Source organism: Camelus ferus, chromosome 3, assembly GCF_009834535.1.
Source record: "Camelus ferus isolate YT-003-E chromosome 3, BCGSAC_Cfer_1.0, whole genome shotgun sequence".
Taxonomy (NCBI): Eukaryota; Metazoa; Chordata; class Mammalia; order Artiodactyla; family Camelidae; genus Camelus; species Camelus ferus.
This window is the reverse complement of record NC_045698.1, coordinates 103453502-103568879: the sequence shown is the minus strand read 5'-3', so window position 1 is coordinate 103568879 and position 115378 is coordinate 103453502. Positions and strand designations below refer to the sequence as shown.

Here is a 115378-nt window from a genome sequence, read left to right as displayed (position 1 = left end):
AGCATGTCAGTTTCCGTGGTATAAATACTTCCGCCGTCACCAATTTCAGCCTCCCCACTTCATATCCCTGTGCAGGGAACTGGAACAGATGTGCATGGCCGGCTCTTTATGAGCTGATACAAGCTGCTGTGGTGTCCTGACCCCAGCACACGACTGGAAGGTCCTCAAAAATCTGTGTCACTGCTAATCTCGTCCTACTCATTTCTCCTTGAATGGATTCCTTACTCCTGTTCAGTTGGGTTTGGGGATTCTGATCTCTGTGAAGTTTTCTAGCTCTGAAGAGCCTTGCCCCATCACCCACCTCTGTCCATTTGTCACAGTGTAATTCAAAGGAGTGGAAAAATAAATCTACATCCAAATCTTCCTTTCAAAATAAAAACAAAGGCTGTTTAGAAGAACAGGATGATGGGAGTAGAAGTCAGAGTCGAGCTCTAGTTTTAACCTCTCATGTCAGAGGAATAAACTGAAGCAGAGAAAGCAGTTCAGTGACTTGCTCAAGGTCACACAGTGGAGACACGAGTTCCCAGGAGCCCAGGGACTCGTCACTGTATCCCGCTGCCCCCTTCCAAAGGTATTCATTCAGTGTCTCAGGTGTGTGAGGTGTGGAGAGGTGAGAATTACTGTCAGCTCCTCCTGACGTGGAAATCAGAAGCTCCTGGCCCAAGGTGCCAGGAAATGTCCCAAGAAGAAGATGTTGACTTCACAGGTGGTTATTCCAGCCATCCTCTTCCTGGGGGTCTTTGGTTTGTTCCAAGGCTACATTTGCTTGTCTTTTATTAAAATCCCTTTTTACTCTTAAAAGGAAAAAAAAAAATAAGGTGGGTTTATTCACTGAAGTAAAAAAGATACAAGCTTTTGAAATGACAGCATTAAGCCCAGCAATTTATAAAGAGGCATGAGCCAGGGTAACCTTAAAAAACACTGATTTTAAATATTTGTAATTCCCCATTCTTCTGCCCTTCCCATCAACAGAAACCTGAAGCCAAGCTATTTTATCTGTTACAATTTTTGAAATCTCTTACAAGAAAAGGTTTCTGAATTTTCCAGATTTTCTGCATCATTTTTGTGATGAGAAAGAATAAAAAATACATTAAAGCTTTGCAAGTAAAATCTGGCTGAAACACTCCATCATCGGCTGAGCAGCTCTTCTTCTGTGAGTCACTTACTTTTCTCTGTTGAAAATGATGAACTCCTTCTGGACAGATTCGAGGTGCTTTTGAAGAGCGCACGTCTTCCAGGTGAACATTGGAAAGAAGGAAAGAGGTATAGCTAGCAGACCATAAAGACCGCCAAACAGCCAATCACCTATTGAATGTCTGTTAACTGAGTGGCCCAACCGATGAAGACCAATGTATCTTGTGCGTGGATGGTATCTGAAAGTTTACTGCAGGAGGGAGACCCCAACCAGATTAACAGAGGGGCAAATAACAGGAAAGAAACCGAGGAGAAGATATGTCAGCTCTCTGCTCCCCACAGTGAGGCAGCAAGGAAGACCAGGGTCAGGGCTTCTCAACTTAATGTCTTTTAGCTGTTGAGCCCGAGAAGAAACCACAGCTTCAAGGCAGGTGGGGACCAGGGTTTACGGAGTTGGCCACCTACTTGCTTCTCATCTCCAGGCCCTCATGTGAAAGGTTTGGGCGTTCTGAAACCAAGTCCCCTAAAACCGAGTTCCCCTGCCAAATGTATGGTTAACCTCTCTATCCAAACTTTAGTCCCTTTTCTTGTCCTGCCCCTGTTCCCCTCAGGATTGAGGGTATCAAAGAGAAAGAGGGACTGAATCTGAGCAGGACCCTGTGGGGCTTTCCCAGGTCCAAAAGTCCCTCTGTCCCCAGTTTCTTGTTTGTAGGAAAAAAAAAAAAAAAAAAAAAAAGGCTTTAGTCTCCTAGGCCTTCCTCAAATTCCAAAGGGCAGGCTTAAGCTGTTAACAGTTAGGGTGACAGAGTCACAGGACTCCTAGGTCCTTCTGCAAGGATACAGATAACAACCTGATGCATACCTTTGAGTTGTTCTGCAGAAACTAAGACACCCCCCCCCCACACCAGTGGAGGATGGTGACTGCGTGCTGACCACAAGCACTAGACCCCAGACTGGTTGGAACCAGAAAGTTGAGATCCCTGAAACATCACTCTGTTATCTCACCACCAACCAATGAGAAGGAAGTCCAGGAGCTGATCATGTGTCCTATGACCCTCTCCCCTTACCCTGTCTTCAACCATTCAACTCTTGCCTGAATGCCATCAGGGAGCTTGGGTCTTTTGAGTACAAGTGGCCCGTTCTCCTTGCTTGGCCCGTGTATTAAACTTTCTCTGCTCCCAACTCTGATGCTTAGGTTGGTTTGGCTTCACTCTGCATCCAGCACACAAACTTGGGTTCAACAACAACAACAAACTTGGATTTAATGAATATCCTACAAATGTGTCTTCACACTGAATTCTGCTGGAACGTTCCCCTCAACAGCTGCACTGGGGTCGATTAACTACACTTCAGTTGCAGAGAGCAGCCTTCTTCATTGGTGACTTTCTCATTGATTTGCAAAGCATTAGCTTTGACACTTCGCTGCCTGGCTGTCAATATCTTTTGATGACTTTTCTGTCATAATGAGAAAGTTTAACCTCAAAGAAAAAGGATGACAATCATCAGGCCCAGGACAATGTCAGCCCAGACCAAGTGTTTGAAAAGTCCACAACAGAATACTCCCAAATTACTTCTGATGAATGCCACTCTTCTCTAGGGGGGGAAAATCATTCATTCATTTGGGTTTTAAATCCAGGAATTTGAAAATCCTAAGTCCTCAAGTACTGGAGAGTTTTTTTTCTTTTCCTGAACAAACATTTAAGGGACAGGAGAATAAACTAAAAAAAAAGAGAAGGAATTTCAGAGAAGAGGGGAGGGGAGCAAAACAAAAGAAGGAAGATTCTACACCTCACTCTTACCCCCAGCTGGGGTACTCGGAACCCTGAGCGTTTCCAGGATTAGCCACGGGGACACGAAGCTACAGGGTAGACACGATCTGATAGAGCTTCTTGGAGCAGCAACTTTACACCAAGATTTTAGAAAAAAATATTATTTTCTTCTTTTGTTTCTATTTTTTTTTGTATTTAGAAAAAAATGTTTAACATTAAAATATTGCACAAAAAGAAAATATACAATTTTTAACATACTTATATAATATTTTGTGTTTATATATTTTATATACCTGTGTTTATGTACACATTATATATGTATTTCTATACATTTTAGAAATACATAAAATATGTATATAATATAAACATATATAAGTATATACATATATAAACATAAAATGTTATATAAACTATAACATGAAAAATATTTAAAATATTAACATTTAAAATATTTTAACATTAAAAATCACGATGATAGTCAAATAAAATGCAGATGCCCACATGTGTTTTTCCTGTGTCACAGAACTCTGTTTTATTTAAACAAAGACGTGAAAGGCACACTCAGAGACGAGGCTGTGACACGGAACTGCAGACCCCACGAGCCCCGCCCCGGGCCCCGAAGGGCTCACAGGCAACACGTTCTGTTTCCTCTCCTTTGGGTGGAAAAGTGTAAGAAGCCCAGCTCCACGGACTAGTCAACAGGAGTGGCCAGAAACAGGGTGTGAGGGCAGGAGTGAGAGCAAACAGGATGGGGGAACTAGTGGTTCTTCTGTGACTAAGAAGGGAAGTGTTGGTTAAAAATCTTAGAATGTGTGTTTCAGGGATGAGAGAGAAAACAGTGATCAGACTGGTATCAGTGGAGATGGCTTCAGAAATGTCTGACGGGTTGAGAGCAGGGGGAGATCTCGGGAGGCAGAAACAGAGGACTTAGAGCATTTGCTCCTACAGCAGGCAGACTGGGTGGTGTGCCAGTCTTTTTGGTTCTTTAAAGGGGTTGACAAGCCGAGAGGGATTAAAGTGGAGAATATTCTGGAAGCAAAAAAACAACAGAGACATCTACGGTGAGCATGAACAAAAGCCACAGAGAAGAATGAAGTTAGAGGTCAGGGCGGAGGTGGAAACGTTAGCTATCTTGATTGTGGTGGTGGCTCCGTGGGTGTGTACCTCTATCAAAATGCATCCCGTTGCACATCTGAAATACGTGTAGTTTGCCGTACAGAAATCATGCCATTAAAGAAAAGGAGGAAGTAGAGTGGAAAAGTAAAACATAAAGCAGCTAAGTTTTGGCAGACACGTTACATGTTCTAATTGACTCAGATCAGTCTATGAAGTAGGTACTAATACTAACTCCGTTTTATAACTGAGGAAACCGAGACACAGGGGAAAGGAGAACCTTAGCTTTTACTCAATTTAATCACATGCTGGATTCTACAGCTTTGGGTGGTAACCTGAGTGGCACACCTGAAGAATGCTTAAAAATCCTGCTGCCCAGGCCACACCCCCAGACTCAAATGAATGAATAAACATGATAATAATATAATCACTTGCTAAGACTGACCCTCACATTTTAAAATCCTTGAGTAGAGAGAAAGTGCTGTTTTGAGATTCACCATCTTTCTGATGCTTCTTTGGGGGAAGACTAACTCTTTGTTTTGAAGCAAAATCTTTTATTTTTAAACTGAGGCTCTAAGATTAGGAGAAATTGGAGTAAAATGGTGGCATAGGCAGCTCTGGGCTCCCACCCCTCAACTGAAACAGACAAATTCAAGCAGAAACTGTCACAGCCAACATCGTCAGAACTCTGGAAAGCAATCAAAGGTTTATAGCAACCAAACAAACACTGAATCAAGAAAGAAACAACTTAAAAATGGTTATGCATATTTTACCATGATAAAAAAAGTTACAAACAAGATGAAACAAGCAAAAAGATTAAGAGGATGTAAACTCTGATTAAGTATGTAAAGACCTCTATGTCATGGGCAGAGCTGCTGCTTGGTGAGTGATTCTGAAGTTGATATGAGACCTGGGAGGAAGAGGAAACTGCTTTTTTTCTTTTGCTTAGTATTAGAAAATTCTGGGGGTTCTGTACTGTGGGTCAGTGGCTCATGGCCTTTTCCAGCAGGGGAGGGAGTTTGCCCCAAAACCGGGTGGCTGGATGCAGGTTGGAACTAGGACGGTGGAGGACCAAAGGGAGATGTCCCATGGGTGGAACTTGATTTTGTAATTCTAAGATCAGCAATGACCAGTTGACCAGTCGACACTGTTTAGTTTTAAACTTTTCTTCTTTTAATGAATTGATCAAAGACTTGTTGAGCCTCTACTGTATTAGAGGCACTCTTGGGGTACCATGAAGGCAATGTGGGTAAGACGGACCTGGTCCTCATCCACAAGAAGCGTTCACTTCAGTGGGCCAGAAAAAGAAACATAAACAAACATATAAATAAAACATTTATAAACCGTGTTAATGTTGCAAAGGAATAAAAAATAAGGGCTGAGAAGGAGAAAGATGGTGAGGGGACCTCATCTTCGCTACGGTGGCATTTAAGGAAGGGAGGAAACCCCTAACTGAAAATCCAAGAGGAGAACCTTTCAGGAAAAGAGTAGAACAAGTGCCCTGAAGAAGGACAAGACTTGCAGTGCTTGAGGGTCGGACACCTGCAGGGCCAGTGTGGCTGGAGAGATCTGAGTGAGTCAAGAATGGTCGAGTACAAGGATGGTGCCGGGAGAGGCAGACAGACCACGCGGAACACGGTAGGCATGGCAAAAAGTTACAAATTGCTCTCATCTCTAACACTTCAGAAAACTTACAATACAGACAGTGTCTGTCTCTACATGTGGGGGCCTGTTAGTAGAGGAGTGAGGACAGGCAAGCTCTCCGGAGGCGTGGGCCTGGAGAAGCCAGCTGGTTATGGTATGAAGAACAGATCATTAGCAGGAAGAGGGTTGAAGTAAAAAACAACAGGCAAGAGGGGTTTGTGGCGCAGCTAAGCATTCCTCGGAGGGCCCTAGGAAACACTTATGGGTGGGAATCTGTCAAGAGGCCAGTTCTGTGGACAAGCAGGATGTGGACGTTGGTTACTTGACCATTAAAGGGCACAGTGGCCCCTGAGGACTAGAGAAACTGGGGACAGTGAAGATTCACATTTGTTTGCACAGCTATTTTCATCACAAGAGTATGCGTTCTTCCAGAACAGAGATGTCACTGAATGCAGGAATTACATCGCACCTTTATCTATTTTCAGCGTTGAGCACACAATGCGGCAGATAACAGGGATTCAATAAAAGTAGCCTAAATAAATGTATGGAGGGAGGGAGGGATAGATGATCGTTCGCTGAGTGGGTACGGAGGTGGGTGGATGACAATGTGGATTAATGGATGACCGTTAGCAGCCAAGTGGATATTTATTCCTTCACCATCATTATAATACATAGAACCACATGTATAAAATCCTGCTGAGTCCCTGCGAGTTACTATACTAAAATCTGAGATCTTTAACTGATAGAGAATAATATCACCAGTTACAAAATTAATTTGAATCAGCCTGAGATCCAGCAGTAGTGCTCAACCACGTTGAGAATTCCGTATTTTGGTGAATATATAGCACAAGATTTTGCTTCTGGCAAAGACCAGACACTCCCTCTAGGGCTGGCTGCTCCCGGTGACTCCTTGATGGGCGGGGGCCTAAAACAGCCCTGCCTGTACTCTGGGACCCGCCCACTGCCCGCCCTTCTAGGGGTGGTCACCTGGCCCAGGCTTGGCCAATTAGAATCTCTCCTAGGAGACGGCAAATTTTAAAGGAGAGGACAACAAGTGAATCAAGTTAATGGCAGAGATCTGGGGGGGAAGGTTCAGGCTTGCAATATTGCTGGAGGCCCACAGAGCTGCCCTTTCAGAAGCGGGGGTGTCCAACCCCTCCTCAGATTCCCAAAGCAGCAAAATCAAGGTGCTGGGATGACCTCCCACCAGAAGCTCCCCCAATGAAATGCAGCGGCCATGAAGAGCCCCAGGACCCTGAGTCCGAGAGGTCTGCTTACCTGGGAGGAGTCACATTTCCGCATCTCCTTCTCCTTCTTGGCCAGGCGCTTCTTCTTCTTGTGCAGAGGCTTGGACTCCAAAATCATTTCTTCGAGTTCAAAGGTGGGGTCGCAGTTCAGCCTGCCTTTCTGCAAGGAAGACAGGTTGGCTCGCTCTTTAGATTCCTGCATCTTTCTAAAAATAAAGCTCGACCGAGTATGGAGACTAACCCTGAGTCCTGCGGGGGCAGTCCAAGAATAACAAGCTGGGATTCCCACTCGAAGTTTTTGATAATTTACTGCCAGCATTGTTTTTCATGTTCTTTGATTTTGTAATCTGTTTATTTTTCTGAACTCTCAAGAAGCCCTTCGTGAGTTAGAAAGAAGATCAAGTTATAATTACTTTTCTAAAGTTTGAACTTTGGGGCCATGTTTCTCCAAGTGGCTTCAACGGTGGATCAGAATCTCCCGAGTTGTTTGCTCAAATTCCCAGTTCCCCAACCAGACCTCCAGAATCAGTGCTTCCGAACACCAGGGCCAGGAGACTGCATGTTTAATAAGCTCCCCAGATAATTCAGATTCACAAGTCAGTCAGAATCACACGGAAAAGGTCTCTCGAGGCCGTACTGATGGATGGCTCATGGCAGAGTGGCCAGGTGAGACCCCCCCCCGCTGTGCCACATGCTCACCCCTAATTCCTCCCCGCTGCTTTCTCTCCACCTGTCACAGCATCTCCCTCTGCTCTTGGCACGTGAAGGATCACACCCACAGCAGACTCCTGGCTTGGGCTTAAGAACAGAAAACTGAATTGTCTAAGAGCTCATCATTCTGCCAGTCTTCCTACAACGGAACGCGTGGAATCAGGCTGTAGGGAGAGAGGAGCTAGAGGTCTCACTTGGCCCGTTGGAGGGAACTTCTGGATCTGGTTTTACCAGTGGGCTGCGGGAAGCCACAAATGTTTCTTGGCCAAGTACCTCCAGTGGGAATTACTTCCCTTTGGCTATTAGTCATAGTGAATATAGTTCCTGGCATAGACCTACCAGAGGTAGAGGGGTGAATGGTAGAAATAAATACCTCACCCCAATCCCAACAGCTTCCAGTCCTTGGATACTCCCAGAACTCCACGGATACCAATTTCTACATCTTGGGAATCAGAGAAAACTTTTTTTCTGTAATTAGCAGATTTCTGGAAATGACTATTTGTAGAATTAGGGCTTCTGTCCAGTGAAAGTAAGCCGCAAAAGGTCTAAGGAGCCAGCACTCCCGACACAGCCCTGCACTAGCGTCCCAGCTCGGCCGCTTGATAGCTGGGTGACGTTTGGTGGCCAGTTTGCCCTGTGTGTGCCTCAGTTTTCTCACCTGTAAAATGGGAATCTGGGCTGTCTTACAACACCTGCGTCCTTATCTAACGAGACCACGTGTATATCTGCACACAGAGTAATATGAGTTGGATGCGAGCTACTATGGATTTGTTAGGGTTGACTTACGTTAGGAGTAAATCCTGGAATGAGCCTCTTCTGCAAAACTGCGTCCCACTTCACATCACTCATGTACGGGAAATTCTGAATGTCAGACAAGTGAGAAAACCGTTGGTCTGGATTCAGTTCCAGAAGCTGCCGATGGAATACCAACAAGGTCATGAGGAAGGTCAAAAGTTAGAGGACAAAAAAATCTTAGACTCCCTACACATATTTTCAAGTGTAGGATTGGAGGATATAAGGCAGCATTCTCCTTCCCCAGCTGCATAAACAAGTTACACAGATGACAAATGGTCAGAATGAACCGTAAGTTGGGTTTTGCAACGTGGCGAGTGAAAACAGCTTGTTCTACTGAGTCAAACCTGCCTTTGTTTCCTGATTCCTCTACTTACTAATGATGGGCAGGTCTGTTCTCTATTTCATAAGGCTTGGCTAGGATTAAATGAGGCCATGTCCATAAAGTGATGAAGAGGTCTGTTGTTATTAGGTGGAAAATGTGCATTGGTTTTTACAAATGAAATTCATTTCACACTAAAAATTGTAGCTGTTTTTACAGCTAATCAAAATATACTGGGGTTGACACAGATAAGATGTAACTAAGGTTATTGCTCTAGTTCTGGGTTTTAGGAACTAGGATTAGATTTTTTTTTCTCCCTTAACCACCCCAGAGCCAAGACCAATAGAATATATCACTCAAATGGGAAATACTAGTTCCACTTGAGAATGGGCTTGGGGGTGACAACTGTGGGTCATCAGGGTATATACTCTTGGGGGAAGAGGGCTGTGTTGAAACTAAGGAAAATTTGCTTATGGAAAATGACCCCCTATTCTTTAGCCTTGATATCACCAACAGCAATACCTCTATTCCAAAACAGGACACTTGACCCACAGACAAGGGACACAGGCTTTGAATCCTTAGCCCCCAAAGTGTTTTTCTTTGACTGACAACAACCTGTGCAGATTTTCTCTCTTCAGAAAAAAGCCACGCCCATCCTCTTGGGCTCCTTATTCTTTCTTTCACATAATCATTCAATACACATGACTGAGCTCTTGCTACCATTGTCCTTAATCATTCTGTTGAACCTTGAAAATTTGATGGAAACGCTGGACCTCGTTAATTCAAATATCAAATGCTACCACCTGTCAGGCTCTGGGCTGGATGCTGAGGATACCTTGGTGAACAAGTCAGACGTGGGCCCTCCCCTGCGCAGCTTAGAGAACAACGGTCATTAGCCCAAGAAGCACACATGTGCAATACAGAAGTTCAAACTGAAAAATACGATGAAGATTGCGCTACATGGGCTAACGAGAGAGGGAGGCTCTCCGGGGATGTGATATTTGAGCTGAGATCTAAAACTGTGTTTCTCAAACTATGCAGAAGGGCTAGGTATTTCTCTTTGTTTGTTTTGATTTCCAACCCACTGAAAATAATACATGGTCTTACTGTGCATAGCTAGTCTGGAACTCCACACTGTGTGCAACTTGTTTTTGGGGTTTGACATCAACCTATATAGGCTTGTACACTGTTCAAGGAGACGTGCTTTGAGGTCTCAGCAGCATCAAATTCTACAGAAGTTTTCTGTGCTTCTCTCAATTCCTCTTCTGGCCATGGAGCTCTGGGAAGTAGTTTGTGGACCTGACCAGTCAGTAAATCACACTGAATAGTACTGATCTAAGGGAGGGAGTTGGAAGAGCTGGAAGAGCTGGGGAATGGGAGCACTGTTTGAGGCAGAGAGACTAGCATGTGCAAAGGCCCTGTGGTGAGAGACTGATGAATGAAGTTGGGGTTGGGGAGGGGAAAGAGAAGAGGAAAGATAGGGCAAAACAGTTTATTTATAGTCAAAGGGGGGACAAAAGTCCAAAATAAGACTTGACAGGTAGTTAGAACTTTTATACTATATAAATTATTTTGATCTGTATTCTAAGAACAACACAAAGACAATGAACTTTGCTTTGAACAGATCCCTGTGTTTATGGAGTGTGTAAAAGTGTGCAGGGGCAAACCAGTTATAAGGCAAGACTTGAATGCAGGAGGACTGGGACAGTAGCAGTGGAGGTGGAGAGAAGTGACAATGTCAAAAGATATTTAAAAGGTCAGCTATGAACGTGGTGGTGAGGAATGGTTTCTGGCTCTGGCTCGTGTAAGTGAGTGGATGGAAAGGTCAGTCACCGAAAGAGGGAACAGTGGAGAAAGTCCAGGAAATACAGACAGTTCAAGAACTCCATTTTGGGCAAGTGGAGTTTGAGATGTCTTTGGGACTTACAGGAGGACACGGGCCTTGCCTTAATGAAGTCATGCGTTTGAAAGCTGTTAGCGGCACAGCCCACTCTGGACACGTATATTATCATGACGGCTTCCAATATTGCACCTTAACTTCTAACCTCAAACCAGAGCACACGTGTCTGTATTTTAATCACTTCCTTTTGTCCTGCAATCTTCCTTCTTACCTTTTTAAGAAGTGACACCATTTCCTGTGACCAGGCAGAAGGGTAAGTCACAAGAGCCGTCTCAAACAGGTGTGCAATTTCCTTGCTGGAAGTGCTGGAGCGAATATGATACGGTCTCTTAAGGGGGAAAAGAAGTGAAACGAAATAGGAGGCTTCATTTTCATAGGGGAAAAGAAAAAAATTGTGCTTTGCAAATGTTTCCAAGCTGGTTTTCAACCAGTAAAATCTCAATGTCATTTTCATTTTTTTCTCAAAGAACAATTCAATTTATTTAAACAAAAACAGTTCAACCATTCATACCACCTCCCATCCCACCCCTCACCCCGTTTCTGGCAACCACCAATCTGTTCTCAGTATCTATGCGCTTGTATTGATGGATTGTCAATATTTTCAAATTCCTTTCAGTTGATTGTGGTGTTTGTGTTGCCATATGCAAATGCAGTCCACTGTTTCCAGACTTCCTACTTTATAAATAGGGTACCAGAGATCTATAGTTTCTTGTGAAATCTCAGAATTTTAAAAGTTGGTAATTCCTCTGTGTCAAAGGAAGCATTCCTATGGGCTAAATCCACCCTGAGATGCCAATTTGGAACTGTTTTGTAGGGTAGCTTATATAAGTATTCACATAAAATATTGGACTAATGCTCAGTAAATGGAAGTTTTTAAAAATGTTATTTAAGTGTTGTTTATAAAGAGATCCAGAGTTTTACCATATACACTTTTTTTTTACCAAGTTCGGGATTGAAGGGTACCCAGAAAACTTCAAACCTAATCCATAAATTCCCAGTTCTATGGAGTAGGGTGGAGACTTTTATGATGAGGCAAAAGTATTTTTATTTCTGAAAGAACCAGGTTCTTCTTTTAATTTTGGAGAAAAGAAAGCAAAAACAAACAACTGGTGGCTTTGTTATAGTTTTCACAGACATCCACTAGAGGGCAGCCTTTACCTGTGTTAATTTCTGTTTTTCTAAGTACTCGCGTTGGAATTGTCTCTCTGTATGTGAACTGTGAACTACTTAATGCCACAGATTATTCCATACATGCCTGCGGGACCTAGCACCTAGTAAGCTCTCATTACGTGTTTGTTGAATGAAAAAAATTTTAATATTAGATTAACCAACAATAAGACAGTTAACATGGATATGAGCATTTATCAAGAGCCTGGATCTTTCAAGATACTTAATAAATGATTGTGGACCAATGAACTAAATTGGAAGAAATGGAGGAGTTACATTTTTTCCCTTGTTGTAGATCAGTATTAAAAGGTGATATAATGTAATTAAGTGTTTGAGCTCTGGAGGCAAAAGACTTTTGAGTGCTAACCTGGGCCACTCCATTTGGTTTTTTGTTTGTTATCATTTTCTTTTCTTTTTTCATTGAAATATAGTCAGTTTACAATGTTGTGTCAGTTTCTGATGTACAGCATAATGTTTCAGTCATACATATATGTACATATATTATTTTTCTTTATAAGTTACTAACAAGATATTGAATATAGTTCCCTGTGCTATACAGTAGAAACTTGGTGTTTATCTAATTTATATATAGTGGTTAGTATCTGAAAATCTTGAACTCCCAATTTATCTCTTCCCACTCCCTTTCCCCCAGGTAACCATAAGTTTGCTATGTCTGTGGGTCTGTTTCTGTTTTGTAGATGAGTTCATTAGTGTCTTCACTTTTTAGATTCCACATATGAGTGATATCATATGATGTTTTTCTTTCTGGTATTTCTTCACTTAGAATGCTGGATCACTCAGTTTGAGTTTCAGTTCCTCCATCTGTAAGATGAAGCTACTTCATCTGTAAAAATAAACTGCCTTAGGAGATTGTTGGGAAAATTAAATGACACATACATGTACAGTTCTCAGTAGAGTGGCTAATATACTGGAGAGATTTTTATCATTATTGACAGAAGGGTAAAAATGATGGTGGATATAAATGTAAATAGCGAACAGCAAGATGAGTCATGAGTCAGGCTGATGTGAAGGAAGGCTTAACTCTGCACATAGTATGGCAGCAGCAGCTGCTCAGGGAACCAGGAAGTGCGAGAGGCTGACTCCCGAAAAGGAGACTGGCCAAATTTCATTATTTTATGCAAGGTCTAAAATCACTCACCATATATTTACTTCCTTCAAGACCGAACGAAGGACCATAGTTAATTCATTTGTCTCAGTAACGATACAGGAGAAGTAACCCTCGTAACTCAGCGTCCTAGGTGCACTGTCAGCATCCGCAGTGTTACTGACTGTTAGCTGGCTGAAGGGCGCCGTGGGTCACCATGTGTGGTTCACTGCGTGTTTACCATTAAGAGCTTGGGCCGGTTTGGCACACTCAAGCTTCTGAGGTTACAGGTGAGGGCACACATTTTTTTTTCTTTTTTTCAAATTTACTTCTTTAATTCCCTGATGTTTCTAAACCTGCCTCTGAGACATCTAAAAACGCAAAATGCTTCGATAAACCACTAAATGAACTAATGAATGCCACAAGCAAATGGCTTCAGCATGTTGTGTTTTTTTTTTCATTTACTTTAGAAGGCCATATGACTGAATTTAATATACATTTTAAATGCTCATCATCTGTCAACTTGCCTTTGTCCTGTGCAATAACTTATTTTTCTAGTTCTAAAATTTAAAATCTATGTTAAGTCATCCACAACCACCACTGTATATTTGTTCATTTACTGAATATTTATGGAATGCCTGCGACGGTCCAGTACCTCTGCTTGGCATTGAGGATGCAATGAAGACAAGAGAGATGGGGCTTCTACACTGGTAGCACCTATAGTTCACTCAGTGAGACCGTGAATAGTTACAGAGACTGGACATGGACACACGGACACAAACACGCATGGAATACATGCTATAAAGAAAAACCATAGTGTGCAATGACAGGATATATCAAATAATTCTAGGGCAGTGTATACATGAAGAATGAGAATATAAAGAATAAACAAGGTGGAAAAAGTAAAATGTTAGCCAGGACAAAGTGAGGTGTTGTGGTAACAGCCTTATTTCAGGGGTACAGAAGCAAAAGAGTTGCACCTAAAGGTGTACAATTAGTGCAAAACAACATGTACCTATCAGAAGCTAATATGGATAATACAGAACTAGAGACGATGTGGACCTTGCCTTTACAGTGGCGATGAGTGCTGGGACAAGAGGGATGACAGCAGTGTCAGGGCTAAGGGACCCATTCATCAAGACCACAGCCAAGCTCAGAGACCACAGGGATGTTCCAGGCACATTTCCCTTGAAAGCATGTATTTTTCTGTAAATTAACAATTTGTAAATTTGGAGGCAATTACTGTTTAGCACCCTTCTTCTGTAGTTTAGTTGTGTTGATGGTTGTAACTAAATACCTGCATTTCATTTCTTCTGATTGGCTATATTTTGAAACATAATTATGTGCAGCCTCGCTGGTGAGTCGTTGCTGGAATGTGTCAGAATTGATTTGCAGTGACTTGCTCCTCCATACTTTCAACCTGCATCTGTTAGGTACCCATTTAAAGTTAAATACTGTGGCTGATACTCAACTGTATAAAACACTTGCTTCACCTTTAATAAATGCACAGTCTAGTAATACAAAGGAGAGAAAAACTTAAAAATTGATATACCTGGAAGAATTTACAAGGGTAATAAATTTGCGAAATGGATTTAATCCTAAAAAATAAAATAGATTTAGGTATTCGATGTAGAAAGTTCTACATTTTATCTTAAGTGAAAAAAAAATCACAACAGAAAGGTAGAGCACACGTCTATTTTTTTCTGAAACAACAACAATAATACTATATATGTGCGTGTATGTGAAAATAGATTATTCTCATAAAACAGAAAAGGTTCAGAAGTGAATACAGCAAGCTGTTCATTCTGGAATGATGAGACTGGAAGATCAAAGGAGGGTTTAATTTCTTTTTTTTTTTTAAACACAGGTTTGTTTGTTTTTATTTGCAGGGGGAGGTAACTAGGTCTACTTATTAATCATTTTTTTTTTAATGGAGGTACTGGGGATTGAACCCAGGACCTCACACATGCTAAGCATGCACTCTACCACTTGAACTATATCCTCCCCTGGGGTTTAATTTCTTAATTGAAAATTTTCTTTGCTTTAGAGGATATGGTTGATGTTGACCTTCATTTCCATGCTTTTCTATATTTCCCAATAATGTTAAATAAGGAAAGGTCTTAAGAGAGTGAAAGTACATAAATATTTGGAAGGGATACAGGTCACTTTAGCAAGAGAGAGCAGAGAAAGTCTCTTTAGAGAAGGTGCTGTGTTGTCCAGAGCCATAAAGAACAGGGAGGGTTTGAGTCTGAGAAAGGCCCTTCCTGCAAAAGAAACTTGGGGGCATCTAAAAGTCTGTTTCTTCCTTAGAAATGATCAGTATCCATTAGACAGAAGGCTTCTGCAAAGCTCTACAATTAAGACACATCCTTAACTTTATTCAAACTCAATGGAGCAATTTCCAAACTTATTCAAAGAATGATTTAAAAAAAATAAAAGACCAGGGTTTATCTGGAAATATCTTTATGGGCAGAGGAATAAGAGGAGAGAAGCCCCTTGGGATGCCTTGAGAGAGAAGCAAGTGCAGAGAGGCTGAAATGAGCTTGTCAGGAGTCAAGGTCATTCAGACTGAAGCAAAATCTGAAAAGTGAACCCGGTTCTAAAAGTCAAAGAACGCCAAGCTAAGGTATCTGAGGAGTGTGTGTGAGAATATGTGAGGCACTGGGGAGCAAAGCATTTTTTAAACATGAAAAGTTAGATCTGTGGTCTACAAAAAAGAATGTGCCCTTCCATGTTCACTGCAGCACTATTTACAGAAACTAAGACACAGAAACGACCTAAATGTCCATCAACAGATGACTGGGTAAAGAAGACACACATATATACATACATACTTATATAGTACATGCTTACATATTATATATGACATGTACATTTATGCATAATATTATATGGATATATTGTAAGTGAATAATGGAATATTATATATAACATGTAACATATAATTTATATGAACAATAGAATATTATTCAGCCATAAAAGGAAATCCTGCCATTTGCAACAAGATGAAGGACCCTGAGGCCAATATGTGAAGTGAAATAAGTCAGACAGAGAAGACGAATACTGCATGGTATCACTTCTATATGGAACCTTAAAAAAAGTCAAACTCAAAGAAGCAGAGAATAGAAAAGTGGTTGCCGGGGGTTGGAGGTGGGGGAAATGCAAAGAGGTTGGTAACAGGGCACGAACTTTCAGGTCTGAGATGAAGAAGGTCTGAGAATCTAAGTAGAACATAGTCATGGTAGTTGATAATGCTGAATTGATGAATGCATGTATAAGTTCAGCAACCTAAGAGTAACTTTTCTTTACCTTTCCTAAGCAAAAGAAGAAAAGAAAAATGAATCTGACAAAGTTAACACATTGTCAGTTACATCAAATCCCAGGGAACCACCATGAGGTCCAATAATATGGGAGGGAGAAAAAAAAAATCTTTTCCTTCCAAAATTCTTCCCCCAAATTTCTTCTTCTTTCCTTCCAAAATTCTTAGTTTAAGAAGTGTTTCTTTTAAAAGGAAACTACTCTTATTTGCCGCTGAACCCAGAACCCAAGAGCCAAATGAAAGACAGGAATCCAACAAGACAGGGCATGAATTGTGTTGTGTTAATAATTCACACTCACCTTGGGGAAGTGTGTCCGAGGTAGAGTCCTGTACTGTGACTGCAAAATGATTTTCTTTAAACAAACAAATATATTTATACAGGATATGGGGGAGTGAGGTGTATCGATTTCCCCTCTCTGGGAGTTAATAATATCCCTATTGTTCATTTAATTTTATCTGCATAGTTTAATATCAACTCACATGTTTGGTCCCACATGTAGGAGAGTGAATTCATATGTGCAGAAATCCCAAAGGTGGTTACTAGCATCACTGGGCATTGTTGTTTTCCCCTCGCAAACTACTTGATTTTTAGCCAAAAAAAAAAAAAAAAAAAAAAAAAAAAATCAATTCTTTCATTCTAAAAATGGAACTTGCAGGAAAAGTAACCAAAGAGAAGTGTAACTACCGTACCCGGCCTCTGAGCAGCTCGTACGCCGTCACTCCCAGTGACCACCAGTCAACAGCAAAGGAATAGCCCGCTTCTCTGCTGGAGCTGAACATCTCAGGTGCTGAAAAACACCGAAAGGTTAGGTCACTTTTACTCCCGGAGACATTAACAAATCTATCTTCCCAACATGTTCCTCCAAAGGCGAACTACCCAGGTAAAGGGTATAAACACTTTCATGAGTGTTTGTCATCCATTGCTAGATTGCTCACTGCAGTCCCAAATTCCTCAGTTTTTTAATCTCTCTCATTCATCGACCAGCACACAGGCGCAGGCAGGCGCAGGCCTTCGTGGGCAAATTCTTCTCTTACTCAGACCATGCCCCTGTTAAAAAGCTGGATCCCATCAGGCCTCAAAGGGGTGGCTGACACTGAAAGCAAGAAAGCTGAGAAGAGTTATTGGTTGTCTTGATTGGGAAGGGTTGTGGTAAGGATATTAAGTTGTGTTACTGCTGCGAACAGTGTGCAGAATTTGTCTCAAACTACACGGCACTGGCTTTCCAACTCAGAGTCATCAGTAAGAAGTGAGGGCAGCATTTGCAGCCTGCAAGGAGGGGTGCGGGAGGGGAGCGGAGGAGCGGGAGCTCCCACAGGGAGAAGGTGTCACATGAGCAGTGGCGCTTGTACACCTTGTACCCTAGTCTTTGAACTGACTCGATGAACGAACAATACTGAATCAATTAATCAAGCACTGGTTGCAAACCTTAGCTCTGACACCAGGCTGTCTGGGTTTGAAACCTGCCTTCACCACTTATTGTGACCTTAAATAAGTCAGTGGGCTGAGCTGGAGAATCTCCATCAGCAAAATCAGAATAAGAAGAAAGTGATCTTTACCGAGGTGAGAAATTCAATGAGAAAACGCATGCCAACGTCTCAACACGCTGCCTGGCCCCCAGAAAGAACTCAAAAAATGAGGCATTCTTCTAGAAAGGCGAACATCCTTAATAATGAGAATTTGACCTAGCCAAAAGCTGCACACTTGACCCAAGACCCTGACAGTAAGGTGCTGGTTCTGGACAAAGGAAATTGGTGTGTTGTGGCACCTGTCTACAGGTTTGCCCTGCCCAGAGCGCTCAATTTCTAAGCAAAATCCTGTGGGCAACTTCCAATTAGAGAGGTAGAATGTTGACATCCCAATGCCTAGGACTGACCCTGGCTGTCAAAGCCCGCTGTAGCAGAACTGAGTAGGCTTCGTTCCCTGGTGAATTCACCTTTCATGCATCACTGCACTCTTCCTGCAAGTCACAGCTCCCCATGCAATTTGGGAGGTTACGGCCCTGACCCCATGGTACGCCCACAGGCTGGACGGAGTGGACTCTACTTCTGCTTTCCCTTATCAGGATCTCACAGTAAGTCATCTTACATCGTCTCCCCAGGGGACAGATGACAGATAGCTCAGAGAAGCTGCAGAGAACTTTGAGAGATAAATAGACACAGTGCTAAAAGGATACCTAACAGAATCAACATTACCCTATAAAAGCTGTGTATTCTCGTCTTGGACCATCCTTGGAGTTTATATGAGTATAATCCTCTTCTACTTACTCTGTATTCCAGCATGAAGATGCTTGAATATGTATTCATTCACTCAACAAATATTCATGGTGTGTGAGGCACATTTTTGAAGAACATTAAGAAAAAAATATGGTGGCAACATACAAAAGCGTAACAGATGGGCAATTCTTTGAGCTCCCAAAGAACAGAAAAGCCAGAGCAGGGGGATGCTGAGGGCTTCCATCAACCCTGCAGGAGGACCCTTTGCTCCTGAGATGGTACAAATAGAAGTGGAGAGGGTCTGAGTTGCCTTCAAAAAAACCATTGAGTATTTTGTTTGGTTTTGAAAGCATTTCTATACCTACATTCAGAAAAGTAAATAAAACATAAAAGAAGAATTTCGCAAGCAGTTATAAGCAATTGGCCACGTAACCTTACATAGGTCACGACATAGAATCTTGACCCCACCAGTGAGTGACCTGTCCTACTGACAACCACAGAAGTAATCACTACCCTGAATTTATGTTAGTAATTTTCTCCTTGCCTTTCTACATAGATTTACTATCTATGTATACATTTCTAAGCAATACTTTAGTTTTGCCTGTTTTAGTAACTAGGTTACATATATATTATGTATGTATGTGTATATAACATCTATGTATGTCTGTATATATAACAGATGTGTAGGTAACATATATGTACATGTATTTATGTATATAACATGGGCGTGTGTGTGTGAAATCTCACTCCTTGTTTTCTTTAGTGTCTTGCTTTTCTTGCTCAGCATCATGTGTATAAAATTTATCCAATTCACTGTACATAGTTGGTTCACATTCAAAGTTACAGGAATACACTGTAATTTACCTACTTTCCCTATTGTTAATAGCCACTTAGGTTATTTTCAGTTTGGAGAATTTTGAACCACGCTCTCATGAACATTTCTGCACATGTAAGACCTCTCTAGCCCACACCTCTGTAGGGTACATTTCTGGGAGGGGGAACACAGGGGATGGGCTGTGCATGTCCATACATACTAGATAATGCCCAGTGATTTACTGAGGTGGTTGTACCAATTAACACTGTGACCAGCAATGCGTGGGATTTGGCTTTGCTCCACCTCCTTATCCCTACTTGGCATTAACCAACCTTTTGACTTGCTAGTCTAGTGACATAATGATCTCTTGTGTTTAAATTAGCATTCTCCTGATTGCTGATAAGCTTGCCCACATTTTAATATGTTTCTTAGCTATTTAGATTTCCAACATTTGGTTTTCAGATTTTAAAACAACTGGACGGTAGATTCTGGTCAGGACATAAAAAAAAAAAGGGTCCAAAAACTAATAGAGAAATGTAATACAATGGAAATAATTCCTGGAATTTGCAAAAGTGATTCTAAATTTCATCCATAAAAATGTGTGAATGAGAAAGGATTTCTTCAAAAGTATTAAAGGACTTGCATTCCATGCTTTAAACTATTACAAAGCTATAATAAATTAAGATTGGAAAGCCACATAATATAGATACTAGTTCATAAAAATTCTTGGTTTATGAAGAACATATTTCAAATCAGCATGTAAAGGACCTTATTTGACACATGGTTGCAAAATAATTGTTTGATACTGTAACAAAAATGAAATCAGATCCTTACCACATATCTTCAGTCAAGATAATATTAATAGTTGGATCAAGAAAAATTAAACTGTAACAATAATAAGAATATAGGTCACATATCTAAAATCTGGAGGTAAGAAGGTCTTGCTAAGAGTAGCATTAAAGATAGAAACTGTAAAGTAAAAAGGCTAATGGTTTGATGTTAGGAACATAGTTCTTCATGTCAAAAATGCCAAAAAAGAACAACATCAACTGAAAAGTAGGAAATCATATTTGCACAACATATATGCTACATTAGAATTTAATATCCTTTATATCTAAGGGTCAAGAATTATTTATGTAATCAATAAGAAACAGGAAAAATGTATGAAGACCCCAATAGAAAAATGGGGAAAGAACAGGAACAGGCAATTTACAAAAGAACTGAAAAAAAGCAATTTCATGTCATAATGAGGTACCATCTTCACTTGTCTTTTTGGGAAGATTAAGATATTGACAGTGCAGCCCTGGTGAGAATGCAAGGAAGTGGACATCCTCAGACACTTCCAGACCAAATGAGTAGAAATCCTTGCAAACTTTCAGGAGGGAAATGCATCAATGTATACATTCCCTTTGACCACTGAGGATTTATCACAGGAAACAAGTTGCAGTGCACATTTCTGCTAACAGGATTTTTTATTCCAAATTTATATTTCAAAGTAAGAAGCAACCTGACATTCAACAATCAAGAATTGGTTCAATAGATTTTGATGCAGCCCTCTAACTTGGGAGCATGTGATCATTCAAAATGATAGTTAAATATGTGGGCCTGGAAAAATAAGTAGTGTCCATTGTCAAGACCCAGGCTCTGGTGTCAGAGACAAGCGGTTTGGGTTCTGGCTAAGACACGCTAATTGACAGGAGGCAGAGAGGCAGTACAGCAGAGTGATGAGAATTAGACTCTGACGTGCCTCGCAGAACGGCCTTTAGCTTAAACGATGTAACACGTGCACTCAGAGCAGTGCTTGGCCCACAGGAAGAGCTCAGTGAATGTTGCCATTATGCGCCGAGCCATCGTCATCACCCTCACCATCAATGTTCCAGACTTGAGACGTTTTACATTTGGATTTAACTTTGTGCTCTACCAGTCGCTTGCTGTGTGATTGTGACCGTGTCACTTTCCCTGTAGGCCTGCTTGTTTTTTAATCTATGAATAATAGAATAATAGTAAAACCTATTTCATAGGGTTGCTCTGAGAATTTATTGAATTTATTAAATTTATTAAAAACTTAGCAAAGTGCTTGGGACAGCAGATGCTTACTATATGATGCCTATTATTATTTTTATTTTTGGCTTTTTTGGGGGGGGTAATTAGGCTTATTTATTTATTTAATGGAGACACTGGGGATTAAACCCAGGACCTCGTGCATGCTAAGCACACACTCTACCACTGAGCTATCCCCTCCCCCCAATGCCTATTCTTATTATTGTTATTACATTATAAAGTGAACATTTAGGTTGCCAAAATATAGTACAGGTGGGAGGCAGGGTATAGCTCAAGTGGTAGAGCGCGTGCTTAGCATGCATGAGGTCCTGGGTTCAATCCCCAGTACCTCCTCTAAGAATAAATAAATAAATAAACCTAATTACCTCCCCCCAAACAACAACAACAACAACAAAATCCAGTATAATCTGACTTTTAAAAAACTTAAATGTGTTTTTGTGTGTATAGAATAAAGCTCTTCCAGGAAACCATAAATATCTACAAGTAGAGAGATGACTTTCTCCCTCACTTAGTGAGCATTTTACACATTTGTCCTAGTATATGTATTTGTTAGGTTTGGTTTCTAATTTGGAGAAGAATGTTTTCATTGGTTATGCTCTGAGCAATGTGGATGATATTCAGACAGACCAGGGGTAGGGAGAAGGAAGGACTGGAGTGTTTGGAAAGAGCATGGAGGTAGAAGATTATGAATTAAAAAAAGCAAAACTTCCTTGTTGGGTGGCAGGTGCTTAAGAGCTGGTGGACAGTTCATCTTCTGGCCAGGGCCTAGGGACTGCAGCATAAAGTGCTCAGCATCTTACATTAGAAGATGTTGATGTTCCTGTGATCTTCGTTCCATACTTCATCCTAGTTTTCTTTCTTTTTAGAATCTCTATTCCTTTCTGGTTAATTGCTAATTATATTCTACGGGAACACGATAAAATGGGTGCTGGGAATGTCTGTTAGATTTTACCAAGTTATTGGGTCCATAATCTTTAAGAAGAGAAAGCAGACTTTCCATCCATGATCTCTCTTAGAGAGCCTCCCATCCAAAAATCAAAGGCAAGGACAACTTCTGGATAAAGAGATAAGTGTTGACACTCAGCTATATGTTTGTTTAATTAAAGAAGAAACATTTCTAATAGCTTGGCCTGCCTACATTAGCTTACAACCATTTAAGAACCACAAATAATTTTTTTTTTTTAAATCTCTCTCTCTCTGTCAGGGAGTTCTAAAGTCAGAAAGAGCTTGCTTTTTTTTTTTTTAATTTAAGTTTTTTAATAGAGGTACTAGGGATTGAACCCAGGACCTCTCATGCTCTACCACTAAGCTATACCCCCCCTCACCACCCAGAAAGAGCTTGCTTTAAATCTAGGCTTTTTCCATTATTAGCCATGTAATCTTGGGCAAATTGCTTAGCTTCTTATTTCCTCGTTCTAAAATGGTGATAATTATAGTGTGCCTCGCAGGCTTATTGAGAAAAAATAAATGAGTGAATGAAAATAAAACACTTAACATGTTGTCTGGTCCCTAGAAGGCTTTCAATAAATATTAGTCATTGTTAATTATAAGGGTGAAGGTGGAGAGGTGCAGGGAACCTTGACTGGATTCCAATTTCCCAGCTCTATGTTGTGAAAAGGCTGGAAATGACAATTTTGAGGAGAATTAAATTATACAGATATTGTATTTAAAATCACTGGGGAGAGAAAAGAAAGATGGTCTTCCTTTACTCCTCTCACCATGGAAACCAGGCCTAGAAAGCCCAGATGCACATTTTCTGATTTGGCTCCAAGAAAATAGCCCTTAATGTGGAGACCCAGGAAACCTGGGGAATCAACTCATCAGACCAGCAGGCTCAGAGATTCCTTTTTATCAGCTGAGCACCGTGGGTTTTAGGCAGAAAAATGGGCTGAATTATATGTGCCCATTATTTCTGAAGTAAAAAAAGAGACTTTTCCCTCCCACTGATAATTGGAAGCCAGGACATTTGCAGTTGTTCAAATACCATATAAAATAAGGCTCATAAGAAAGAAATCTTCTCTGGGGAAGTGAGGTGGCCCGGCATGGTGGGGTTCTCTTTTCCTTTCTCTCTTTAGTTCCATGAGGAAGAGAGCCACATATTAAAAGGAAGCGGCATTGCTCTTATCCTTAACTTCAAGTTCAAATACTTTGGCTGCAAATGGCACGCCATAGCTAGCAATTTGTTCCACCCCAGAGTTAATTCCACCAGTTTAACCAGCAACATCTCCTGCTTTAAAGCATCTCAACTAATTAGGGTAAGAAGCCTGAACAGTTTTGACTTTTCTGTCATCCGCTAACAACTATGCAGTGTTAAGCTGCCCGTTTTTGATGGGTACGGACAGGGGTCCTTTAATAATAACTCATTCTGTTGCCTAATACAGTTGAATCCCTTTTGCTTATTAAAACATTTACATATTTTAAAATTCAGCCCTGTGAATATTAAAATGAGTCTCATATCTGAGTCAAAACTTACCCACCCCGCCAGGCTGGATTCAGCCACCTTGGTGTCGGGATGGACAGCTGAAGTGGCTCTCACACCTCCTCCTCCATCTCGGGGAGAGCACTGTTTGATTTAGATTGTGGAAGGGGAATAGCAGAGGCAGAGGGATCCTAACACAGGTAACTTGCTTGGTCCCCGGGATGATCTCTCTCTAGTGGCTTCTGATAGCTCAAAGTTCATGGTCTGTGGACGAGGCTCTCACCCCTGCCTGCATATGTATAGAGCTTTCAAACCACCCTATGTTCGGGTGTCACCTCCAGAGAGTCTGATACAGCTGGATTCTCTTGGAACTGGTGGTGTCGCCATTAAGTCACGCTGACGGGAGCCTCCCTCCCTCCCTTCCAGGCAGCACACCCCGAGGCAGTGGAGGGCCCGCTATGAAGCTGGACCACACCCTCTGGCTAATCCGCCTCCCTCCAGCTCCCCCACACTCTCACGCACTGCTGCAGATCTCTGCCCGCTACTGCCATGGTCCCCAGCAAGACCTGACTCCGAACTACCAACCCACTGTGGCCAACTCCGGCTCTGTGAGCCCAGGGAGCAGTCAGCAAGCCAAGTGACGAAAGAATGGAACCCCAGGTGCCTCTCCTCACAGCCACGCCCAGACTCGACAGAGAATTCTCTTGAGCTCTGACTTACCTGCCTTAGGAACAGCCGCGGGGGGGTGGGGGGGGAGGTACCCGGTGCCCCCAAAGGGCAAGGCTTCTCCCTTTATATCCCTGGGGTGGATGGGAGGTAGGGCTAGTTCTGCTACAATGATGTCTACTCAGAGTTGGCCGCCTTCAACAACAGAACTTAGGATTTGTATTACTTTGTGACTGTTAACACAATTAATTGTGAGACCTACTTGAGAATTTGGGCACCTAATGCTACCTTTCAGTCACCCTTTGGATAAGTTTCAAATCTTCAAGCAAAGTCCAGGTCCTCTTCTTTAAAAAGGAGAATTCATAGGATTGTTGTGATAAATCTAAAACCAACATTGTAACTGGAAGGCACTTTGCGAACTTTATATAGCCCTGTGCATATTATGCAGTATTATGTAAATCACGGTTATGATAATACTAATGTCACTTATTACCATCTTACTTATTGCTGCATCCTCTCTGTTTGATTCCGTTTTGTTAAACTCGTTTTATTTAGAAAGTCAGCTCCTTAGGCTGGAGCCCCAGTCTGTTTTGCTCCCTGTAAGATCACCAGCACCTGAAACAGTGCTGAGCACACAGAAGCAAGCAGTAGGTATTTACTGAATTAATTACTAATATTCTTCATCAGGAAGGAGGGAGTCTTCCTGATGAGTCCTAAATAACTCATAGAATAGTGTTTTCACATGTAACCCAGGGCCCTCCCGAGTCAAGATCAGATTGGGTGCTTGGCTAAAAGGCGATTCCCGAGGCTCACGTGAGACCTGGGAAACCAGAAGCTGTGCAGGTAAAGTCAGAGAGGGCCTTATTTCTAGCAGCAGGTCCCTGCAGATGACCGGACCCGTTATCACAGTGTCCACAGCAATGAAAAGCAAACCCCTGCGCTCGGTCACGACGGCGGCTCGGGGTGGGGGCTGGGGGGTGGGGGGGTGGGGGCTGGGGGGAGGGGCGCCTACCCATGTACGGCTTGGTGCCGGCCACGGCGGTGATGCGCACGTCCGCGGGCAGCGTGGTGGCGACGTTGAAGTCCGTGACGTGCGCGTGCCCTGCGAGAGAGGAGGGCCACAGAGAAGTCAAGCCCCGCCCAGCCACGCCGCGCGCCGCGCGCCTCACCCCTCACCCCAAGCTTCTGGAAGCTTCGTCCGTCAGTTCTTGTGCGCCCCCGGCAACCGGGCACACGGAGTTGAAATCAATTATTCTATCCTCGAATAGTCTTAAACCAGCAACCCTCCAGCGGCCAGAACCTGACAGGAAAAGGTTAGTGTCTGGTTGTAAATTTGTAGTTAAGCCTCAGAAAGTTTTAACCTCGGTGGTGAAGAGCTTACGCTCTGGTAAATTCTACGTGGGCAATCTTTGTCTGTCGGCAGCATTTTAAGTTGCTGCAGCCTAGAGCTAGCCGAAGTGCCAACTTTCCAGGCACTTCTGACGGGATCCTTTTTCTTTTTTAAAGAGACAGACATTGTTAATACAAAGCGGACCCGAATGCGGATACGTATATTTATTTCTTTGCCAAGAAAGAGTTCTTTTCTCTCCTTGTTTTTCCTAAATATCATTAGTAGTTTTTTTTTTTTTTTTTTTTTTTTTGGTCTGAGAGTTCAGGTTGTCCCCCAGTGATGCCCAACAAAATAACGCATCAAGGGAAAGCAGAGGGGGCGGGGGCAGGGGGAAGTCAAGTTTTATTTTTAAAGAGGCTGTATAAATAAAGAGCCCTAGACTGGGAGCGAGGACACCTGGGTCGTGCCCGGAATTCTGCGCCTAATACACTGTAGATTTCAAGTCTCTTTCCTGTGCTGAACCTGCATTTCCCTAAAAAAAAAAAAAAAAAAGAAAAAAAAGAATAGGTGGACTAGCTGTCCTCTAGGATCTCGCCTGTTTTAATATTCATGGCGACATAGACCGGGTCTCACACTTGAGTTCAGCAGGGCGCGCACCCTACAAGGTGTATCAGGGAGTGGGAAAAGGGCGGCGCCAGAAGCTCAGGCAGACCGGCCCGTCCTGTTAGCTGCTGGCCCGAAAGTCACCTGTTTTGAGAGGATCTTGAAGTGCTGGCATTTCCATTTGCGTGCTTCTGTGGTTCTGATGAGCTATGGTGATAACTGGAGAGGATGTCACCGGATTCTTTTTCCACTCCCACAGTCCACCACCCCCTCTGCCAACTTCACTACCTACTCCATGAGAGCACCCAGCTTGCTCTAACCCTGCTCTTTATCACCAGGGTTTTGTTTTGTGCAAAAGGTGTTTTGTTTTTATCAGATGACATTCTAATAAAGCAAAAGCAGCACTCACTGAGCTGAAAGATGAGGTAGGTATTCTTGCATAAATGGTACCAAAAGAGAGGATTTCAAGAACTCACCCTATTGTAATATTGGTCGTCTCAGTTTTTTCTTTCTCTGTTTCTTCACCCCGGGTCACACCCAAAGCACTGAATCAGTGATTCACAAGGTTTGATACAAAATAAGTCAGCCTGGAGGCTTAGTGATTGAGAAGAGCCTGTTTTCTGGAGTCAGACTATGTGGCTTCTAGCCCAGGTTCTACCCCTAACTAGCTGTGCTACCTTCAGGTGACTTGCCTTCTCTGTAAAGCTGGAATATAGGAATAGTCTTCTCATGAGGTTGTTGGGAGGATCAGGTGAAATAAGGCTGTGGAAGACTTAGCATTTGGCAGGAAGTAAGTATCCAATTGTTTGGTATTTGTCATGATCAGAAACTCCAGTGTCATTTTGCAGAACACACCTGCCCGACTTGACTCTCCTGAGACGCCAGTGCAGTGGGACTGATAGGAGAGCCAGGCATCCACGTTAAAAACAGTAACAGGAAACTCCACCAGTAATTCAGATGGGCAGCCAGGCATGGGACCCTCTCCTTGAGCCTGGCAGGTGTTCTAAGCCGGCTCAGTCCTGAGATTGTCTATGCTCGTGTAGCAGTAGAAGGACGAGGATGTTGTAGAGCCATTTGGTTTTCTCACTTTAGGCTAGCAGAGTAGTCCCTGTTTTATAGAAGAACTGTTTGTGGCTAAGTTTTCAGGGCTCAGCAGTAGCAGAGCTAGGATTAAGATGTAGAATTTGGTCCAGGACTCCTTTGGTGAGTGATCAATCTCCCCAAAACTTTTTGTGCTATATGAAGAGACCAAAGAGCTGAGCAAACTAAAAGAACTACCTTCTGGTTGACTCAGGGTTTAGTTCTCCCCACAGAATGCATAGGAAATGATGGGGAAGAATTATTTAAGGGTCAGGATCTACCAGAACCTCTAGCCTTGAGCCCTCAAGGTGAACAAGTAAAGCAGAGCTTCACGGAGCCGGTAGCCACCAGCCCAAAGTCTCAATTCCAAGTCCAGGATGCTGCCCTGCTTCCCTCTGCTCACCTTGAGGCTCTTTCTGCCAGGTTCCCTTCTGTGCCAGGTGGGAATGAATCTGAGAGCCGGCCCCCAAAGGAAGGTCTGGTGATTTTATATATATATATGTATATATATTTTATTGAGGTACAGTCAGTTTACAATGTTTTGTCAATTTTTGGTGTACAGCATAATGCTTCAGTCATACATGAACATACATGTATTCATTTTAATATTTTTTTACCATAAGTTATTACAAGATAATCAAATATATTTCCCTGCGCTATACAGCATGAACTTGTTGTTTATCATGTATATACATATATATATATGTACATATATATACACACACACATATGTATGTTAGTATCTGCAAATCTCTAACTCCCAATTTATCCCCTCCCACCTCCCTCCCCCACTGGTAACCACAAGTTTGTTCTCTGTGTCTGAGAGTCTATTTCTGTTTTGCAAATAAGTTTGTTTGTCTTTTTTTTTTTAGATTCCACATGTAAGTGATATCATATGGTATTTTCCTTTCTCTTTCTGGCTTATTTCACTTAGAATGACAATCTCCAGGTCCATCCATGTTGCTGCAAATGGCATTATTCTTTTTATGGCTGAGTAGTATTCCATTGTATAAATATAAAACAACTTCTTTATCCAGTCAACTGTCGATGGACATGTAGGTTGCTTCCATGTCTTGGCTATTGTAAATAGTGCTGCTATGAACATTGGGGTGCACGTATCTTTTTGAATTAAGGTTCCCTCTGGATATATACTCAGGAGTGGGATTGCTGGATCATATGGTAAGTCTGTTTTTAGTTTTTTGAGGAATCTCCATACTGTTTTCCATACTGGCTGCCCGAAACTACATTCCCACCAACAGTGTAGGAGGGTCCCCTTTTCTCCACACCCTCTCCAGCATTTATGGTTTGTGGACTTTAGAATGATGGCCATTCTGATTGGTGTGAGGTGATACTTCATTGTAGTTTTGATTTGCATTTCTCTGATAACTAGTGATATTGAGCATTTTTTCATGTGCCTATTGTCCATTTGTATGTCTTCATTGGAGAATTGCTTGTTGTAGGTCCTCTGCCCATTTTTGGATTGGGTTGTTTGTTTTTTGTTATTAAGTTGTATGAGCTGTTTATATATTTCGGAAGTTAAACCTTTATCAGTCATATACTTGCAAATGTTTTCTCCCATTCCATAGGTGGTTTTTTTTTGTTTTGCTTATGGTTTCCTTTGCTGTGCAAAAGCTTTTTAAGTTTAATTAGGTCCCATTTGTTTATTTTTGCTTTTTTTCCTATCGTTTGGGTAGACTGCCCTAGGAGAACATTGCTGAGATGTATGTCAGATAATGTTTTGCCTATGTTTTCTTCTAAGAGGTTTATAGTGCCTTGTCTTATGTTTAAGTCTTTAAGCCATTTTGAGTTTATTTTTGTATATGGTGTGAGAGACTGTTCTAACTTCATTGATTTACATGCAGCTGTCCAGTTTTCCCAACACCATTTTCTGAAGAGACTGTATTTTACTCCATTGTATGTTCTTGTCTCCTTTGTTGAAGATTAGTTGACCAAAAGTTTGTGGATTTATTTCTGGGATCTCTATTCTGTTTCATTGATCCATATGTCTTCTTTTGTATCAATGCCATGCTGTTTTGTTTACAGTAGCTCTGTAGTATTGTGTGAAGTCTGGGAGGGTTATTCCTCCAGCTTCATTCTTTTTCTTCAGTAATGCTTTGGCAATTCTGGGTCTTTTGTGATTCCATATAAATTTTTGGATTATTTATTCTAGTTCTGTGAAAAATGTCCCAGGTAATTTGATAGGGATGGCATTAAATCTGTAGATTGCTTTGGGTAGTATGGCCATTTAAACAATATTAATTCTTCCAATTCAAGAACATGGGATATCTTTCCATTTCTATCTTTATTTTTTTCTTTTCTGTTTCTTTAAGTCATCTTTAATTTCCTTACTCAGTGTTTTGTCATTCTCCACGTATAAATCTTTCACTTCCTTGGTCAGATTTGTTCCTAAGAATTTAATTTTTTTTGGATGCAATTTTAAAAGGGATTGTTTCTTTACTCTCCTTCTCTGATATTTCATTGTTAATGTAAAGAAATGCCACTGATTTCTGTATGTTCATCACGTATCGTGCTACCTTGCCAAATTCTTTTCTCAGCTCTAGAAGTTTTTGCGTGGAGCCTTTAGGGTTTTCTATATATAGTAGTATCATGCCATCTGCATATAATGGAAGGTCCCGTGATTTTAAAAGAAGACCTGACTTAGTCTTAGACCTGCTGATTGAGGGACCACTCTGGCCTCTTCCAGAAGCCCAGGTCCTGCGGGACCCTTAGAATGGAGTCTCTCAGCCTGGCACCACTGAATTCTGGGACCCAGTTGCACTTTGCTGTGAAGGCTGTCCTGTGCATCGTGGATGCTTAGTTGCCTCCCTGGCCTCTACCCACTAGATGCCAAAGGCACTTCCCGCTCCTGGCTGGGACCCTGACAATCAAAAGTCTCTCCAGATATCTCTCCATGCCTGCGGGGAGAGGCAGTAGAGCAAAAGCATCCCCAGTTAGAACCACTGCCTTACTGTGAAGTTTTTCAGGTACCAGGCTCAGAACGTCCTGACTGAGCACGCAAGGGGATGATTTGCCTGTTCTTTCACCTCGGTACCCTGTGGTGCAGAATCGCATTAAAAATCGGAGTTCATAGTATTGAGTCACTGAATTTAGTCATCATCATGGTCGTTATTTATCCTCTTTCTCACTGTGCCTGTATTCAGCCTGAGGATCCTTCTCAACACAGCACTCACAGACACCAACCAATTGGTTGGTGTTGCCCCTAACTTTTCAGAATTTGCCCAACTCAAAAATGTTTAGATTGTGTGTGCCACATTTTTTTAGGATTCCTATTAAAAACGCATCTCCTTAGGCACTGAGGCTTATAAATCTAATTATCTGTGGATAGGGTACAGTGTTCTACTGTTTGTGTGTGTGTGTGTGTGTGTGTGTGAGAGAGAATGTGTGTATGGTTTTTAAGGTGCTACCCACTTGATTTTTAGGTATATTTTGGGACTCTGCAGGGGGAGAAGCTGTTAAGGTAGCAGGCTTAGTTCTTCCTCACACCCCCCAAACTGAGTTTTTGCCTTTCTCTTGTTCCCTATGACTAGGGATGATATTAAGAAACCTAACTTATGGATTATGCAGTAATTGTCATTCTCTCAGATATACCAGAGAGACATTATTGTTCCTTTGTCTGCAGCATTTATTTCCTGAACACTGTAGGGAAAACACAAGAATTTTAGATACTGTAGCACTAATAGAATTGGATAGGGTACTTAAGTTGGTAGGATATGAAAAATATGTATCAGGGTGGTTGGTTATGAGCCATCCAAGATCTAATGCCATCTTAGGCTCTGAACTAGTGCGTGAGACATTTGGGCAGAACAGTAACAGGTATGCTTTAAATTAAAAACATTTTTTAAGTCCAATTCTGATGTGTAAGAAATATTCATTCACACCAGTGGAAGGAGTCTCCATTTACAGAAGAATTTAGCTCCTTTAAATTTCCATCTTTTCTGATGAACACGAACCAATATGAATCAGTAAGAATAAAATAAAGTTTCTGCCTGTTACTCATGGTGGTGAGTTAAAATATAAGTCACATGGTGTCATACACAGCTCAGCTGGAGAAATGATTATAGGAGGCGTATCAGAGATAAGCGATTATCCTTCGCAGTTGCGAACTCCCTGTGCAAGAGGCACATGTAATGGTCCGTAAGGGTTGAAATGTTATAAATGTGGACAGAGGAGACAAATGAGGGTTTCAAATATGAGACAGGGAAAATCACACCGGAAAATACTCCAAGAGGCAGGCACTGGTTTCTGGTCTGTTGGCTTTTGCAGGAGCAGCTCTACACAATGAGCTGGGGAGTGGGGGCCACCAGGAATTTCTTCATTTAAAAGTAGTTAATTATTGTCCCTGAGCAATGCCTGAAAGTCTTAGCTTTTCAGAATCTGAATAAACAGAAAACAAATAACCTCAAGAAATGATCATCTCCAGAAAGGGTTCCCAGGACAATGCTTAGAGTGTGGCTCTCAGTCTTCTTTGTTTGATTCTATCTCATTCACATATCCAGTCCTTCCCAAAGCAATGTTTCTCTTCTTGGCTGGAGTGATTCTTCAGTTGAGTTTAGGATGGGAATAAAATACAGAAAAACCCACCCCTAAGTCATTGTCCAGCCCCCCAAATTTAAGAGTGAAAAAGGTCTTTGTAAATGGTACACCAGATAACAGGTGTAGACTGGGACTGGCCCCATAGGCAGACGGGAGAACAGCTCATTGTCCCTAAGCAACAGAGTCCCAGTCCAACCAAGAATAAAAGGCCCGGACAAGTGGACTTAGCCCCCTGCACGCATGAAGGAAAGGCAGAATGGGCTGCTGAAAGTGTAGCTGCCAGACAGTAAAGGGTCACACAAAATTTTTTAAACACAAGACCTAACAAGTAGACATATCATCTTTGGTATATCCCTTCTGGAATCAAAAGAATTCTTCAGTAAAGACAGGAAGGTCCCCAGCTTTCACTGATTCTATCTATCTGATACAGACAGAGTCACATAAAGCAAGGTGAAGTCGTCTAAGCTTCCCTCCCTGGGGCAGAAAGCCCCTACTACCTCATGGGGTCACAGCAGTAGTTAACTTTTATTGAGTGAGTTCCCTGTGCACATGGCAATTAAGCACTTTATGAATAGTATTTCAGCGTTTACAACAACCCTGAGAAAGAAGAACTTTTGATCCCTGAAGAATCTAAGGAGCAGAGAAATTTTAGGCAACCTGCTAAGACTCTCAGAGTTGCTGAGTGAGCAAACTAGGTTTCGAGCTCAGGCAGTCTGTCTCCAGAACCCACGCTCTTACTGACAATATCCCCTAATTACTCTTTCCCAAGGGTAGTCTGAGGGTGGTTAAACTTGAAGATTAATTCATTTCTGAACCTTTCTCCTAGTTTACCGTCACCAAGTTGACAAGAAAATGACAAGGAGAAAGAAGCTGAACAGGACGACCTCATGGTCAAGGTAAGATGAAACCAAGTTTGAGACCTGAAATGGAAACACTGTTCTCTGGATGGAAGGTAAATCTTAAAAAGGTTTCGATTGACAAGACCTATATGTCTCCATTCAGGGCCCCAACAAATGATGGAGAAATATATTGGGCACAGAAGTGAGTGGTTGAGGGGGAAGCAGGGACAAGCTCGAACCAGGTCTGCCTGACCAGCCTGTGCCTTCACAAGGTTATGTGGGGTTTCTTTGCATCAGCGGGAGAGGGGATCCTGCTTCTTATTTGAGGCAGAGATTCTTGGTGTTTTGATGAAAGTCACCTTCATGATAAGTCTCACCACTGCCCACATTTCTGAGATTCAGAGAATCTGTTCCCCAGTGTCAGAAGCCGTAAAGGGAAGGAAGAAATAAGGCACTGGAGGAAAGTGGAAAAAATCTTTTTAGACAGCTCATAAATAAATGATGACCCTGAGCTCTGAAATCGGAGGTCACACGCAGACGTGTTTCTTAACCCTCTAAGCACATGTGGCAGTCTGACAAGTCAGGTTTAAAATGCAACTAGGTAAATAAATAATGAGTGATGGATGGTCCATGGAGTTTCAGTCCCACTTGCAAATCCCTTTTGTAAAAGCAAAATGAATACAGAGCTTTGCAGATCTGGGACTCCCTCACCTAGTGGCTTTCTAAAAATCTTAACAAGGATCCTACTGCCTCTGTACCATTTATGCCATGCGGGCTGTGTGTCCTACAGGTCTGCTCTGAGGGACCAGTACATCCCAAATGTACATTAATATTAGGAAAAGATTATACATATTTAATCATTGTTGGTCAAAACTTGTTCTATAGGACATCTCCCATCAGTGTTTCTTGAACATACATTTATCACCTTCATGGTCACTGCCATATCCGTCTGTCACTTTCATAGCTGGGTACCACAGATACTCTGATCTGCTTTATATGTGTCTCTGAATAAGCTGATTTTTTTTAAACGGAAAAAATCTTTGAACAGAGAACTTGATCTCTCTTCTGTACGTGAAAAACCAATTTGTCCTCACGAGATGGAAAGCATGAAAGTAGATGCAGTGAGAACAAAACAGTGTCACAAATCTCTAGGTAAATACTATTGCCTGCCAAATGCTCTAATCTTAAGGTTTGTTTCGTCTTTATGAAAAAAAGGGAGATGATTGTTAGAGAGGTATTAAGTCAAATTAGCATCAAAAAACAAACAAACAAAACTGGGGTGGTTTTCTTGAAAAATTCAGTAGGAGTGGAAGAAAATTGAAAAGAGAATGTAAATTCAAGTTTTTTTTTAAGGGTATACTGGTTTAGTATGCCACTGCAGTAAGTGATTGTCCCTCCCACCATAAAATTGAGTTTGCACATATAATTCAACTGAATCGAGCAAGACACTTTCCCACACGTAATACTCCTTTACTGGGGAGAATCAGCTTGTTCCGCATGCATGTCATGTAGCTGATTGCAAACAAATCATTTACTTACCATGTTCATCAAGCAAAATGTTGTCAGGCTTCATATCCCTAGGGGAGTAAAAAGAAAGGAGAAAGTTGCTTATAATAAGACAAACAAGAAAGAAACAAACAGAACTAAAGGAGAAAGGTGAACATGCTCAGAAATGGTAGCTCGGGTTGAGACTGTACTAGCCCCACATTACTCACAGTCTCATTCACTTCTCACAATGAATTGACCAGATGCTTACCGCTGATACCCTCAATTTCTAGATCAGAAAACCAAAGCTTAAAGAGGTTTAAGTAATTTAATTCAAGGTCACAGAGCTCGCACATGGAAGAGCTGGGCTCTGAACCTGGGTCTCTCTGGGTTCCAAAGCTTAGTATCTTAATGTCTTTAACATATTACACCCAAGAATGTAAATATTACCCCATAGATCATATGGCATTTAAATTGTCGTAAGGTAGTAGTACTAATCACATTTTCACCTATGGAACTCTAGAGCTACACTGACGAAGTGAACTTAAAGACTATAACACGAGGCGGGGGGGGAGGGTACAGCTCAAGTGGTAGAGCCCATGCTTAGCATGCACCAGGTCCTGGGTTCAATCCCCGGTACCTCCTCTAAACATAAATAAATAAATAAATAAAACCTAATTACACCCCCCCAAATAATGAAAATAAATAAAAAAAATTTAAAAAGACTATAAAATGAGAAAGAAAATGTGATTGTATTTTAAACTTGCAGAGATTAGAATCTTTTCTAGGATATGCTATAATGTCTCTAGTTACTTAATAAATATTATTCCTGGGGATGTTAATTGAAGAACTTGGACCAGTCTTCCATGCATTGGTGAGATCCTTAAATCCATAGGCGGGAACACAGTCTACCCTCTTCCAATGAGGGGAGTGGTTTGATGGTAAATACTTGGAGGAATGACCTGTAGAGTTTTAAAAGTTCTCGTGAAACAGATTTTACTGTAAGCAGTGCTCCGCGATCCAAGCACAGCACTGCAGTTTGTAACAGCCCTCACTCTCCCACTCTCCGGTTTTTATTGCCTTTCCCTAATGGACCGTTAAAACCCTTCAACCCAAATCCACAGAAACCATCAGGGAAGAAATTCTGAAATAGGTTTGGGAACACATTTTCAGCCTAGTCAGGTGGCTTTTATGTTGCTAGAATAAGGTGACCTTAGTCTTTGACATACCGAGGCCATCACAATCCTCTTTTCTTGAAAGTATTAATGAATAACCAGCTTGTTACCTACAAAGAGAATCAAGTATATGTCACACCCAACAGGCAGGTGTATGGGTGGTTCCATAGACTTTGAATATCTTCTCTGTTGGTTTATTAGGTTCTAAAAATTAGTTCTGGACTCGTAAGTGGTCATCTGTAGCTGTGGCAAATGTTTCTCTGATTCAGTGTACAATTTGCTTAAAAATATAGAGTGCAAGGGGATTTTGAATTGCATGTTTCCATGGCTAACCACTTAATACTGCAGACTCCACCTCGACCCCATTGATGAATTTCATTATTTCAAAGATGATCAAGCCCAAACTCACTCATACGGGATAAAGGTCCTTTCCTAATCAGGCTCCTGTGCTTCAGCCACATGGAAGTGCATGGAGTCCCCTGAATGCTCCCTGCATCCCCTCAACTTCTGCTGTTCCTTTGCCTGAATCAGAGCCCTTCCACTACTGCTCCCAGAAAATGCAGATTCATCCCTCACCAATTAGCTCAGATGCCACTTCCTGCAGGGAGCCTTCTGTGATCTTCCACTTCTGAGTCAATGGCCCCTCCTATGTGCTTTGCACGGTAGACTTCTCTCACCATAATATTTATCACACTTACATTCATTTTTTCTCCAACTGGATCATAAACTCCTTGATGGCAGGGATGGTTTCTTTCTTTCTTTCTTTCTTTCTTTTTTTTTTGCAATTTAAAAAAATTGAAGTATAGTCAGTTTGCAGTGTGGCAATTTTTGATGTACAGCATAGTGTTTCAGTCATACATATACGTATGTATATTAATTTTCATATTCTTTTTCATTGTAAGTCACTGCAAGATATTGAATATAGTTCCCTGTGCTATACAGAAGAAACTGGTTGTATATTTACTTTATATATAGTAGTTAGTATTTGTAAATCTCGAACTCCCAATTTATCCCTTCCCACCCCCGTCCCCCTTGGTAACCATAAGTTTGTTGGTTTTTTGATTAATTTCTAAACCGGTATACAGCAGAGCACTCCAGTGCACCATCAAACACTTTCTGCGATTTAAAGCTCGAGGCAAACCAGGCATTAGGCTCTTGCCGCCTCTTTCAGACCTGCATCCAGTGAGCATCAGAGAGTGTTTGCCAGGTGAGGGGGAGCCTCCAAGGAGCCCTGCCAGGTGGGAAGGGACTTGGGTGTGGCAAGTTGAGCAGAATGATTTCCTGGCTTGAATGTATGAAGGCTTTTTGGGAAAAATGAATTGCTGTGAGCTTGGCACTTTACCAGCTTTCTATTAAATTCCTAGACATCATTTAAAAAAATTTATTAAAGCCATGATGTATCATTATATCCACTACTTTACTCAGAAACTCCCTCAAAGCTTAAAAAACAATACAGAGGTCAGGGAGGTAACACTTCAACAGGTGGTATGTTCTACTTTTCACTCTTCTGTTCATTTATTCTTCAAATATTTATCTACTTTAATAAGTCACTGTGTTACGATATAGGAAATATAAAGATGGATGAGATATAGTTCCCTCCGGGATGCAGAGGATAAGAAAGGTTCATAAGGAACCATGCCAAAAGGGTTTGAAATGGTAAAGGAGCATGTTTATTACTAAATTCAGAGAAAAGGATATGAGGAAAATCTCAGAAAATGTAAAAGAAAAAGTGGACTTTTAACAGAAAAATAAAGTGTATAAGCATAGATTGTAAGTACATAGTTTCTCCAAAATGTAATGAGATAAACTTTAAGTCACTACAGGGTGAACAGTAATATAGTAAGATTGTTTATTCATGTAGCAGGATAAAGGAAATGAAAATAAACCCAGGGGCTATATTAAAATTCCTGCTAGAACAAGTTGAGATTTTTCTAGCTCAGAAATTGAGCATCACTTTCTCATCTTTTCTGTCTTCTCCAATAATCCTAAATTGTTTCCCTCATTTAAGGCAGTCTCTAAGATGGTACCACTTGGTAGTCACCGAATCTGGGTATGTTTAGATAATCACCTGAGGGAGCTTAGAACCACATGCACCCCAGCTGTTTCCTTAATCATTCCTTTGTCATCACTCCAGCCTACCCGCTGGCCAACACGACCTTCTGTCATACACCTTTGGTCACCAGCACTGACCCTGAAACTCTAGACTAACAATATATAACACTTCCTGCCTGATGTTCCCATCTGTATGTCTAACAGTCATGATAAATATAAATATAATATGTCCTAAAGAGAACCTTTACTATATCCATCACATCACGCATATACCAAAACCCTCTTATCTCAAAAGCCCCGTGTGTGGTGCCAATATTCTACTGTAAAAGTGAAAATCTTGAGATAATTCTTATTTCTTTTCTTTCTCTTAACTCATAACACCAGTCCCACAGCAACTCTTGATAACTTTGAAATATAATGATTGAAAACAGTATGGTGGTTCCTCAAAAAAATTAAACATGAAATTAACACTTGATCCAGCAATTCCACCTCTGGTTATGTACCCAAAAGATTTGAAAGCAGGTATTTGTACACACACGACACTACTATTTACAACAGCTCAGAGGTGGAAACCACTCAGGTAAACCATTGATGGATGAATGTGGTCTATACATACAATGGAATATTATTCAGCTTTAAAAAAGAATAAAGTTCTGATACATTCTACAACATGGATTAACCTTGAAGACATTATGCTAAATGAAATATGCCAAGCACAAAAGGGCACTTACTGCATGATTCTACTTATGAGGTTCTTAGAGTGGTCAAATTCACAGAGGCAGAAAATAGAATAGTGGTTACCAAGGGTTGGGAAGAGGGGAAGGATTGATGATTCATTGTTTAATGGATACAGAGTTTCAGTTTGGGATAATGAGAAAGTTCTGGAGATGGACAGTGGTGTTGGTTGCACAACAGTGTAAATGTACTTAATGTACTTTGTCACTTAAAAATGGTTAAAATGATCAATTTTATGTGATGGATTATTTTACTACAGTAAAAAAAAAAATATATATATATATATATATATATATACACACACATATACACACACTAGAATGACCACCTCCAATGCTACCACCATCATCTTTCAGTTGAAAGTTGAAACAGTAACCTTGTTCTTGCTTCTCCTGACAACCCATTATCCACAGCACTCAGAGTGGTGTTTTTCATTACACACATCTTCCCTGCCTAACGTCCTCCATTGGCTCCCAACCCATATGGAATAAACTCCAAACCCTTTACCTCTGGCTTCATATGACCCGCATGTGCTCTGGTCCTGCAGAGCCCTGAGCCACACCTCATAGCATCCTCTCCCTGCCACCCACCATGCTCCAGCCACACTGGTCTTCTTCATCTCCTTTACATGCTGTCCCCGCTGCCTGCAGTCCTGTCCCCCTAGACCGTCACGTGGCTTGCTGCTTCTTGTCCTTCTGATCTCAGCTAACATGCCACGTCCTCCAGGTTCTTTCCTGACCACCCCATCTGGAGCGGCATCCCTCTCCACCCTCATCTCGTCACCTCCATCTTATTTTCAGTACAGCACTGTCATTACCTGTTTTCTTCTGCATTTGTTCATTATTTGTCTCCCTCACTCCCACCCCCACCCCATGTAAATTCTCAGAGGAAGGACTGTACTTGTCCGTACTGTTCAGTGCTGGAGATCCCAGGTTCATCCAAGTGCCCAGAACAAAGTCAGTCCTTAAATAAATAAAAAAATTGTCAGAAAAATGAATGAATCTGGCCCATTGGCTTCTTAAACTTCGGGAATAATAAGCCAAGAATTCCTTTTTTTTTCTCCCAAAGAAGAAAAAATAAAAACAAAAGAACAACAACCGTAACACACCCTCCATCTGTGCCAGATGCACTGTATTCATGGTGGGCAACTACAAAAACTGGATCATTTTGGGGAGTGGTAAAGTGCTCCAAGAACACACACATTCTGTAGGAATCTTTCACTGCATCTTGATTTGATGAAATAGGAAAGGACAGGTCCTGCTGGATCAGCTGATTCCTACTGTGGAACTATAAACAGCAGCATGGAAATACAATGCTCCCTGTGGCAGGGTCCAAAGCAGAACTGATATATCTGTTCTCACTTGAATGACTTTAACAAGACATTAGCAGAACTTAATAGGCTAATTACATCCCTCCGTGTGCCTGCCCTGGAATCAGGTTGCTCACCCTGCTGTCCGATATGGGGTATTGAGAAGAGGGGACAAGAAAATGAGTGTATCCAAAACCAGCTCAACTCCTTCGGAGTCCCACAGCTTTCTGACACGTCCATAGTTTGGGTTTGGTTCTTTGCTACATAATGTTCTCCTAGATTGGGTCCTCTCCAAGTTCTTGAGAGGGGAAAAATATTATATGTATAATGTTTTATTTATATATATGTATTTATAGAATATTCCATAATATTGTATTTATTATCTGTATAATATATTAATTAGGGTGTCACACAAAGCTGTTGGTCACACAAACAGACCTGCATTAAGAAAAGAGTGGGACAGCAGTGTGCGAGCGTGATGGGAAATTCTAAGTAAAAATACAGGAGGCAGAAGTAAAAAGCTGCCAGGGCTGAGGAGCAGGTAACATCCTCCAACTTTTCTGCCAACTGGATGCTGCTGCTTTTTCTTTGTTTTGTTTTAAACCTGAGCTGTAACTGACCTAGTTTCAGGTGTATAACACCATGATTCAGGATTGTGTATTGTTATGTGTGTGTATATTGTGATGTGATCACCAGAGTAACTCTCGTTAGTGTCCATCACTGCACGTAGTTACAGATTTTTTTTTCTTGTGATGAGAACGTTTAAGATCTACTCTTAGCAACTTTCTGGCCACTTCTTTTTTGTTGTCTTTGTTCAACTCCTGCATTTCCCACAGTGTGTTCGAGGGAGTCTTAGTTACAGAAGCCATTACAAGGAAATGAAGTAAAGGGACCAAGGGCTTTTAGCTTGTGTGGATAAGGAAGACCTCCATGTTCGGGGGAAAAGACTGATCAGCAGTGCTTTCAAAGCCACAGGAAGAGTTGGTTGAGGAGAGTCTGTAAAAATGCTTTCAAACTGCTGTCCTTCCCATGAGTCATGAGAATGGTTATAACTGCCATTTTTTGTCCATGCTGTGGCAGGCACGTGACAGGCACTACAGAGACAGCATCTCTCTTATCGCTCACAGCAGCTCTGTAACTTAGATATTACACCCATTTTTACAGAGGAAGAAGGGGGAGCTCAGAGATGGTCCAAGATGACAAGTAACAGACAGAGCCAGGATTACAAGCAAAGACTGCGAGGTGCAATCTTAGTTAATATCTCTAATGCTCATCTCTTACTTCCTCTAAGGAGAGAGTATGTCCTCATATACCCAGGGGCCTCGGGTATGGTTGAAATTGATCTGCAGCAAGTTTAATTTTTTCATAGTTTCTATTGTATATTTGAAAATTGTGTAGATCTTACGCCCTACTCTATAATATATCCATGTCTCTTTTCATAGAAAAGTAAAATTCCACCTTTCTTCCTGTGGATAAATCTGTTGTGGATAAATCTGTTGTTCTAGGAAGGTGAATCCCCAGCAGACACTCCAGTTTGAGAAGTATGGCTATATACCACCATCCTAGAAACTTGGGATTTTTAGCCATTTTGTAGTCTTTTGGAGGCAGAATATTTGGATAAAAAGGCTTCCTGTCTCATAGTTTATCCATGCTCATTCATTACCACTGTTTTCTTTAATTTGGATTCACCCAGCTGGAATCCTAGGTCACATTAATGCATTCTGCACCCAGGGAGGCAGGAACACAGAGCATTCCAGACCCGAACCAAATCACTCAGAGACGAGCCTGAACTCGGGTCTCCTGGGCCTTCCACTCAACCCCTTGAAAGTTTTAAGTAAGGAGATGTACTAGTTAGAGGAGGGAAAAGAGTCCACAGAGTAAGAGGAACTAGAACAAGACCAGTTGTGATCTGTTGATGGTAACAGATAAAGTCAGGAAAGGGTCTTGTTTGTTCTGTTTTGTTTTCGTTGATGAAACTTAAGGAAAGGGGTGGTCGCCAGTTAGAGGTGGAAAGTAATTGGTTTGATTTCATCCCAAGACCCCCAGACCTGAAGGTATCCTCTCTAGCAGTAGGAATAATAAACTTGCCACTTGAAACAAATGAACAGTCTAAGGCACCAAGAGAATAAAAAATAAATCTGAAAGAACTTCTGATCTTTCCAGAACCAACTGTGAACTCATTAGCTTTTGGAAAGTGGGAGAATGTATTCAGGCACTGTGCCTGGCCCCGCCCCACAAAAAGTCACAAAATAAAACTAACTAGTGCATTCCCTAAGGTGGTTTGCTTTACTATCTTATAAGTGGTAAAAACATAAAATAAAGTGGCAACACTGATTCTGTTTCATGTGTCAGAAACCATGCTAAATGTTTTACAAGTATTATTTCATATAATTTCTCCCTTCTCACTGCCCCCCCCCCAAAAAAAAACCCTTGGAAATATGTACTAGTACTACCAGATTTCCAAACAATGGAACTGAGCTCTAGAGAGACTGGGCAGCTTTCTAAGTCATGTAGCTCCTGGACAGTGGTCCCTGGCTTTTGAGCATGGGCTATGTGAATCCAGACCCTGGTTCTTGAGCCAGCAAGGGAGACATAGTGATGGGCTGCGGGTAGATGAGTATGTGGTCATAAGGGTAAACAGAGGAAGGGGGCCAAACAGGGGAGACCAGATGTCAGGGACCAGAACCCTGTAGGAAAACCCTTGGCAGATGCTGCAGCCAAAGAGGGCTTGAGAAGGAATGTAAATGGCTCAGATGAGCAACACTGCAGTGTGGGATGGTTAGTTCAGGCTTGTGTTAATTAGTGTATTAGTTAGCGGTGACAGAAACCCTGACTTCCACTGGCTTAAGTGAAGAGTGTGAGAACACACAGGGGAGCCCCAGACAGCTGTCAGCTGCTGCAAAGAGCCAGGCTTTGTTGAACATTGGCATTGGACAAGGTCACCCTGTGACTGTGATTGAAGGGAAAAACAGCCATGGATCATGGAACCATGTTTGAGCCCAAAAGCAAGAGCACTGTGCATACCCCATACCGACCATACATCCCCTACCCTGGCCACCAGGAGTGACTGTTGTGTCTCTGCTGGTGACAGCTTTGCCTACTCCATTCCTCCTGCCTCCTAGATAAAAAACTACTAAGATGACCAGTCATAGAACTGCCCCTCTTTGTGATTGCACCTAAATATGGGGAAAATGCTGCTTCCTCAAACCTTCTCCAAATCACCTATTACAGCCTCAATCCTATTCAAGTCATTCCTAATACTCTCTTCTGAGGTGCCCCACAGTTCCCCATGTATGCAGTCTTCCTTTTGGAACAAATGCCAACAAACCCAACTTTGTTGAACAGCAAGTGTGATCTTGATGGTCTTTGGCAGCTGGGTATTAGCAAATGTTATGTCTTTCTCATAAATAGCCTGAGGGAAGTCCAGGGTCCATGAATTAGTTCCACACTATCATCAGAGACCCAGCCTCATTCTGTCTTTCCACTCTGCCAACTTAGTAATTTGACTTGTTGTCTCATGGTCTCAGAATGGTTGCTTCAGCTCCAGACATCACATGTCCCTTTAGGGCAAGAAGAAGCTGAGAAGGGCAGCAACAAATGGGTTTATAGTCTTATTAGGAGATCAAAAGCTTTTCTGAAGGCCCATACAGTAGAATCCCCTTTAGTTCTCATTGGCCATACTGGCTCATGCCCCACTTTAAAGAATGTGTGAAGAGGGAACATCATGACCAATGTAGGCCAGTCATCCCCTAACCTGGACTGAGCACACTGCTATCAAATTGAGGTTCTAATACCAAGGAAGAAGGCAAGGCGAATTTCAGCATCTCCTATGGTTAGGCAGTATGAGAACTCAGTAAAGGGTAGAGACGCTGACACCAACATGACTGTACTCCAGGCTGGTCTTTTTTGACCCTTACTAAATCTCCCTGTGCCCCATTTTCCTCATTTGTCAGGTGGGGATGATTGTAGTAGTACTTACCTCCTAGAGTTGCTGTGAAGAGTAAATATAGTAATACTTGTAAAGTACTTAGAATGGTGCCTGGTGTACCTAACCAGTCAATCAATGATAGCGCTTACTAGTAAGAGTTAGCTATACATATGGTATGGTTTACTGTATTTTATTTAAGCATTACGGGCATATACAATATCCTCTACAAGTATATGTATATACTTATGGGCAGGCAGAAGTGATATTCAAAATATTTAATAACCAGAACAGCACAGTCATCAGCTAATTAGAATGGACGCTGGTGGAGACACAGGAACAGGACCTTGAGAGACCTCTTTTGGGCCAGGGAGTTAGCACTTTAGCTCTGGATCGAGGGACTTAGTGGGTGGGTGGGAGAGTAGAGGACAGGAGGAGGGGGTAGGGGGACAGGAAAGGGATTGGGTAGCAAGAAGGCTCTGGCAGCAACCCTTCATCAACCAATATGCTGAAACACAGGAAATTCTAGTATTGGCTAGATACTAGATGGCTATACCAGTATATGGACCTTGTGTATGCTAAAATGTATTGTATCATGTAGTGTGTGAGTGTGTGTGTGCGCGCGCACATGTTTGTATAGAACAAAGTTGCTAATAGTCTCAACCACAAATGGTCCTATCTAACCCCAGGCGTTACTAGGTTTAGTTGAAAAGCAGTAGGTCCTAGATGTAAAGAGAGTGGGCTTTGGAGTCAGATGGCCCAGTTTTAAATCTCAGCAGAGAATTTACTAGTTCTGGGACATCAGGCAAATTATAACCTTGTATAATGTACATTGTGGTTGCCTCTGAACATGCATTCTTTATTCTTTGATTATTTCAATTTTTATTTGGGTGTTTAACCTCTCTGCCACACACACACACTCACACACACCCACACACACCCCTCCACTGTAATCCCTTTGTTTTTGGAAAATCTATCCCACCCTTGACTTAAAGGGAGGGTTCTGTGACTCACGCCTAACTTACTAAGAGTTATGCCACTCCACTGTCCCAGTTACTGGTTCTAGGATGGGCTGATAATCCAATTTAATAGGAAGAAGAGTTATGTTATGGACTGGGGAAGAAGCTTCCTTGCTCTCCAGGAGTATCGTGATATACTGGATTTAAAGGAGTTAGCATAGATTCGTGGGCTGAGGTGTTGAATCAAGACAGCCTGCAGGTCTGGCATACATCTGGACTTTCAAGTGTCATAAAATAATAAATGCCCTTTATTTTGTCATCACATGTGAGTTAGGTTTTCTTTTGAGGCCCCCTCTGACTCAGTCCAGTGACTCGACCCCCTGAATCTATAAATTGAGGACCATAAAAGTAACACCTTTTTAGAGCTGTTGTGAAGATTTAGTAAGGTGTTGCATATAAAAACTTTAGTATCTGGCACATAATATTTGTTCAACTAACTTTCAGAAAATACTGAACAAATCATTAGGAAGTGTCCAGTGCAGGAAGGGCTAGTTGGTGAGAAACTGATGTTAAACTGAGAAGAGTAAATGATGAACAGTTGTTTTCAACTACCACTGAACCTTTGCGAGGTATTAACGATGATAGATTTCATTTAATGGAACGTGTGAGAAACCAGGATTAGTGCTTTACATACTTTATTCCATATTATCCTCAAAAACCCAATGAAGTAGGTACAGTGATTATCCCTGTTTCACAGATGAGATCACTGAGGCACAGAGAGCTAAGATAGGTATCCCACTGTCACCCATTATCATGAGAAGAGTCTGGTCTCCAATTCTTGTTTACCTGACACCAGAGTGATATTCAAAATATTTAACAGGGCACAAACACTGATTAATCAGAACAGGGCACTGACCAGTAAGAACCCTGGAGGCTACTGATAAATTACCAGTCAGACTACCAGTGGGTGATGACTAACAGAAGCCCCATCTGACCTGAGGTCTTGCTTAGTCCAGCACCCATCAGTGGGCAGCAGTGGAACCACAAAGCTAATCAGGAGTCAGCGGAAGGAAGAACTTTCTAATAATTCGGCATGTCTGAAAATGAAATCGTCTACCTTGCATGGTAGTGAGTGTCCCATCCCTGAACTATTTAAAAGCTAGGAAGACAATTCCTTATTGGGGAGGTTGTGGAAGAAATTCTGCCTTTGGGTGGAGGTAGGACTTGACCGCTGAGTGAACCTTCACTCCAAACATCCCATGGTCTTATAACAGCCCATAGTTGTTCTGCAACTGTCAGGAAGACAACAGTATGGCTGCTTTTTCTTAGCCATCTCTGATTTCCCAAGCACTATAATAGGCGCTTTTCGTATTTTTCCTGCTTGATTATATAGGACACTATTAAATTGATTTTAACGTTAAAGAAAGAAATCTCAGAGTCTAATTTGCCTAAAGTCCTGCAGCTAGCAAGTGGACAAAGCCCCACACTGAGCCCTGAGCTGACTAGTCCAAAGCCCCGCATCCTCTCTACTGTGTGGCACTCTGCTTTCTAATGAGAATATTGTTTTTTTCTGAATGGTTGTATTAGATGATAAGTATGTATACATATAAATAATACTATGTTCAATGACTAAACCTGAAAGAATGACCCTTCAGCTTTGTACTAAGATGTATGTTAGGCAAAGCAAAACTGAATTTGGACTAAGTCACCAGTTGCATATTAACGAAACTCTTTACCATATAGAAATTATTAAAAGCTCAGCACAGACTAGTTAAATGTTAACCTGCAGATGAGCAGCTCTTTGCCTTTTTCACCTGGCTTTTCACAAATGGGTGCCCTCGTGTGAGCAGCACAATTTCAAAGCCCCTTTCGAGACTGCCTGACGCACAATACAGAGAAGGCAGAGTCTCCTGTTTTCACAATGTGTAATTCATGCTCATTCATTATTCTGTAGCTTGGGAGCAGGTGCTGAATAGAACACATCAACCTAATACCCTCATTACTACGCTGCCGTTTTGTTTTGGAGGCTCAAGTGGCCCTTCTGCCGTGGGAGTTGGAGAATATTTGCAAGGGCTTGTGATCTACTGAAGGGAAGATTTACCAAAACAAAAGGAAAGGGCGTTTTGTATCCATGCCACAGAAAATGGCAGCCTGAAGCCAAAATCTATTACCCCACTGCAATAAACAGAAAATATTATCAATACACTGAAAGGAACAAAGCCAGCAGCACGTGGAGCAGGGACAATGCAAGTAATCAGATAATCAATCTACAATTATGTTTGGACTGTTAAGTTTCTCATAATGGACATGCTGCTTTGATAAACTGGAAAAGGTTTAACTTCTGTTAGAGATATTCAAGGGCAAAACAAAACACTTTGGACCAATGACACGTTATTAAAAAGCCACAGCTATCTGAACTGTCTCACCAAATCTGAAATATGAAAGTAAGCAGAGACACTCTAGGCAATGGAGAATAGGTTACCATATACTAAGGCTAACAGATTTGACTTTTTCAGCATAATTTAATAAACAATTCTAACAAGTTTGTTATCTGGTCTCCCATCCCATAATGTGTTTGAAGCAGCGTGTCAGGAGTGAAGGCAGAGCTGCTCTGAGGAGCACGTGTTAGAGATGCAAAGAATGAAATTTTAGCACTGAAGAAAATTGTAAAAGCACACTGTATTAGTTTGCTAGGGCTGCTACAACAAAGTACCACAAACCAAGTGACTTAAAAAAAAAAAACAAAACAGAAATCGGTGGGGGAGGGTAGAGCTCAGTGGTAGAGCACATGTTTATCATGCATGAGGTCCTAGGTTCAATCCCCAGTATTTCCACTAAAAATAAATGACTAAATAAACCTAATTATCTCCCCCTGATAAATAAATAAATAATTTAAAAGTAATTAATAATTAAAAACCAGAAATGTATTGTTTCACGTTTCTGGAGGCTACAGGTCCGAAATCAAGGTGTTATCAGAGCCTTGCTCCTTTAGAAACCTGTAGGTGAGGCTCCTTCCTCTCTTCTTCCTTGCTAGTGTTGGTTTCCTGGCAATATTCAGCCTTCCTTGGCTTATAGACACATCACTGCAGTCCTCTGTCTTCACACGGAGTTATCTCTGTGTCTCTTCACATCATCATCCTACTGTGAATGTCTCTCTCTGTGTCCACATGTCCTCTTTTGGTAAGAACGTCAGCTACATTGGATTAGGACCCACTCTAATGAACTCATTTTTACTTGAGTACCTCTGTAAAGACCCCATTTCCTAATAAGGTCACATTCTGAGATACTGGCGATTAGAACTTCAACATATTTTTTGAAGGGGACATAAAATTGAACCCATAACACATACCAACTAAAAATATATATCTAAACTAATGTTTGTTGCTCTTGGGTAAACAGCACTGAATAGCTCATCTGAACTTGAAGAAGTCTATTATTTTCAGAAGAATGAAACTCAGACTGCCTATATTAAGAGGAAGATCTTTGAATCCTACTTTTGCATCTGGCCTTTATACTCAACTGTGTGGTACTGGGAAAGTTAGTTAAGCCTGTCATAGTATCACAGACTGTCAGGTTAGGCAGCGTGTGGGTAACGTTTACTAGCACAGTGCCTAGTTCTTGGCATATATATAAGAAGTGATACCTAGTCTTAAGTCATTAAGAAAATGAGATAGGTATGTACCCGTGGTATAAACTACCCAGTGAACAGAGAGGAATGAAACACCTTCAGCAGCTAGAAAAGCATCTCTCCAGATGGCTCATGCCCACAACTTCAGAACGCTGGGCTGTCACTATGTTGGCAAGTTCATTCATCAGAAGCTCTTCTGTCATGCAATGATCATTGACTAAAATGATTAGCTGCAGAAAGATCTTATTTTTTTCCTATGAATTATCATCCCAGGAAAATAAGATGGGACTTCCAAGGTGCTGCAGTGTGTATGAATCAGACGAAAAGGTGACATCTTAGCCTCGGAGGTCCCTGCCTGTAACAAACTGAAGACTTTGGTTGAAACGAAGAATTCTGGTTCACAACTGAGTTGCAAAAAGGCCTTGATTAGTAAATGTGCTAAAGGCTGTTTATCCCTCCCCACTGCCACATGCCCTTTAGACAGTTCATTTCAGTCATACAGCCTTCCTGGGGAGAAGTGGGTGTGTGGTCAAGAGCAGAGAAAGACGTTATACTTTGAAGAACATCATCCTAGCAGCGCTGACAGGAATCACCCTAGACTGTCAGGTATGAAAGAGCCATCCCTGTGCACTTGGTTAACCCTCCTCACCTCTTCCTTGACAGGGACATTCAGGTCCCTATGTTTAAAGTCATAGAGGAAATTGATGAATGAAGCTGCCGTGAGTCTTACAGCCACAAGGCAATGAATTCTGCCAACATCCTGACTCAGCTTGGAAGTGGACCCCTGCCCAGTCCAGCCACCAGAACCCAAGTTATGGCCAGCACCTTGATTACAGCCTTTCTGAGAACCCAGCTAAGATGTGCTCAGACTCCTGACCTAAAGAAACTGTGAGGTAATCACCAGGTGTTATTTTAAATCATTCCATCTCTGGTGCTTTGTTACATGGCATAAAAATTAATATGGCATGGAGGAAAGGCAGCACATGGCCCCACACCATGGACACACAATAGGAATGGGGTGGAACAAATTCAAAAGATGCTGAAGACATAATCCACAGCATTCTGTACCTTCCACACCCACCCAAGGATCATGTGTATATTCTGTCTTCATTCATTGGTTCAGTCACTGATTTATTCAGCAACCACTCTGGATTAGACTATGTGCTGGGAATTGGAACACGAGTGAGAAGTATTTTTCATCCATCAAGGCTTCAATGTAGGAGGGAGAGACAACCTTTTATAAAGGATATTGTGATCCAGGAGCTACAATTAGAAGTATGATCAGGACCACTGATCATAGGACCAACTCTGGATGACAAGGAAGTGGTCTGTCCTTTCACCACTGAAGGTCAACACTGAGGACACTGTCTGGCAAACAGGTACATGAGAAACAGCGTTTGAATGGATTCTTATGATAGAAGCATTATCCCTACTTTTTTCTTCACCATCAAGATGCTGATTTCTAGAAGAATGATAAAAACTCCTGGCAAGTAGCTACTTCGGTCCAAGAGGGGATGTGTGAAAACTAATTCCTTTGTGTATTTTACAGAGGCTCTGAGATGGACCCGGGTGTCAGTTACTGGTTTCTACGATTATAGCAAAGAAGACAAAGGTGATGAATAAAAATATCGTCCTACTGGTTTTTTTTTTTTTTGACAATCATACATTTTCTTTTATTCCTAATTCAATATATCTGTAATCAGCTGGAGGTTAACTTTTGCAACTCGCTCTGCTGTGCTGCAATTATTTACACCAGTTGCCTAATTAGATTTTTTTCTTATTCCTGTAGGAATTTAGAAAGCAGTGAGTTAAGGCTAAATTAGAGTAGGGTAATTCTTAGAAGGAGAGAAAAGCAATCAAACATCCACTCAAATGGTATTTTGACCCAAGATGACTCTAGTATTTAAGCGTCCCAAACAATTCATCTCATTAGCTTAAATTCATCAGTGAGTCTTTAACATCTGACGAGGAATGAGTACAAATTTGTCTTTGGACTGTAGTAATTAACTTTCCACCACATTATTCACTGGAGAGACTTGCAATCAGCACAGAGTACTTGTCCCACAGGAAGAATTGTAATGTGTTTAATTTTCCTTATTTTTTTAAAAATAAAAGCAAATAATCACTGTATCCCTATTTTAAAATCTTCATTCACTGATTTAATGTAAGCAAAGGGGAACATTGAACTAGAAACTGGCCATAATTTAGAAAATAAAGATGATTTTCAAGCTGTACGCACAGAAAAATGTTTGACTTCTTGTCTAATAAGAAAAATGTCTAATTACACAATGCAGAATGAATGGTTACTGTGCAATCCTGTGTCTTTTCACAACTATAGAAAAGAAAGATTCTAAAATTGAGGGAAATAACCTAAATAGTCGACATATTTAGGAAATTACCAAAAAAATTCAGGTCTGTGGATTAAAAAATTTCACAAACAAAATAAAACAAAGCCCCCTTTATGTCTCACTTAAAATTTATGGCAGAAATAGGATTTACGGTGTTTAAAAAATAACTAAGCTAGACCTTGATGGCACGAAAGTCAATGTGAACAAAAAATTAAAAATCAAAGCCCATTCTTTGTAACCACAGGGAGACAAATGAATACTTTCATTCAGAGTACAGTTCCTCTTACATGGACTAAACGCTCCTTCCTGCTTTGGTTATTAAAATCCCTTTTAAACACTCTGAGCTCTCAAAACACTTTGTTTTGTTACCCCAGACCCATCTTCTCTTCTGAAGTACTTTAGTCTTTCTCACTCAATTCAGCTTCTAGTTTTAGGCTCTTCTGTCGTCTCTTGGTTCCGTGTACGTTGTTATCCCTTGTGCAGCCTGACAGTGGGTACCACACCCTCCTCAGGGCCACAGCCTTGCTGAACATCAGCAGTGTGGAGACTGGCCAGAGCTCTGCATTTCCTTCATGTGATGCCTCACCTGCGTGTTAGCCGAGTTACTTGGATGAACCGAAGTTTCATCCGATGTGAAAAGGGGACAATCATACCATCAACCTCCTGGAGTTGTGCACAGACCAAGTGAAATAATTCACCACAAGTGCTCATGAGCAGAGTGCCTGGTGCCCAGGAGGCCCTCAGGAATGACCGACCATCACTGCTCCTGCTCCATGGATAATGTGGAGCCTTCTACCGTGTCCAGAGACAAAAATGTTATTTTCAGACTGAAATTAGGAAGTCACATATTTTATATCTGCACTTTTAGGAAGATGGTCTTTCCTTGCCTGAGGAATCTACTCTACTTAGTTGATTCTTTTTTGTTTTCAATCATACTTTAATACCTTGGAACTCAGGATGTGTCTGACAGGCCAGTCTTCTAAGTAGCTGAAAAATGTTTGTTATCTTAGATTCCATCAAATACAGCGTGAATTTTGCAGATTCTTTTGAAGAAAGAGATTTAGGAAGAGCATGACAAGATTCAGAAGCCTCCACCTCTTCTTCTGTGCCTTTAACTCTGCCCCAGGAGACCCAGCCTCAAACCACCACCATGATGATCCTTTAGGCGCTGCAGACAGAGGGACACTGCTTGTTTCACCTTGTACTTGTTTTTCTAAGCTATTTGATATCATTTCAGTTTGAAATCACTTCATACTGATATCTGATACTCCAAAGGCGGGAAGTCCTGCTTATTAGAGCTCTTTCACAATTAAGGCACCTGCTTGGTCACTACTGTCTTCAAAAGCCCTAATAAGATTGATGTATGTCCTGATTTCCCCAAAACATTTATGAGCTTTGCCTTCTTGTCCCAGCATAATTATCAACAGCAACTCCTTTCATTCTTAGGAGTACCCTGGTTGGGATGATAAATGATATGATTACCCAATGTGAAGACCAAGGTAGGTCTAAAATGTATGGCTTTAATGCCCTATATTTTAGTTTGTCTTTGCTGTTTGTAAACCTGGGCTTTTAGTCAATTAGTCATCCATGTGATTCAGGCAGTGTTCACTCCCTCAGATTTTTGCCTCATACTGGTTATACAGTCAGAAGTCAAACATACGTGGCCCTAATTCACGGAGTTTACAGCTTAGGAGAGCACACAGACATTAGGTAATTACACTCCAAAACATCACAACTCCTCAGGAGAGGTACAAGATGCTATGATTGCCTGTTAAATATAGCCCTTGGGGAGGCAAGGTGGGACATACAGGCAGTAAAAATACATCTGGATTGTTCTGTGATCCTAAGAGGATGCCATCTCATTTTAACACAGCATTTGTAACATCACCGTTTATTTGCCTCCCACTCACCTGCCATGGTGAGGAGACATTTCAGTATGAGGAGGCCCTCTGAAGATGGGCACTATGGAATACTGTGAGTGGGTACAAGGCGAGGAGCAGACACTTAATCCTTGGTTTCTCACTGAAGTGGCAAAACCAGGATGGGAGCAAAAAAGAGCAAGGGGGAGAAGGACGGAACAATGGCATTTGGTATTATTAAGTTCCTGGAGGGTGAAAACTGTATCCAGTTTTCTATTTTGTTTTTTTTGTTGTTGTTGTTGTTGTTTTTCTGCCTTCTTCTTGGAGCATGGTTCTAAGACACGGCAGAAATGCTAAGAGCATCTTGACTTGTGATAACAGAGAAAATGAAGCTCAGAACTCAGATTCAAACAGAAACAGGGGAAAATTTAAAGGTGCCCTCAGGCCATTCTGGCTTCTCCTAGTCCCTGACTCCTTCTTCCTGACAGGCTCAACACCAGCAACCCAAACAGACTGGTTTGACAATGTCGGGGAGGATGGGGGTGAGCATGAAGACTTTGAGGGGACTGCGTAGGCTACAAATATGAAAAGTTTCTCCCCCGAAAGAACTCGGGGGACCAGAAAGACAAGATGGGAGAAAAATCTCTTATCAACGGGATTCCCAGTTATTGACAAAACACTAGGTGTGTAAATTTACTTCCAAGATCATATGTGATGAACTGGTCTGCTTTCCATTTATCCACTGCCTGAAGATGACATTTCCAATACAAGTAAGCCCTTCCAAAGGTAGGAAATTAAATAATAATTACGGAAGTGCATAGCGCCAAGGCCAAAAGTGTGTGTGTGTGGGGGGGAAGAATGGGTCCATAAAACCTGCACAGAGAATCTATAAAGTATGGTGCTAAATCTTCAACCACCGGCTCTGTACTAGTCCTGATAAATTCCAGAAAAATGTCACTAGTGGTGGGTAAATATTTTATCTAGCTAAATTTTTACGAAAGGAGACATAATCAAACTTAAAAACTCAGCAAATTCTTCAAGGATTAGAAATGACAGTGGCAGAGTCACACGTGCTGATTGTTCATCTAGTGTATCATTAATTCGTGTACATATCTCGTGTACAGGGTAGTCTAGTAGACAGAGCTCTGACTTTAGGATTGGAGAGACCTGGGTTTAAATCCTTGGCAAATCTTTGAGCCTCAGTTTTCTCATCTGTATAATGGGGATATTATAATGAAATGTGGAGTCTTCCTTGAGTTTTGAGAATTTAATAAGATAATATATGAGAGTACCTAGCAGTGCCTGGTGTATATATATATAGAAAACCAGGTAAAGGATAGCTTCTTTGATGGTGATTAGGTTTGAAATTCTTATAAATAACCTAGATGATAATTTCATGTCTCCAAATCACAGTTACCACATATTTAATACTAGTCTAACTATACCTGCTCTGATCACTGACCACTTACTATAGAGGTCAAGTGAGATATTATATAGGAAATCGCCATCAAAACTACCAATGTCTTCATAAATGTAAAGTATTAGCCTTTTCTCTCTAATGTCTTTCTAGGTTTAGAGCTACTATTGTTGTTTGTTTGTCTTTTACCCAAAGGCCCCTAGTGAAGGAGACACGCTGCTTCTGCTGACTTCTGTCTGCAGCGCACACACTACAGGGACTTGATGTAGAGTGGGTAACAGGCAGATGTCAGGACTCACATTTTCTCCCCTAAGAATTTTGTTCCTTCCCATTCTATTTCTTTCCCTCCAAGTACTTCCTCCATTTCTTTTAAAATTAATTCATTTAATATTTATTAAGTTCCTATATGGCCCCCTTTCTTCTCTTTGTCAAGGCTTAGTTATAAGACAGTACCAACACTCATTGATTCTGGTCTTGTTGTTTTGCAGCTGTGATCTTGGGCAAATTAAACTCAATATACTCAATTGTTTTTTTTTTTCAAATATGCAAAGTGGGGATAGTAAACCTACCGTAAGGAACTACTGTAAGAATTAAGTGAAGATTAGATGTCCTGCTCAACAAGGACTTGTTGGATGCTGCAGGTTGTGAGTTCCATCCCTTGCATGCGGTCCAAGGCTGTCCCCTTGGACTTGACTGACCTGTGAATGATGCGCTGGCCCTGCAGGTAGTCCAGGGCCATGGCCAGCTCACAGATGAACAGCTTCACGGTGTCTTCCTGGAAGCGGACATTCTGCTGCAGGTGATAACGCAGGTCCCCGCCCAGCAGCAGGTCCACCACCATGAACATATCTTCCTCGTCTTGGAAGGAGTACCTGGAATGGAATTAGAAATGAAAGTGGGTTAAGTACATTTACACACTAAAGAGTCCTAGAGGCAAATGACACCTTACAGATCAGGGCAGAGCATCCCTGAGCTAAGAGGTCAGGCTTTGGGAGTACTGTCCATCAGGAGGTGTAGACTCTCAGTTTCCACGTGTGTAAAATGGGAATGATAACAATATCTTCCACACTGGATCACAGTAAAGATGAAACATGATGAGTATTATATTTAATGTTATTCCTGGCACAGAGCAAGCACTCATTAACAGAGTTTGCAAAGCTGTAAAGCCCAGGAGATAAAACCCCATTTACTCACTTATCATTCATGAGCCTATCCTAACTGTACTGTTGCAGGAGGTCCGTAAACTATGAATTATGAGGCCTCCCTGAACCATCTCATGCATATTTCCCCATACTAACAACTTCACTGTGGAGCAAGATTATAACAGACCATGACCCACATTAATGATAAGAACAGGATGTGAAAAGGGCAATGAAGAAGTAGATGGACAGTAAAAGGAAGGATTGCACCCAGTCTTTGGGATGAGGATGTGAGGGAAAGCTTTTTAGCAGAGGAGAAACCTGAGTTAAATTTTGAAAGATGGTGACAATAGTAACTACAAAATGAAGGTGATATTGCTGACTTTTCCCTTGAGTGACTCCTCCCGGACAGGCTTTACACTGTCCAAGGGGACCACAGCCCACCCCACAATACTGCTCTTATGCTCCCATTTTTACAAATGAGGAAATCAAAGCCCAGTGAAGTTTAAGTCATTTGTACAAGATCAGACACCTCACCAACGGTAGAGGTGAAGGGTTCTCCAGGTCCAAAAGCAAGATCCGAAAGAGGGAAACAGCATGGATTTTGCACAGATGTGAGAAAGAACATAGTCTGGGTTCACTGGAATCACAGGTGTGATGGGAAAGCTTGAGGCTGGAGAGGAAGACTGAGGGAAGATCCCATGACAGGAACTTGTTCACGAGTCTGCAGGTGTTGGAGAGACATGGCAGAGCTTTCAGCAGGACATATGCTCAGATTTGGGCTTCACACTTGAAGGAGCATGGGCTGGAGGGGTGGGAGGAGGAAATGAGACCCAGGTGGGCAGAACTGGTCTCTGTTGTTTGCAAAGAGCCTCCTTTAAAAATGTGTTCCTCTTACAATGATTTGTTTTCCTCAAAGCACCAGCATGATTTCTAGTCACAATAAGGCTCTCTGTATCAACACTGTTTTTGACGTATTTCTTTCGACATCACGTCACTGAGGTCACACATTGAAGTTTTATTTGAATCAAAAAATTAAGAGCCTGCAAAGCAGTGGCCAGGTATGCAAACCAATTCCTAGGGACCAGTTCTTTGCTTAGAAAACAAATGTAGACTATCGATGGGAGAACTGTACTTAGTACATTTTCTTCTTTATAGCGATCGCTGTGCTGGGTAGAGGAGGAGAGGACTTGGAAACAAAAGAAGAGAAAGTCAATGAAGCATTAATCTGAGGCAGTAACATTCTAAGGAAGACTAAGTCCTTGCTGTCTGCTTGTTCAATAAATGAAGTTTTGTTTACCAGTGAAGACTGATTCATACATAAGATATCAGAAATTACGTCCCTGGTGGGAATTTACAGAATTCCAGAATTACAGAATACATGGGAAGTGCTTTGTAAAAATGTGAGAAGAACATCCTTGGTACTGTCTTTTTTTTTTTTTTTAATTGAAGTATAGTTAGTTACAATGTGTCAGTTTCTGGTGTACAGCACAATGTTTCAGTCATATATGTACATACTGTATTGTCTTTTAGGAACTTAGATTCTGGGACTGGCTGATCATCTCTGTCATAGGTTTAAGGGGTACCAGGATAGATGCCTGGACCTGGGCTCTTTGGTTCACAGTCCTCCCAGCTGCACCACTACACGTTATACCTGTTGGGTTTTACAGGTCTTTCAGGAAGCAACAATGTGCTAATTAATATGTAATGCTGCCTGGGATCTATTGCACCACAGGCTGCCCTTAGCTAATAGAAACAATGATGACTCATGGAATGTGAAATGGGTCTCGTTGAGATAGCTGGCAAATGAGATGGGTGAGGACTGGGTACCCAAAGACAAGAGAATAGAGTACTAACCATAAACATAATTCCATGCCAGTGGAAACAGTGTAGGCAGACTAGGGTAGCATACAGAGCAGCGATCGGCTGCATTCAGCTCCCCACTGGAGGCAGGGTGGAGGTCAGGAACGTGGCGAAAGACCAGAGGACTCCTCTTCCATTACTTTGAACTCTAAGTAGGGGACAGTGTTCTTATTAAATTCATCCTGAACGGACAGACATTTTTTTTGTGGCTTGGGCTAAGCTGTTTTTTTTTTTTTAATTGAAGTATAGTCAGTTACAGTGTGTCAATTCCTGGTGTACAGCACAATGTCCCAGTCGTGCATATACATACATATATTTGTTTTCATATTCTTTTACATTAAAGCTTATTACAAGATATTGAATATAATTCCCTGTGCTATACAGAAGAAACTTGTTTCTTTTTTTAATCTATTTTGATACATAGTGGCTAACATGTAAATCTCAAACTCCCAAATTTATCCCTTCCCACCTCTTTTCCCCCGGTAACCATAAAATTGTTTACTATGTCTGCGAGTCTGTTTCTGTTTTGTAGATGAGTTCATTAGTGTCCTCTTCTTTTCTTTTTTTAAGATTCCCACATATGAGTGATATCATATGGCATTTTTTTTTTCTCTTTCTTAGAATGACTATCTCCAGGTCCATCCATGTTGCTACAAATGGCATTATTTTATTCTTTTTTATGGGAATGGTAGTATTCCATTGTATAAACATATCACAGCTTCTTTATCCAGTCATCTGTTGATGGACATTTAGGTTGCTTCCATGTCTTGGCTATGGTAAATTGTGCTTCTATGAACATTGGGGTGTTCCCTCTGGGTATATGCCCAGGAGTGGAATTGCTGGATCATATGGTAAGGCTATGTTTAGTCTTTTGAGGAATCTCCATACTGTTTTCCATAATGGCTGCACCAAACTACATTCCCACCAGCAGTGTAGAAGGGTTCCCTTTTCTACACACCCTCTCCAGCATTTATCATTTATGGACTTTTTAATGATGGCAATTCTGACTGGTGTGAGGCGATCCCTCATTGTAGTTTTGATTTGCATTTCTTTGATCGTTAGCGATATTGAGCATTTTTTCATGTACCTTTTGGCCATTGGGCTAAGCTATTTTTATTCCAAGAACAGACTGGTAAAGTCTGCCAAGTTAATGACAATGACAGTGTTCGACCACATGGGGGATTATTAATCAAAGAAAGAAGAAGCCCAGGCAAGAGGCAGCATGCTTCCCTTGTCCAGTATGATTAGACATTTATTTCACCCTGGAGCCAGGTTTGGCTGTTACAAATCATCCTTCTCTTTCAGCACATCAGATCAGAAGCCCTCTATTACAGATCCTATCTTCTTGGAGGGAGAGAAGATAAGTATTTTATTTCCAGACCTATATCCAGTAAAATATGTGGGCATCATACCGTTTGGTGATAACTAGGATATGAAGGTTCATAATCTGATTTTTTAAAAATAAAAAAGTAAGAGCTTCCCTAAACCTTGGCCATTTTGCATTTCCATTGCTTTTTTGTGTGTGTGATGCTCTATCATGGCTTATTTATTTCTTCATTGACAGCTCCAAAATTATTAAGTCTGGTCCCAGTGCATGTGAAATGCATTGTAAAGTCTGCTCAGTAAGAGAAGAGAAAAGTAACAGACAACCACCACCCTGCCCACCCCCCATTCCATCCTGTTTGACCCAGACTATTGCCACAGACTATTTATAGCCCTCTCTGTGTAATCTTGGACCCCTCCAGTCCGTTCTACACACCAGGCATCTACAATGTGATTTTTATGTTTTCCAGCCTCATAAAAACCCTACACCTTTTTCCATGGTCTGCAGGACCCTGTGTGGTCTGGCCCGGTTTATTTTTCCAGACTTAGCTTGAAGATCTTTTCTTTCCATTTATCAACTAGTAGTTCATGCCTCCTCCAGCCCTAGAAGATTGTGATGTGTATGGTGTGACCTGGGCCTGCACTCACAATGCTGTCTGCTTATTTTCTATTCAGCTTTCAGTCGCAGCCCAAGCGGCACTTCTCACAGAGACATTTCTAACACCCCATAGTGAATTAGGCCTCTCTGTTACACACCACGCCATATTCCTGTCCACACAGCTTAACAGAATTTGAAAGTATTTTCCTTTTGGATAATATTTTCCTGTGGATTAACTGCTTTCCTTCCCACTCTGCCATCAGGATGCATGGCTGCATTTACTCATTCTTGACTACCTGGATGCTGTAGACTCTACAAATAGTCATAGAAAAAGTGACAAATTCCTGAATGAACTAAAGAAAGGAAAGAGAAAGAGCAAGATGAAAACTCAAGTTTGGGTGGTCTGGTAGCCATTCCTTACGTTCTATTTTTAGAAATTAGCATGATTACCAAATCAGTTCCGAGAAGTCACTCACCAGCTTAAAACTGTCTCATGGAGGCCACCCTGAGATAAATCTAAATCTGAGCAGAAGAGATCTAACATAATTTCCCATGGGTGTTTTCCAAAGTGTGGCTCATAACCCACCAACGGGTTGTGAAATCACCTTGCTTGGTTCTGACAAGCACTATTTTTGAAGAAATCAGATAGACTGAATAACAGAATAAATACTATTAACATGGAAAGTTAAACATTGTTTTTGTGAGTATGAAGTGTGTTTCTGTGAATATATCTACTGGGTTGTGATTAGAAGTACATTTCTTCCTGTGGGTGACATGACATTAGGGGAACCTGCTGCCTATTCCAGAACTACTGTGTCAAATCCTCATTCAGACTTGACCTCAACAAGGGTCAGTTCTAATGTCTCCATCTAGCAAAGCACAGGAAGTGCATGGTGAGATTATTTATCACTTTTAAAAGCTCTCAGAATTTGGAGAAAAAGACACTGATTCATTAAAGGTGGCATCACTTTAAAAACATACTTAAGTAAAATACAAATGGAAAATGCATAGGCTTCAGACAAACCTGGGTTTAAATTATCACATGTGAATTTTGAGCAAGTCCCTTAAAGGAAACTGAAACTCAGAGAGGATATTTGTATATTGGAAATAGCTTTATGCACCATGAGGCAAAGGGTAAATTAAATATCATGTTTGCAAAGTAATTAACACAAGGCATGGCGCTACAGCATAGTGGTCAGGAGCCTGACTACTTGTGTTCAAATCCCAACTCTGCCCATTAATGTCTTTATAACTGGAGCAAATTATATATGCCCTCAGCATACCCACCTATAATGGTACATACCTCCTAGGGCTGTTGAGAAGATTAAATGAAGTTACCATACATAAAGTGCTTAAAACAGTACGTGGAAGACAGCAAGTATTGGGTGTTAGCTATTATAATTACCTTTCTTCTTCCATCCGTGAATGTAATATAGTCCTGGTAGTAAGCAGATTAACTTATGTAGTTCTTTCCTATTATTTTATATGAAGTAATTATATGAAGATATTTATTGTCCATGGTATAATCAACATGGTTCCCATTAATTGAGCTCTTACTATGTATCAGATACCATGCTAGGTCCTTTATGTGTATTATTGCATTTAATTTTTACTAAAAACCTGTGAGGTAAGTAATATCATTATCCTCATTTTTACTGATGATGGGAATTTAGGGTTAATCCTCAAAAAAAAAAATAGCAAACCAAATCCATACGTATTTAAAAAATTATACACCATGACCAAGTGGGGTTAATATCTGAAAAATCAATTAATCTAGTACATCATATTGATAGAATAAAGTACAAAACATGATTTTCTCAGTAGAAAAAGGAAAAACTTTTGACAAAATACAACACTTACTCATGATAAAAACTCTTAAACTTGGAATAGAAGGGAGCTTCCTCAGTCTGATAAAGGGTATCTGCAACAAAATCTGCAGTGAATATCATACTTTATAGGGAAAGATGAATACTTTCCCTCTAGGGTCAGAAACCAGAACATCTGCTCTCACTTCTATTTAATATAGTGCTGGAGAGCCTAGCCAGTGGAAGAAAGAAAGGACGAGTGGAAGGAAAGAAGGCAGGAAGGTGTGGCAGGCACACTGGAAAGGAAGAAGTAGAACCTCCTTTAATCACAGACAACCTGATTCTGCATATAGAAAATCAAAAAGGATCTACAAAAAACTATTAGAACTAATAAACAAGATAGCAAGGTTGTGGGATATAAGGTTGATATACAAAAATCAGTTGTATTTTTCTAATACAAGCAATAAATAATATGGAAATAAAATTAATAATACAATTGCATTCACAAAAGTTTCAAAAATTATAAATACTTAGGAATCAATTTAGCAAAGAAAAGCAAGCCACAGAAAATTACAAAGCTTAGGGAGATTAAAAAAGATCTAAATAACTGGATAAACATTCCATGTTCATAGATTGAAAGACTCAAATATTGTCAAGATATCAATTATGCCCAAATTTATCAATAGTCAGTGCAATTCGTATTAAATTTCTAGCAGTTTCTTGTTTTTGAATGAATTGACATGCATCACTTAAACTGATAGAGAAATGCAGAACACCTAGAATAGTCAAAATAATTTTGAAGAAGAAAAAATCAGAGGACTTTCACTTCCCAACTTCTAAATGTACTATAAAGCTATAGTTACCAACACAGTATGGTCCTGGCATAAGGAAAGATGTATAGGTCAATGGAACGGAATTAAGAATTCAGAAATATATCTTTATGTTTATGGTCCATTGATTTTTGACTAAGGTGCCAGGAAAAGACAGTTGGTTTAACAAATGGTGCTGGGATGATTAGATATTCCTTCCAAAAATGATGAACTTCGACCTCCACACCATACAGAACAATGAATGCAAATGGATCACAGATGTAACAACAAAACTTTTAGAATAAAACATAGGATAAAATTTTTAAGACCTTGGATTAGGCAAAATTTCCCTAGAAACAATACCAAATGCAAGGTCCATTAAAAAATTGAAAAATTAGACTTTATCCAAATTCAAAACCTTTCCACTTCAAAATACATCATAAGAAAATGAAAAGGCCAAAGCTCTAATCTGTTCTTAGAAACAATAATCAGTTCATATATGCAAACTAAAAAAAAATGTGCAGCAACTGTATATATGTATTTACATGCGATATCATGTGTATGTGCAGTTGAACTGTAATAATTCTACCTAATCAAACTGAGAAAGAAAAAGAAAGTGAAAAGGCAGGCAACAGACGAGGAGAAACTATTTGCAAAATATGTAACAGATACAGGATTATACCCAGAATTTACAAAGGACTACTACAACTTAACAATAAAATAACCCAAGAAAAAAGTGGACAAAGATACGAAAAGACATTTCACTAAAGAAGATACACGGGAAAAGATGCCCATATCATTAGGCGTTAGAGAAATGGAAATGAAAACCACAAATGTCACACTCCCCTGAATGGCTATAATACATGAAACAGACAATAACAAATGTTGGCTCTGGGATGTGGACAAACGGGAACCCTCATAAATTGCTGGTGGGAGTGAACATGGTGCAGTCACTGTGGAAAACAGTTCGTGAGTCTCTCAAAAAGTTAAACATAAAATTACCGTATCACCCAGCAGTGCCGCTCTTAGGTATCTACTCAAGAGAAATAAAATCATATTTCCATGCAAAGACTGGTACACAGATATTCCTTGCAGCATTATTCGTAATCACCAAAAACTGGAGACAAGCTAAATGTCCATCAACTGGTAAACGGATGGACAAAATGTGGTATATCCATACAGTGACATACTATTCAGCACTAAAAAGGAAGGAATTAATAGCACATGCTACAACATGGAGGAACTCCATAAACATGCTACATGAGAGAAGCCGGAAGCACGAGATTACATACTTACAAAACTGTCAGAAAAGGCAAATTTATACTTTATATATATATACACACACACATATATATATGTATTTTATTATATTATTTATTTTTCTATTTATATTATATATTTATAAGTATTGTATAATATATATTATATAAAACTATATTTTATATATATAATATATTATATATATATAAATCTACTGTAAATAGATTATCAATTGCCTGGGGCTCAGGATGGGAATGGAGATTAACTAAAATGGCACAAGGAATCTTAACAGGGAGGATAAAAGTTTCTAAAATTGATTTATAGTGATGATGCACCACTTAGTAAAACTACTTAGGATCACTAAATTGTACCCATGAAATGGGTGAATTTTATGATGTGTAAAATACACCTCAATAAAATTATTGCCGAAAAAAGAGCATATTGATTAGGGAAAAAAGGGGTTATGGTGTAGAAAGGTTAAATGTTTGCTCTAGAATCACGTTAGGAAATTGTGGAGGCAGGATTGCATCTAAACCCACCAGTTAATACACGTGCTATCCGCAGTTACCAGTAAAGTTCATGAGACAAAAAGCATCCAGTGAAAAATCGGCTGATACAACGGGAGTCCCTGTGTATGTTATTTTTTGCTTTGACCTTGCTGCTTTTAATATTCTCTAAAAAAAAAAAAAATCTAAAGCTTATAATAAAATCCCGTCAGGGACTAGAATAATTATTTAAATGCCCTTCAGTTCAACTCTCAAAATTCAATTTGTATGCATTTTAGGTAGTCTCATTCCAATGGTGGGACATTTCCGATCTTCTGCCAGGGATCTCCATGGAAGTGTTAAGAACCAATGTTGTCCTGTGCACTGAGCTGATGGAACAGTTAACCTGTGTTTTCCAGACTCTGACCAGGGAGTGAGTGCCGCAGGGTTTTCACAGGTTAAGAAAAGCATTAACCCTTGTGAGAAGAGGAATGGGCAGAGTGGGTTAGGCTACACTGTCCCGTTTGATACATACCAATTTGAACTTTAAAACCTTTCTTTGGAGCAGTGGCCCAAATTGCTCCTCTTGTGGTTCTGCAGTAAGTTTCCAAAGTGTACCTAGTGTGAAATTCATAAAAAAATAAAACCAAACTAGTATTATTTTACCTGATGAATTTACCATGACAACCCAGAAAACCCAAGGTTTGCAAAAGTCGATTTCAGTAGTTTATAAAAACCATTCCCAGTTGTTGGTGTGTGTGTGTTTTAACTGAAATGCCACAGCATGCATGACAAACTGAGGTTAAAAAAAAAGGTTAATGGCTTGGATAACATTGGAAACAAGTTGAGACAAGAATCTAAATTCTCTGTGCTATAAATTTGGAGGGAGGGAATTTACAGTCTAAACAAGCATGTCTGACTCCTATTCACTAGCGTGTCAGAGGGAGAACATGTCCATCAAGGCTTGGCGAGAGCCACTGGTGGTGTGAACAAGGAGAACCCGGCACTCTCATACGCTCTGGGTGGAAGGCAGTTTGGTGAAAGTGCCTTTGAGGACAATTTGGAAATGCCTCTTTAAAAAACATATGGCATGTGACCCTATAATTTCACCCCTAGAAACTTTCACCATGGATATACTTGGAAAATTGTATCAAGATGTACTTATAAGGATACTCATTGCATCATACAAAAATCAAAACAATTTGCATGCCTATCAACAGGCGAGCATGTGAATAAATTATGGTAAATTCATGTTCCTGATTATACAGGAATTTTCAAAAAATAAAGCAGGTGTATATTCGGATATGGAAAGCTTTCCAAGGTGTTACATTATGAGACAAAATGAGGGAAAGGACAATGTTTATACTGCAATATTCATTATAGTACACAGTATACATAAAAGGATATATTAAACATATACACATACAAGCACAAAAGGAAAAGAAACATTACACACACAGGGTGCTATGTGCATAACATTTTTCTAAAAATAAGATAACCAGTTCTCTAAATGGTAGGATTATAAGTCATTTTATTTTTATTTATATTTTTGTATTTAAAAGGCCTAGTAAATACAACAAGAATATTTCTTTCTACTCTGATAGACTTAATATATTCTGTCTCCTTCCAACAAGTAGTAAATAAGCCTAGAGCTCTAAAACACAGTGTAGTGAACAGATACAACAATACTGTATTATAATCAATACGCTTGCCTCTTGGTTAGAATTTAATGAATCCAACCACTAAAAAAAGGATCGTTATGTAATGTGACAGAGGTGCTAATTATCGCGATGACAACCCTATTATAATACATTTGTGTCAAATTAACATGCTTGCACCTTAAATTTACACAATGTTATATGTCAGATATATTTCAATTTAAAAAAGAAAAATGATCCATGTTTTCCCATAAGGAAAGGAACTAACACAGATGAGTCAGCATCTATAAACTATTTAAATCATCTAGACTAGTAGTTTTCATCCAAAACTCAATGTTTACAATTCCCTTACTGTTCTCTAAAACTGTTTGCTTTTATTTACCTATTTATTTATTTAATTTTATTTTGAGGGGGAGGTAATTAGATTTATTTATTTTTAGAGGAGGTACTGGGGATTGAACCCAGGACCTTGTGCATGCTAAGCATGCGCTCTACCACTTGAGCTGTACCCTCCCCCTAAAAATGTTTGCTCTTAAAAAAGGAACTTTTATAGAATATTTGGGTCCTCTAAATGGATTTAAAGAAGGTCCATATTTTGTCCATGGTGTATGTGCCTTTAAAATCTTTTTTATTCTATAGTTTCCCTGACCAACTTTTCTTTTATTCTTAGTAATTTTTTGTTGAAGAAACAAAAGCATTTTTCCTGTGGCACTTCCACAGTCTGAATTTTGTTGTTTGCATGCCGTTGTTTGCATGCCTGGCGTGGCTTTCTCTATGTTCCACAACACTCTGAATTTTGTGAAAATTGGTGGTTAGATTTTAAGTTTTACTCAGATTCAGGTTTGATTTGGGGGAGGGAGGGAAGACTGCTTTACAGGTGGTGGTGTGTACTTTGATCAGGAGATATGTAATTAAGTCTATCTTTTCATGATATTTCAGCCACTAATCATCTGAATGTCTAAATCTAAAAATTCCTTCGGCGCTGTAATATTTGAATCCTACCATTTCTCCTTTATATTTTACCTCAAGTACTTTTCATAAAGAGAAATTGGCTTTCACCAATTATTTGGTTACTTTGAGATACAGTTCATATAGGTTAGGTAAAACAAATACTTTGAAGTATTTCTTTTACTTACAACTTCTCAAAATAGTTTGTTAGTTTCCTAGAATCTTCCCAAAGCAATCAATAAGTTCTTTAAAAAAAAATCATAATGAACTCATGGGTTTCATGTTATCACCCTTAATGATGTTCATAATGTCCATTCTTTGGTCAGTAGGAATATAGCCAGTTTGGATCATACGTTATTTTGACATGACTCTAGTAGGTTTTGATAGCTTTATGACTTTCTGATATGAAAAGATATTCCCGGTTATCTTGTATATTTCCTCCCCCAGACTATCTGAGTGACAGAAGTGTTTGTTGCAACTGGCTTATCATTGTTACTAGGTTTTTTCAATGGACAGAGCTGGGAATAGACATAGATATTTGACGTAAGTGTAGGCACAGTGTACACATACATACACAAATGACACAGAAGATAAATGCACCATAAATTCTTAATGATATTTTCAGTTTATATTCAAGACTATAGCAACTCTTAATCTCATCAGTATTATACCAGTGCCTCTTACTCCTTACTGAAAATCCTGGTTGTCTTTTTTGTATTTCGGCCAGAATTACTTTGGGGTAGATTCCTAGAAGTGGATTTGCTAAGATAAAGATTTGTTAAAACAAAGGGTACAGGCATATGTAATTTGAGACTCTATATTGCCAAGTTTATCTCCATAGAGGGTGTTATCATTTTGAATTCCCACCAGGAATACATGAGAGCACCCATTTCCCCACGTTCTCTCTCTAGAATGTGTTGTCAAATTTCCAGGCGTTTTCATCTTCAGAAAAACCCAACAGTTGAGTAAGAAGATTTGAAACTTATAACGTGCTTTTTCTCTGTCTCATAAGTAGCCTTATAATATTCTCCAAGAGAAAAAACACACCTTAAACGCCCCCAGCAAAACACACATAAATGACCTCGTCCACGCTTGTGTATCTTGTGTGTACAGTGCATCCAGGTTCAATATTCATACATCTAAAATTCATAAATGTGGAAAATCTAGAGTTACATAGATCTTTTTGGCAGTGAAAAGAATGGATTTGAGGGACCTCCCATATAATAGTTATGAAACATGTTCATTAAAGCTTCCTTTTTAGCCAGAAGAAACTTGTATGTACATCTCAGGAGACATGAAGTGTCTGTGTTCATTTCTCCTCTACTGTAATCTTTCCTGACCTCTTCTTGCCGAACATAACTTAGATGCTGTCCCTCTGTGCCCTTCCACAGCACCCAGCCAGTCCTCTGTTATAGAACATTATAGAAACCTCACTAGAGAGAGTTGCATTGTATTATATTCATACCAGTAACATTTTTGGCCTGAATTCCTCATTTGACTGGACACTTTGGGGAACTTGTGCATTCCTACCCATCAGTAACCCTATTATACAGCTTGGTACATAATGGACACTTGTTTATTCAGTGGCCATTTCACAGCTATTTATTGTATATTTATTTACTTGTACAGGGTGCTGAGGCTAAAAGAGTAAACTAAGGAATATGGCTTCCTTCTTAAATCTAATCATCACAAACAAACATGTAGTTATAAAATGCCGTAAGGGCTGTATAAGAAAGGTGCAGGAGAATATCAGAGGGACCTAATTTGATCGCAGGGGGTCATACAAGCCTCAAAGACAGTAATACACTTGTCTGATTCAAACCATAAACTGTAACTTCACATAAACTGAACAAGAATACACAATTTACACAATGAAAAAGACTGGGGATGACTTTTACGCACCACCCGTAACAGGCTACAGGTTATTTTCCCCACCTGCTGATGGCGTAGCTGATTTTCTTCTGACCTTTCTCTGGACTGAGCTTTGGATGCTTTTGTGATCTGTCAGCTCATCTGTCTCTGGAGATGTTATGTATGAAGCTTCTCTGGGGAAGAGACGACTATTACGATTTTCTCCAGAGTCTCTTGAGATAGTTACCTCAGAGAATTAGACAGCCAGTAAACAGGCAATGGGGAAAAGGAGCAATTAAATCAGAATCTTACCCATAGAATTTATCAGGGGTCCAGAGGAAAAATGAACAATTTTTGCACTTTGTGGGGATCATAGACCGCCTGCAGAGAGACAGTCTAAGTGAGATGACTTTGGGTCATTGATGGGGTTACAAATTGCCACTAGTGATTCAGAGAGTGGCTAGGCAGGCCCTTACGGGGCCGAGAGGGTTCCAGGATGTGCTCAGTTACACATTTTGATTGGCTAGAGGAAAAGTTCCCGCGGCACATGGCACTGTCTGCCCCTCTGCAACTCTAGCCAGAAAGGCAGTTTCTTTCCTTACTGATCTAGCTGCCCCGTCTCAGAATTCCAGGGCAGTGGGAGGACTTCCAGCACTGCTACCAAATACAGAGATTCTTACTTTGCCCTCTGTGCTCTTCTCCCAGTTTGGCCCTTTTTAATGCATCTGACTTCCCTTCCCCTGACTAGTGTTTAAGCATCAAACTAGACCAGCTGAATCTTCAGAAATGTTTTGATCTTTCCCACCTCTGCTCCCATCTCCTGAGGCTTTCCATCCATCTCTAATTCTGATACCCAGTACCTGGAACTCTCCTAGGAAAGCAGGAATAGGCATCATGTCATACTGTCAAACTGGAATATATTAAGTTAAAAGTGGTGATTTTGTTTCACTAAAACATTATAACTCATGAAGTTAAGTGGCTCCTTGAAATTTTTAAAACTGATTTTGCAGTTGTTGTGTATAAATTGTAAAGTTTGGTTTCAGATTTTTAGAAGTAATGACACATATATAAGTAACAGTAAAATAAAAGTTAACATTGAGCATCTTAAATAATTGGGGGGGGTGTGGAGGTGGGATTTAGAATCTAGATTTGCCATGACTTTCTGGTTCTGTGGGTTTGGCAAGGAATCAAACCTCTCATCTTTTAGCCTACTTATCTTTATAAAGGGACCAATACTATTCCTATTTTATAGGAGGTAGCATTTGAAGATATATGAGATTATGCACGTAATATTTTAGCACAACAGCTAAAAAATAAACCCTCAAAAATACTAGCTTACAGTGACCTCACGGATGTTAGATTTTCTTAGGATTCCCCTAGGAATCTACTTCTTGAGTCTACTTCCTCAAAATACACTTTTCAATTCATCAGATTTTGTCAGAGTGAGGGTATCTCTCCCAATGAAACATCAATCCTGATTAAACACACCTATATACTTTAAAACAGAAACAAAAACTAACCAATATCTATTAAGTACATGCTAAGGAGAAAAACACAAACAATGGTGATTGGATTCACTTTAAATTTAGGACCGCAAGTCTCAAATAGATATTTAGCAAGTCCAATTCTCATTCTCTATTAAAAATAGAGAATGATGACTCATGTCACAGAAGCAGTGGTACGAGACCTACTTCATCTGCCTACCTACAAATCCACCACCTTAGGGATATATACACTTACACACTCCGCCTTCCCTCCTGGTTCAGTGAGAGAAGTGTTCTGGCTCCTACCTAAGGGCAGCCCATTTGCATGGGCCCTGAATCACATCCATCTCACCACCTCCAGTAGCTCGTTCCCCTACCTTCCCCTTTCTAGCCTACAGTACCAGTTCCTTCCTGTTTGCTCATACTCTGCATGCAAACTCGTTTATGCACATTAAAAATGTAAACATACACATAATAAAATAAATGTTTATAAATAAAAATATATTAAGTTATAATTTAAAAATATATATTATAGTATTTAGTGGTATCTACAAAATAATAGAACATGACCAACTAGGGTTTATTTTAGGATCAAGGTTGTTTTAAGATTGGCAAATGAATTAATTTACTTCACTACATAACAGAAATGATCTCAATTAAAAAGAACACATTTGACAAAATTTAATAACCATTCGTGATAAAAACTTCTAGCAAACTCAGACTGAAAGAAAACTTTCTTACTGTCCTAACGGATATCTACAAAGAGTTTTCAGCGAGCATCATATGAAATCTTGAAATCCTGAAAACCTGCTCCATGAAATCAGGACAGACACACAAGGATGTCCACTATATGCAACATCGTTCTCAATGCAAATACAATAGGCAGGAAAATAAAAGGTAGGAAGCACTAAAACTGTCATTATTAGTTAATGACATGATTGTTAATATCGAAGATCCAAAAGAATCTACAGGCCACCTGGTAGAATGAATAAGATAATTTAGCAAGGTCACTGGACACAAAGTATTAAAAATCAATTGTATTTTGGTAAACAAGCAATAAACTACTGGAAAATTAAATCTGATAAACAATTACTATCTGTAATCATGTCAAAAACATTAAATACCTAGAAATAAATCTAAAGACGGACATGCTAGAGCTGTACACTAAAAACTGATACCAAAGAGAGAAATTAATGGATACTTTAATTATACATATGTGTATGATAAATTGGAAAGTTGAATAGTTAAAAAATATATTAATTCTCCTTGAATTAATCTATAAATTCAATGTCACCCAATATAAATACCAGTAGCTTTAAAATGCAAATGGACAAGCTGATTATGAAATTTATATGGAATTGAAAAGGGCCAACTATAATTAAGATAATCAAGAATAATTATGTTTCTGAATTCTTTTACCAGTCTAAAGCTATAGAACTTAAAGTAGTGTGATAAATGTATAAAGGTACACAGTAGATCAATAGAACAAAGTCTAGAAACCCACATATATATGGTGGCGTGACTAATAACGAATGTGTTACTGTGATTCAGTAAGGAAAGCATTAAAGATCCAGTAATGGTGTTGGGTTAATTAGGTATCCATATGGGGGGAAAATGAATCTTGACCCGGGATTATAGATCTAAATGTAAAAGCTGAAACCACAAAGCTGCTAAGAAACAGGATAGATATTTTGACCTTGGTATAGGCAAAGATTTCCTAAAGAGGCCACAGAAAGCACTACCCATAAAGGAAAAGATTGGTAAGTTCTATCATATTTAATTTCGAGCTTTTTGATAATGGAGTTAAAAAGTTAAGCCACAGGTTGGGCAAATAATTTATATCCATAAAAAGACTTGTATACAGAATATGTAAAGAACTTCTATGGATCATTGAGGAAAGGCATACAATAGAAAGATGGACAAAAAACTAAAGCACTTCTCAAAAGAGGATTCCAAATGGCCAATAAGCATGTGAAAATGTGCCCAAACTCAAAGTGACCCAGGAAATCCAAACTAAAACCACAGGAGATACCATTACACATTTACTAGAACACCTACATGTAAAGAAACTGACAATATCAAATGTTAGTGAGGATTTAGAGTAACTTTAATTCTTAAACTTTGCTGATGTGAATATAAATTGGTACAGCTTCTTTGGAAAACTGTCAGCTAAACCTACATAAATCCTAGGATCCTGTGATTTAATTTCTAGTGTTATGCCCCCAAATATGTGTACTTTTGTTTACCAAAAGATACAAACCAGAATGTTAATAGCCAGACTATCTGTAAAAGTCTCAAACTGGAAACAACCCAGATATCCCATTGATAGTGAGATATATAAGTAAATCATGGGATATTCATACAATGAAATGTGATAGACAAGTGGCAATATACTATTGCTACTTGTGACACCGTGAATTAATCTCAAACAAAAACATTTTGCATTCCACTGTCCCAAAATAAAATGACTCAATTCCTGTATTCTCATGAAGCCACTCCGTTGGTGTTTGGTACAACTGTTTGGAGTTGGCTCTTATCAAGGTCACAACATCTGTATCCTCCCAAGTGAATGGTCAGTTCTTTGTGTCCTTACTCCCGTCTTCTCCGCAGTGCTGGAAATGGTTCACATGCCTTTCTTTCTGAAACACTTTCTGTTCTAGATTCCAGGATGCCTCCCTCTCCTGATTTACCCCTAGCTTGATGGCCAGCTTCCTGGCAGTTCCTTCTTTGTATAATTTCCTAAGTTTTCCTCCTTTGTCAGAACAATTAAATGCTCTGTCTTTAGTCACCAGCCTGTTGATCTCTCTAACCTCTTTCCAAAGATGCTCCCTCCAAGTCTCTGGTTTAAACAGCATCCATACGACAGTGATTCCCATATTCGTGGTGTTTTGGACTTCCCACTGGACTCTGGAACTTCTGATCTTCAGACTTAGCCCCAATTCAGCAGCTCTATTTGGATGACTAAGACGTAACTCACAATTCATATAGCTAAAAGAGAGTTCTTGATTTTCATGACTCTGCTCCTCTTCAGATCTTCCTACCTCAGTGAATGCCACAACTATTCACCAGGTTGCTCTGGCCAACAATCTCAGAGTCATTATTTATTTCAGTCTTTCTTCTAACCAAGGGGCAGGCATGTTTTCTGAGCAAGGCCAATTGGATTCTCTCCCAGGACTTTGAACCTTGAGTGGGTAATGGAGGTTAAATAATTGTTTGGAGCTGATGCATCCCAGCCGAGACAGCCTTGAGAGCCTGTCCATTAGTTCCTGCTACCTAGAGTCCCAGAACTGCCTTCGTCGCTCACCTTCCTGACACCTACTTATTCCGCTTTACTTGTGTTACTCTGTAAACTACCCTATATCCTTCTAATAAGTTTTTTTTTTTAGCTTAAATTTTCTAATAGCAACTTGTATTGTTTGCAATCAAGGAATCCTTTGTAATACTGATGAGTAAATGACTAAGTGAATGTCTACATTATACAGACCCAGTTTCCTGGCCATTAGTCCATCAGTCAGTCAGTCAACAACTATATGGAACAATTACTAGGCATTGGCCACACAATCACACTGTTCTCTGCTCAGGTCTTCTTTGGGGACTGCTCCCTTCTTCCCCACATATCCAAGTTCATCAGGGCCATACCCAAGGACAACTTCTTCCTAGGACAACACTGGTTAATTCAGGCTAACCTCAAGATCCCTAATTTAATCATCTATTTCTAAGATAACAGAACTGGATACTAGTTAAAGTGGTAAGGACAGATTTTAGTCAGTAATATCCTATTACAGTAGGAAAGGAGTCCATAACAATTGAAATAGAGAAAAAAATTTTTAAACCAGAAGAGAGTAATTTGCAAATATTTTTAAAACCTAGATGAAATGGATACTTTCTTAGGGAAATAAGAATTACCAGAAGTTATCCTATTTGTTTAAAAAGCTCAAGCAGACCAATTTCTGTTGGGTAAATAGAGGAATTTATTAAATAACTACCCCCAATAGAAGCACCATGGCAAGGAATGTTCACAGATGAATGACAGTAAATCGTTAAAGATTAGATTAGCTAATGCTCTAGAAATTATTCCAGTGCATTGAAAAGAAAAAAATAGATCTTCCAAAATTCTTTTTTTAAACTAAGTATAACATTGTCTAAAGCAGATAGAGTAAAAAAATAAAATAAAAATAAAGACTACATAGAATGGAAAGAGTCTGAAAGTAGATGTATGTATGTATGTATGTATGTATGTATGTATGTATGTATGTATGTAATGTATAACTCAATCACTTTCTGAACACTTGAAACTAATACTGTGAATCAGCTAGACGTCAATAAAAAATAAAATTAAAAAAAATAGGAAAAGAGCCAAGTGTGAACTGAACTCAATTTTGATTTGGACAGAAGTGACTGGGTACTCTAAAGGGAGAATCAGGGAGTAGGGAGGACAGCGAGCCCGGTGGAGGCTCAGGAGAGCCAGGGAAGTGGAAAATTACAAAAACCAGGAAGGAAGGGTTGGTTTGTTAACAAACTCGACAGAAGTTAGGCTCCTCCCTTCCCACTGGGGCCAGGAGATGGGGCCCTCTCCTTAGGTGTTGGTGGAACAAACAGTAAATTTTTATGGCAGCCTTGAGTTTTCTCAGGCAAGCACTTTAAGGGGGTTAGGGTCATCCTAAGGATGGGTCTTGAGCTGTTAGGAACAGAGTTGGTGTTTTGTTCAAGTCTTCATAGGTCAAAGTAGAGGCCTAGTGGATAAGAGGGAGTTTGATCCTGGCTGGAGTTTGATCCAAAGAGAATCGTCATCACCAGGTGAGCCCAATGCAATCACAGGAGGCCTTAAAAGATGGACAAGGAAGGCAGCGAGTCAGAGTCAGAGAGGTTTGAAGACGCGAGGTTGCGGGTTTTGAAGACAGAGGACAGGGCTGGAAACCATGGCATGTGGGTGGCCAAGAAGCCGGAGGTCAGGAAACCATTTCTTCTCTAGAACTCCAGGAGGGACACAGCCTTGCTGACAGCTGACAGTCACTGAGACTGATCGTGCACTTCTGACCTCCAGAAATGTAAGATATTACATTCGTGCTTTTAAAACATTTTTCATGCTCTTTTAATGAGGGAAAATTCATTTGCAGTGAAACGCACAGATATTAAGTCTATCATTTAAAAATTTTTGTACAAATACATACTCTCATATAAGAAGCACAATCAAGATAAAAGAATCGACTGCTCCAAACGTTCTCCACGTGTGACCTTCTAGATAATCATTGCTCTGATTAGTTTTGCCTGTGAACTTCACCACAGGCTGATCATGCGGGGCAAAAGGAAAATGTCTTCATTTCATTATGAAAGTAGCTTTACCCTCAAGGACTTCATGTTGTTTTAAGCCAGTAAGTTTGCGGTGATTTGTTACAACAGCAACACGAAACTAGTAAGAGCAGTTATTTCTGAGTGATGGAATATGGTATTTATTATCTTCATTAGAACTTCCTGTATTTCCATATTTTATACAAAATAGGTATGTTATATTCAAAGAGTTTGTTTAAGTTAAAAAAAATTTAGAAGAAAAGACTTTCTAATGCCCCAGCCAGCTCAAGTCCAGGTGCACTTGTCCACTTTGGAATTTGAGAATTGCCTCTGCCTATGGGGGCAGAGGGGACATTCCATTTCTGGGCAGGGCCCCACTGAGTTGTTTCAAGCCGTCATTTATTAAACAGCTGCTGTGTGTGAGGTGCCTTATATACGTATTCTTATTCATAGTGGTTTCTTCTGCTACAGATATTGTTATTCCCAATTACAGATGAAGAAACCAAGAAAATTCACAATGTCACGTACTTAATTTGCAGTTACTCAGTGGTGACACAGGGATTCAAACTCTGGTCCCTTTGATCTGGGGACCTGCACAGAACCTGGAACAGGTGTGATTAATTGAGTGTGCCAGAGGTGGCAGAGGTCTGAAGGGACAAGAGCTAAAAACCAGGAGCCAGAGCCTAATCCCCCTGCTAATTCACTCGATTCATTCATTCATTCATTTGTTCATTCAGTGTATATTGATCTTGCACTTACTGTGTGCTGGGCACTGTTGTAGGAACTGGAGAATGAGGCGCTGAACACAAGGTAGAAACAAATCTGCCTCGTGGAGTTTGTATTCTTGTGGGATGTGGATGACAAACAAAATAAACTCCACTTCTTTAGATATTTTGTAAGGGAGTCTCAGAAGATGTCCATGGTGGGGGTTGGGGGGAGGTAAAGTGTTGCAGGGAGAGCAGGGGATTTGAAGTCCAGATTCCTGGGTTTGCATGCTGGCTCTGCCAGTTCTTGGCTGTGAGACTCTGGGGAAATGGCTTAACCTCTCTCAGCCTCAGTTTCTTCAGGTGTAAAATGGGAAGAATAATCCTCATCCACCTAGGTCTTTGGGACAAATATGAGGTCATATATGTAAAACCCAAAGTAATAAAACCAGGAAGCTATTAGGGTTGATGCTGGGGTCTGAAGGCTACCCTAGTTCTCACAGTGTCTGATTCTGTGAAGAGACGCTGGCGCTCTGAGTCACAGATGATGGAGTTGCTTCCAGGGAATCCATTTATGGGGCTTTGTTCAGCCATCTGACAGGACTCCCTTTTCACACTCCCAGTACAAGTGGTCCTTTCCACTTGAAACAGACTATCTTGTCTTCTCATTTCTTGAAACCACATGCAGACCCTTGAGGTTGACAGGAACAAGAGAACGGGGGTGAGGAGAGCTCTGAGCTCAGAGGAGGAGCTGTGTGCAGCTGCAGGCTTAATCTCAATTAACAAAAGCCACCTGGGGACCCAGCTGGGCTGGGCAGGACCGGGGTGATTGGTTTGCAGGCTGAGGGTTGCCAGGGCTTTGTTCGAGGCCCTCAGGGAGGGGCTCGCAGGAAGATTTTATTTGCTTTTCCTGGATGCCAGCCCTGTCAGGCAGCCTTCACTTTATAACATGGCCTTTATCTGATGACTCTGTTCTCAGTAAGCCCAGGTCCATGGAGACTGGGGAGGTTGACATAATTCAGAATGCTCTTTAGCCTTAACACTGCTGCTCCCAGACTAGCAACCTTCCTTCCCTGAAACCCCTCAACATACACACCCCACACCCCTCTTTGTACTTGGTCCCTTCTCAGTTTATATATTTATGTGCCATTGGACTAAAATCAGCCTCTCAGAGTTCATGATAATGTGGGACAGATCAGGAGCTTTGTTCCTGCTCATCACTGCAACCCCCTGGTACAGGTCTCTGGTACAATTAGGGTCCCCAGATTGAGCAAATAAGAATATAAGATGCCCAGTTAAATGAGAAATTTGGCTAATGAGTAATTTTCAGTTAAAATATGTCCCGTGTGATACTTGACATATACTAAAAATCACTGGTTATTTTTCTGAAATTCACATCTTATTGTGCATCCTGTATTTTATCTGGCGACCCTAATTACAATTTGTTGATGATGCTCAGGATATGTATATGCAAATAAAGGAATGAATGGTGCTTACCCATAATCAAAATCAGAAACTAAGTGCAGACATTTTACCAGGAAATACACACTGTTAGGAGTGGTTGTTTTGAGGTGATAGGATTATTGGAGAATTTTCATTTTTCTGTATGATTTTGTTCTCCAAGTTGCAATGAGCAGGACAGTTTTCAAAGATCATGTGTATATGTATTTATATCAACATGTACATATACCAATTCTCAACATGAGTGTAAAACCTGTTTGAAAGAGAAAATTTGTTTTCCTTCAACCAGAATTTTCTGAACACATCCCCAGGGGTTAGGAGCTTTTTGAGCATCCATTAGAAAATGATTGAAAGCAAAATTGAGAGACCTACGTAGCATATCAATAAAATGAAGCACACAGTGGGGTTACAGAGAAGTTGAAAAAAAAAATAGTATTGCTCTTATGTTAATCAGTGCTTAAGAAAATCAGCTCCTGAAACTTTGGGGATGTAAAGATAAGTCTAGTTAAACCCAGGACACACAAATCGTGATTAAAATGAATGTAATATATTGGGGAGTCTTTTTTTCCCTTTGATTTGTATAGTCAGAGGGTGGGGAAAAAAAAAAAAAAGAAAAGCTCTTACGGAGATTGAGTTAAAGACTCACCCCCTTCCCTCACCACACACACCACGTTCCAAGATGCCTTGGGACCAAGCACCATACAAACTTGTCTTTGGGTGTCCACACGGGCCATCAGTGATGGGCATGTTCAGAATGCTACACCTTAATGGAGCAAGGAAGCAAAGAACTACCGTTTGTGAGATGCTGATGATGGGCTGGTCACCAGGCAGAGCACTTAATCTCATTTGATTCACCGAAACCACTCAATTTACACACAGTAACCCTACCTTACCATTTTTTAATCAATGTGACTTAAAAATGATAAAATTACTCATAGCCTCACCTCTCAAAGTGCTGCAAGGTGCTTAATAGTTGTGGAGAGTCACTTACATTTACTATGCTGTATGTACTAAGGCATTAATTAGAAGGAATAAAAATGCTTTCTGAATTCTTGTATCTCAAGGTTTGAAAGACAAAAGGGGTTTCTGCTGTACTTCTGGAATGCTCCCTTCCCAGTTTCGTGTTCTGAATGTGATGCTAGAATCTTGGGGGTGGACTTGTCTGTTCTCTCTCCTCTGTCAGTGGCACCAGGGTTCTACTGTAAGATTCAGTGTCAGAAATGAGAAGGGCAGAAGAGGATGTATGTTGCATTATCACCAAGTCAGCATGCATGGGGGAAGGAATGCTGTCTGGAATGACACCACAAATAGCAAAACCTCTATACTCTGGCCAGCTTAAAGTCTCATAACACTAACGTTATTTTTTTTTAAGGAGGGGAGTGGGAGGGGAATGGAATGAAACCAACTTTGCCTAATCAGCGATGAGAGACAAGCATGAAAGGGCAAGATGCAAAGTATGTCCTTCTGAAGGGTTCAAAGTCTTAAAAAAAGAAAATTAGTTGAACTTTTTTTTTTAGTTGAACTTTTGAAGAAGGAAAATGTGACTCTGAACAAAGGGAAGATTATCATTCTCAGGGTGAAGAGAGGGGGAAAAACAGCAATTTGATGATTGCTAAGGATGGGAAAGAAAGTGCTGCATCCATTTAACTCTTTACAAGGCAGCATTTTGAATAAGCCACTCTGAAATACTGATTAAATACACTGAGGCTGAGCCGAAATTAGCCTCCCATGTCTGAGTAGTGCATAAACTCTAATAGATCTATTTCCAAGTCACACAGAACCATCTTCTTCTCAACGGCGGCACAGAGTCTTTGAGTAAATTGTGTATTAAGTGAACTGTATTAATTAAAGAGGGAGGGAGACAGGTTTTATGCACTGATTCCTCCAGTGGAATCTGCCTAAACACACAGTGACATTTCAGTGATTTTTTTTTCCATTAGTATTCTCTGAATAAAGACTTTTTTCCCCCCTGTGCTAGTAAGTAAGAACTGTTTGGTATGCATATTTAAATAAGTCACAGTGAATTAGCTTTAAGAACTGGCTCTTAACATAATAGATGCATTAAAATGTAAAGCAAAATAAGTGAGTGCATAAAGACCTAAGAAAAGAGCTGAAAGTAATAGATAATGCAAGCTTCTCCCCTATCTTCCAAGCCTTGGATTATGATAATGGCTTTGAGAGCAGATCCCAGTCATTTCACGTCTAGCTACTGACATAAATTAGCTCCAGTTGTGTTAAAACTTCGTTGGTGAGAAAGGCAGCAACGTGCCTTTTCCAACTCACAGGTGTACATTTGGTTCCTTAAGAAATACGCTGCCTGGAAACCAGGTTTGCTGCCAGTCATTTCAAGGAGAATGAACAACCTCATGTCTGCCAGCAGTGCCATACTTGGCTCTCAAAGTCTCTGCCCCACAGTTAGTGAGGAAAAATGTCTAGTGATGAAAAGACATCTGAACTCACTCCTCGTCAGCCTATGTAATGACAGTGCTTTAAATACTGACCTCAAGAACAAGGGAGAAATAACGGTGGCTGAACTGAGCAGTGTGTATTGGCGACAATAAAATAATTTTGTTTTGTTATAAAGTCAAAGAAATCAAGGAGAACAAAGTCCTGACGAAGAATGTAATGAGAGCTTTGCAGGTACACAGGTAGAAATCAGGATGTGTTGGTGTAACAGGATTTGGGGCTGAAGGTAGGAGTGTCCCATTCAGGGTCCAGTAAAACCACTCACCACAAATTAACCAGGAAGGGATGCTCCAGGCCCTGCATGATCTGGAGCTCCTTGAAGACATTCCTCACTTCGTTGCGTTCCACGCACTTTTGTTTGTTCATGTATTTCATCGCATACATCTTCTTGGTATCATTCTTCTGCACGATGCAGACCTGATGGAGCCAACCAGAGTGAGAAGTTGATTAGGGAGATGACGGATGGTGGAGATAAGATAGAGCTAGACTCGTTCCTCAGCATAGTTTGGAGGCCTTATCACTTGCAAATTCCCTCATGTTCAAGTTGCCACTTAGCTTTGATTTCAGAGGAAAAAAATTCCGTTTTCTTCCCCTGCACTGGGTCAATTTCTAAATTTCTGCTTTCTCAAACAAGTTTGCCTGTTTTTGCTTTTGGGGATTTTTGAGAGACAGCATTTTGGGGAAGACAGCTGCCTCAATGTCAGTGGTCTTCTAATGACAAAAGACATCCTTATTCTGCTTTCAGTGACTGAAATGGGCATAGCTCAACTGCCAAGCTGAACATTACTGTTCAGAGAAATTCTGTTGACAACCATGGGTGATACAACCAAAAAGAACTTGAAGCATTGGGGAAACTCTAAGCAGGATGTCCATATTTCTGAAATGCTTTTAGAGGTTCACACAGTGTCTGATAAAGTCAACAGCAGATGATTCTAAAATGCAAGTTCCATGTGAAATGTGAAATAGTCTGTTAAAGCATATCTCCACCAAGAAACTAACCATCAGGCTATGAATCGAGGAGATTCTCATAAAAATTAGACTGGATATGTATATGTTTCATGGTAGGTTTTTTTTTTAAAATAAAAATATAGTACAAGTGGGGAAAACACAGAAATCAGGTGGCCTCTTTGCCACATGAAATGATGTAATTTATGCTGACAAGATAACTGTTACTGAAGGTACTGGTACAATTTGAAAATGATGAAATCTTGCTCTTCTCATTAGTGTAGAGAAAGTCTGAAAGTCTAGTGAGTAAACTGATGTGACTTTGAGATAGTTCTGAGAACAGGATATGTTCACCATGTAGGTGCCTGTCACATATTTTCGTGAAACTGTGGTAATTATTTTCTAAAAATCCATGATGAAAACATCTCTGAATTATCATTTTGTGTGGTCCCAGTAATAAAATTATCTGAACACTCTTGGACTTTCTGTTCCCTGAGCTATTATACCCTGCTAGTCGTTAATCATTTGAGGTCTCACCTTCCCAAAACTGCCTTTTCCAATGGCTCGCAAAATTTCAAAGTGGTCGAAGTTGACTGTAAAACAAACAAAAAGAGCACTGTGAGTGATTCGACTGCTCTTCAGTAGCTCATAAGTAATAAAGACTGGGCTAAACTGAAGCACCTTGTTGAAAACAACATTCCAGGCTACCTTAAAATGCCCATTCGTTCCTCCAATAGATATTTCTTGAACATTTATTATGTCTTAATCACATTGCTTAGTCCTGGGAGATACAGTGGTAACAGAGCAGAATTCAAATCTCTGCCTTTATGGAGCCTGCAGTCTAGTGAGGGCTTCGTAGAGAGATGCTCATGGATTCAATAGTCACAGAAGGAGTGGACAGTTAAACCTCTTGCTGAATGTTAAGAAGGAGACAAGTTGTGGGACTATTAAGTCAGTGTAACGGGGGAGCTTCGCATAGGTGCTAAGGTCAGGAGGAGTGTCTCTGAACACAAAGGATTATGAAGAAAACTAGTCCTCTGTGCATTCAGTTCCACTAAGGATCCACACATTAAAAATCTTCTCCTTGCCTGTGTTCTCACTGCAACCATTCTTTCATATCTATGTGATTTCAGTTTTTCCAAGAAGGAAGCTATTACACCTAAGTTCCTAGAATGAGCAGATCCCCAAGGCACAGACATCTAACAGATGAGGATGAACATGAGTATAAAAGTCTACTGTATAAGCTGCATTTAAAATGAGATGATCTTTTACATCTGCCATTTAAAAATTTCCCCTCCTAAATGTTAAGTGGAGAATAATCTACAAAAATATTGAATCACTGTGTTGTACACCTGAAAGTAATACAAGGTTGTAAATCAGTAAAAAAAAAAAAAATTACATTGCCACTCTTAGGAGTCAGAAGGAAGAGATGTTTAGTTTATAGATAGCAGGGTGTCCTGGGTCAGTGCTGATGAAATGCTTTTGGAAGAGAACAACAAAGTGTAGATTCTTCCAGACAGGTGGCAGTCTTTGGTTTCCTGCCCTGATGATCTGCAGAAAATGTCCCACTTTCTTTCTTGGCTTTTGAAATCAGTTCTGAGATGAGCAAAATTCCAAATGAGGGGTTTGAAGAATTTAATCAGAAAAGATTACAAAATACAAGAAGGTACCAGTCTTCTCTTTAAAAGACATATTTTGTCAATTTCAAGAATAATTAGCTCCTCTTGAAGGAAAGAGGTGAGTCAGAGGCACCTCTCATCTTCCAAGCTCTCTCAAGGTTGAAATGTTTTTATAATATGACTTAATCATCACTTCTGAACTTGCAAGTCACTTTATTTCAGCAAAAAAACCATTTAATCATGTGAGGCAGCATGTCTGTTACAAATAATCCTGGACTCAGCCTGAAAACAATGGCAGGACTCTGACAAATGACAGATTCTCTGAGTCTCTGTTTTCTCCTCTATAAAAATGGGACTGACTCTGCTAGCTAAGAAAACACCTTTTTATCCAGGAAAATGCTGATCAAACAATCTACTTACTTAAGTCATTCACTTGACTAAATATGTTATCTTCCCAGACTCCTTGAGTTGGGAGTTTCTTTGACCACTAGATCATAAGCTTTCTGAGGGGAGAGATTACATACTGTTTTGTTCACCTGGTTTTCCTGGCAATTCAAAATCCCTGGCTTGAAGTAGTGGACAGCATCTCTGCACTTCCGAGAGAGCCGACTACAGGGATTTACACATGACTGAGCCTCAGCAAATTAAAGTAAACTGTAAAGATACAAAAGAATCTCCAAATAACCACTGCTTGTAAACATGAGCAGCGTGAGAATTTGGGTCTTGTAAGGAAGTGTTTTTCAAACTGAGTCAAGACCCATCAATAAGTTAATAAAATACATTGAGTGGTAATAAAAATCATTACAAAATTAAACGGAATAGAATGGACTAGAAAATGCCTCAACTGTAGTAACAGCAGCATTGCGTCTGACACTTTTGTTTCGGTTTTATGTGTAGATAGATATGTACTATAGTACGAGATAATTTTGTTAGTGTATATTTTACTGTGAATTGTGGTCAAAATACCTTAAAAACTTTTATAAATTTTCTCTTAAGTTTCAGACTGACAGAACCAAAGCAATGATTTCCTCACACTCATTACACAAGGCTGAGTTTTGCATTATGTACTGTGCAAGTGTTACAGAAAAATGACCAAGACAATTGTAAATAGTGCTGTTGGTAATGGTGGAGTGTATGTGTCTTTTTGAATTAATGTTTTTGTTTTTCTCAGGTATTTGCCCAGGAGTGGAATTGCTGGGCCATGTGGTTCTGTTTTGGGGGTTTTGAGAAACCTCCATATTGTTTTCCATGGTGGCTGCACCAATTTGCATTCCCACCAAGAGTGTACGGGGGTTCCCTTTTCTCCACATCCTTGCCAACATTGGTTATTTGTGTTCTTTCTGATGATGGCCATTCTGACAGGTGTGAGATGGTGTCTCATTGTGGTTTTGATTTGCATGTCCCTGATACTGGTGATGTTGAACAGCTTTTCATGTGCCTGTTGGTCATCTGCATTTCCTCGTTTGGAAAAATGTCTGTTCAGTTCTTCTGCCCGTATTTTGAATGGGTTGTTTGTTTAATTTTTAATTGAAGTACAGTTGATTTAAAATAAAAAAAGACCAAGATTTATTTGTGAGCCCAAGATTTTATCTTCAGCAAATCCAGTAACTCACAGTGATTTCTTCACTAGCAGCCTAGCCTAGAATGCTGTGATGACATTTTGAATCTCCCAGCATATAACAGGTAACCTAGAAGGCATGACGTTCCGTTGTGATATTAATCCATTTCATGAACCATGTCCCTTTATAAGCCATTTTAAGCTTTAATGAAAATGATAAAGGATTAGATGCCAGGTTGCTGATAAATTTCTACTAGCAGAACTGCCTTTATTAATGTCAGGTAAGGTCCCAGAAAAGTGACAAGCCTCAAGTTTGAGAGATACCGCATTTTATTTGTGCCTTTATTTCTAGTCAGTCAAAGAAAGACTCTAGTCCAATGCCATGGTGGCTAAAGTCACTTCTCTGTATGATCATACAACCTGGAGAGAAAGCCAATGACAGATTGAAAGTGACTGGAAAATAAGCTCTTAATCCATCCTAATGGTCCTTTCTTAAATGTCCAACAACAGCATCACTAATCTGGAGAAAGGCTGATTGAAAAGGCAACCAAACCTCATAAATTCATACAAAATGAGAGAGAGAGCGATGAAGTCAGAACTGTGGAATATTTTGTCAACAGAAATGCGATTACATTATCAGCATATAGGATTTGCCTAAGGGGAGTATGGAATAGCTTTAAACCTTTGATCAACATATGCGGTATTAACCAGCAGATTACATATGGCCCACAAGCCAAAATGGGCCTGCCATCTGTTTTTGTACCTCCTAGGAGCTAAGACTGGCTATACATTTTTAAAGGATCGAAAAAGACAATAAAGAATGTGCAACAGAGGGGGAGGGTATAGCTCAGTGGTAGAATGTGTGCATAGCATGCACAAGATCCTGAGTTCAATCCCCAGTCCCTCCACTGAAATAAATAACTAAATAAAAAACTTAATTACCCCACCAAAATAAAAGTAAATTAAAAAATAAACAAATTTAAAAAATAAGCAACAGAGACTCTATGAAAACCTATAATATTTACCGGCTGGCCCTTTACAAAAAGTTTGCCAAGCCCTGAAATTTGAGAGCACAATCTCTGGAGGCAGACTGCAGAGTTCCAAGCCCAGCTCCTACAATTCATGTCGTGTAATCCTGGCAACTTTTACTTCTATGCTGTTTCTTCATCTATAAAATAGGGATGAAAATAGTATATACTACATAGGGTTTGTAGGAAGATGAAATGAGTTAACATATGTAAAGTATTTAGGATCTGAACTGGAACTAACTTCTTTGACCAGCACTACTGCTACAACTACTTCTTAGGGAATAGAGTAATTCAGAGCTCCCAGCAAGCACCACCATGAGCCGCTGTCATCACACGTGGATATTAACAGGCAACACGGAGGGAAAGGGCAGCCACCAGTGTCCCTCCTACACGCCTGGGGCTTCAGAGTCTAGCGTGGTGCAAAGTTAACTTCTGCTGTGTTGTTTTCTGGTGTCTTTGTCATTGTCTCATGTTCTAAAACTCTCCTTCTGGTTCATGGAGAAGCTCTCTGGTGTCAAACATAGAAAGGTCATCTGGGGACACTGTTAGACCTTGAGTTTTTGTGAGGTTTTGAAGGTAGTGGTTGAGTGTCGGGAAAGACAGAACCTGGTTCTCATGTTCACTGATGGGGCTGGCCAGGGGACGTGGCCTGTGGGAAAGCCAACGGGCAAAAACCGCTCATCCTCCCACACCTTCCTCATCTGCCTCCGAGTCTCCCTTCACACAGTCCTTCTCATCCCAGTCTTAGCCACCATCATGTCAGTATGGTACCCAAAAGGTTGCTGAGAGATGTATCAGATAAATAGACTAAGTTGAATGAATCCTAATGTTATATCACATGGAATATTTTTAAAACTAAATGACTTAAAAGGACTTTAGAGGTTTTCTTTTGGATGGGTGCCCATTCTCCCCTCGTCAGCCACAGAAATTCTATCTGCATGAGGAGTCTGTTTATGTCTGTTTCCTTTTTATGTCTCATTTTATCCTCACAATACCCTTTAATAGCCTTTATAGATTGAAATGATTAGCTTCAGAGATTAAATAATTTTCCATGATTGTAACTAGCATAATGACTATCTTACCTTGGGGTTAGGTTCGTAAATCAGGAAGTAGGGCCAAACCTTGTACAGTCAAAACTATACATGTAAATCCTCTAAGAAGGCACCTCATTTGAAAACAAAGACAGTCTGTCAAAAAGTTCAACACACTTTTGTTTCCCTCATGTGAGTACCCAGTGAAACTCATAAATTGAATTTAGAGGCTGTCATATGAAAAACAAAAGCTTAAGCACTAAAGTCACCCTCAGCTCATTGGCGGGCTCAGGTTTATTAGTCACGTGGAAAGTCAGACCAGCTGCAGGGACAGTGGTTGTTGTGGCAAAGCTATGCCCAGCTCTTGTGTGGAGGAGTGGATAGAATCAATCCACCTTGATGTAAGTTCATCTACACCTTCCTGATCATGGACCCACACCCTAAATCGCTATCTTTTAAGTTGTTTTAAGGTTATTCTCATTGTGTATCCACCAATCCCAGTGGGAGAGTCAGGGGAAGCAAGGTGGGACTTCTTGGTCTCTCCTTTAGAATCACATGAGTCAAGTCAGGCTTTCCCAAGTCTTTCCCTAAACACAAGAATGCTGATAGTGGAATCCAGTGCTTTGTATTTCTTCTGTTCTGTTTCTCTTACCTTCTCCCCAGTCTCCACATTCTAGTCAATGAACAATGTTGAAGGGAAGGAAAAGGGGGAAACACTTTTTAGACTTGGGTATATCACCCTGACACTTGAAATTTGGGAGAAGAGCATTCTAGAAAGTAAAACAGAAAATCCATTCTTTTTCCCATTTTTGAGGTAAAATATTTGGAAAATATTTTATTTTTTCCTTTAAAAAAAAAAAGGATTCCAGTCTTAGTACCAAATCATGAACATATGTGAGATTATTGAGAACTGCACTTGTTGATATTTCTGTAACCCTTCTGCTGATGAGTGAACAAGGACACCAGCAGTGCGACCTTAGATAAGTTACTCCCTCTTTTCAAATCACAAGGTCCTCATCTGTAAATGGAGCTAATTAAATTTGACTCACAGGTGGTTTTGCAGATGAGATGCTGTAAACCAGAAGTATAATGTCTGGCCCACTAAAAACTAAAAATTACACATGAGAAAAAGTATGATTATTCAGAGAAAAGTAAGTCTTCTTCCCATTCCGAATATTTAGTTCTATTCCTAGAACTATTCCTGGAACCACTATTAACCAATTCTTGTGTATCCTTTAAGAGATTTTTTTTCTGCATGTATATAGTCCGTTTTGACAGCAATAACAACATACTAGCCTTCCTGTAGGGATGTAGATTTTAAGCCCTTTCTGCATAATATTGCTTCTGTCCTTTCATTGCCAGTACATATAGCTCTATATCTACTTTAAATAGTTCCTTTGTATTTCATTGTGTAAATATACCATAAAATATCTAGCCTACTGATGGACTTTCAAAGATGATTTAATTATCTGCTATTACCCCGAGACCACCACAAACATCCTTGGTCAGCTTAAGTGCATGTGTTGTAGGCTAACTTTATAAAAGCAGAACTGCTGGGACAAAGATTACGTGAATTTTCCAATTTAACAGATATGGCAAAGAGCCCTCCAAAGATGTTGCACCAAATCTCCTTTATCCAGTGATGTGTAAGAATGACATTTGTCCATCGCCCTGCCAACACTGTGACATCAGCTGTCCTTGATCTGACAAGTGAAAAAAAATTCTGAATTCCTGATTTACTTTATATAGTTGACTCTTGAACAATGTGAGGGGTTAGAGGTGCCAACCCTCCTCTCAGTCAAAAGTCCACATGTAATATGTAGTCTGCCTTCCATACCTGAGGTTCCTCATCTATGGATTCATCCAACGGCAGACAGTATACTACTGTAGTACGTATTCATTGGGGAAAAAAAATCTGCGTATTTGTGGACCATATAATTGTTGTTCAAAGGTCAACTGTGTTTCTTTAATAAGTAAAGTCTTATATCTTTGTACATTTATTTTTTCAAAGAGCTGCCTATTCATACATTTTGCCTGTTTTTAATGAGTTATTAGTCTTATTGATTCCCAAGTGCACCTAAAATGTTAAGTCAATTAAACCTTTAGTACATCTCAGGAATATTTTTCTAGGCTGTCCATTTGGCTTTTGACTTTAAAACATTTTTAACAACATAGAAAACTTAAGTATTAAATTCATATTTTATAGAGTCAAATTATATATAGTCAAATGTATAAATCTTTTCTATTTTGTCTCTGGGTTTATGTCTTTTTTAAAAAGGCTTTTTGTTTTTGGTTGAAAGCATGTACTTGGATTTTAAATTGATAGCTTCTGACATCTTTTAAAATATAATCTTAGAATAAATTATGTTGTATCTATTCAAGATACACAGAACAAAAGAGTTTACAGGTTCCATAAATTCTAAAAAGTCCTGCTACTGCTTAAATTAAAAGGTAAAACAATCAATCATTTCCTTGTATGCAGTCATGCCAATGTGATTGTTAATAAGAGGATACTTTAAAACTTTTTTTAGATTTTTACACAATTTTAAAGTTCACTGCATTTATGGTTATTACAAAATATTGGCTCTATTCTCTATAGTGTACGATCCATCCTTGAGCCCCTCTTACACCCAGTAGTTTGTACCTCCCACTCCCCCATCCCTGCATTGCCCCTCCTCCCTCTCCGTCATTGGTAACCACTAGTTTGTTCTCTATATCTGTGAATGTCTCTTTTATGTTCTAGTCAATAAGTGGATACTTTTAAGTGCTTTGGGAGAGTATCCCCTTGAAGCAGGACCTCCATATCTTGCTGTTGCTGACTATTTATTTAGTAAACGCTTCACTTACATAGCACGACGTTAAATTCCAATGCGATTTGGTCCCAACTGACACCTTAAACACGTTTGCTGCTTAAATAGGACACTCCTCGGAGCTATGATTCTTTAAAGGCAAAGTCAATTCAACATGGAAACAGAAGTGCTTAGCTGGCCACGTGTCTCCCTTTATCCCTCTAGTCCAGGAAGAGTGTGTTTTGTGTGCGTGTGTGTGTGTATGTGTATGTAATTCCCCACCACCTGTACAGTAGAGTAGACCCTCCAGTGGAGTAAACGTGCAACCAGACATTGCTCACTGAACTCGGTCTGTGTGAACTGACAACAAATTTCTACTAATTTCTCCTGCACTAACAGGAAGGCATTGGGCTCAGTACTGGGGAGAAAGAAAGCCTAGGTTGCCTGCCTTCATGGGGCTTACAGTCTAGTAGGACAACAGAATAATTAATAATAGCTAATATCTAACCTTTTTGTAAGGAATCGCAGGGATTATTGTAAGCACATTATATATATTACCTCAGTTTTTCATTAAGCCTATGAAGTAGTACGACTATTATTGCCATTTTTTCAAGCTAAGTGAACTGCAGCCCAGAGTAATTAAGTAATTTTTCCAAGGCCACAGAGTAAGCAAGTGGCAGTGTGGTGGAGTCCAGGGCTGCCCTCAAATGCTGTTCTCCTCTGCAGCCCATTAAAGGCAGATAATTGTGCCCAGAAAGCAGGACTCAGGTAAAGACCTGCCTCACAGCCACGTCCACATGTCTGTTTCCATTCTGTTTCATAGGAGCTTCTTATTCATGGATCCTGTCTTACAACACTGGTCTCACCAACCACATGCGATCACTGCTATCTGTTACTCCGAATATCCCCTGCCTCTTGCCAGAATCCTTGATCTGAGAATGGGACTGTGACCCTAGCCATTCCAATTTACACACTCTGCATGCCGGATTTTCTGACCTGGAAATGCATGCTTCCTCCTATCACAAAGCTTCCCAAACACGAGACTAGAACTGGCGAACGTGGAAAAAAAAAAAGCAAGTCAGTAGATCCCAGGAAATAAAGCCAACAAATGGAATAAAGTAGACTCACAAGATTGAAAAAGAGCCCTGATGACATTAAAGTGTGTGGCTTTGTATCCACATAGGTCCTGTGTTGATTATTCTGCAGGCACCCTGATGTTCTTCCAATACACTTAAACATTTTTTTTTACTTTCTTAGCAAAACTGATTCAAGTTCCAGATGACACAGGCACCACTGCTGGAGGGAGACCATCAGAGAGTCATGGGGATGGAGAGCAGGAACAGCCCACTTAGTCCGGGAAAAGCAGCACAACATCCTAGAGATGATGAAAACCTGAGAAAAATGTTGCAAGGGACTTGCTTTTTCTAGTCTTTCTTATTTTTATCCCTGTATTGAATCAGGGTGTCAGAAAGATAATCTCCCAGGAAAAGACATGAAATGCACACATAAATATCTGCAATAGAAAGGAATATATGTCCTAAGAGCCTTCATGTGATTCCCAAATGGGTCCGCCCATCAAAATCACACAAAGCACTGGTTTTAAAATGCAGATTCATGAGCCTCATCTGAATCAGACTCTGGAGGCTGGACCTAATAATCTGTATTTTAATCAGCCCCCTGGGGAATTTTGATGGAAACTGCCCGGTACCAGTCTGGAAGTCTTTATTTATGAACCACTGCTTTGTACCCTAAAAGCCACAGGAGTTCTAAGGTGGGAGAAATCCCTTCTTACTGTAGAAGATAAAAGAGCTTCAAGGAAGAACAGCTATTTTATCTGGGCCTTGCAGGAAGGGTAGGAGTTCAACAGGTAACCAAGCAGAGGAGAACAGGGAGGATGTATTTACTGAGTGAATCAAACCCTAGGGTGAAGAGGCTCTTAATAAATGTATGTCGATTATTTAATTTGATTTCAGTAGCCTTAAACCTCCCTTTCCACCTTAGCCTCCATCCCCATGAGTTTGAAGCAAATTCGTAATGCTGTCTATAAATAATTAATAGCCCTCTGTTGCCTGTATCCCACATCTTAGGTCAAAGTTGATCATTAAACTAGTTGTCTATTATGTACATGCATGTAGAGGCACTGTCCAGGTATATAGTATATACATTATCTTATTTAACTGTCACCAAAATGCCATGAGGTGGTAATATTAGGGCTATGTTGTGGATGAGTTATAGAGACCCTCCAAAAAAGTTACATCTCTCAGGGGTGGAGCTTGGACTTGAAACTGACTTTATGTGGCTCCAAGTTGCTTGATTTTAATATTACAGAAGAGTGCTGGAAGTCGGCAGTACAATATTGTAGTTAGGGGCATGAAGCTCTGGGTTTGGGTTTTGGTTGCACTACTTACTAGCTCTGGACTTTAAACTGGGGAAGCTCTCTGAGTTTAAATCTCTTCCTTTGTAACACTGACTACATTTAGCACCTCTTCTAAGGTTATTATGAGGACTAGGTGATATAAGGCATATCAAAAGTGCATATCAGGTGTTTTAAGCAGAGTAAGAGCCCAGTGAAAGTACCATTAGAACTGTTTTTTCTATTGTTACTAGATGAGTCACTTTGGTATCAGCCAAGAACAATGCTTTTGTTGCCAAAACATTAGGCAAAATGATGTTGGGACATCACACAGGACAAAGAGTACCAAGAATACATCCTTTATGAAGGCAGACACTGGGTACATCCTCTTCGTTATTGTACCTACATCGCCTGCAGTCATGCTGGGCGTGTAGCACATGCATAAAAAATACTTTTTAAGTGGAGGAAGTACCATCACCAAAGTTTTACAGAATATGTATGGCTTTGGAGGAAAGATTTCAAAGATTTTTCTTCTCCGTGTTGATTTCCTAGCAAGTCATCATTTGTAATAGGTACCTCCTAAGAAATACGTTACCAACAACCTATTATCAAAAGGCTTCTTAATGAGCTAATCAATACAAAAGACTCCATTTGAATATTGACAACTTGAGGTCTCACTAAAGACCTTGGATTTACATCTAAAGCCCTCAAGGATTGACTTTCTTATTCTTTGAGATCAGAAGTGTTGAGAACTGCCCCCTTTCCACGCATCAACCTCACAACCAACGACTGTCCAAGGCAAGGACATGGATGAAAACCTCCCCCCACCACAGGAACTGAACGGTAATCAACAGCAGGAGTCAGAGGATATTTGCTTTGTTAGCACTGGGTGATCTTCAAACAGAAGTAAATGTGTCTCACTATGGCAACAGGAAGGTACCCACATTAAATTAGTCTTCCACGAACCTCATCATTCCTTCCATATACCTCCCACTGTCCCTTTGCCCATTTATTTTTAAGAATGGACATTGCATGATTTGCTAAGAAAAGAATAGAAGGACAGAAAAAAAATGGAAACTCTGGTTAAAAATACGGTTCTTCTGGTGGATTTAGCAGATTTTCATTGATGAGGTGAAGGTTTAGTCATCATGCTATTTTCCCAAGTGGAGGCAGTTACCAAGAAAAGCTCACTTACACCTTTTTAAGAAAGTCACGGAAAAAAGGTAAAGAAGCTCCAGAAGCCATAGCAAGTCAAATCAACAAATATTTGTTGAGCATCTGCATGCTCAGGACTGGGCTAGGCACTGATGGATAGATAAACGGAGCTTGGGACTAAGTCACAGCCTCAGGAAACTGAGTATGACTCATGCAGCTGTATTCGTGAGAACACAAAACCAGGACTGTCAGATGCCCTGGCCTTGTTCTTATTTTATTTTGTTCTAGTGTAGGTATCTTTGGACTCCAGCCTTCAATCTTTCCGGAATGAGATGGGTATAAATAAATAAATAGGCAAATAAGGAGACAAATGTTAGTAATTAAGTGTTACATTTGGTAGAGCAAGAGGCTCTGTGGGGTCTCAGGGAGGAGAGCAAATATTGCAGCATGACAATTTTGCATCTTGGTTTTTAGTGAGGATTGAATGCTTTGATGAAAGATAAAAAAGATGATTTGAATCAGACAGAACTGCACTGGAATCCTAGCTGTCCCACTTACAAGATAAGTAGAATTAGGAAGTTTACCGGACTTTTCTGAGCTTCAGTCTCTTGTTCATAGTGAAGATTGTTTTTTGCTAAAAAAAAAATTAATATGCTTTTCTCATGAAAAATAAAAGAAAGAAAAACAAAACTAGCTAAAGATCACCATGAATTAATATTTTGATTAGTTTTCTGTCTCTTAGACATTTTTATTTTTATCAGAGTTAGGTGTCTGCATCTATCTACATTGATATACAGTTTATCAGAGTTCTAAGAGGCTTTTTATCAAACACTGACGTTAGTCCTATAATCCACTGATCTCACTCTTCAATCTCTCCTGGCCAAGAAATGAACACTTTTACCTCTTTGAATTAATAAATTTGGTAGTTTCCACCATATTGTCTAAATAGTATAATCTTGTTTTTTCTTGTCAGTTTTAGGCATTCCTTACTAAATTTCCAAGATGGCAGGTGGGCATTTAGTTCACTGTCTTGGTCTTTTGGTCTTAACCCCAACATGGTCCCATATTTCTAACGTAGCTGTGTTGGATATAATAATTTCAGTTAGGTCAATTTTCAATATTTTATTACTATGAGTATGGAAATGGTATGCACACCTGACTTGTGTAGTGGACTATAATTAGTTTTCCTTCCTTGCACTTTTTATTTTTGCTTTTCTCTGGGGTTCATAATTGTCTTGTTGACATGTGCCTACTTTTCTGTATCCATTTTCCTAATTCAATCCCAAAAACTTTTTTCTAGTTGCCTAAGTTCCCTTTCCACCTTCAAGTGCATCAGTCATATTGCCATCTTCCTGAAAATGTCTTTACCAGAGCCCTCTGACCTCATCCAATCTGGACTGTCGATCCTTTCTGCTTCATGGCTGTCTCCCTGGGGTTCCCCCTCCCCACGGTCCTGGGGATTTCCTTCACTCCTCTTCAATGATGGAGTCCCTGTTTACTGCACGTACTGTCTCCCTCTTTTTTGTTCTACTCCCTTGTTTTTTGTGGCATGCATCCTACAACAGCTTTTTAAGAAAGACTGCATGCTATTTTATTCTACTTTGTAAGAAAGATAGCATGCTATCCCATTCTACTGTCACTTAAGTGAAACTTTGGCTGAGTGTTGAATTCTAGGTTAGAAATTATTTTCCCTCAAAATTTTGAGGCCTGGCTCTCCTTAATTTCTAGCATTTTGTGTTACTATTAAGAAATCTAAAGCTATTTAGATGCTAGACCCTCAGATGTAACAGTTCTCTTCTCTGGAACCTTGCAGGATTGTGTACTTACATTAAGTGTTTTGAAACTTCATAATTAGAAGGGCTTATTTTATTTGCTGTGCTAAGTCCTTGACAGGCTCATTCAGTCTGGAAAAGTTCTGGACTTGTCTTTTTCCATTAAACTAAGTAGTGACGGTTTCCTCCCTTTTATTTTATTTTCTCTTCCTCTTTCCAAACCTCCTACTATTTAGAACCAGAACTCTTAGAGACTGACCTTTAAATTTTCATATATTTACCTTCTATTTTCTGTCTCGGTTTATTTGCTCATTATTCTGGGAAATTTCCTTAAATTTATCTCTAAACCATCTTTGGGGTTTTTCCACCCGTGCTTTAATTTTCTTTTCCTTACACCAATTTTTGGTCTCTGAATGTTGCTTTCTTGGTGTCCTTTTTTTCCATTCATAAAAATTTGGCTGCTATATAATAGATCTCTCTGATTAGTTTTCCTGAAGTTGTTTTTTCCCTGTTCATTTGCTTTAGGATCTGTCAGTCCTATTAGAAGCCTTTCCCACATGTCGGTTATCTGTTCATCCTTAAGTGGGGAGACCCAAACCCCTGTTGGGAAGCTCTGAACAGGAGGGCAAATTTTGTCAACAGTAGGCTTCACTCTAGCGACCAATGGCTGGGATATTGAGTTAGAAAACCTCCAATAAGATCTTTCTTCCTGGGTTGTTCATAGTCTCTAGAAAAAATTCCATCTGGAGTCTTGTCTGGAGAGCGAGGCCTCAGCTGGCAGTGTTAGCGGAGCTTAATGAAAAAACAGGTGGAGGGTCCGAGCACCCAGCGTGCATTCACTTATCCCATCCCTTCCTTCTCCACAAGGCACCGCCGCCCTCAGTGGGCCAGGTCTTTCCCGTTAAGGGACCCTCCTCTCCTTGACAAAGCTGTAGAAGGTCATGACCAGCTTTTAAACAGATGTCCAAACAAGCCTCTTTATTTAACACTGCCCCCCCCCCACCAAATTCTAGAGACACGCGACACTGCCACTTCCCAGGGGGCTGGAAGGAGAGGAATGCAATTCATTCACCATCTTTCCCTGGAAGCCTTGCTTCTGTTTTTTCTCTTCCATAGAAGAGACCTGATACCTACCCCACAGGTAGCTCTGTGAGATAAAAGTATAGCAGTAGTAGATTGAGAGTGTAGTAGGTGTTCAATAAACAAGATCTATTTTTGGGTTTTTTTGGGAAATGTACCAGTAGGAGTCAGAGAGAGCCATCAATTTATCATTTATTTGCTTTGTGATCTTGGCTAGTATTTGTTTAAACCATTTTTAGACTCGTATTTTCACCCAAATAAGGGATGGTAGCAGCTTTCTTATTTCTATCTGAGGATTACTTTAAGAGTCTAACTAGAAGAGGATGAGTAAATACCATGGCAGACAAAGCCGCCTCGGGCTGGAGCAGACAGAGATGGCTGAGGACTCGAGCTCGGCCTCTTCCTATGGGGTGAGCCGGGCAGGCTTTCTAACCTCCCGGAGTCTCCACTCTCTGCTCTGGAAATCAGTGTGGCCAATACCTTCCTCACAATTTGTGATGAGGGTCAAGAAAAGTGCCCCATTCTAAGAAGCCCTCCTGGAAGCACTGCTCTCTTCTTCCACCTGGCATCCACCTGTCTCTCTGATTCAGTTTTAACTTTTCTGTGTTGACAGTTGCTTATAAACCTACCTCAAGGGTGCCATGAGTCACTAAATAAGAGTACAAGCACGTTCTTAAATTTGAGGGGACGACATGATCTCCCTGGCTGAATACATGAACTCTTTTTCTAAGGAAAACTCCTTTTCTACAAACTAATCTTGGTATAAATAACAAGGTTCCTTAGAATTCTATTCATAGACTCCATGTTAACAATTCGGGGTTCAAGATGAAACTCAGTGGTAGAGTGTGTGCTTAGTATTCATGAGGTTCTGGGTTCAATCTCCAGTACCTCCATTAAAATAAATAAACTTAGTAACCCTCCCCCGCAAAAACAAAAACAAAAACAAAAACAAAAAAAGAGGAAACAATTTGATGTCTTCTAAGTGAAAGATGCTCTAAACCAGAATCCTAACATAGAACCCTAAGTATAAGCCCCTTCACAAATCAAATGATAATCTGATAGCACTTTTGAACACTCAGTATATGAAGCAATGTGCTAGGTGTTTCACTTGAATTATTTCATATAATTCTTATTAGCCCCAAAACACGAGTAAAACACTGAGACCTGAAGAGAGTAGGTAACTTGCTCAATGTCATAAAGCTACTAAAGGATGGAGTTGGCAATCAAACCAAGGGTATTGGTTAGGAATTGAGTGTCACTCCCAAAAGATACATAGAAGTCATAAGCCCTAGTACATTATGTTACTTTATTTGGGAATGATGCTGTTGCAGTTGTAATTATTTAAGATGCAATTACTGGAGTAAGGTAAGCTAGGCCTCTAAACCAGTAAGACTGGTGCCCTTGTATCAAGAGAGAAGTTTGCACAGACACAGAAGACCACGTGGAGACAGAGATTGGAGTGATGCTGCCACAAGCCAAGGAATACCTGGGGTACCAGGAGCTGGAAGCGGGGAGGGAGATCCTCCCCTAGAGGACCCAGAGGGAGCATGGCCCTGCCAACGCCTTGACTTCAGATTCCTAACCTCCATAACTGGGAAGATATCTCTTGTTTTAAACTATCCAGTTTGTGGTACTTGTTACCACAGCCCTAGGAAACTAATTTGGAGTGTCTGATGCCAAAAACTAAACTTACTGCTAGACACGTGCTTTCCACACGTCAAAACCCAAGAATGGTTTGAGTGAGTGGCATTTTTTAAAAATGTGATGAAATGTTAAAAGACAGGAGAAAGATGGGCTAATTCTAAATCCAACTACATATTCCAAGAACTTAACGAGTAGATGGAAGTGTCCTCCTACTGTTCAAGAAGGATGTTTGAGAAGATTGTCAAGGCAGGCAAAAAAGCAGTTTTTAAAATCCTCAAAGAGAGGGTCCTCTGATTCCTTGGGATCTCCACTGTACCAAGCTCAGCATTCAGAGGAGGGAGATTAATAAGACGTACTTTTGCTGTGTGTTTTTTCTGTCCTTAATTCAATCTGCAGATGGTTGACATTGCTTGCTGTCTGCACATTTTGAACAAAAATAAAATGATAGAGCCTGGCCGCCTAAGCATCCACTCCAGTAAGGATAGGGCAAAAGCTCTAGTATGTCCAGCAGTGATGTCTGGGCTAAGGACCCAGGAGTGGTCCTGACTTGAGCTGTTAGCTGACTACAGGGTTCCTCTTTGAAGGGAATAGAAACTTTATCCTCCACCATCATGTAAGGGTAAATGCAGCCCCATGTGGCAAATGCCTATAAAGGTTGTGCTCTACAAGTCATCTCTGAGCAAGTCCACTCCTAGGTCTATATACCAAAGAACTGACAGCAAGAACCCAAACAGGTGCTTGTACACCAGTGTTCATGCAGCATTATCCACCACAGCCCCAGGGTGGAAACAAGCTGTGTCCATCAATAAATGGATAAAAATGTGGTATATGTGTACAATGGAATATTATACATCTATAAAAAGAATGAACTTCTGACACATAGCACAGATGAATCTTGAAGACACTGCTAAGTGAAGTAATCCAGACTTGAAACAAAAAACACTACATGATTACACTTATATGAGGTGCCTGAAAGAGTCAAATTCACCAAGAAAGTAGAAAACAGATACCAGGGGCTCGTGGGAGGGGGAACTGAGGAGTTATTGTTTAATTACTGTGCTACTATTTGGGACGATTTATAAGTTCTGGAAATGAATAGTGGTGATAGTGGCACATGTCCATGCACTTATTGCCACTTGTACACTTAAAAATGTTTAAAATGATGACTTTTATATAACATATTTTTCTAAAGAAAATACTAAAAAAAAGAAAGTCACTTTTGAGCAAATGGTACAAAACTCTACAACTCATTCAAGTGACTTTATTTTTAATTAACAGTCATACTTTGGTTTATTTAGATGGGATTAATCCTAACTGCTTTGAATATTTTGTTACTATGGTGATGATTTAATGCTCCAAAATAAGGAACATTTTCTCTTTTTTTTGCACCCAAATATTTTTCAGGATTAAAAAGTTTTTAAACATCACAAAAATGCAACTGCAATCTAAGAGAACTTCAGTATATTTTTAGCACTTAGGTATGTCTGGAACTGTATGTGTATTTAAATAAATTACAGTATGTTCAGGTTGTGTAGTATGTTCTGGTTGCACAGCCACTTAATTATACTTTCAAGAAATCAACAGATTTTTAAGAAATCGGAACAAATTAACATGATACAAGTGAAAGTGAGTCTGCAGAAGTATATAATGCATCATCTCAAATATATCAAATGCCTTTTATGCACAAAGGATATAAAAGTGAACAAACAGACAAAAATTCCTGTCCTCATGGAATTTACTTTCTAGTTAGGGGAAGACACAATTAACAAAGCAATTAAGTCAATTAAAACCAGAAATACAAAGAAAAATACAGTGGGTAAGAGAGAGGAGAGATTCCAGAATGAAGATGAGGGTTGCCCATAGAAACGCCTCTAAATATTAGCAGGAGTTAGCTGGGGGTTGAGGCATTGTGGGTAATTTTTTCTTCCTGATTTTATTTTCCAAGCTTTCCATAACTCAGGTGTACTACTTTTACCATTACAAAACTTGCATTTAAATATACATTTCCTAAAAAGAGCTGCAATATAGTTCACCTACCTTTATATTAGAAACCCCCACAAAATGTTCACCATAGGAATATGGGACCATAATTTTCAGTGGAAATCCACTGAAGAGAGAAAGCAAGCCAATTCTAATTCCCAGTTAGGAACATCAGACTACAAGAGAAATTCTTTTTAATGCTTCAGTCAAGCCTTAGTTTAAGACATTTTTTCCTATGTCCTTAGTATGTTATATCCTGGACAGAAAATGAAGTCGTCAAAGAGGCAATGACTTTAATATTTTATAAAAGTAAATCAAAATGATCTTACAAGATACCATACAATTAAGTTGATCTAAAAAATGTTGAAGAGATGACCATGATGGTGAAATGGATCGGGAAAGACATGGATGCAGGTCGTTGGAATTGTTGGCCTTGGAATCAAAATGAATAGAGGAAGACAAGCAAAGCTCAAGAGTAGTGTGATGTACTGCGAAATTAACTCCAGAGAAGAGGTGTTATATCCTGAACCCCTAACACTTCAGCAATAACGAGGCCTAAGGGAACGTGCGAGTTACAGCAGACGTGAAGATGAATGTCACTGAAGTGAAATGACTCAGCTCTCTGAGAGCAGGATTCAGTGATAGGCACAGAATGAGTGTCTGATGTATTCCTATTGAAAAGCAGTTCCCCTAGGTTTGTTTAATTTTATGAATTCATTCTGGTTGGCCATCCTGGGAGGACTTCTGTAACTGAATTAAATGAGGCTCAGTTTATATCAAGATTTAGTATCTAGCCATGTGGCTATCTGATTTCAGGTCAGTGGTTTAATTTTCCTGTGCCTCAGTCATGGCAGGACTTAAACTGCAGACTGATCTGATGATAAAGTCCATTATGGTTGTTGATCTCTGCCGCCACACCTAGTAAGAACCTTACATCTTCACATCACTTGCTTCCAAATTGAACTCCACAACATACTCAGTATCTGGATGGGAAGGTTGGGGTGAGTGAGATCCCAGGAGACAGTGCCTGCTGGCCACCTACCAAACTGCCACCTGGGACAATGAGAGCCACCACCATGCTGCATCTGAGTATGTCATGGGGGTGCTCACCTCCAACCATCCCCCACATCAGCACCCAGATCTCTGTTGTCAATGAAAGGGAGGGGCTGGAGGGGAAGGGAGGCTGCCTGCACTGGTCTCATGTAGGTAAAGCCAGTGCTGGTTCCTGGTCACATGATTTCATAATTTCTTCCCTTTATGTTGGTTAATTCCTATCAGCTTAGACTTGCTCTACTATCTCCTCTTCTAAAAAAAAAATTCCTCCCTTCATATCGTACTCAGCTTCAGCTCTTGGCTCATTTCTCTGCTTCCCTTTAGACCAGACTTCTTGAAAGAGTTGTGTGGACTTACTGTGTCTACGTCCTCCCCGCCTTTACTCTCCTAACTCCCCAGAGTCTGGCTCTTGCCTCCACATCCCGGCTTGAGCTGTCTTTGTCAGTCTCACCTCTATCCTTCTGGTTGCCTGATCCCACAGAAATTTCTCACTTTACTTAACCGTACAGGAGCATTCAACATAAATGACTACTTCCTCCTCCTTGAAATTGTCTTCTCTCTAAAATTTCAGGGCGAATGTTTTCCATTCCTCCTCACTGGCTGTTCTGTCTTGATTTCCTTCGCTGATTGCTTTCCTCTGCCTGACTTCTAAATATTAGAGTTCGTCTCCTCCTCTGTTTTTACAGACTCTCCCAAGGCTGACTCATCAACCCCCATAAAATTAAAAACCCCATCTTTAGATCTCTAACATAGACTTTTCCACTCATCTCTGGACTCACAATCTCAGCCTCCTACTTGACGTCACCATTTTACGCAAAGTCATTGGATGCATCCAAACAGGAACTCTTGACTAGGCTTAAACATGGTCCCAACCCCCAATTATTTTATATTGAAAATACATGTTGAATAAACTCTCAGTTCTCCATCTCTATTCACTCTCTTAGCTCAGGTACCACCATCTTTCACCTCAAATGAATATGACTGTCCTGATTAAAACAGGCCACCTCTTTTTTTCCTATCTCAGCTACATAAATGTCATCTACATCAGACTTATTAAAATTACCATTATATTTTGGGATTTTACAGTTCAGAAAATCCCATCCACCTAAAAAACAAAAAGCAAACAAAAACTAGGGGAGAAAAGGAAAACCAACACTGGGAAGCTTTTACATGCCAAGTAAGAGCATTAACACTATGGTGGCGATGGTACACAGTAGTAATAATACTCGTTGAGCAATTAGTATGTGCCAGGCACTATGCTAAATACTTGTTATGGATAATTTCTTTTTATTCCCACAAAAATAGTTGAGGTAGGTACTATTATTAGCCATCATTTATATATAAGAAAACTGGGGATCAGAGAGACAAATTACTTCTTGAAGTTCTCACTGTGGAAAAAAAGATTCTGTTTACACAGTCCTTAATACTAGACACACAACAAGAAAGAAGGTGATCTTAGAATTAGAAATTTTACTGGCGTTAGCGCTATAAGAAACTTATGTCACGACACTGTGAAATGACTAACTCAATAAAAAAATGTTAAAAGATGGAATTTGACACAACATTGTAAAATGATTATAAATCAATAAAAAATGTTAGGAAAAAAATGTTAAAAAAAAAAAAAAAAGAAACTTAGGACATTGCCCTCATTTTCCTCTTTTCACCATAGACTAAGAAAAACATTGCATCTGTCCGCACAGGGTGTCTAGAAGCCACTGACTGAACGTGTACCTCTGACACCATGATGTTAGTTAAGGTTGAAGGTCCACTCTAGAACATGGTGATCCACTGATGCAGAATTACTTAGCTGGCTCACTAGCCCTTTATCATCCCAAATGGGTGACAGCCAACGGTTGCCACTAATACATGTGGAGCTTGGCAGGGCCTTTAAGGATATATTTGAAACTTCTCCAGAGAAGGCCTCCAAGGCCAATTGATGGCATCTGCCTGCATGGTCAGCACTTCCCTTTTATGAAACACGGTGCCCCAGGGAGTCTGGGATTTACTGACACTCATTATTGGTGCCAAGACCAAGCAATGGGCATCAACAGCTTCTTTTACTGCTGCCTGGACCCCAATTCATGAATTTGCTCAGAAGTCAGAAATACACTAGCTATTTCTTTAGAACAAATCGTGAAGTAGAACAGTGGGGCAGGATGGGGCGATCAATACCCCCAGCCTCTCAGTTGACTTAATGCCCCCAGGAGGGAAAAAATTCTACTTAATGACATTTCAAAAGAATTACTGGCTGTACCCGTTTAATGAAACCCAGTCTGTATGGCTAGCTAGTAACACATATTACAAAAATAATGTATTTTATTCTCTAAAATAGTAGATTTATCAATCCAAGTACCTTGACTGACTCATTATGATGAACCAAGATAGCAGGTGAAGACTGACTTCATTAAGCATCTACAGAGAACATTTGCAGATACTAACTACTATATATAAAATAGACAAGTTCATACTGTATAGCACAGGGAACTGTATTCAATATCCAACTTATGGTGAAAAGGAATATGAAAACGAATATACGTATGTTCCTGTATGACTGAAGCACTGTGCTGTACACCAGAAATTGACACATTGTAAACTGACTATTCTTCAATAAAAATATTTTTTTAAAAAAGCATCTACAAGAGAACAGATCGCAGTGTCCTTGCCAGTCCCTCACTCCCTTAAGGCTAGAGGGTTATGAACGAATACGTCAATAGCTTTGGATAGGACAAAAAGTACAGCAGGAGTGTTATTTAATAATCAGCAACTCCTTCACCATAATTTGTTCATAAGATGCTCTTTGAACTAAATGTTCTTTATTTAAAAAAAATAAGAAACGAATTACCTCCAAATCTAATCCTACTTGGACTAGAAGTCTCCAATACATCCCACAATTAAACAGAGCTACCTTCTGTTTTACTCATTCACCTGGGTAAACATGAACAGTGCTGCATGGGGAACTTGTGCTGAGGAGACCTTACAGAAGAACATCATTCTTTAGCTGTAGAGAGTCTGCATGTCATAATCTGCAGCCATCAAACCGGGGAGGGGCAGTGGGATCCATGGGAGAAACAATGTTTCCAACAAAAAAAAAAGCGGATGTGTTCATGACCTTTTGTTTCCCTAATTGAGATCCACAGAGTATTGTGTGCTTCAAGGGATTAAAAGGTTTTCCACAAAACTGATGTAATTTTGAAATAAGTGAAAAATATCAGAATATTGAGATTTCAAGATTGTAGAACATTTCAGCTTTACCATGCTAATAAGCACTGTGAGTCTCCAAAGGCAGGATGGAACCTTGCTGAATTTGTTTGAGTAGATGCTCCTAAATGTGTATTCATAACTCACTGCTCAAGAAACATGCAAATTGGAAGCACTAGCTTAGTCTGTGATGTCTTTTTTCTTTTATTTTTTTCACACTGTTCAAATTCACTTAATATTTGTTGAACTCTCTGCTTCACTTTTTTTCTTTTTCTTATTGAAGTGTAGTTGGTTTACAACGTTGTGTTAATTTCTAGTATACAGCATAGTGGTTCAGTTATACATACACATATGTATATATTCCTTTTCATATTCTTTTTCATTATAGGCTATTATAAGGTATAGAATATAGTTCCCTGTGCTACACAGTAGGACCTTGTTGTTTATCTGTTTTATATATAGTAGTTAATCATAAAACCCCAACTCCCAATTTATCTTTCCACCCCCTCCTTTTCCCCACTGGTAACCATAAGTTTGTTCTCCATGTCTGTGAGTCTGTTTCTGTTTTGTGAATGAGTTCATTTGTGTCATTTTTTTAGATTCCACATATAAGTGATATTATATGGTATTTTTCTTTCTCTTTCTGGCTTACTTCACTTAGTATGACAGTCTTTTTCTTGGTTGTCTAGTTTGTTTCTACCTGACTCTTCCAATCCCTTGGGATGGGGGAAATAAAGCCATCACAAGTTTTAAGTGTTTGTTGCTAGAAACTGGTGGATCTGAGGTTATTTATGACAAATACCTTAACTAAATGTTAGAACCATTCAAGATAACAACTTTTTTAAGAAGCCAGTTCTCACTAGGGAAATTTTCATTTTATTTTCCCGAGTCATTTTAACACAAAAATAGTAAATAATAGAAAACAACTTTACTCAGGTTTGACAGGGGAAAGTCTGAAATTCATTGGTACCCGCTGGGTACCAATATACAGTGCTCGATAGACATTAAAATAACAAAGAAGAATCTCAAAGTCCTTCATTGCTGGAATCAATTCAATCACCTCCTTTCATTTGGGTTGCAAATCTGTGGCCAAAGTTTTTGGCCCAACATTTTGAAGGACCCATTGCCTCTGTCACCAAAGAAGATGTAGGAAAGCTGGAAGCAATCACATATCCTAGGAGACAAGTGTTGCCAAATGAAAGTAGAACATTGAGTTTTCAGCAAGTCCAAAGGACAATGTAATAATTGAGCTCTCTCTGCAAACTCAGGGCATGGATGCACTCTTTGTAGAGGCTTTTTACCCTAAGGCCAACTTTTCTTAGTGACAGTACGCCCGAAAGCCGTCTCTTGGTTTAACTAAACCAGCTCTATCACCTCTGCAGTCTTTGTATATTCTTGGAAATACACACTACTTAGAATGATGGCAAGATCTTCTGTTGCCCAGACCCTGCATTATAAACAAATCTACTTTCCCCTATATTAAAGAATTTCTTTTTCTAAATCAGCCTGAAAAATTCAATGACTGGACTTTGAAAATGTTGATTTTTTAATAAAGCAAGCAAAAAAAAAAAAAAAAAAGAATGAAACCTGAAGTACTGCATTCAGATAGAGGAAATAAAGCAGAGAGAATGAAAAAGAATTATAAACATTAAAAACAAGTATCACCTTCACTCCTTTGCTTTCAGAAAACTTACAATGTCTTTCTGTATCATTAATTATTTCTCAGAGTATCCACATGGTAGTTAGGTCTAGGGGGCAACTGTGTCTGTTGATCAAATGGGATTACTTACATAATCATTAGGGCTTTGGCTTCATCAGAAAAAATTAAGTTTATTGATTTTCAACCCAATGAGTTACTGATTTTGCTTTAAAAAGTACAGTCACCCCAGGGGAGGATAAAAGAAAAAAAACAGGTGAGATTATGTTTTTCAGAAGTCAAAATTTGGCTTCTTTTCAGAGTGTTTATATAGGTTTTCACAGAATCCATAAAATCTTCCATCTGTCAGTCCAACTCTATTGATAGAATTATGAATGGATCATTTTAACTATGGTGTCTACACAGTTGCATTTAATCAATTTTGTTTCTTCCAGAAGTTGAAGTACTTCAAAGAATTCATGCTCAGATTCTGATGCTAGTAAATAATACTATAACTAGCATTAATTGGGTGGTTACTTTATATCAGACACCTTGCTAAGTGCTTTACTTGCATTATTTTATTTTATCCTTACAATGAACCAATGAATTATTCCCAATTAACTTGCATTTTACATATGAAGAAACAGGCTTACAGAGGTTTAATTACTTGTAAACAGAAGGTTGTTTTTTTTTCCAAATTAATTCACTAGTAATTATTTAGCTTTGGAGACTTTTTCCCATGGTATTTCGAATCCCTTTAGAACACTTTATAATTAGTCAGATCGACTTTGTGTTTGTTGGTGGGTTGATCAGGCTACATCCTCTGATTTTTCTCATAGAAATACACAGACTGCCAGTCTGTGACACAGATGTGTATGTCTTCCACTACCAGAGCCCAGGCCTGTTATTCGAGGTGGTCTCCCACTACTAAAACACAAAACATAATTAGGTAGAAGACAGTATGGTGGGTGATTCCTCAAAAAATTAATTATCAAATGATCCAGCAACTCTACTTCTAAGGATGTACTTGAAATAGTTTGAAAATAGGGACTGGGAACATATACTATTACATCCATGTTCATAGCAGCAATGTTTATGGTAGTCAAAAGGTAGAAACAACCTAATATTCACTGATGAATGAAATAATAAAATGTGGTATATGCATACTGCGGAATATTATTCAACCTGAAAAAGGAATGACATTTTGATACATGCTACAATATGTGAAGCTTGATAAGTGAAATAAGTCAGACATAAAAGGACAAAAATTATATGACTCCATTTATGTAAGGTACCTAACATAGTCAAATTCGTAGAGGCAACAAGTTGAATGGTGGTTGCCAGGGGCTGGGGGGAAAAGGTAATTGGGGAGTTACTGTTTAATGGGTACAAAATTTCCGTCTGGGAAGATTTAAAAGTTCTAGAGATGGATGGTGGTGATAGTTTTCCCCACAGGTGAATATACTCAATGCCACCAAACTGTACACTTAAAAATTGTTAAAATGATATTATGTACATTATACCAAAATAAAAAAGTAATTAGGACTGAGATTTGCACTAAAATATGAAAGCTAGAGCCCCGAACAATAGTATAATTTGAGATCTACTTTGTAAAAAATGACTCTACAGTAAATAAGCCTTATTCTGATCAACAGTGCTTGTGAATCTTAAACTTGGTTTTCACTAAATAAAGGTCAACATAAGTAACTAATAAAATGATTCTTTCAAGATCAGTATCAGATGGAACAACATGAAAGACAAAGTGTCAGGATGAGTTCCAGCAAGAACAGTTTATCTCAAGGGACATCTGGTAACATCTTATTGCTTAATTACCTTCAAAGTGAACCAAAACTTTTTTTTTCCCCATGAGAAAGAAATCTTGAAATATTACTTGGGAACAGGAAGAATTTTCTCTCAAATCTGTATATTGGGAATAGAAAACACTTGGAAGGAAATTGTAAACACTGTTTCATTACATTGTGGGATTCTTTTCAGCAATATTTTTAAAATAATTAAATTGGTTCATTTAAGTGCCCTAGATTCTGACCCAATTTAATTATTTATATAAAAATAGATGAAAAATGATATAGGCATTAATGTTCTTGGATTAGTCAGTGCTTTTTGTTTCTTGGTTAGAAGTTTCACAATAATCAAAATTTTACCTTGTGCTCAATCCAGAGCTATGAAAGGAGTCAAATCAACTTTGTAGGATTTCCTGGTTAAAAAATAAATAAATAAATGCCCAGGGTGTCATACTTTTCCTTCCCAAAACTCAATGATCTTGTAAACAAGTAAGTTAACATGGCAATTAAATATGCTCCCTTTTCATAATACACAAACGCATACTCATCAGAATGTGAAGATACAGGCAACTGGCCATTTCTGATTTTGTCACTATTTGGACTTTTTCCTGTGCTTGGACTACTCTGCCTGTGTTATTCCATGAGTGGCTTCCTCACATTTTTCAGGCTCCACCCCAGAGGTCACCTCCTCCGAAAGGCCAATCCCGGCCACACCCTATCAGAAGTGGTCTCCCCACCAGTAGTCACCCTGTCTGTCTGCATCAGATTGCTCAGAGCCATGGCCTTGGTGGCACTTTCACACTATCTGAAGTTGTCTGGTTTCTATATCTGTTAATTTGTTTACTGTTTGCCTTCTACCATTAGAACACAAGTTCCTCAAGGGCAGAGGAAGGGCCATCTTGTTTCTTCTTCTGTCCCTCAGCCTAGCAGAGTGACAGGCTCAGAGCAGGTGGTGCTCCCTTCCTACTTCTGCCTCGCAGCGGTGTGTGTAAATGGACTCAGAGCCCCGCCCCTGGGAAGTGCAGGCACACTGCTGTGCCCAGCTCTTCTCTCTGAGGGCGCTGCTGTGGGCTCATCTCACTGGGCTGGGAGGCTGGACAGCAAAAAGTGGACACCTAGAGTGTTAGGAAAGACCCGCTTGCTTCTTAAGCCTAACTCCACCTCTGGCTTTCCCAGGTCCCTTAAAGGTACTTATGAAGTGGTAACTTATTTCCCATTTGCCATAATCCCTTGGGGCAGCTTCCTCAGGGACTCCATGAGAACCAGGGTTGGCTGGATTAATGAAGATTTGGACATCTCTCTGTTTTCTCATCATCATGCTATTCGAAGACTGTAAAATGACACATGTCCCTAGCAAGTGACAAGCAAGAGGCTGGCCTCTCTTTCCTACTCTGTTCTCTGAGGACCAGCTTCATGCACAACATTAGTTCTGAATCCATAGGCAACAAAGTGAACCAAGCAAATGAAATCTAAGCCTTCTTGTCTTCCCATTATAGAGATGGAAAATTCAAGGAACATCACTGGTCTCTAGATCCTTGACTTTACAACTTGATAAAGCAAAGCAAGGCAACAGATATAAGAGTGGGGAAAAGTTTTCTTAAGATCGTTTTCAAACTCTATAATTTCTATGCAATATTTTGTATAGGCAATAATGAGGCACCTTTAAATTGATAGTGAGTAGCTGGGAAAAAGGGATCTTGATCGATCAGATATTTTTTTTTAAAGAGTCCAACCAAAGACTCAAAAACTAAGATCATAGCAGACTTCTATTTGCCCCCCAAGCCACAGCAAATAGCTAATTCTCTCCTTCTTTTGTAAGAAAACAGAACTCCTTATTTAGAAGGTTCATGGCCACACAAGGTAACTAAGTAAATTTCCTAGTCTCCTTTGTAACTTGATACTGCATGTGAACGAAGGTGACAAGCAACAGGCAGATCATGTGCTTAAAAGGAGGGGGCTCAGTCTCCCCTTTCTTCCCCCTCCCACTGGCTGGAATTTGGATGTGGTGGGGAGCCATCCAGAGGCAAGGGTGACAGCAGCACTCGAGGATGGGAAGAGAAGGAAAGAAGCTCACTTGTCAGAGCCAGAGTCCCCAGCCCTTCAAAGCCACATATCACCTGCATTACTTATACCGAAATTGTTACGTAAGAAAGGAAAACATGACCATCTTCCTAAAGCCACTGTTATTTGTAGTTTCTGTTTCACCCAGCTTTCCTTTGATGTTTCAGATGGTGCTTTAGAATTTTTGCAAAGTGGCTTTAGGAGCTCACAATGATAAAACTTTTGAGTTGAACAAGACCTTCAAGGTTAGTACCCTATCCTCCCACTTTACTGATGAGGAAATTGAAAACAGAGTCAATCAGCTTTTTAAGCCTCACAGGTAGCTGGTAGTAGGGCTGGTGCCCAGATCTCCTGAATTTCAGCTTGTTGTTCTTCTCTTTTGTGGTCAATTAGCAGAACTCCCTGGAAATGACTCAACGGGCTCCCTCTGGGGGGCCTGAACAACTTATTAGCTGGGAGGCAGGTTGTTTTCCAAGAAAGCCCATAAACAGCATATACATACAAGGCTGCTCACACTTCTGCTCTAGGAAGGAAAAGGGTCACGGGGAGGCCCATGCCCGGTTCTGGCAGGCCTCGCTCTGGGATGACAGGTGGGTCAGGAGGACCCAGGCCTGCACTTCTTTTCTTGCTGAACCCGGTCTGGAAAGTTTCCCTTTCCTCCGGTAAACCTGATTCCCTTTCCTGTGAACTTAGCATTGTGGAATTTGTCTAGGACCCTGAAGCATGCCAGTCAGAAGCTCAGAAGGCACCAACTTGCATGACTCCACTCGATAATACTGAGACTATCGATTACTGTTCACGTGCAAGTTGATAATATAAGAAAAATTTTTGTAACAACTAGCAGTAGGGGTAACTTCACCTGTCAAGAAAACAGCTCAAAGAACAAACAAATCATGTAATTTCAAGGTGTTGTATCCACCAGGTGTCCAACCACAGTTCCCTTTGGACAAAGGGCACTGGTACAGTTGTGATTATGAAAGCTGTCCAGGGTCCTGTTAAAGTGTAAGATAAATCCAGCTCTTAGCATACAAGGTCCTCAGGCTGACCCCTGGAGTTCTACCTTTTTAAAGATCTTACTTTGCAATTTACTTACGAAGCTAGGAGCTTCTATTTGAATTCTGGAAATTCTACATTTATACACAATTATCACGTTTCTCACCATCCTCGTTTTCGTCAAACACCGGTGGTTTGCTTGAAGTGTTTGCTCCCATGGTCAAGTCTGCCTAGACCTCTTGGATCCTCCAGTTACATTTTCTAGGCAGAAACAGTCATCTTCACTCAAAAAAGGTCCAGAAACCTTAGCTGGATATCTAGGAGAGAAAAAGAAATGGTATCCTTATGATACACTGTATTCTACATACCCTGATTACAGACGGTGGCCAAAAATTAACCTAATATATACCACTGCAGTGGAATTCCTTTTTCTTGAAAACGGTAATTTCAGAAATAACAGAACATCAAGCATCTGGGAGAACGCACTGCATGGCCTCATCAGATGTGGACCTGGACTTACAAAGAAGGGGGAAAGCAAAATATCTTTCTAAGTATGAAGACAAGTTTAAAATGAGGTCAGCAATGCCTTATTTAACTATAAAATAAAAATAATATTTTATTGTGATGCTCCATATTTTTGAGATAATATGTAAATTTTAAACATCTTTTTAATGTGATATCAATAACTTAATTTTTTTCAATCATAAAAAGACATCTCTTCCCTCCTGCCCGGGAACAAGGTATGATGTTTGGGCTTCACCGCACCAGCAGGCTACTGAATTTCACAGAACATGTTTCTTTTTTTCCTTCCCCTGAACTCGAAGATCATAATGGTTGTTACCTCCAAGGCAATTAAATGTGATTTCATGAGACAAAATGTAAGATATATTCACAGCATAAGTGCTCAGTACTTGTTGGCCACTCGGAAGCTCAAATTAAATGATGTATGTGAGAGCTAAAAAGCCCTGAAAATGTACATTGATGGCTTTGTCCATTTTTCAACATAATTATAAAGAATTTCACTTTCCCAGAAATTGATAAAGAGCAGTAGTATCCAGAGTTCTAGTTCTAAAACTGACAGTGATAATGGCTTTGGGCCAATTACTCCACCTCTTGTCTCTTAAATGGGAGAAACAACTCAGATGCCTGCAAGAGCCAGACAAAAATGCAAATCAGTGAGCTGGATCGGGGGAAGCCATTACTGCCTGGTGGGGACACTGGTGACCTGGTGGATCCAGCCTCCACCTAAAAGACATCACCGCTCTGGGATCTAAAAGATAGTTGCTAAGTGGAAACATGGTTCCAGGGGCTAGATCTTCAGATCTACCTCAAAAAGAGTAAAGATTCAGGTTTTATACAAAACAGTGTTTCAAAATTCGTTTTAGCTATAAGGCTTGAGCAAGTCATATGCATGAGAGAAATACAGCTCATGGCATATAGTTAATGAGACAGTCTGCATGAGGCAACTAGCACAATGCCTGGCACATAATTTGCAAAGAGTAAGTATTAGTTACTGCTGTTTTTAATAGTGACAGCATTTCCTTAGCATGTATTGTTATTATTATTTTAATTTGATACCTGTTGATTTTCTCTTGGACTCTTTGCACATGAAAGAAATACAGATTAGAGTCAGAATTGAAAAAAATTCCCAAGCGAATCTGGATTAAGGATGAGTTACTGAAAAGGAATTTGACGAGCCCCTGAGCAAATCTAGAAGAAAACCTCCTCTTCCTTATTAGGGAAAACGTAAGTGAAGCCTTCATTTGGGAGGCAGACTCATTAAGGAAATGCGACTTTTCCTACTGAAAGCCAACTGCTGGCAAAGTGCCTTCTGGACTTGCAAAAAAGAATCATTAAATGGAGAACAAAGACAGAGTCAGCAATTAGGAAGCAAGAGATTAAACGGTATGGGAGAAGGGAGGGAGCGGGGAGGGGCAGGTGGTAACAGGTGGCTGGAGGAAGCTGGAGGGGATGATGATGGAGATCATGACAGAAAGAACTCAATTGTATCTCTGAGCTAAAAAACGAAGGGCTTTTAATTCCCACTCCTCAGAGGAGTGAGGAAGAAGCAGGTGGGATGCCCTCAGTGTTCCATTGTGGGCGAGGGAGAAGCAAATGGAGGTGCCCTGTGTGTTTCCTTACTGCATTTAGAGTCCAGAATAAGCAGGGACTAGCGTAAGGGCTGAACCGTGGATGACATCGGATAGGCTTGGTCCTAAAGAGAATATCAGTTTTAAGGAGCTGTCATTGTTAATACTGCATTCTCTAAATTTTGCGCCTAAAGCCTCAGTACATGTATTTTTCACACCACACCCCAATGCTGTCATTCTTACATTTTTCTTCACACCTCAGGCTTTTCTCAAGTAGCCCATCTTCCTGCAACACAAGATGTACCAAGCACTGACCTTGCAAGTTGTCAAGTCAGAAAGAGAAAGAAGAATATTGTCACAATTTGCCATATTTCCGAGTTCCCTTCTGATGCAGATAGTTTTGTTCACCAAACATCCAGTGATTTTTTTTGGCGCAAAGAAAATGTGTAAATAGGGAACCACTTTTGTGCGTTTAGAGGAGGAGCAGGAGGAGTGGGCCATTGGGTGGTGGCTTTTCCAATGCACCTAATAAACCCAAAACAGTGTAGAATTGTCTTTTTTTTCCCCTCCCCTTATGGGTAACTAAATGGTAACTCATATCCAGAAAGAAATCAACCTTTTTCTGGCAGCAAAATGGAGACACACCTTTTCCATGCCACTGAATAGGGCCCAGAAGGGCTATAGGACCCCAGAGGGGCCATATCCTTTCCTGACCTCCTGATGTTAAGTCTGCAGTGCATCATTTTGAGATGTCAAGAGGACAGTCACCACCCATGGAAATGGACATCCTAAACAGAAAATAGAAGAGAAACAGCAGTGTGTCTTATAGGAACATAGGGCTTTTTAGATTCTACCCTGATCTGGCCACACACTGGATTATTCACTGCAGACAACAGTTGACCTTTGGCCTATACTTTTCGGGGCTGTCAGTACTTGAGATTCTCCAGGCTGCTGAGGTGCCCTAGGTAAAGAGGTGTCTTCTGCAGGAACTGAAGAATCTATGCTGTGATGAAAGAAAGCTGTGACTTCTGACAGAGCTGTCTAGTTGTATTGCCACAGCATATGCACAGACATAACTTGTTTTGTTTATATTTGAAAACCGTAACTACTCAAGCTGAGACAAATTTAGAAACCCGGGGGGAAAAAAAACAAAGATCCTGAAAAGCACCCAAGTCAACACCCCTTGCAGTTAACTATTGTTTATATTTCTTCAGCTTTTGCTTCATCATTTTTATATACTAAAAACTGTAGGTAAATATAATTTCCACCTCAGTCCTCATGCCAAGTTAACTCCCCTTTCATACTTACCCCAAACAGCCACAATCATGAATCTGGTATACATTTTACATTCCACTTTGGACAGTTTTACATATACAACATGTGTTTTAAGATAAGCCACCTAAATGATACCATATTTTTCATACTACTGTGAACGTTTCTCATTATACTTATGTGGTCTAGGCACGCTGATCTCTTACTGCTTTTTAAGTGCTGCATAGCAGTCCATTGTGTGAACCCACGGCAACTTTATTTGTGTAAACATGTTCAAATCCTTCAGCTTTGCTGGGGGGAAGGGAATCCTGGTGGAGATGAAGCCAGCCATCAAAGGCAGCCTGGACTTGTTTAGAAGCTGGATAAGAGAAACAAGCAGAAACACCTCCCGCGCTCATCTCCCCCCAGCAAATATTTGTTGAAGTCTGCGTGTGGACCTGAGTCAGAGGCTAGGGTGACAAAGTGAGGTACAAAATAGCGAAGAAGCTCGGAGTGGCCCAGCCCTATCAGGTCGTGGTGGGTTATCCTGATCGCTTGCCTTCGTTTATTTCTCTTCCCTTTTAACTTCCTAGCTTCCCAACGGTGCCCTTAGAATGCACGGTTACTTAAAAGGAAGAGAATCTAGACCATCACTCACCTAGATCTTGGCGGTCCCTCCACGCCTTCCGAGAATGCTTCCACCCGGGGAGCAGGGGCTAACTGAGAAACTCCGAGAAAGGAGGAGCGAGCAGGGAAAGGCACCTGCCTGGCAGGGCGCACTGCGATCGCGAGCCCTGGGCTGGGCTCGGCGGGGCGGGGCGGGGGCGGGCGGGCACCTGCGGCTGCCGTGGGTTCCTAGCGCCGGCCGAGCGCGCGCAGCTACTCCGGGAGGGGCGGATCCCGGGCCGGGGCGGGGAGCAGGTCGCTTGCCGGCGTTCTCGGGCGCCCGGCTTCGCACAATCGGCCAGGCAGCCGCCTGGGCTCCGCACTCAGCCAGGGGAGGGCGAAGCCGGAGGACTGCTCTGCGAGCTTGCAGTGGGATCCCGCGACGGTTTGGCACGAGTCGGGGCCGCCAGGACGCAGTGCGCGCCCCAACTTCCCGGGCCGAGGCCTGGTTCCCCTTAAGTGACCCCCTCCCCCCACCCCCTCAAGATACCCAGGCGACACTGCTGCGGAGGATGGTGGCTTTGAAGGTGGCGGATACGAGCCTGCGGATCTTAGATAGGGAAAGGCGCAATTTCCTTGAAGACTTTTCTGAGGGTGTTGGCGGAGATCCAGTACAGGGCTGAGAATTTTATAGGTCCCGACATGAAGAATCATTTAACGGTTATGATTTTATAGATTCCCTCGTTTTACGGCTGGGGAAATTGAGACAGAGAAGAAGTATATCTGCCCAGCATAACATCATTAATGAAGAGAACGATTTCTCGACCCGGGTCTCCTGGCTCCCAGCCCCATCTTTAACATCAATCCCACTGGAAGTTTCTTTGTTCTCTCCCACGGCAGCTCCCTTGTACTTCCCTTTGTAATAATACTCCGTACGATTGAAATAACTTATTATGCTTTCCTTCTAACTTAAGAGTCACACACACCTAAGCCATCGGAGAGTAGGTACATAGGCTGCTTACTGAAATGGTGAAGGTGTGTAATCTTGGGCAGTTGTGAGGCAGGGGAACTGAAGGGTGTATGTCTAGTTTGGGAGTGGGGTAGGGACAGCTTCTACTCAACTCCAGCATTCCCCTGCGGCGTGGAAATGCCAGCTCCGCGTTCCAAATATTCAGATTTTAAGAGAAGCTAGAAATGAGAACTTCTGCGTGAAATCTCCCATTATTTAGAAACACTGGCAAGTTTTTAAAATGTTAAAAACTGTATTGATCCAACAAAATGCGTCTGTGGCAGACACGTCTTTTTCAGATTCCCACTTTTTTTTTAATTGAAGTATAGTCAGTTACAATATGTCAATTTCTCGTGCGCAGCATAATGTCCCAGTCATGCGTGTATATACATATATTTGTTTTCATAAAGGGATATTACAAAATATTGAATATAGTTCCCTATGCTATTAAGAAGAAATTTGTTTTAATCTATTTATATATATAGTGGTTAACATTTGCAAATCTCAAACTTACAAATTTATCCTTTCCCACCCCCTTTGCCCTAGTAACCGTAAGATTGTTTATTGTATATTTGAGTCTACTTCTGTTTTGTAAATGAGTTCATTAGTAGTGTTCTCGTCCCCCCCCCCCCTTTTTTTTTAAGATTCCACATGTGGGTGATATATGGTATTTTTTCTTTCTCTTTCTGGCTTACTTCACATAGAATGACAATCTCCAGATACATCCATGTTGCTGCAAATGGCATTATTTTATTCTTTTTTTAAATCCCTGAGTAGTATTACATTGTATAAATATAAAACAACTTCTTTATCCAGTCATCCATCAAGGGACATGTAGGTTGCTTCCATGTCTTGGCTATTGTAAATAGTGCTGCGATGAACATTTGGGTGCATGTATCTTTTTGAATTAAGGTTCCCTCTGGATATATGCCCAGGAGTGGGATTGCTGGATCATATGATAAGTATTTTTAGTCTTTTGCGGAATCTCCACACTGTTTTCCATAGTGGCTGCACCAAACTACATTCCCACCAACAGTGTAGGAGGGTTCCCTTTTCTCCACACCCTCTCCGGTATTTTATCGTTTGTGAACTTCTGAATGATGGCAATTCTGACTGGTGTGAGGTGATACCCCACTGTAGTTTTGATTTGCATTTCTCTGATAATTAGCGATATTGAGCTTTTTTTCATGTGCCTATTGTTCATTTGTATGTCTTCATTGGAGAATTGCTTATTTAGGTCTTCTGCCCATTTTTGGACTGGGTTGTTTGTGTTTTTTTGTTAAGTTGTATGAGCTGTTTATATATTCTGGAAATTAACTTTGTCAGTTGCATCATTTGCAGATATTTTCTCCCAATCCATAGCTTGTCGAACTTCCACTTTTTGATCTCTCTAGATAAGAAGTTGCACAGAATGCTGGAACCATTTTGGCTTTGGTCACCAGTTTTAGTATCAGCTTATAGGATGGTGTCTGATGCATCTTAAATATCTACTGTTATTATTGAAGGTGTCAGTGGTCACCTGATAGGCAAGAACCCCGTAATTTGCTAATTAAACAATTATTTCAGAGAACTTATCTTCTTTTATTATGACCTAGCCCCTTTCCTCTTCTTTCTATTACTTCAGCCATGGGCTATCACTAGCTATGGGCTAGTGGTGTGAAACTTGGAGTAACCTTGAATTTCAACTAATTCTCTCTTTCCTTTGGCACTTGGGGTCCTGAGGAAGGGATTTACTGAAAGCCACAGAGTGAGCTGGAGGCAGAACTCTGTAGAAACTTACCTTATGTTGCAGCTCCTTATGAAGAACTGTCTGAGAGAGGATCAGATGATATAAACGAACATTCAAAGAGGAATTTGGGTCAAGTTCCGAAAGAAGGCAACCAAATT

The 115378-nt window shown here is 40.2% G+C and overlaps 1 protein-coding gene and 1 long non-coding RNA gene across 3 annotated transcripts; one reads left to right on the top strand and one right to left on the bottom strand.

Annotated features, from left to right (window-relative positions):
• Window positions 1-555: 555 nt before the first annotated feature.
• On the bottom strand, window positions 556-112673 carry STK32A (serine/threonine kinase 32A). Of its 2 annotated transcripts, none has more exons than XM_032477048.1 (13): window positions 112535-112673; window positions 108702-108852; window positions 80321-80376; window positions 79104-79255; window positions 54394-54567; window positions 34343-34380; window positions 25410-25499; window positions 16914-17011; window positions 10844-10960; window positions 8405-8479; window positions 6939-7067; window positions 1167-1231; window positions 556-794 (listed from the first exon to the last, which is right to left on the bottom strand). In XM_032477048.1, exons 2-13 carry the CDS (start codon window positions 108751-108753, stop codon window positions 701-703), a joined length of 1140 nt encoding a protein of 379 aa, XP_032332939.1. In that variant the 5' UTR covers window positions 108754-108852; window positions 112535-112673; the 3' UTR covers window positions 556-700. The 2 variants fall into 2 exon arrangements, with proteins under 2 accessions (XP_032332939.1, XP_032332938.1); XM_032477047.1 differs by having other exon boundaries at window positions 8405-8530; window positions 112535-112672.
• On the top strand, window positions 25428-56167 carry LOC116662760. The gene is made up of 3 exons (XR_004318782.1): window positions 25428-25710; window positions 32791-32860; window positions 55993-56167. It is a non-coding gene; the product is annotated as an uncharacterized LOC116662760 (long non-coding RNA).
• Window positions 112674-115378: the final 2705 nt, after the last annotated feature.

Bases quoted from the DNA above. Each gene is read 5' to 3' on its own strand.
- STK32A (XM_032477047.1), bottom strand. From the start codon at position 108,753: ATGGGAGCAAACACTTCAAGCAAACCACCGGTGTTTGACGAAAACGAG. The intron at 79,256-80,320 runs GTGAGACCTCAA...TGGCTCCATCAG, and splicing joins GAAAAGGCAGTTTTGGGAAG to GTCTGCATCGTGCAGAAGAA. The intron at 17,012-25,409 runs GTAGGCGCCCCT...GGTGTTTTTCAG, and splicing joins CGGCACCAAGCCGTACATGG to CACCTGAGATGTTCAGCTCC.